This window comes from Heteronotia binoei, chromosome 4, assembly GCF_032191835.1.
Source record: "Heteronotia binoei isolate CCM8104 ecotype False Entrance Well chromosome 4, APGP_CSIRO_Hbin_v1, whole genome shotgun sequence".
Taxonomy (NCBI): Eukaryota; Metazoa; Chordata; class Lepidosauria; order Squamata; family Gekkonidae; genus Heteronotia; species Heteronotia binoei.
Genome location: NC_083226.1, coordinates 159,715,058 through 159,859,236, shown reverse-complemented (window position 1 = coordinate 159,859,236; position 144,179 = coordinate 159,715,058). Strand labels below are relative to the sequence as shown.

Here is a 144,179-nt window from a genome sequence, read left to right as displayed (position 1 = left end):
AAGCGCTTCTATATAAAAAATAAAAATAATCTTTGTTCGTAGAAAATTAGAATGCCCAGGAAAGCCAGGCTAGAACTGTTGCTAGTTTTCTATGTTTCTTCCAAACTGGAGAGCCAGTTTGGTGTAGTGGTTAAGTGTGCGGACTCTTATCTGGGAGAACCAGGTTTGATTCCCCACTCCTCCACTTGCACCTGCTGAGATGGCCTTGGGTCAGCCATAGCTCTGGCAGAGGTTGTCCTTGAAAGGGCAGCTGCTGTGAGAGCCCTCTCCAGCCCCACCCACCTCACAGGGTGTCTGTTGTGGGGGAGGAAGGTAAAGGAGATTGTGAGCCGCTCTGAGACTCTTCGGAGTGGAGGGTGGGATATAAATCCAATATCATCATCTTCTTCTTCTTCTTCTTCTTCTTCTTCTTCTTCTTCTTCTTCTTCTTCTTCTTCTTCTTCTTCTTCTTCTTCTTCTTCTTCTTCTTCTTCTTCTTCTTCTTCTTCTTCTTCTTCTTCTTCTTCTTCTTCTTCTTCTTCTTCTTCTTCTTCTTCTTCTTCTTCTTCTTCTTCTTCTTCTTCTTCTTCTTCTTCTTCTTCTTCTTCTTCTTCTTCTTCTTCTTCTTCTTCTTCTTCTTCTTCTTCTTCTTCTTCGTGAAGGGTTTTATTGTTATTTGGAATGAAGGCACATTCATTTCCTCCCACACATACACACTTGCAGGCTGAAGTGATGTACCCCAGACAGCATTTGTGGAAGAACAAGGCTCTGATTGCCTCGCTTGTTAGATGTCACATCCTATGGATTGCACTGACATGGTATGTAATTTGCCTTGAGTCTTTGTGATAAAGGCGGGCTATAAATAAAGGTAAGAGCCCCGTGGTGCAGAGTGGTAAAGCTGCAGTACTGCAGTCCTAAACTCTGCTCATGATCTGAGTTTGAACCTGGTAGAAGCTGGGTTCAAGTAGCCAACTCGAGGTTGACTCAGCCTTTCATCCTTCCGAGGTCGGTAAAATGAGTACCCAGCTTGCTGGGGTGAAAGTTTAGATGACTGGGGATAGCAATGGCAAACCACCCCATAAAAAGTCTGCAGTGAAAACATTGTGAAAGCAACATCACCCCAGAGTCAGAAATGACTGGTGCTTGCACAGGGCACTACCTTTACCTTTAAAAAAATAATAATAAAGCTGGGGGTAGTTGATAACTCAGTCTTGCTGCCACTCCTGACCTCCTGGGTCCAGTATGCATAGGAGAGTCCCAGGTATGTATAGGGGAGGTGCTTCAAGGCTAGATGGACTTCTGAATTCTCCTTGGCTTGCCTGACTGCTCCTTTCAGGTCTGAATTCTTCGCACAGCCTATGAATTCCAGTCTATTAGTGATATTTCAGGCTCCAGGGGGGGGGGGGGGGTTGTAGAAAAAGCCCAATAGGAACTCATTTGCTTATTAGGCCAAGCCCCCTGATGTCATTGTTTCACACAATGCTCAGCAGGATCTCATTCACATATTAAGGCACACCCCCTGATGCCAAGCCAATGCATTCCTGCTTAAAAAAAACACAAAACCCTGCTAGGCGTTATCTAAAGTTTCCATTTCGGAAGACACTGGGTGGGGAGAGGCACAGGAGACCTCCCAGCTGTTACAGGCATTGACCAGGAGATTGTAGGAATCACCACAGCTAAAATTAGCAGTCTTTAATATGGGAAAATGAATCCTTTCCCCTCCCTGAGGGTTGACATTGGTGCACTCCAGGTCCATGATCTTTTATTGCAGGGGCAGGAGAAACTGAAAAGCTAGAAGGGGTGTGTATGCTTATGTGCCTGAAAGAATATATCAGCCATTTGCCTTTTAAGTCCTGTGTGAATTCTTCTGGACTTGTATTTTCCAGTGTTCCGCTTCCCAGACTTTCTATTAATGACAATTGGAAACCCACAAGGAATCAGAGGGATGGGGAATAAATTTGGGAATAACTGACTCACCAGCCCTCAACATTCCTGCCTCATTTGCCCTCAACATTCCAACTCCACTTGCCCTCAACATTCCAGCCTCGCCTGCCCTCAACATTCCAACCATGCCTGCCCTCAACATTCCAAGCCCCTAAGAACATATTTGGTCCTCATCAGGCTGGATTTCCTGTAGGAGAATGGCTTTCTTTTGATCAGTTTACAAAGTCATATCTTTTTGCTTACCTGGTGAGTCCCCTAGGTATGCAGAAGCCCTGCCCCCATCTAGTCTGTGGAGGGCTTTGCTTCTTTTATGATAGGGGCAGCCAGACTGCTGTTAGAATGGATTGCAGGGTTACTGAGGTCAGATTCAGATTAATAGATAATGAGCATAACATTCGTTGCAGGGATTAGTGCATTAAAAATGAGCCCGTTTAGAAAGTTGGACTTTTGCAGGGAAGACTAAGGTTCAAATCCCCTAGTCAGCCATGGGTCATCTTGAGCCAGGCTTTCTTGGTGTAGCCTACCTTTATGCAGGGGTCGTTTTGTAGAAAAATAGGTAGCGGAGTTCATTAGCATAGCTCATTAGCATAAAGCAATCCCCCCCCCCAGCTAAAAGCAGCCCCATGCAAGAAAGGAGAGCCCTGGGCAAGTGAAGCCTGCTTGGGGGTCTCCTGCCCCCCCCCCCAATCAAAAGGCCAGCAAGCAACCAGACACCCAAAATCACATAAGCGGAGAAAGGGTGGTGTGGGCTTCTTCAGAGGTTAATGAGGGCTGCTGGAGGCATGGCAAAGCCACTCTCCTAATCCAGGGATTGTTATGCAGCTGCACCTACAATTCAATGGACAAGGTACGTGGGGAGGAAGAGGGGGAACCCTCAGAAAGGTTCAGGAGCTGTGCTCCTGCTGAATCTGAGGCTTGCCTTTACGGGTTGTTATATGTGGCTTGTGTTGGTTGGGATACAAATTGAATGATTAGATCTCTGATTCATGTTGAGGTTCTCACTGACGACTCCTGAGGCCTTTCACCTTCCTAGTGGTTCTTTTGGCTAACCCATGATTAGCACCCTCCCCCTCCTCCACATCTGTGCTGCTTATGTTCATTTCCCAAGGATAAAATCTTATTCTTGTCACTGCCTTTCATTGATTAAAACCCAGGTTATCCAGGTAACTGAGACCCAGTTATTGGAGCAGGGGTGGAATCTAGCAGGAGCTCCTTTGCATATTAGGCCACACACCCCTGATGTAGCCAATCCTCCAAGAGCTTACAAAAAAGAACCTTGTAAACTCTTGGAAGATTGGCTACATTAAGGGGTGTGGCCTAATATGCAAAGGAGCTCCTGCTAGAATTCCACCCCTGGGTTAGAGTGTCAGTCTAGGATCTGGGAGACCCAGGTTTGAATCCTCATCCCATTGTGAAAACTTGTTGGGTAACCGTGGGCAAGCCCCACAGTCTTGGCCTCACCTACCTCACAGGTCTTTTGTAAGCAGGGCTTTTTTTGAGCAGGAATGCACAGGAACGCAGTTCCAGCTGGCTTGGTGTGGTCTAACATGCAAATGAGGTCCTGCTGGGCCTTTTCTACGGGAAAAAGCCCTGGTTGTAAGGATAAAATAGAGGAGACAATGATGGAAACTGCTTTGGGACCCTGTTGGGGAGAAAGACAGGGTCTAAATGAAGCCAATGAATAAATGTTGAATGGCATGTGGAACAATGGTGATGTCAGGGGGTGTGGCCTAATATGCGAATGAGTTCCTGCTGGGCTTTTTCTACGGGAAAAAGCCCTGGTTGTAAGGATAAAATAGAGGAGACAATGATGGAAACTGCTTTGGGACCCTGTTGGGGAGAAAGACAGGGTCTAAATGAAGCCAATGAATAAATGTTGAATGGCAGTGGGATCTTCCAAGATGCCCACCATCTTTCCCAGTTCCAAATCATCTAAGAAACTTAAAACTGAAAGCAGGCAAGGTCCTCAAGCATTACAGAAGCCTCCCAGACACTGCGCGATTCAAACCTCATTAGCCTAATGTACAGTTTTTCCAGAAGCATTCTCCATCCTTGGCTTTTGGCTATGTTTTTTTTCTTTTGGAGACCCTTCCCCAAAACCTCTTGTACCTCTCTTCCATTTGTTTTATAGGGATCTGGACGGGTGATTTGTTTTGCTGTGTGTTTAGAGCAAAAGTTCGAGGTCTAGTGAAATAGCTGTCAGCCAGGCCACTAGTGATTCATGGACACGGCTGCTGGGATCAAGAAGGTGGGCATGCAGGGCCGGCTCTGTCACTAGGCAATTGCCTAGGGTGCTGGCCTTCTGGGGGCACTGAATTGGGCATCCCCATGTTATTCAGTGATGTTATCAGTGCGGGGGGGGGGCACCAGATGTTAGCCGTGCCTAGAGTGCCAGACAGTCTAGCCCTGTGGGTATGTGGTTATATGGAAAAAATGTGTTCATCCACCCGTGTATCTTCAGGCTTCTTTCTCGTCCTATTTCGCAGGGCATCAGCTCCAGCTCCAACTAATGTTTGTGCTGCCAAAACCTGTTTTCTATATAGTCACCTGCACATATACACACACACACACCCTGGAGACTCCATGCAGGTAATGAAATCTGGTTCATCATTCACTCTTGCAAAAGGAATCTGGGTGCATTGGGGCATGCATGCATTTGTACTTAAATCATCAGTGGTTCCTCTAAGCTGAGTTAATGTGAACTAGCTCAGTTTTTTAGACTCCAGCTCACACGTTTTTGTCTCAGCTCAGGAAAAATGGCCCCAGAGCAAGCTAATTTATGCAGTAGCTCACAACTTTAATGCCAGTAGCTCACAAAGTAGAATTTTTGCTCACAAGACTCCACAGTTTAGAGAGAGTATTCCTGATTTTTCTCTCCAGTTGGGATTCAAAGCAACTTAGAAGTCTATTTTCTAATTACACCCTTGTCAGGTAGGCCAGGATGAGAGATTTTGATGGGTCCAAGCTTACTCAGTGAGCTTCCATGGTGGTGGTGGGGGGTGAACCCATGTTTCCCAGGATCCTAAGTCCAATGCTGTATCCATTATGCCACACTGGCTGTTGTTGAGGGGCCACAAAAGTACAGGGCGTGGCTGCTCCCAGTTCTTGCACTTCTCCCAACTTTTTTTTTAGAATATTTTTTTTTCTTGGGCAGTTTTTTGGGTGGGGGGAGGGTGGTCCTTAAGCAACTACACTGGGGTTTGTTTCAATATAATTTGTAGGGTGTTTGTACCAATTGCTGTCTTTTAATGCTGGATTTTGTAATGAAAACCTTTAATTTGTTCATGATTAAGGGGAGAGTTCCCCTGTAAAGCTGAAATGGGTCCCCAAGGGCGGTTTCTCTCTGAATTAAAATGATTTGCACAAAACAAAGTTAAGCCTTTATACTCAAAAATATAATAAAAAGTAACAAACTCATTAAAACGGTTCTGCTTTGTCTTTTTTCTCTCTCTCTAATCATTGATCTTGGATACATTCCATGGGCAGTGTAGCCATTCTGACCCACATCAGAAATATACCCAGAGCTTTTTTGTAGAAAAAGCCCAGCAGGAACTCATTTACATATTAGGCCACACACCCTGACATCACCATTGTTTCACACAAGGTTTTATTGTAGAAAAAGCCCAGCAGGAACTCATTTGCATATTAGGCCACACACCCCAACATCACTATTGTTTTGCACAAGGTTTTTTTTTGTAGAAAAAGCCCAGCAGGAACTTATTTGCATATCAAACCCCACCCCCTGATGCCAAGCCAGCTGGAACTGCATTCTTGCTCAAAAAAGGCCCTGAATATGCCGATTTTTAAAATAATAATAATAAAATGAGCCCTCCTTTTAAATTTTAGGTTTTCAGATTTGGGTCACAGAGTACCATACTGGGTGCGTGGGTGTGCCAGTAATAGAATATTTCTTTTGCCTGTAGAAGGTGCCAACCAATCTCTGGCATCTCCAGTTAAAAGGACCAGGTAAAATAGGTGGTATGAAAGACCACTCCCAAAGTAGAGCAGGCGCTTCCCCCAACATGTATGTAAGGCAGTTTGGTGGGCTCATGTGTTGATTTACACAAAGTTGTATTAGTCTAAGACCCACTTGCGAAAGGGGTGTTGCCAAAGTAACAGCCACATGGAAATGTAAGGCATTTCTTTGGTTGAATTTTAACAGTAAAGAAACCAAGTCATGGTATTGTGTGGTGCATACACACTTCTGGTGTTCGCTACTTTCAGGGCTCAAGCTTGTGACTTAGGGTTGCCAGGTCCGACTCCAGAAATATCTAGGGACTTTGGGGGTGGAGCCAGAAACAAAGGTGTGACAAGCACGACTGAACTCCAAAAGGAGTTATGGCCATCACATTTAAAGGGTCTGCAGGCCTTTTAAATGCCTTCTCTCATTTGGAAGTAATGAAGGCGCCTTCTCATTTTGGAAGTAATTGGGCACCTTTTGGGGGGCTTATAGAATCGGACCCCCTGGTCCAATCTTTTTGAAACTTGGAGGGTGTTTCGAGGAGAGGCACCGGATGCTATGCTGAAAATTTGGTACCTTTACCTCAAAAAACAGCCCCCCCCCAAGCCCCAGATACTCATGGATCAATTCTCTATTATGCCCTTTGGGAATCCATAGGGTATAATGAAGTGCCGGAAGAAATTTTCTCCCCTCTCCCTGCTTTCTGATGACCCTGAAGTGGGGGGAGGGCTTCCAAACTGAGGGATCCCCTGCCCCCACCTGGGGACTGGCAACCCCATTCTAACTTAAAGAGAAAATCAGAAGTTTGTTTATTCCAGGTCCACTATGAACATCTACCCAATAAGAAGACTGAAGATTAGGGCTGTCAGTTTGGTAAAGGATTTACCGAATATTTACTGAATAGAAGCCTTTATGGTAAATATTCGGAAATAGGGATTCCGAATAAGCTTTTGAGCCTATTTTGTATTTCTGAATATCTGATTTCCGAATAATTATGGTATTATTCGGAAATATTTGGTAAAGCTATTTTTTCCATAGAAAACAGTGGGGAAGGGCAAAAGGCAGTCTGTGATTACTTATCCTGCCTTTCCCTGGCCTTTTCTTGCCTCTGACTGTGGTGAGGGGGCAGAGGGGAGGCCTCTGACCAATCAGAGCCATGCATTTTTGCAGATTGCTAATGCATGGCTTTGCTGGACCCTGCAGGACTGTTTCCGTTGTGCAAGTAGAGGGAAGGGAGAAACTTCAATTCTCCAATGGAATTGCATGTTTCCCCTCTCAAGCCAATCAGAGAACAGAATAATTTATTTTCAAACTGTTCTGTTCTGTCCATGGGCAGAGAGAGGGTATTTATTTACCATCTCTTGCCCCCTGGACTCTATTGCTGTTTCTGTTGCCAAAGAGAGACTGTGAGCTGGTGTTGAGCCTCTGCTGCTTTGGCACACTGCTCTGCTCTCTGTGGCCTGGTGTGGTGATCCTGATCCTAAATCCTGGACCTGGACTTCAGCATCTGACTGGGTGAGATCCTTCCTTTTTCCCCTTATTGTGGGGAAGGGGATTGGGGAAATTTTATAAGCAGGTTTTTGTTTCTACCTTTTAGAAAACCTTCTGTTTTCCTCCTGCTTTGGGTAGGTGTCTGGGTGGTTTTGTGTTTGTGGGGGGGTTGCTGGGGGTGGGATTGGGGGTGGCTCTGGCCTGGCTAGGATTGTTTGTTTTAATCACTTTCTAATTTTATTACATTGTCTAGTTTGTCAAAATTATTGCTTTTCTCTGCTGTTTTGAGCCTTTGGTAGTCTGCTTTGGTTCCTTGGCACAGGCCATTTTTCTGTGGCCTGGGGGTTTTTTGGGGGGACTTAGTTTACCTGTTGTTTTTTTGCTTTTGTCTGTCTGTGGCCTGCTCTCCCCATTGTTTGAGGCAGGTCTGGAGAGCTGGCAACTGTTGATTGTGTGTTCCATGGCAGGGAAGCTGCTATCTGGGTGACAGACCCAGAACCAGCATGCTTGGCGTGATTGGCCAGCTCTCCCGATGTTGTTTGTGGCAGGGCTGCAGAGCTGGCATCTGGGTTTGCTAAAGCAGATTGTGTTTTGTGTGGCACTGAAGTTGGGTTTATATTGGTGCCAGGGTGCATAGAGTAGATAGATAGATTTAGTGCATTGGGGTCCTATAGAGATTATCTGATTTGAAGTTAGGTTTGACTTTGGGTGCCCTAGGAATTAACCCGTGGTCCAATTTTTGTTGGCCTTGTGGATTTTATGTGGGACAGTGTCCTGAAGCTGCACAGCAGTTTTGGGGGCTCTCCCCAAAAACCCCTGCTCCCCAGAGCCACTTTTCCCACAATAATTACAGTGGGGGAAGTGGCTAATTGGGTGCCCCTGCAATGGGACCCCCTGGCCCAATCTTTTTGGGACTTGGGGATTTTGTAGGGGAGAGTCCCCTGCAGGTTCCCTGCAGATATGGGGGCTCTCCCTAAAACCCCCTCCCCTCCAGGTGGCTTCCAATATACCCTATTTTGCCATTGATACTGTATATATCCGAATATGTCTGTATATCTGGATATATCCGAATACCACTATTCGGTAATATCTGGAATACCGAAAAATTTATTTCCGAATCTGGATATTACCAATTTTTTGTTGTTGACAGCCCTACTGCAGATTTATACCCCGCCCTTCTTTCTGAATCAGAGACACAGAGCTGCTTACAATCTCTTTTATCTTCTTCCCCCACAACAGACACCCTGTGAGGTGGGTGCACTGAGAGAGCTCTCACAGCAGCTGCCCTTTCTAGGATAACTCTTGCAAGAGCCATTGCAAGAGCCATGGCTAACCTAAGTTCATTCCACCAAGTGCAAGTGGAGGAGTGGGGAATCAAACCCGGTTTTCCCAAATAAGAGTCTGCACACTTAACCACTACACCAAACTGGCTCAATGTTCCAGTTAAAACATTATGTAAAAGTAATCTAAGCATGAGAAAACAAGATAAAGGAATATTAGAGCTAGATAAATCACTCTGGCATATTTTATTCATAATAGCGCTCATATATGTCAGTGTAGCTTATGTATCTTTAATCATATTTATTCATTAATGAGAATATGTGACATTCCTGTCCTACCTGCACTCAGTCTAATGAATCAAAGTTCTAAATCTGTTCCCAAAAGCATGGGCAAGCACCATACCCTCACTCAATCTCTATCTGAGATGTTCACACATCACAAGGTACTATGAGTGTGTGTGTGTGTCTCTAACGTTGGTGTGTGTGTGTCATGTTTCAGCTGAACTATTTCAGAGAGCCAGTTTGGTGTAGTGCTTAAGTGTTCAGACTCTTAACTGGGAGAACCGGGTTTGATTCTCCACTCCTCCACTTGCAGCTGCTGGAATGGCCTTGGGTCAGCCAAAGCTATCTCAGAAGTTGTCCTTGAAAGGGCAGCTGCTGTGAGAGCCCTCTCAGCCCCACCCACCTCACAGGGTGTCTATTGTGGGGGGAGAAGATATAGGAGATTGTGAGCCACTCTGAGCCTCTGATTCAGAGAGAAGGACGGGGTATAAATCTGCAATTCTTCTTCACGATGTTCTTCTGAGCACGCAAGCGATACTTTTAAGTTAAACAGTGATGGTAAAATACCAGCTGCTAATTGCAGCGTCAAGGTTCTGTTTCCTGGGATTTTATGCTGGCGAACAAACAAGCGTCCATGAGAAGCAGTCAAAGGTTGGCTAATGCTTGCAATAAGGGATAGTGCTGGTTCATTGAAAACACATGAGAAAATGTATACGTTTTGTGAGGGGGGGGGAAGGTTTGAAAAATAAAGAATAGCAAGTTTGGTTGAGACAACGAAGTTGCGAACATGAAGCAGCATTTTCCAGAATGGAACACTGAGGTAAGAAATTCAAAAGCATCTCCAAATCCGCCCCCCACACACACACACCCGTCCACCAATAGTTCAAAGCCATGATTTCTAAATATTATTATAGTTAACATGTAAAAGGGGGAATGGAGAGGGATCACACAAAAATACAAAAGAATATCTCATTACAAAGCTTTAAAAAAAACCCACCAAGCACATATAAATGCAAAAGGGGGGGTGGGCTTTATCTTTCGATGACATTGTAAACAAAGCCCGTTATTCCATGAACTTTCCGACCTTTGTGTCTTCTTACTTTTTAAGTCTGTCTCATGTTTTTATCGTTAATCTTTATCAGTATTGTACATATTTTGTAAAATTTCAATATTATTAGAAAGGGGAAAAAAGTCTGTCTCAATATATCAGGTTAGAGACATGACAGCAATTTTCCATACTCTTATAATCCAGTCTGTAATATGAGGGCCATAGAGAAAACCTTTTCCTCCTGTTTTCTCCAATGTTCTATTAAATATTAAAAAAATCTTATTCAAGCGAGATGCCCAAACGTCATCTTTGTATGGCATCTGTTCTGCAGCAGTACTGCAGAATCTGCTTTAAAAACCCTTCAGCCTGTGAAGCATCTTTGCTCATTAACTATGATGAGAAAATGGGTGTTTCAGTATTTCCCACTGAAATCAGTGAGATTGGCCCTCGTTTCTGCAAAAGTTTCTAGAAAATCTTTTATATTTGGGCACAAGAATAAATTTGCTGCTTTTTGCTGTCTTTCATGCATGGTTTACTGGCCAAGAAAGGGATATCTAGACCTTGTATCCGTGATAGGTCTCCAGTAGAAACTACTGGGCATTTCTTCTTTTGCTCTGTAATCTATTTGGATCCGAGAGGAAAATTTCTGGATCCTTCCCTGACTAAGAAGCTTGTTTGCTCTTCTGACTGTCATTTAATGATTCTGTTAGCGGACCTGGATTTTGGTAGAGCATTAGATGTGTGTAAATATGTACTTGCAATGAAATGTTGTTTGTTTTTAATAGAATCATAGAGTTGGAAGGGATCTCCAGGGTCATCTAGTCCAACCCCCTGCACAATGCTCACAAATACCTCCTCTTTAATTCACAGGATCTTCATTACTGTCAGATGGCCATTTAGCCTGTTTAAAAACCTCCACCTCCTGAGGAAGCCTGTTCAACTGAGGAACCACTCTAACAGTCAGGCAGTTCTTCCTAATGTTGAGTCAGAAACTCTTGATTTAATTTCAACCCATTGGTTCTGGCCCTACCTTCTGGGGCCACAGAAAACAATTCCACACCATCCTCTATAGGACAGCCCTTCAAGTACTTGAAGATGGCGATCATATCACTTCTCAGCTGCCTCCTCTCCAGGCTAAACATGCCCAGCTCCTTCAACCTTTCTTCATAGGATTTGGTCTCCAGACTCTTCATCATCTTCTTCATCCTCCTTTGGAGTCATTCCAGCTTGTCTATATCCTTAAAATGTGGTGTCCAAAACTGAACACAGTACTCCAGGTGAGGTCTTACCAGAGCAGAGTAAAGTGATATCACCACTTCACATGATCTGGACGCTGTACTTCTGTTGATACAGCCCAAAATTGCATTTGCTTTTTAATGAATACTGAACAGTGATAACTTTTTGTTGTATTGCTGTCTTTTTCTGATCGAATAGCCTATTGGCTTTAAGACCTAGATGGGATTTGGGTGCAGTTTGATAGTGCAACCCCCTAAAAGGAATTATAAAATGTCATAGATGAATGGATGAATTTACAGCAGATCCATGGCTCAGTGTGCATGTGAAAAGCAATGCCAGGGGATTATGTGTATAAGGAAAAAACCCTAAAAATTTAAAACAAACATAGCTTTGGATTTATTTATGTACAGGAATGAAACATAATGAACACCATTTCTGTACTCAGGATAGCAATGTGGTCCTTGACAGGTGCATTTCTTGAGTGCGTCACTAGAGGGCAGGCATTCCTAACTTTCTGCAGCAGCTGATGTCGCCTTCAGGCCTCTTAAAAACTTACTGCAAAAGCCAAAGATTAAAAATAATCACATTTTGAAACTGTACTTATAGTATAGAATAGTATCACTGTAAGTTATACTTAAAAGTGCTGCTGAGTGCAAAACTAGCATGGCATACAGATGGCTGGCCTAGATCCTCATTCCATTCCCTGTGGTGTTAGATCTTCACTTGCAGGGTGTTTAAGGGGACAAGGCAAAAATGGTATTTCGAATTCTGCTATTGTGCTGTACCCATATCCGATACGCACTTTGTTTCCTGTGCAACAGTCACGCATAGTTCTCAATCCAGCTGTTTCCTGCGTAAAGTCTCAGACTCACTGAATTGATTTGTAGCCCTTAAAACTGGGAGGAGAGCTAGACATGTCATTCAGTCTATTTTAAAATTTCCCATAAGCATTAACTCACTGGTCAGCGCTCAAGACCAGTGGCTGATGTGCCTGCTGAATGGTTAAGCAGTTTGAAAGCTGAAAGGCATATAAGTGGTGTTGGTAACCTCCAGGTGGGGCCTGGAGATTTTCCAGATCTCCAGACTACAGAGATCAGTTCCCTTGGAGAAAAAGGCTGCGTTGGGGGACCCTATGGCATTACACCCGGCAGAGATCCCTCCCTTTGCCAAACCCCACCCTCTCCAGGCTCCAACCTCAAACCTCCATGAATTTCCCAACTTGGGGTGATCAAACTTATGTGCAGGCCAGATACAGCCCTCGGGATGTAATTTCCCCACTTCTTCCCCTAGACTTGTACTCCCTCTACCTATCAGTAAATACACTTTGGCTGCAGACTTAGCCCATTCTGTCTTGGAGGCCAAGATGTTTAACTATGATCAAAGTTATCATAAGGTGCTTTTCAGCAAAGCTGGGGAAATGGTTTATTTCTCCTAATAATGCAATTTTTTTAAACCAACAGAAATTATAAGGAAACCCCTGCAACTGTGGTTTGTTTTTTTTCTGTAAGCACAACACAGCTGGTAGTGCTAACATGGGCACGTGTGCATTGGCTTGCTGTAGCTGCTGAGAAATTAAAACACTGTGCAGGCAGGGGTTTTTTTGAGCAGGAATGCAGTTCTGGATGGCTTGGTGTAATATGCAAATGATCTGGATGGCCTAATATGCAAATGATTCTGGATGGCCTAATATGCAAATGATTCCTGTGAAACAATGGTGACGTTGGGGTGTGGCCTGATATGCAAATGAGTTCCTGCTGAGCCTTTTCTACAAATAAGCCCTGTGTGAAACAATGATGTCAGGGGTGTGGCCTAATATGCACATGAGTTCCTGCTGGGCTTTTTCTATTAAAAAAATTCCTGGGTACAAGTGATTTTGGTGCTCTGATGCTGGCTACCTTGTTTTTAAATTAAAAAAAAAATTGGCTGGGCCAGCTAAGAATGAAGACAGAACTATTCTGCCTGCTGTGTTATTTTTGTGGGTTTTTTTTAACCCTTGCAGGGAAATTGTTCATGTGTATGTTGAGGGCATGGGCTTTCTTGCATTTTGTAGCTTGAGTGCCCTATTGCTTTGGGGGGAGGGGAGGTGTTTCTTTTCCATGTGTGTTTTGCTCCCTCTAATGGTCGATTGTGATATTACATTATTGCATGTTCGACATATTTCCCTGTACATTAAACTTCGGGGAAATATGCTGAATATACAGAGATGTAATATCAAGTCGACCACTAATGGGAAAAAGAAAAGAAAACCCCCAAAGCAATAGGGATACACAAGCCGTGAAAGTGAAGGTGAAAGAAAGAAATTAAAGAAATATCAGATACCATCTGAAATAATGCAGCTATCCATTTCTGTGTCTTGTTTTTAACTTGCTTTTATTGGTTGTGCATCGCGTAGACTAGAGCCTTAAATTGTAGGGAATAGGCAATTCATAAACTGAATATATAAATAATTTTTTTTAAATGTGGAAGAGCCTCATGAAAAGGCTATAAAAATGTATGAAATGTATGTGGCTGGTTTAGTTGTTGGTTGAGGAAATGTTTATACTGTCTTTCCAGAAGGCTACTAAAAGAGACTTACCAAAAAAACAAAAACAAGCCATTACACACAAGCCAGGGACATAAAAACAATATAAAACATACTTCAAATCAGAAACAAAAACCGAAAAGATAAAACTCCTTAATGGAAAGCCTGCATAAAAATATACATTTTGGCCTGGCTGATAAAATATGCCTGGTGTTTTTGCTACTATGGGTAGTTGTTTAGCCTAATCCAGCTGGATTTAACTGGTGTTGTTGGTGTGTTGAACTACCATTTAGAAGCAAGGCCTTTTAGGTGGTGGTCTCAGTGTTGACGAACACCCTTGCTCCATGAGGTTTGCCTCTAGTCTTTTTTGACATTTTTGTGCAAAATGGGTGAAGACTTTTTTTTTCTTAAACTGTAAGCTGTTTATTTTTGGGTGTGTGGGGTGGAGTTGATGAAATTTCAGTAGCTGTATTTTATTTCTTTTATGTAAAAACACTTTGGGAGTGTTTTAGTTGAGGAGTGGGATATACACACTGTTCTTTGCTCCACACAAGTGAGAAAAACTATTTGAGAATTTTTACCTTCCTCACGATTTCAAATTTGCCTACTCGTTGGTCAAAATGGTGTGCTATGAAGTGACATTTGTAAAGATCAAAAGACTGTCTCACTACTGCATGTGGGTCTCTTAAAAACACAGTGGATCATTGCTTTCCCTGCCTGCGAATAACAATTCAAGTGCCACTCATGCATATTTGAGCTGTGAGCTGATTTTGTGTGTAATTAAGTCTCCTTCTGCTAGATGGCACTGTTCTATGCCATTCCAAAGACCTAACCAACAACACTGCTTTGTTAAACTTTCATCTTATTGCTCCCATAACCCAGAGAGGATAGAAATGGAATTATCTAATATTTTCTATATGACCCTGGAGTAGTGTTCCTTCTAAACTGAGTTAGTGTGAGCTAGCTCACAGTTTTTTAGCCTTCGGCTCACACGTTTTTGTCTTAGTTCAGGAAAAATGGCCCCAGAGCAAACTAATTTATGCAGGAGCTCATAACTTGAATGCCAGTAACTCATGAAGTAGAATTTTTGCTCACAAGACTCCACAGCTTAGAGCGAGTATTACTCTGGAGGGAAGCTTTCTAAGGCATTTGCAGCGAAATTTCTGATCAATTCAGATACGGTGGGTTCAGGTTGTTCCCAAAAGGCTGTAGAAAAGAGTAAGAATAATAGACTCATAGAGTTGGAAGGGACCTCCAGGGTCATCTAGTCCAACCCCCTGCACCATGGAGGAAACTCACAAATACCTCACAAATCACACAGGGGCTACAGAGCAAAACATAGGAACATAAGAGAAGCCAGTTTGGATCAGGCCAATGGCCCATCCAGTCCAGCACTCTGTCACACATTGGCCAAAAATCCAGGTGCCATCCAGAGGGTCTACTAGCAGGGCCAGAATTCCAGAAACCTTCCCACTGTTGCCCCCCCCCTCCAAGCACCAAGAATACAGAGCATCACTGCCCCAGACAGAGAGTTCCATCTATATCTTGTGACTAATAGCCACTGATTGACCTCTGCTCTGTATGTCTATCCAATCCCCTCTTGAAGCTGTCTATGCTAGTAGCTGCCACCACCTCCTGTGGCAGTGAATTCCATGTGTTAATCACCCTTTGGGTGAAGAAGTACTTCCTTTTATCTGTTCTAACCCAACTGCTCAGCAATTCCATTGAGCGCCCACAAGTTCTTGTATTGTGAGGCAGTGGCTGCAAATGTGAGCTGCCCTTTCCCTACTCTATCAGTAGGCCAGCTGCTACTCACTCGCCACCATCTACTTTTACCCATTCTCCCCACTCTGCTCCCATCTATTAGCATGACGGGGCTGCGGAGGAAGGATAAGGGCTAGATAGAAATGGGTCAGTTTGGCCTGAGGACTCGATTCCCCTCTTGTTTTAAGCTAGCAGAATTGCCCACAATGCATCCCTCCTTGCAGGCCGGACAGGGAAGAGATGACAGCTCGTTAAATCAATAATCTATAGAGCGACTCGTAGGCCACCTACAATGCTAAGCCCTTCCGTGTGGACATTTCCATGCAGGTGAGCATACAATGCTTCAATAGCTGCTGACAGTCCCTTCCTCACAAGGCTAGCAAGAAGCTTATTAATCAGTGTGAGTTGCTATCTAATCGGGCTCGCGTGCAATGAATAATTCAGGAATGATTGGCATATCTTTGAAACACATTAAGAGTGGCAAAACCATACAACTGGCATAACAAAAGGGCACAAAAGCGCGCACGGGGGAGGGGGGGCGGGGTTGCAGAATTTAAAACTTACGTTTCCCAACCAGACAAGCCTGATTAGGGCAGGCATTAATCATCTAAACACTTAATATCTGCAGAGTTGGAGTTATGTGCTCAAGGGCCGGCCCAGTGATTGGTTTCTGCTTTAGTCCTGTTAATAAAGGACTGCTCCTCGGAAGTTCTGTTGCCCAAATGCATCTGCAAAAGAGATGTTCTAATGGTGTAATGTGACATTCTGAAGCAGATAATCTGCAGATCAGTGGGCAAGGGCAGTCAAAATTGCTGTTCTAAGCTTTAGAGAGAAGAGCCCCATGGCGCAGAGTGCAGTAGTGCAGTCCGAGCAGAGTGCAGAGCTGCAGTAGTGCAGTCTGAGCTCTCTGCTCATGACCTGAGTTCGATCCCGGCGGAAGCAGGGTTCAGGTAGCCGGCTTAAGGTTGACTCAGCCTTCCATCCTTCCGAGGTCAGTAAAATGAGTACCCAGCTTGCTGGGGGGGGGGGAAGTGCAGGTGATATGCCTCTGTCACAACTCGGGGGGGGGGGGTCTTACCAATTGCTACCACTACTTTGGGTTAAGGGTCTCCCTTGAGAAGGCCCAGAGTACCCTCCCAAGCCCTTCCAGGCCTCCCTTAGCTTAGGCCAAATAATGGGAGTGAGGACCAGGCAGAGTTAACAACAACGGGAAAAAAGGTTTATTTAAAAGGTCAGTGCAATATAACAAAAGGTGCATAAAAGAGTAAAAAGGGCAAAGGGAAGAATAATCAAATGCCCTAACGCGTCTGTCTATACAGCCCCTAAACTAATACTAACACTTACCCCCTTGGGTAAGGGCCTTTCCCCTGCTTCCAGCTCTCCAGGCTACAGCCTGCCTCCAGCTAAGCCTTCCAGGGAAAGAACACCCACTTCCTGGACTTGGCCTAGGGTTGTCAAGTCCAATTCAAGAAATATCTGGGGATTTTGGGGGTGGGGCCAGGAGACTTTAGGGGTGGGGCCAGGAGACATTGGGGGTGGAGCCATAAGCAAAGTTGTGACAAGCACAATTGAACTCCAAAGGGAGTTCTGGCCATCACATTTAAGGGGACCACATACCTTTTTAATGCCTTCCCTACATTAGAAATAATGAAGGATAGGGGCACCTTCTTTTGGGGCTCATAGAATTGGGCCCTCTGGTCCAATCTTTTTGAAACTTAGAGAGCATTTTGAGGAGACCCATCAGATCCTACGCTGAAAATTTGGAACCTCTACCTCAAAAAACCGCCCTTCCAGAGCACCAGATACCCCAGGATTAATTCTCCATTATACCCTATGGCCCAGCAGACATTTCCGTCCCTCCCCCCCTGGTTCTGATGACCCTGAAGCTCCAGAAGGCCTCCAGACCGGGGATCCCATGCCCCTGCCTGGGGATTGGCACCTCTTCTCACAAGCTGCTGAACTTCCAAGTATTTCACAGTAACACAGGGCAACCAAAGGTTCAAGTTTACCTTCACACTATGCAAACGACCTCTGCAAAGATTGTGCAACAAATGGGAGGGTCTGGGCTCCTTTCATAGCCATGTTGTTCTGCCTCCTCCCCCTCCCCTTCAGCCTTAAAGACGCAGACACACCATTCAAAGAGGAAGGCTTTCTAATAGAGACTGAAGCCTCCGCAGGTGGAAAGTCACATGATGGCTGTGGGGGCGGGAAGGAGCCTGAGAAATTGGGAGTACCCCTGCTGAGACCTGGGGATTGGCAAGCCTAGCTTGGCCCTTTTATGTCCTCCTTCCAGGCCCCACCCCTCTCTGAGCCAGTTTCCCTCCAAAACCTGGCTGCCCAATCAAAGGGACAGAGGGGGTCCTGGGAGATGTAGGCTTTTCCTAGTAACTCCTAAGCAGGTTTCCCTGGGGCCTGCAGGCCTCACTAGGTCCAGGATCATGATAGCCCTGGAGATCAGTATGATCCAGCTCACAACATCTACTGACCGTCCCTGGCCTGAAAGACGACCATCTTACCTCAACCAGGGCCAGGGCCTTTTCAGCCTTGTCCCCAGCCTGATGGAGTCAGCTCCCTCTTGAGATCCGGGCCCTCATCGAATTGTTACCCTATCGTAAGGCCTGTAAGACCGAGCTATTCCGCCAGACCTATGGTTGAGAAAACAGGCGTTCTACTCCATCGGCTGGCCCTATGTGGCAATCCATCTTTGCTATGGCATAAATTTATTTCATATAACATGTGCCCAACTGAGCCACCATTTTATAATTGTATAATTTATAATCTGTTGTGATCTGTCCAGTTTTAATTGCCATTTTGCACTGTTTTTCGAATGTTGGTATCCACCCTGAGCCCATCCTTGGGAAAGGGCGGACTATAAATTACCTAAATAAATAATAAAATAAAATAAATGACTGGGGAAGGCAATGGCAAAGCACCCCGTAAAAAGTCTGCCATGAAAACATGATGTGACGTCACCCAAGAGTCAGAAACGACTGGTGCTTGCACAGGGGATTACCTTTTTATATACTTTAGAGTTGCCAGGTGCCCCCAGCAAGGGATGGAGGTAGGATTGCCAGATCCAGCTTGGGAAACTCCTGGAGACTTGAGAGTGGAGCCTGGGGAGGACAAGGACCTTAGTGCGGTACAGTGCCATAGAATCCGCCCTCCAAAGCATCCATTTTCTTCAGGGGAACTGATCTCTTATAAAATGCTGTCGAAGGCTTTCATGGCCGGAGTCCATTGTTTGTTGTAGATTTTCCCGGCTTAGGGTTGCCAATCCCCAGGTGGGGGCAGGGGATCCCCCATTTTGGAGGCCCTCCCCCCGCTTCAGGGTTGTCAGAAAGCGGGGGGAGGGGAGGGAAATGTCTGCTGGGAACTCTGTTATTCCCTAGGGAGATTTATTCCCATAGAAAATAATGGAGAATTGATCCGTGGGTATCTGGGGCTCTGGAGTGGGCTGTTTTTTTAGGTAAAGGCTCCAAACTTTCAGTATAGCATCTAGTGCCTCTCTCCAAACTACCCCCCAAGTTTCAAAAAGATTGGACCAGGGGGTCCAATTCTATGAGCCCCAAAAGAAGGTGCCCCTATCCTTCATTATTTCCTATGGAAGGAAGGCATTGAAAAGATGTGCTGTCCCTTTAAATGTGATGGCCAGAACTCCCTTTGGAGTTCAATTATGCTTGTCACAGCCTTGATCTTGGCTCCATCCCTAATGTCTCCTGGCTCCACCCCCAAAGTCCCCAGATATTTCTTTAATTGGACTTGGCAATCCTATCCGGGCTGCGTGGCCGTGGTCTTGTGAGACTTGACGTTTTGTCAGCAGCTGTGACTGACATCCTCAGAGGTGTAACCCAGAAAACTGGAGTTCTCTCTGGACACAGGATCTTATTCTAAGACACTGTAATGCTGGACAACACATCCAATTACCATGTTAGATTACAAAGGGAAGCCATTGAAATCCATTAATATAAACACAATTTCAACAGGAAGGAAGAAAGTTTAAAAATGAATAGGGCATTGTTTCCACTCTTGAAAAACACAAAATGTTCTACAGTTTACAACAGCACTAAAGATAAGATCAGAATTTCAATAGCCAATCCATGTACAAAAGAACCTCCTCAGGAAAGCTCCTCCATTAGTATGTCACAGCGCACGAAGCTCCCACAAGATAATGACTCAGCCCTACCCCACCTGCCTGAGTAGATATAAATTACATGCCTTCTTCTCAATTTGACCCAGAGAGAACTCTAGTTTTCTGGGTTATACCTCTGAGGATGCCAGCCACAGTTGCTGGTGAAACGTCAGGTCTTACAATGCCAAGACCACGGCCACACAACCTAGAATATCTACAACTAATGATTTCTTATAGTCTGGAAATGAACTGTAAATCTGAGGTGTCTCCAGGTGCTACCTGGAGGGCTGGCATCCCTGCTTGTGATCCCTGTAGACTGCTAATGGGGATTGCATCCAGGCCAAAAAGACCTCGAAATGCCCTACTGCTTCATCTGTTACCATCAAATTTTCCTTCCATAAATGTTTGGATTTTCTAAGATGGTGGGATCTACAGGCTACCAAGTCTTTAAGGGTTAGGGTTGCCAAGTCCAATTCAAGAAATATCTGGGGACTTTGGGGGTGGAGCCAGGAGACTTTGGGGGTGGAGCCAGGAGACATTGGGGGCAGAGCCAGGAACAAGGGTGTGACAAGCATAATTGAACTCCAAGGGAGTTCTGGTCATCACATTTAAAGGGACAGCACACCTTTTAAAATGTCTTTCTTCCATAGGAAATAATGAAGGATAGGGGCACCTTCTTTTGGGGCTCATAGAACTGGACCCCCTGGTCCAATCGTTTTGAAACTTGGAGGGTATTTTGGGGAGAGGCACTAGATACTATACTGAAAATTTGGTGCCTCTACCCCAAAAAATAGCTCCCCCAGAGCCCCCGAAACCTCCAGATCAATTCCCCATTATACCCTATGAGAAATATTTCACATAGGGAATAATGACGTTTCCCTCTCCTCCACACACCCCCTTCTTGCAAATCTGATGTAGGGGGTTGGCTCTCTACTCACCAGCCAGCTTCTTCACAGTAACAAAGACACAGACAAGGAAAGTTGAAGCCTTTCACCACCTCCGAAGGTGCAAAGGCACACGGTCCTTTGGGACGGGGCAGGAAGCAGCCTGGGAAAGCTCCGGCTGCTGCGATGGAGCTGGGTGGGAAGGGGAGGGGCAAGGAGAAGCTACTGCGATCGGAGGTAAGAAGGGAAGGGAAGGAAGGAGGGATCGGTGGGAAGGGGAGAGGAGAAGCTGCTGGGTTCTAGGCTGCGTGGGAACGGCCGCCATTCCCCCCGTTTTCTGTATTTTTGCCAAGCGGGGGGAGGAGGCTCCAAATCGGGGGTCCCCCGCCCAGGCGGGGGATTTGGGAAGCCTATTAAGGGTCAGCCTGCAGTAACCAGGCTTATACAATCATGTTTCCCTCGCTACAACCTGAATTGTAACCCCCTTTCTGAGGCCTGGGGAGACCTTCTGGAGACACCCAGCAAGACAGATGAGGGCAAACCAGTGGAGGTGTGAAGCCTCACATCAGTCAGGTGAAATTTATGACGGGGAGAGTTTCACTTGACTGATTATCTGAGGAGTGCCAGGTAAGCTCTTCAATGGACATGTTTTGAGGATAATATGCAGCCGGTCACCAGCCACCACTCTGAATGGTGAAAGGGAGGGAAAGGAAGCCACCTCAACATTGGTTCAATCATTGCGGCACTTCAATGGTAAAACCATACGAGTATCCAGAGATTCCTAGAGCTACCGTATGATGTAGCAACGCAGTTAATGTTGCTCCCCATGCCCTCAACTTCAAACATTCTTACCTCATGTATATTTTGGCCTGGAGGTCTCAGTGGGTTGAAATCGGATGAAAGGGAATCATCCATATTTCCCCTTCCTGTGCTTTGACTTTGGGATGATCACCCGAACTTTGAGCATTCAGAAATGAGCACTCAAAAACAACTTTCAGCTTATTGTTTGCAGATACTGAAATCTTAGAAAATAACTAAAAACAGGTTCTGAATCTATTGCAAATAAATAAAACAATACCAATTGCTTTGGGAACAAGCCTTGAGATAGCAATTAACCTTCCAAAGTCTCCTGCTGTTTTAATAAAAGTTTTAAAGATAAATCTTTAAATGAAATTTGACTTCCAGGTAGAAAATCTTTAATTAAACTTACAGTTTTGTTGATCTAGCAATGGGATAGTGGTGGCGGGGGATCTATCTTTGTTCAGTGCAATGAATACTGAGAATTTGCTGTCAATCAGATGTCTATAATTCTATAGGTATTTCTTTGTGCCTCAAGGTGATTCTAGAATGGAGGGATAATAAAGCTGTTTACATATGCCTAAAATCAGGGATCATTTCGTAGAAAAAGAGGTGCCGGAGCTCATTAGCACAAATCGGTTGCATGACTCATGTGCATATGCCACACACCCTTGACATCATTGGGAGGTGTACTAAAATATATCAGATCAGCATCTATCTTAAAATGCTTCATGAATTAGAATTGTCATAATAAAACCTTACTCCCATTGTACTTTTAAAATTACTTTCTCCTATGTGGCCGCAGTGGCATGATGAAGATTTCCATCAGTCTGCTTTATGTTTTGATTATTTCCAGGGCGTTTTTTGTAGCAGTAACTCCTTTGCATATTAGACCACACACCTCCATGTAGCCAGTCCTCTAAGAGCTTACAGCAGGCCCTGTAAGAAGAGCCCTGTAAGCTCTTGGAGGATTGGCTACATCAGGGATGTGTGGCCTAATATGCAAAGGAGTTCCTACTACAAAAAAAGCCCTGGTTATTTCCCATTTTTTTGGGGGGGGGGATTTTGTTCAGCAGAATTCTCCCAGGATGTTTAAACAATGGAGCCCAGAAGCAAGTTTTTTTTTTTGAGGAGGGGTAAGAAAGAGAGAGCACAATAAAATTTAGAGGTTCCAGAGCTCCACTCCTGTGAGGTCCTGCCCAAAATGAGGCCTGCCTATAATTCTATAAATATTTCTTTGTCCTGCAAGGTCTAGAATGGCAGAATAATAAAGCTGTTTGTTCTCTAATAATCTCTTTTATAAATAAAGCTGATTTTGTGTTTAGATGGACCACAACATTATATATCTATTTTTTTGCAAAATCCTATTAATTCAATTACATCTATTCTTGTTGGTATGGCTGGTGTTCCCAGCTGACCTCTGGAATGAGGAAATGACCCGGCCAGTTGACATGACTGCTCCTAGGTGCCCTCTTACAGGGAGCCCAGGGAGTTCCTTTGTTTACTAAGAGGCTAGGCGATGAAAAGACAAAGGAGATAGCTCGAGTGCAGGAAGACTTGAGACAAATCTGCTAAGACATGGGGCAAAAGCTCATTTTAGAGCATACTCTGTAGCAGTGATGGGGGCAAAGAAACAACAGTTTTCAACCACCATTGTATCCAGCAGTGTAGCAGTGATGGGGGCAAAGAAACAACACTTTTCAACCACCATTGTATCCAGCGGAGCTGTTCCAAGTGGTCAGAGGCCTGTTAGGATCTGGTCTGCAGGAGGAGAAGGAGAAGATGATGATATTGGACTTATATCCTGCCCTATACTCTGAATCTCAGAGTGGTCACAGTCTCATTTACCTTCCCCCCTCCCCCCCAACAGACACCCTGTGAGGTAGGTGGGGCTGAGAGAGCTTTTTACAGCAGCTGCCCTTTCAAGGACAACTCTGTGAGAGCTACGGCTGACCCAAGGCCATTCCAGCAGGTGCAAGTGGAGGAGTGGGGAATCAAACCCAGTTCTCCAAGATAAGAGTCCGCACACTTAACCACTTCACCAAACTGGAGGTGGTGAACTGCCCAGTGGCCCGCTGTGGCCATTTTACTCAGTACTCAGCAGATAAAAATCTCTTGTATCTGTTCCAGCTTGGACTCGTCGACAGTAGCGACAAGGTGAGATCATACCAGTGTGCCAACTGTCCAACTGTTTGGGATACTTTTCAGTATATTCAGTTTAGGATGTGGAAGTAGGGTTGCCAAGTCCAATTCAAGAAATATCTGGGGACTTTGGGGGTGGAGCCAGGAGACTTTGGGGGTGGAACCAGGAGCAGGGGTGTGAAAAGCACAATTGAACTGCAAAGGGAGTGCTGGCTATCGCATTTAAAGGGACCACACACCTTTTAAATGCCTTCCCTCCATTAGAAATAATGAAGGACAGGGGCACCTTCTTTTGGGGCTCATAGAATTGGACCCCCGATCCAATCCTTTTAAAACTTGGACGGTGTTTTAAGGAGAGGCACTGGATGCTACGCTGCAAATTTGGTGCCTCTACCTCAAAAAACAGCCCCCTCCCAAGCCCCAGATGCCTGCGGATCAATTCTCCATTATACTCTATGGGAATCCATCTTCATAGGCCTAGGGAATAATGGAGTGCCCAGCAGACATCCCCCCCCCCCCAGCTTTCTGATGACTCTGAAGTGGAGGGGAGAGCCTCCAAACCAGGGGATCCCCGGCCTCCACCTGGGGATTAAGGCAACCCAACCGAGTAACATGGACAATGAAGCAGGCAACAGCAGAAAGGCATCCGCAAAAAACCAGCCTCTATAAATAGAAAGAACACTAATAATAGATTTAATATGAATTCATAGCTTACTACTCAATGCAAAAATATTCTATCATCAGAATGCTGACCATACCCGTACCCAAAGTCTTTCAAATTGCAATTGATGCCACTCTCTCCAAAGTAGTGGGTCCGGGAAGCCATTTTGTACAGAGTCCAACGCTCCAAATACTCTTTTCAAACAGAGCCGGTGTAGAAACAAATTGCAGCCAAGCACAAAACTGCGACACGGTTGTACAGGATGCCCTGTTTCACACGAGGCTTCTACAATCTGGAATAAAGCTGTAGTGATCTCGAAAGTTCCAAGCAGGGTGGATAAAAATCAAAAACATTGGATTTGTTTTATTTCAATCAGATTTTTTTAAATTTAAATCCCTTTTTAAAAAAAATTTAAATCAGATTTTTTAAATAAAATGCTTTTTGAGGAAAATATATTATCATCCAAAGGTTATTCCATCATGAAATAGGGATTCATTTTTAATTCTGAAGCATAAGGCTGTATATTCATGCAATGTTTCAATTTTTTGGTAATAAATTCTATTAATCCATTCACAATGTCATGGTCTTCCAGAGAAGAAGAAGAAGAAGATATTGGATTTATATCCCACCCTCCACTCCGAAGAGTCTCAGAGCGGCTCACAATCTCCTTTACCTTCCTCCCCCACAACAGACACCCTGTGAGGTGGGTGGGGCTGGAGAGGGCTCTCACAGCAGCTGCCCTTTCAAGGACAACCTCTGCCAGAGCTATGGCTGACCCAAGGCCATGCCAGCAGGTGCAAGTGGAGGAGTGGGGAATCAAACCCGGTTCTCCCAGATAAGAGTCTGCACACTTGACCACTACACCAAACTGGCTCTCCTGGTTTCTGTAAGACTACTGGGCAGTTTCTCTGTCTACAAGATATTATCACAGAACGCAGATGCTTGATTTTGCAGTTCTCAGAACTGTAATTTGTGTCTGCAGAGATCACCTGCCTCTTCTACACAGCAAAAATGTTATAAAATGAACAGAGTTGAGAAAAAGACCTTAATCTCATGGTTCTACACACCTATGTACACAGAATCAACCCCTTAAGTGCTAAGTTTCAAAAAGTTCAATTAATAGAAAAAGATTGCTTGGAGTGGAATAGATCTTCACAAGAAGAAACTTAAGTGTGAGGAGGGAGGGGCAAGCAGTAAAAATGAAAGTTAAACTTTTTGAGCAGAATACTCCACAAGACTTTGGATCTTTTCTGTGTATAACCCGAGGTTTGTCACATTATTCTTTCCCTGAAGGAGAAAACCTATAATGGCAGCAGGCCATAAAAGAGACCCAGTTTGGGAATATTTTAATGAAGTTCCTCTACCTATAATACCTATAGGGGAGGGACGGTGGCTCAGTGGTAGAGCATCTGCTTGGGAAGCAGAAGGTCCCAGGTTCAATCCCCGGCATCTCCAACTAAAAAGGGTCCAGGCAAATAGGCATGGAAAACCTCAGCTTGAGACCCTGGAGAGCCGCTGCCAGTCTGAGTAGACAATACTGACTTTGATGGACCAAGGGTCTGATTCAGTATAAGGCAGCTTCATATGTTCAATTGCATAATTACCTATTTATAATGTGTTTCTAATAGTATTAAAAATCAATATTTTTATATAACTGTAAAACTAATATGAACAGTTTTTATTCTAAAAATGAAATCTTCATCTAATTGTGAATATTAAGGTTATACCAGCAGAAATGAGTCTTTATGCAGAAAACTATGATTTAAATCAAATCTTACTGTGTCAAATCCACCCTGGTTCCAAGGGACTCCCTTTTCTTGTGCACCATATCACTGCTGTCTTGGACCATGTACACTGGTCCCAAATTTGTTTCTGGGTACCAGTCAAGGGACTGGGGTTGACCTTCAAAGGTCAACATTGTTTGGGACCAACATACCTGAAGAACTGCTTATCCCCTTATGAACTTGCCTGACCACTACAGTCATCTTCGGAGGCCCTGCTTTGATTGCCTCCAGCTTCTGCGATTAGGTGGATGAAAACGCAGGACATGGCCTTCTCAGTCATGGCACCAAAGCTCTGGAGATTTGTCTGCCTCCTTTTGTTGCTGCCGTCTCTCTGCAGCTGAAGACTTTTCTTATTTGGCATTCCCTCAATGATCCCTCCTTCCTGACCCAATGTTTTAATTGCTGTTTTTTATGTTTTGTATGTATTTTAATTCTTTTTTTAGTTGTTTTCATGATGTGTGTTTGGTAGGTATTGATTTTATTGGAGCCAACATGAGTATGAGCCATACCAGTCACCTCCTCTTAACACCATCACAGATGGGAAGCAAACTGAAAACCAAACTATAAGTTATGGCAGCGATGGGTCCAATTTGGGGCAACTGATTCAATTTTAGAGAAAAATTTGACTGAACATCCTTTGCTGCCCATGCACAAACTGTGGATGTATGTACACAGGGCTTATTTAAAAGCAAGAATGCAAAGGAACATGGTTCCCGCTAGCTTGGCACCAGGGGTGTGGCCTGATATTCAAATGAGTTCCTGTGTAAAACAATGGTGACATCAGGGGGTGTGGTCTAATATGCAGATGAATTCCTGTTGGGGGGGGTTATACCAAAAAAGCCCTGCACGCATGTAAACACATCAGGCCATGCTTATGAAGCATATGCACTTCCTGGGAATAGGGGGTTAGCATACAAATGAATGCCTTGACTTGGATGTATAGTTGCCAGGACCAACTCAGGAAACATCTGGGGACTTTGGGGGCAGCCAGGAGCAAGGTTATAACAAGCATGATGGAACTCCAAAGGGAGTGCTGGCCATCACATTTAAAGGGACCATGGTCCTTTTAAATGCCTTCCCTCCACTGAAAATGGAGGATGGGGGCACCGTTTTGGGGGGCTCATAGAATTGGACCCCCTAGTCCAATCTTTTTGAAACTTGGGGTGGGGGGTGAGGAGAGGCACCCAATAATATGCTGAGAATTTGGTGCCCCTACCTCAAAAAATGCCCTCCAAGCCTGATCTCTTCAGATCTTAGAAGCTAAGCATGGTTGACCCAGGTTAGTAATTGCATGGGAAATCATCAAGGAAGTCCAGTGTGTCTATGCAGAGGAAGGGAACAGCAAACCACCTCTGTTAGTCTCTCACCTTGAAAACCCTACACTGTCACCACAAGTCGGCTGTGACTTGCTAGTACTTTATACATACGCAGCGCTTTTTTTTTGAGCAGGACACACAGGAATACAGGGAGTGTGGCCTAAAATGCAAATGAGTTCCTGCTGAGCTTTTTCTAAAAAAAAAAAAGCCCTATGTGAAACAATGGTGACATCAGGGGGTGTGGCCAAATACGCAAATAACTTCCTGCTGGGCTTTAGCTACAAAAAAGCCCTGTGTGAAACAAGGGTGATGCTAGGGGGTGTGGCCTAATATGCAAATGACTTCCTGCTGGGCTTTTTCTACAAAAAAAGCCCAGCATACAAATGAACACATATTCAGTTGATTAAATTAACTAGTTTGTAGTGTGAGTCAGGTTGCCATCTTTTCAACTGGGCCCTGTAGCTGGGCTTTCAACCGGAGCTTGTCTATAAGAATTACTGAGACCTGAACAGCAGCCCTTCTCATCTCCACAGGTGAATTAAATATTAAGTACACAGAGGCAGGTCAGCACTTTAAAAAAGAAAACTATAAGTGGCAGGGGAGAGAAACAGCAGTAAGAGGCGGGGGGAAAGCCATTATTTGAAGGATCTCTGGCCTCTGATCTTTCTAAGACTCTCAACCAATTTAAATAAATTCATACTACAAAACAACAGCAAAGTTGGCATATTCTCCAAAATACAAAATCTTATAATTGCATTTGATAGTAGACAATGAAGAAGTTTCCTTTTTTATCAAATTTGTCATAGGGCAGGAAAAGCCAGCAATGATTTGCTCTTAGGGCTGCTAAGCCCCCGGTCCAGGCGGGGAATCCCCCACCCGGGAGGTTCCCAACCTGCCGACCTGATGACGTCACCCAGAAGTGATGTCATCAAAATGGTGGCGCCAATGAAGGGCCGCTCTAGGCATTTCCAGGAAAACTCTTGAAGAACATAAACCTTCTCTATGGTTCAGTCTGTTGCTGTCTGTTGAAGGTAGACATTCACTTGTGGACGTTTCCATAATTTAGGGCCGCTCTAGGCATTTCCAGGAAAACTCTTGAAGAACATAAACCCTCTCTATGGTTCAGTCTGTTGCTGTCTGTTGAAGGTAGACATTCACTTGTGGACGTGTCCATAATTTAGGGGTTGTATACATCTGCTGATGTGAGGATGAGATTGTGTATACATGTGTGGTTGAGGACGAATACATGTTTTACCAAGTGAGGATTTACCACAATGTATGCCTGAATATTAAGCCAGTTATTCATCCGGATGTCCAAACTACCCAAAACAAGCTCCCATAACTGTGGGTAACATGGTCAGCTGTATCAGCTGGAATAATTTACTACACACCAAGTACACGTGTTCTAAAGTGGCTGTCTGAACTAGATCTTTATATTGTCCCTCCTGGCACGTGATCAGAAATCTAGAGTGTGGTAAGAGTCTCCTAACCAACTGGCATGAAATAAAGGTGACAAATTCATTTTTACGCACCAGTGGTAAGGTCTGATTCACATATGGTGGCAGATCTCTGAGGTGGTGGAATGGACTACAGTACTTGAGACTGTAGGTGGTAGAGTTCAGAAGGAAAAGGGATTCTGCCTTCTCTGTTTAACTGATGTGCTTTTGGCAGCTAGTTTTCAGCACAGAGTATCCCAAAATGTGATTATCCACTGGCAGTCTGAAGAGATAAAATTCATTCTGCCACCTCAGTAACCTGATGCTTCATTCTCCTGCAGGTGAGAACCAGCTGGTGAATCAGTAAGAGTATGAATCCATGTGAGTGAAGGTGAATCCTAGACAAAGAAATAGGCCTTGAACATATGAGAGCCGCTGCCAGTCTGAGTAGACAATACTGACTTTGATGGACCAAGGATCTGATTCAGTACAAGGCAGCGTCATATGTTCATTTTATTTTTATTTCTTTGATTTGATTTATAAAATAAATAAAAATAAAATGAACATATGACGCTGCCTTATACTGAATCAGATCCTTGGTCCATCAAAGTCAGTATTGTCTACTCAGACCAGCAGCAGCTCTCAGGGTTTCAAGCTGAGGTTTATCATGCCTATTTGCCTGGACCCTTTTTTTAGTGGAGATGCCAAGGATTGAACCTGGAACCTTCTGCTTACCAAGCAGATGCTCTACCACTGAGCCACCATCCCTCCCTTTGTGTGGTGCAGGAGAGAGTATTGCCTATGCAATTTATCCTGTGGCCCACTAAATATTCTAAAATTAGCAATGTGATCTCGGGCCCAAGAAATATTTGCTATCTGAATTTATAGTAAACATGCAGAAAAATGTGTTGATGAATACTTGAAGGCAGTGTCAATTAGCATACAGAAATATTCTTTACAAAAGATATGTTTATCATAGATGTAACTGGACTGGGTGAGGAAAACAAAAAATGAGTTAAAACTGTTTCCTTGCCTCCACAGAGCAGAGTTGCAAAATATCAGCATGAACAGAAGACAATGTTTAAAAGGCCTTTGGCTTTATTAAACCACGTGAGTTGTGTCTAAAACAAAGGCAGCTTTATCGTACTACAATTTTAACACTGCCAGGTTTGCTAGATAAGTGCCACCAAGATAAGGCTATGGCAGAAGCATACTGTTGGTTGCAACCCCTGAAAACGCTTTAACTTTTGCACCTCGATAAATTGCAGGCCAAGGGGACATGAATAAACATAGGCAAAATTAGATGAATTATCACTATGCCCTTAAGATTACCATGCTACCATTCAACTATGAGAGCTGCCTTGTTCTCACACCTGCTATCTTGGCAGTAATATTTTATTCTCTGTGCTGGCAGTGAGGGTGAGGGAACAGACTTTTAAAATGAGCCCCCCACCCCAGGCAAAGAATATTCCTGAAATGCATAAAACACCTTGTTTGATATTTTAAATTTGGTAGGATTTTTATTCCTTAAGGATCTTTATTTCTGCTTATGGTATTGATGGCACTTAATACACACAAGGGTGGTGGGGGGGGAGAGATATAAAATGCCAAATTCTCAGTTCAGATAATTTTCTCCCCCCAATGTGATAGGTTTTGGCAGGCCAAACAATCAAAGGTCTTGTGATACCTAATGTAGCCTAATGTTGCCCCTTGTGAATAAAGTGGGCTGTGGGTTATGGGAGGAAAAATCCACAATAAATTGGCTAGCCTCTAAGGCACCATGAGCCATTTTTAAATGGGATTTTTTTTAAAAAGTTCATATTAAAATTGTGCTTAATTCAGCTTGTATTCTTATGGCTTTATAAAGCAGGGGTGGGTGGGTGGGAATGATTAACAGAGACTCTTTCCGATTCATTCAAATCCAATACCTCTCTGGCCTGTTCAGTCTGTTTTCATGAAGGGGATTTCTAAACACCATCCATCGCCACCCCACCCCTCACTGCAGAGGTACTACTGCAGGTCCCATTAGTGCTTTTCTCTTTTCTTCCTTGCCTGTAATTAAAATGGGCAAAGGAAGGGGGGTTGGCTTTTAACTCCCTCCCTCTCCTGTTTTTCTCCACAAGACAGGGATTCCTTGGTTTGTAGAGAAAATGCCTCAGAAGAACCACTAATAAAAAAATTTGTGTAAAAAAAAAAAACCAAACCCAACACCCACCTCTCTCCTCGCGTTCCCCCCTTCACACTCCAGTGACAAGTTTTAAATTGAATCCACAGGGGAGATCTCTTCCACACACCCCCATCCATCCCTTTTCCCCCCCTTCCCAAGCCAGAGGCATCCCCCCCACCCCCACCTTTTCCTTAGTCCCAGCAAGAGCCTCTCCCTCTGTCTGCCTGCCATTATGTGCAACCATCTTTTTAAAGCCAGGCCTCTCTCTCTCTCTCTCTCTCTGCAGGCTGCTGTGGCAGTGTGAGAGGGAGCCTTTAAACATGTCTGCCTGAAAGCACCCTTGGCAGGATCAGCCCCTCCCCGGCTTGCAGCACACACTGGCCTCTTGCTCAAGGCTACCAGCAGCAGCAGGTCTGTTTGCATGGGGGGTGAGAGGCGTTTGCATGCCATGTTGGGGACGGGGTGGGGGGGATCTTTTTTTCTCTCTTTCTCTCCTTTTGTTTCCTGGTGGGGCCTGGCTGCTGCAGCTCCGAGAGACTATTCTCTCCCCCCCCCCTTCCTGCAAGCATACACACAAGGGGGGGGGGATGCATATTTGCAGGCCCCGCATGACAGATCTCGCTTGCTCCATGCAGCCGCCGCCGCCGCGTTACTTTGGCCCTGCAGTGCCTACGCGGCATAAAAGAAAGCGGGCGGGGAAGGCTGGCAAGCCGCGGCCTCCGCCCAAAGGGACCGGGGGAATAGCCAAAGCGAGGGCCCCGGGTGTGCCAGGCGAAGCAGGCCGCTGGAGCTTTTTCTTTCCAGCCGGGGGAATAGGCAGGCGTTGCTGCCGGAGAGGCTAGGCCAGCGGGGCTGGAAGGACGCTTGCAGAGCCGGGGTGGGCTGTGGGAAATGCTGAGGCTTCGTCTGCCTCGTCTCTTCTCAGCTGGGGCAGGCTTTTGCTTGCTGAATTTCCAAGGCTTTTCTGTTTGGGGTGTGTGTGTGTGCAAAATTCTCTGGCCCGGGAGCCTCCCCCCCCTCCATGCAGGGTGGGGTTATTTGTACCTGACTCTTGAGAAGGATTTGTGTCCTCCTAGGCTTCTCACGTTGGGCGCCTCTTTAAAGTCTTCCAAGCCCTGCGTCACCTCCATCACAGTCCCAGGCAGTGGGCATCATTCCTCGATGCAGCCCACTGCGGTTTTTCCTAAAGCCTTATAAAATGGGTAGGCTGCGAGCAATATTCCCTCTAAGGTGCGGAGACTTGTGAGCAAAAATTCTACTTTATGAGCTAGTGCCATTAAAGTGGTGAGCTGCTGCATAAATTAGTTTGCTCTGGGGCTGTTTTTCCTGAGCTAAGACACAGATGTGTGAGCCGGAGGCTAAAAAACTGAGCTAGCGCACACTAACTTAGCTTAGAGGGAACACTGGTTTCGAGACTAGCCAGCCACCGAATTGCCTGACGTATGAATATATGGAGCTGCCTTATCCTGAATCAGACCCTCAAGTCCATCAAAGTCAGTATTGGCTACTCAGACTGGCAGCGACTCTCCAGGGTCTCAAGCTGAGGGTTTTCACGCCTACTTGCCTGGACCCTTTTTAGTTGAAGATACTGGGGATTGAACCTGGGACCCTTCTGCTTACCAAGCAGATGCTCTACCACTGAGCCACCATCCCTTCTGACTTTGAGGATGGACTTGCATGGCCTCAAAAGTAGACCCGCTGAATGCCTTGGTGTTTACCCTCACGTCATTTTAAGTGGAGGATTCGAACTGGTGGTTATAATGGAGCTGCTAGGCTGGGGGGTGGGGGGAGGCCAGAGGTCAATTGTGGAATGGTGACCTTGCAGATAAGGACTTGGCTTTGAACATCTAGTAGGAAATAATAGGGGTTCTTTGCAATGAGGGGCGGTAAGGGGATGGATCTTACTGGTGCATGCGTATGGGTGGTGGATGTTCTTGTCCAGGGGGGTGCCAACCTTTTTTAGTCAGCAGGAACCCTCTCGAGTTCTGACACAGCCTGATAGGTGCAGGCACAAAATGGCCGTTGTGGGTGGCAGAGCCAGGCACAAAATAGCAGCCGCAGCTTTCTTCAGTCACGCAGTGAAGATCCTTGTGTTAAGCTGCCAAAGCAATGTTTAATAGAAATCTGTCAAGCCAAGGTCTTCAGTGGCTAATCGGAAGCCTTGCTGGGTAGAAGTCCCACCCATTTTCGAAAAACATTTACTGGGCACCAGAAAAAAATGTCAGCAGGCACCACAATGGGGGAATCTCTATTCTAATCTGTTAGCAGTTGGATTCAGATGACCGTAAACCATACAAGAGCTCAGAATTTCCCTCACGGCATCCCTAACTGGGTAGAAGCGGCTGTCTGTGGAGTTATGCATTCTGGCTTGACCCCTTCTCAGATATCTATGTGTCCATGGAGAGGTGATAATACCACAGCACCAGAGAACACAGATGACCTGGCATCTAGCCATGTGTCTTTGGGTTGTCTGAAACCATCCAATCCCTCCATATCAGAGAGACTGTTGGGTGTGGACCAGTAACACCCAAGTTCATATCCCCATTTTACCATGAAGCACACTATAGACTAAGGATGCCAGCCTCCAGGTGGGGCCTGGAGATTTCCCGGAGTTACTACTAATTACCAGACTACAAAGATCGATTCCCCTAGAGAAAATGGATGCTTTGGAAGGTGGACTCTATAGCATTGTACCCCATTGAGGTCACTACCCCCCTCCCCCCCGGCATCACCTCCAAATCTTTAAGAGTTGCCCAACGTGGAGCTGGGAACCCTACCTCCAGGGGGGACCTGGCAACCCCTACTTCAGCCATTTCCTCCCAAGGTTCTGCACTGATAAATGGGGCGGGGGGGGGGACATCCATGTTGTCCTGAGGTCTTTGGAGAAAAGAATGTTTTTAAGGTAATATTATTCTGGGGTAGATCTACCAAAGATCACTGCTATGTAGTGGGGTTCAGTGTTGCAGTCATGATGGTCAGTTGGATTTCACAGTTCCTTTCCCCATCGGTGGCTCTGATGATGTAGTCCTACTACAATGGGGATTAACCATGTCAGAACATGACTGGTACTTGTACGTCATGACCTGAAGTCCCTACCTCATAGAGGAAGTTCTTTAGTGGCTGCCTTGTTTATTTATTTTACTTGTTGAGGTATTTATACCCCACTTTTCTTGCCAGTGTGGACCCAAAGCAGTTGGCCTCATTCTCCCTCCTCTGTTTTATCCTCACAACAACAACTGTTTTGAAATGGGTTAGGCTAAGAGAAAGTGACTGACCCTAGGCCACCCAAAGAGCTTTCATAATAGACTAGGGTTTTGGCCTTGGTCTCTGAGCTCCTAGTACGGGGATCCTTAATGTGGTAGCTGTTGGCAGCACTGGCATCTTCCATGGCGTCCACCAAGTGGTTTTAGAAAGTGGACAGGACCATACGGGGCTTTTGATTGGCCACTGGAGATCTGTTTAGCTGTGCAGATTTTTAAAAACGTTTCGTTGGGTGCAGCTGACATCACAGCACAAGGTTGAAGAATTACTGTTAGAGTTATGCATAACTTTAGTATTTTGTGACTGGCTCTGTCTTCTAAGGTGTCCATTTTGTGGCTGGCTCCGCCCCCTGTGGCAGCCATTTTGTGGTTGTGCCCGTGATCCTATGTCAGAATTCCAAAGGTGCTGGCAGCTCAGAAATGTTGGGAAGCCCCTGTCCTAGTACTGTACCAAACTATGTGAGTCATGTTTCTGTTTAAAATCAGAGAGTGGTAGCCATCTTGGAGGGACCAAAGCTAGTAAGGAAAAGCAAAAGACAGTAGGAAAAACGTGTGGAAAGGAAAGAAGATAATGAGCATGACAACTGTTCTACATGTAAACTGCCACAGTGAGAAAGTTGGCATTACCTTTGTAGAATGGTTGCCACAGTGAAACAGTTGTATCTAACAGTCACAGCAAAGCTAAGGCCGGCTTCCGTTCCTCACTTATGAGACTTCCTGTCATGTTTGCAACTTAGCAGTGATATTATTGGGGATGCTAGCATGGGAAGCACCCAAAGGATCTGGCCTTCCTGTGTCTTATTGGCATGACATGGTAGTCAGCCACTGGCAACCTCTTTTCCAAAGCACCCAACAAATCAGTCCTAGACAAGGAGACATTAGAGTATGAAAATGAAACTTGGGGTGAAGGTAATATAGCATTTAGAAGATGTGCAAGTCTGCTGGATGGAGAGAATCAATATTGTTCACTGCACTGCCTTGGCACCCTAGGTGTGGATTTTGGTTTTGCTTTAGGCCTTGCCTTAGGCTGTTCACAAAATCATGCATTCTGCACCCAAAAGCTTACACTGAATGACACAGATTGACAAGGGCCAAATTTGTGCTGGAGAAATAAGGCGTTAAAGACCTCAGATCCAGGTTAAAAGGTTATCTTGATGGACTGTAAAGGCCTGAGCTGTTTTGGTGTGTCAAGTTTAAGAGGCATAGTCTTTCCATAGTATGGAGGAAGGGATTTCAGACTGTCATGGCAAAACGTTTCCTGTCTGAGGAAAAATATAGCAGCCGAAATTCTCCCTCATACACAACAATTAAAGGTAAAGGGTGGATCCAGTATCCAGGTAAGGTTCTAAAATGTTTCTGTGTTGTTGTTTAGACAATAATGTCCTTGTGCAAAGCAGAACTAGGGAGTCACTTTACGTTAGAAATGGCTTCTTTATAGGTACTCTCAGGTAAGTGAGAAGGCCTTGTTGTCAAATCTTGTAGTGAGTGCTGTGGCCGCGAGCCTCCGCATTTGACACGTATGCTCCTGATGGCTAGAAAAGACCTATGATAATAATTCGTATGGTGGAGAGAATATTTAACAGCCACCCCCAAACCTTGCAAGGATGTGCATGCCCAGGTTGTTTTCTGAGTAAGAAAGCCTTTTCTAGTTCTTTGGGTGTTGAGGGCAGTGGGCAGATATGGCGTCGATGACGAGCATCTCATGTTCTTGAGGGAGCCAGGCTGAGGGGAAACCCTGCTTAGCAAACACCCTATTGCTCTTGTGGCCGAGTATCCTTTGTGCCGCAAAAGGAGATCCTGTGAGGATTTTTTTTTTTATTGCAGTCTTTCTTTGTTAGCTACAGACACACACACACACAGAAAGCTTTTCAGCCAGGTTTCTGGGAGGTAAGTTGGGAAAGAGAGGGGTGGAAAAAGGAATGTTTGTATGTAAAATGCAATCGTGTGGGGAGGGAGGTAGTGTGCAGTGAGGCTACGTTCGAAAAGAGGGGGACAAAACAGAAATTCCCTCACACCAATGAAGAAAACAACCGAACCCCTCTTGATATTTTTTTTTCAGGGACTTGTTGGCAACTCAGGGAGGGTTGCCATAGCTTTTTATGTAGGGTGACCAGAACCGGCTGAAACTGGTTTGAGGCAGATCAGCTCCTGAATACAATGCAGTCACTGAGCTGCTACAGTGGGATAGCTTCCTCCCTCCATGCAAGCCAAAAGGAGAGGATCTTGCAGAAAAAAAAGATTTTCTTCCTTTAACAATATGTGAATGCACATTTTAGACACACAGCACTGGTATGTGACTAATGTGGTCATAAAAGATTCTGTGTATCTATGTACAGATTTGCAGTAACTGGGATTACTTGGGCTATTCATGCCTTTTTTTCCTCCCTTTGGTTTTTTTTTTTTTTCATATGTTTGTTTCTCTTTTTTTGTGGAAGGAACGGGACAGGATCTGAGATTATCACCCTTATTAAAAAAAATCTTTCCTTTGTTTGCTAGGTGGGACACGTGGATATGCAAGATTCGTTGTTGAAAAGCTGAACCTAATAAAAAAAGAAATGGATTTAAACAATTTGTATTTCTTGTTAGGTTTTGTGACTCAGGATTTCTGGTTTGCATGCTGGTATTTCTAAGGTGCTGTCAGGGCAAAAGAAATTTCAGACGTTAAGATTATGTGTGTGTGTGTGTTGTGTCTCGGTTGAAGGCCAAGAACAAACTATTGTTGTAGAATTGTGCATGGAAAGCATTTGTGTTCTTTAAAAGGCTATGAGGCATACTCTTTTTCTGTTTTCCTTGTAGGCCTTTTGATTGAGGCTGCCTTTAACCCTTTCAGGTTTGTAGTGGTTATGCATCTGTGGCTGATCTTTGGCATTTCTTTAAAAACAAAAATTATCCCAGGGTCAAAGTACACACGGTGAGGTATGTCTCTTTTTTTAGTGCTATCACAATAGTGTGGAGATAATGTATGCAAAATCTAAATGTTCCTGCTTCCCCACCCCACGCCTCTTCCCCCTCCAGGCACAGGGAGTGAATAAGCAGTGGTCTGAACAAGGCAAAGAAATACTGCGGGCTAACCTCATCCAGGTTTAACAGGATTAAAGCTATTGTTTATAAAGGCTTCTTGTATCACCAGGCAAAGAAGTCTGCCTTCCTGTGATACACTATGTAGGCAGACATTTCCTCCTCCCTGTTAAATCATAAAAGAACAGGCCCTTGCATGACTGCCATAAATTGTAGACCACATGGCAGAGAGCTGTTTGCCTTGAAGCTCTGTTAAGATAGAGAAATTAGAAGTTTATACAGTATGTGTGTGTGTATCTATCTAAAAGCCTTTGTTTTACCCCCTTCTTACCTTACAAAATTGGATATCCTAGCCTTTATTCACAAAAGAGTATTAAGCTGAACACACACACATTTTTCTTCAAATAATAATAAACACGGCATGCATTTTGTTTCTAAAAGCATGTTGCAGTGAAGTCCCCCCCCCCCCCATCCAGCGGAGGGGATGTGTTTTAAAGGTTTCGTAGAACTCCAGTGGATTCGTAGGGACATAAATTTCAATACCGAGCATTAATTACCTGGAAATAGGAAACCGGATGGACACTGCATCAGCTGGTAAGGAATGTCTCCTCTTGGCTTCAGGCTTCAGAGCACTGGATAATGGATAAGATTAGTTTTTCTTTTTTTCTTCTCTAGAAAAATGAATGTGTACTTAGACTAGGGCAGGCATTTTGCATTTTATAACTGAAGCTTCCATAGAGAAAGGGAGTGCAGGGGTGGGGGGGTAGAGGCAGGAGAAACCAATCATGAATGTAGCAAAGGGAAGGAACAAAGCTGCTCAGATTATATTGGAACACTACGCATTTTTGCCTGGGGGTGGGGGTGGGGAAGAGTTTCTTTTGCTAGAAACTTCCTAAAACAGGAAACCATCAGCACCTCTGAAATCCTGTCTGCTTTCTGATGTTACTAAAATCCTTCTGGCAGCTCCTGGTATAAATCTGCAAACTGAGGAGAGGGACCCAAACAAAGATGGAGGATAAACAGTGGAGAGAGGAGGGGGGTGGAAAGAACGTTCTGATCCCAGTTTGAAATTTAGGTTGTCCGTCGTATTCAAGCGGAATAAAGTAAAAGAGCCTTTAAAAACCCTGGGAGTTATTTTGATTGGGCAAGTTTCATGGAGGTTGGTGTCAGGCAAGGTTGGCTGCATTCAGAGGGTGACACAAGCACTAAGGAACCTCTTATTTCCTGGTTGTGCGGAAGATGACTTAAGGTATTTAAAGGGCTAAATGGGAGTGGATTGGAAAAGAGCATGCAATGTGTTGAGGCGGGGGAAAAAACTGTGTATCTATAGCATTTCCGCCCCCCCCCCCCCCAATCAGGTATAAGCAACAATGCTGCTCAGTACTTGACAGGACATTTAAATAGCTTGCATGAGGGAGCCCAGTGTGCAGAGATTTCATTTTTATGTGTTAACGTTTAGTATCAGTGTCCGGGGAGGGTTTTTTTCAGTGCTTGGCTGTTGATAACTGTTTTTCTAGAAGCTGCTAGTCTATGATAACATCATGGGGGAGATTACTGATGCCTGCTGTACATTGGGTCCCTTTGTTTTGTGGCTTTTCTTTCCAAAGGTCACCTAAAATCCATAGGGTTACATGAGATCACCGTTGTATTGGTAGGCTGTTTTTAAATGTGTAAGTACTAACACTTCATTTTGTGGTGGTATTCTGAATTTGGGGATGCGGAGTAGCATTGTGTGTGTGTGAGAGTGGGTTGTGTTGCCTTTATTTTCTCTTGCTCTGCAGAGGGGGTTTCTTTTCGTTTACATGCTGTGGTAGAGACTGTTTGCTGTAACAGGAGGAACCCTGAACAAATTTTGTTTCATGATTCTTTGGATGGTTCTATATAATATATTCAAACATTCTGTTCACTGGAAGGATTTTTGAGGATGGTTTTTTTCTCCTCTCTATATAGGCCATCTTTTAAAGCTGAAAATGCAGATTGATATTTGAGGGCTGGCCTTGTTGGATCATGTTGGAATCTGCCTGGTTGCTATAGCTGATCCTAGATGGGGGAAATAATCTTTTAATAGGTTTTAGATCCTCTTCACAAAACAAAATAATTTTAATTTGTTTCCCGCCTCAGAATCATGACATAGAATAGAAGGTTCACCTGGCTGTTGATTTGTCTGAGCAAGTGTGAAAATGTTCACCCCATTGTTTATGGGGCCTACTTTTTTCCTAATAAGTCATCAGAATTCTTGTGGGGGGGGGGGTCACCTGCGGCTGTTGGGAACAAAGAACTGCCATTCACTCTGCTTCAGAGAGGAAGTAAACTGATCGAAAACAATATTAGTGTTATGTTTATAAGCCTGGATCTGAAAACACCCACACATACATCTCAGAGGGGCCTGATCACTAAAGCACATGCATAGCTGCTTTCCCAGTTTCCTCTTCTACTTTTTATTTCTGGCCATCAAGTTACAGATGACTTATGGTGGCCCTGTAGGTGGTTTCAAGGCAAGAGACATTCAGAGGTGGCTTGCCGTTGCCTGCCTCAACTAAGCACCTCTGGTGTCTCTTCATGGACTCCCATCCAAATACTAACCAGGGCCAACCCTGCTTAGCTTCCAAGATCTGACGAGACTGAGCTATCTTGGGCTGTCCTCCACACCATGCCCCCGCCCCGGAGTCCTGATCACTTCAATATGTACATCCTTTCCCAGTGTACTCTTCTACTTAAAGTTAAAGGTAGTCCCCTGTGCAAGCACAAGTCGTTTCCGACTCTGGGGTGACATTGCTTTCACGACGTTTTCACAGCAGACTTTTTATGGGGTGGTTTGCCATTGCCTTCCCCAGTCTTCTACACTCCCCCCCCCAGCAAGCTGGGTACTCATTTTACCGTCCTAGGAAGGATGGAAGGCTGAGTCAACCTGAGCTGGCTACCTGAAACCAGCTTCCGCCCGGATCGAACTCAGGTCATGAGCAGAGAGTTCAGACTGCAGTACTGCAGCTTTACCACTCTGCGCCATGGGGCTCTTATACTCTTCTACTTACAGCACCACAAATTGCATTAAACTCTTCTCCCAAGGATTCTGCCTATTTGGAGATGGGCCAGGTGATGGACTGTGATGGGAGGGAGGGGCTTGAGAAGCTTTGGTGCATGCACAGACACCCCACTGCTGATCTTTCAGCTCCTACCAAGGATGTTTTAAAGCCTAGAACTTCTTGTTGGTGCTGTGAATTGGCTCATAGTAAAGCAGTACACAGTTGTGGGTAGCATCATCAAGTCACAACAGACTTGTGGTAACCCCATGCAGTTTTCAAGGCAAGAGATGGACAGGTGGTATGTTACTGCCTGCTTCTGCATAGCGACTCTACTTGGTGGTCTCCTGTCCAAGTACTAAAAAGGGCCCAACCCTGCCTAGCCTGGGCCTTGCCCTGGCAAAGCAGTATATATATCTGAATATAATTTTTGCTTATATCAGGATAATGCATCATGCGGATAAATGCCTTGTCTCCTGAAAGGCTGGCAACGAGCAAGATTGCCACTGTGCATTTTAACCATTTTTTTCTGAGCTGAGACCAAAGGGTGTGGGTGGGGAATAGCCCATGGCATTTCAGGCTTACTTCAGCTATCTCTTAAGAAATGCTAATGGGTATAGACAATGGGATGGGCAAATTCAACCCAATTCTCCAGGCAGGAGGAATAGAATTCTAGAGCATCTTCAGGAAATAGATTCCTAGAGATCTCCAGGAAAGACCACTTTGACTTGGCATGACCTGGTCAAGTGAGAGGAGACACAGATAATAAAACTTCCTTGCAAGAGGAAGTTGGTCTTTTTTTTGGGGGGGGGGGGGAATGCCACTTCAAGGAGAACTCAGAGCTCTGATCTGCGAGCAGGTGGCCATTTGCCATGTGGTCAGCCTGAACACCTGAAGGGAGCCTGGAGGTAATGGTAACTTTCTAGGGATCTAGAACATCTAAGCTAAAGAGCCTGTACTATAGTTTACCATCAGATAGGGCACATATAGCAAAAGGGACAGAGGATTTGATGTTTGCCGGTTTCTTTTGATTCCTTTGCTCAAAGCTAGTGCTGTGCTAAAAGTATGCTGGAAAACATTTTATTTTTAATAAATATTTCATAACTTTTAATTCTGGCGGTGGCTCTCTGTACCATATAGATCTCTACCGTCTCAGATGCTCTATTTTTAAAAGGAGCCCAAGAGGGGGGAATGCAAGCAGTTGGCAATGGGCTATCCCCCCAGGGGTGCACAAGGCATTACACTCCCAGTGGTAGACAGGTGTTGGGCAGTGGGAGACAGAAGCAAGGCTTCAGAACTGGGAAGGGGAGCTGGGACTTCTGTCCCTCCCAGTGAGAAATTCCTTTAAAAGGGCAGGTGGTGGTGACATGTTACCCTAGAGCAGGGATGCCAAATTCATTTGTTAGGAGGGCCAGATCTAACATAAATGGGACCTTGTGGTGCCGAGCCATGTGTGTCATGAAATGTAATGCCAGATAGAGACAGGCAAACACAATCAAAGATGCCATTTTTTAAACTTGAAATACAAACATGCTTAAAACTCTTGCAATGTTTTGTTTAAAATGGAAAGGTAGGGGAATAGTGAGATTTTGCAATGCAGTTTTAAAAATAAAACATCAAGAAAAAGCACAAGGATCACAGCAGAAAACTAAAAACATAAAATGCTCTCAGGCTGGGAAAACATGAAATGGCAAGGCATTGCAAGCTTCTCTCCCCCCCCCCCCCCGTCTACTCAGATTAACAATGGCTCTTCAGTGTAATATCCCCTTTGGCTGTGGGTTCCCAAGTTAGAGAACTCACTAAGCACTAATTCTCACCTCATTGAGAAGAGACAAAGCTGATTCAGAGCTTGATTTGCAAGGACACAACTCCAGGAAGCTTCAATCAACTGGCCATAGGAACCCTGGGAAGTTATACTGAGTTCCTCTCCATTGAAACAAAGTTGCAAGGGAAATGTGGAGTGGCTTTTCCATTCCAGTCAACTCTGCCCATAGGCTGAATGGGAAATTCATTCTGCATTTTCTTTGCAACTTTGTTTCTGCTTTAGCCTCTCTAAAAAAAAAAAAAAGGCAGAAGGAACTGGGAATGTCAGCAGCCTCGGTGCTTTGCAGGGTGAAGACAGGAGGGGGTGGGGAGAAAAGAGCCCCTTGGGGGGTGCAGTTTGGCCCATGGCCAGCACGTTTGACATCCCTGCCCTAGAGAGAATCATAGCGTTGGAAGGGACCACCGGGGTCATCTAGTCCAACCCCTGCACAATGCAGGAAACTCACAAATATCTCTTCCCTAAATTCATAGGATTTTCATTGCTGTCAGATGGCCATCTAGCTTCTGTTTAAAAACCTCCAAGGAAGGAGATCCCACCACCTCCTGAGGAAGCCTGTTCCACTGAGGAACTGCTCTAATGGTCAGGAAGTTCTTCCTAATGTTGAGCTGGAAACTCTTTTGGTTTAATTTAAACCCACTGGTTCTGGCCCTACCTTCTGGAGCCACAGAAAACAATTCCACACCATCCTCTATATGACAGCCCTTCAAGTACTTGAAGGACGGCGATCACATCATCTCTCAGCCGCCTCCTCTCCAGGCTAAACATGCCCAGCTCCTTCAACCTTTCTTCATAGGACTTGGTCTCCAGACCCCTCACCATCTTCGCTGCCCTCCTCTGGACCTGTGCCAGAAAGAAAAGCCTTCTCTGGACCCCTTCCAGAAAGAAAAGCCTCTCCAGGGAATTTAGAATCCCTGGAAGGGCAGGGCAGAAACACCACCTACGGCCCAGGGCACACACGTTCTGTCACATACCGTGTTATTTGTTTCACCCTTCTAAGGCCTTTGCCTTCATTGGACTGTAGTTCTTTTAAGGATGGAGCTGTTCATTATCCCTTTGTTTCTCCTGGTGCTTAGCTGGACTTAGAAAGACCGGCATAAACTGTTTTTCAAAGATTTAGAAAGCTCTTTCTAATTGCGACTGAATAGATTTCTTGTATAGACAAGTCCTTATACTAATATTTGGAATAGACAGGAAATTCTGAAATTAAAGTCCACACACCTGAGGGCTGAAATAATAATACTGATAACTTTGTTGCTTAGAAATCTAGGGATTTGATATTAGAACCACAGAGACTTAAGTAGCTGTTTCTGGAATTGCTTCTTATAAAAATCTGGAACTGATAGCTTAGTTCCTAGTCTATTGTTGGGTTCCTAGAAAAAGAATGTTAGAAGGACATTCCTGATTTGGTTTTAGGGATGCCTCTTCTTAACGAGTGGGTGTTCATGGGCTTGGGCATGCACGATTTTTAACGAGACATCACTTTCTGAAGCCCATCTTGGGCTACTGCTGTGGTGTTGCGCTCTGTCCCTTTAAGATTACCTGAGAAATGGGAGATGAAATAGTCATGGCTTCTCCTGCTTCCAAAGTCTTCCTGTTGTGAAGTTCCAGGTGAGCAGTACAGCAAATGGAAGGAGAGAAGTGGTAAAAGGACTGGTTGGACGAAAGCTGTCCGAGCCTTCGTCCTTAAAAGAGAAGAGGGGTGTCTAAACTGGGATGTGCTGGGGTGGATTGTGGACTGCTCCATGATACCTTGCCCCATGATGAAAAAGTGAAGCACTCATAACAGAGATTGTCCTTGAGGTTTTTATAGCTGCTTGTAGCCATCCAAGTGGTCTTGTGGCGCTCAGGTGGTGTCAGGGTATTCCTGATAGCTGAGGTGGAAATGGTGATGAGATGCCTCAGAGGACAGCAAAGGAGCAGTGGCACCCACCATGCCGAGCCCAAGGACAACCCTGAGAGAGACCGAAGGGATGCCTGGGATGACAGGAAAATGGATGGCCTGGTGTGGGCCAGTAAGGCCTGAAGGTAGGAGGAGGAAGGTAGGACCAGGTGTGCTGACTCCAAAGAAGTCCCACTGACAAGAGAAACCTGCAGTAGGACTATGTGGAACCCTCAAGAAAAGGCACACTGGTGCAGGGGAACACTAGTGAGAAAGGCAGGTCAGATGTAGAAGGGAATCCATTCAGCCAAGCCAAGGAATAAACCCATGTGCATTCAAGTAGCAAAGAATCTGGTCTGAGGCCATGGGCGCTATGATGACCCTATCTACTTTCCTCCTTCAGAGGCAAGATTTTTCCTGTTTTTCTCTCCCTTTACTGACTGAGCCACCCTAATAATGTGTTCTCTTCTTTGCTGAAGAACTCTGGCTGTCCCACCCTGTCATAGTACGATATTTTGGCTATTGGTTCAGCCTGGGAACCTGAGGGAAGGATCAGGAGCCCATCTCTAACTTAAATAGCACTTGAGGCATTTTGAAATTCAAAAATAAAAACATGTTCTATTTAACTTAGAGGGGAAAGGTCAGGATGAAATTTCTGAGGTCGAATCAATACATGCACAGAATTTAGTTCTTATATTTCAGGTCATTGAGAGTTTTTTAAGATTTTTGCAGTGACTTAGATTGTTATGTTGAGAGGCTTTTGTTCCAGTGTTTTCCTCAAAGACTCCAGTTCACTTTCTTTGATTTCCACTACTTTGTTTTCCAGAAGACTGGTACACTCTTTCTAGTATCCAGACCTTTTATCTTGAAACACCAGTACTTGTATTGAGTTTTTAACTGACTCGTAAGGGTCTCTAAAGGCAATTTCTAACCACACCAGACCAAGGATCACTGCACTCTTTAGCGCCAACTCCGTGTTTGACTGGGTAGGGAGTTTTCTTCTCTCTCTAGAAGATCTATCCCCTTTTCTTGGCCTGAATGGGAGTCTTTGCCTACTTCCCAAACTTCCTTGCCAACTTTCCGTCAGTTCTTAATCTGTGTTAAACTGGTTTCAGTTAAGGCTGAAATCAGACTTAATTCTCCTCAGCATCCAGTTCAAAAGTCTTTCTCTGCTTCAGCTGATGTTAGCCAATCAGATTTCTTGGAGTAGCCTTTCACTCAAGGCTCACTGTTTCTGTGAAGAATTCTCTTCACAGTCCTTTATCTGTTTTCACAGCACTTTTAAGCTTTTAAAAGTGCAGCCGGTCTCAGTGCTCATGACACTGGCTTACCCAGTGGGCAACATCACCTGCTTTTCTCTAGCGTGTGGTACATCCTGACTGTACTTCTAGGCAAACAAGAATATTCAAGTTTGTCAACCAGCTTCCTGCCCAAGAAAATGTCTCCTGTGGCAGTGCCAAAAAGATAGATCAGGATCTCTGAGGTGAAGTTGCCAAGAAGACAGGCCTGTTTCACTCTGGTCTTCAGTGCAAAGCATTCATTCAGGCATGGAGCTATCAAATGACGCATGCAAACAGGTCTTTCTGAACGAATGAACCATGTACTTTCCTGGGGGCTGTGAACAACTCTAGCAGATCTAGATTTATAGGTATTCTGAGACAGAACAGGATCAGGGAGCAATCTATATGTGCTATTGGACAGGAAGGCCAAACCTGTATAGTGGATATATATTAAAATATATCCTGTCCTGACCTGGATAGTTGGGTCTTGTCAGACCTCAGAAGCTAAGCAAGGTCTGGCCTGGTTAGTATTTGGATGGGAGACCACCAGGAAGACCAAGATCGCTAGATAGAGGAAGGCTGTGGCAAACTACCTCTGAATGTCTCTTGCCTTGAAAACCCTATGGGTCACCATAAGTCAACTATGGCTTATATATGACAGACAGACAGACAAATAGATAGATAACACACATATACAAACCTCCTTTCCTTGTGGGTTAGGGTTGCTTACAAATTGTAACTAAACCCAACATACTTTAAAACCAGCACAGTAAGTCCCCAAATTCCACCCCCCAGCATTAAGGACAGTTCAGAGTAGGGTCAGTCACTGGCCAGGGCCATTGCTTAGTGATAGAGCACCTGCTTTATAAGCAGAAGGTCCCAGGTAGACCTCATATGGGTTATGGTGAATATCTGAGCAGGTGAATCTTACGTTCTGCAATTCAGAATGTGCCTCCATCATGCAAACCTGGTTAAGGTTGCCAACTCCAGATTGGAGAATTCCAGGAGATTTGGGTTTAATGCCATGCAGTTTACCCTGTGAAGCTTCCATTTCCTCCCGAGGAACTGATCTCGGTAGTATGGAGATCGGTTATAATCCTTGGAGAACTCCAAACCTCACTTAGGGGATGACAACCCCAGACCTGCTTAGCTTTGACTGACTCTTATAGGCCTATGTTATTACACATTTTTCATTGTCTGGCGCCATTTTGCTTACAATACTTATTAACACACTGGCATTTCAGTAATTGAGTCCTATGGTCTCATTGAATTAACCAACCTTATTCTCAGCTCCAGACAAATACAGGATGACAAGGATTGGAGAAAACTGCTAGTTGAGCCAGTTTTTCTCATGTCATAAAATATGCATTTGTTTGATTTCAGCTCAGTCTGGTTTGCGGTTGAGCAATAACACTGTCTGTGGCCAGAAAGAAAGGCGAGCATTCAATAGAATTTCCCATCGAGTTTTTCCTGGATGTAATGGGCTGCCTTATGTACAGCTCTTCCTGCCATGCCAGGAAGTGGCCTGAAGGAATGCAGGTTGATGAAGAAATCCAGAATGCTTTTACCAGGCTCACAGTAAATCAGTGCTTTGAGTGATTCACCAAGAAGCCATATTATTTATTCAAGACAACAGGGTTGGGGGGGGGGGGGGAATATTTTTCTCAACATCCATATTTCTGAACAATATACCTATCGGTTCATTAATTTGTCCATGGATTCATTCTAACATTTTATATTCCGCTTGATTACCTGAAAAGCCTAATTCTTGAAGCAGCTTGCAAAATCTGTTTCAAGAGCCCCATCTCACAATACAGTTAGAAAATTCAGTTAAAATTTTATTAAAATCTTTAACAACAGAGCAAAACAAACAAAAACACCCAAAACAGAGAAGTTGACATTGGAGCCTAAGATGATGACTGCAGTCTGCTCTGTGACATTTCAAAAACTAGGCCGAAACATTTTTACTGCCTGAGGTAAAGTATCTAAAATGCACCCTCTCCTCCACAGTTCACTGTGTAGATCTCCTGCACCTACATCATGAAGTGAACTAGAGCCATGTCGGATTATTCCTTCGTTATCTTCCCACACAGTTTGTGCGCCTTCGACAACAGATCCTCATTGAGCCTCAGTGGGAAAGGAATGAAGTAAACAAATTGAGCCACAGATTTTTATGTTCTGCTTTGCTGTCCTTTTTGGCTTCTACATTTGTCACTGGTAGTGGTGGATGATGCTTCACCTTCCTTTACATCATGGCAGGGGGCCACCTTTTGGTCACAAGAGTTGTATGAATTGTCCCCTCAGTCCTTTCTGTTATAGTGGATGACAAATTATGAAGAATTGGATATGCTTCCCTGTGGCTCAGTTGTGGACCAGAAAAGGTTCTTTCTCCCTCCTTAGCCTCTGAAGGTGGGATTCTGGATATTCCTCTCATGGGTTGCCTACTGATAAGGCAGAGTTACTGCCTCAGTGGGATAGGGTGGATCTCCATGTAGCAACACTCCGAACAAAGGGCTTAAATTTTAAGAGCTCCTTTGTGTGTTCATGGTTCAAATGATAAGACCATTGGTAGGGACTGCATTCCTTGTGTCTGCTGGCTGAAGCAGTGAGGGCTCAGGACCTTTGAAATGGTTACCTACTCCATGGTATGTCGTTAAGAGAAAGTTTAAGAATATGGACACACTCATGTTATATAAATAAATTATATGTTTATAATGAGGTAGCAGTGTAGCAGCAAGTTCTGTTGAAAGCCAGCAGTATTCAGATGTATCAATGAGTTTGCAGTTGTCTGATCTACAGCACTAATAGGATAAGAAGAACCCTGTTGGATCAGACCAGTGGTCCATGTATTCTAGCTTCCTGTTTCTCATGGTGTTCAATCCCAGAGGTGTTCCTAAAGGCAAAAGGCCTATAAGTAAGGGCCTTCCACCTCAGTATGCGTATAGATATAGAGATTTCCTTTTGTCACTATAGGTAATAGCCATTGATGGACCTCTTCTCCATGAATGTTTTAAAGCCATTTATGCCTGTCGCCATCACTACATCCACTGGCTGTGAAATCACTGAGTAAAGAAGTATTTCCTGAATCTATTGTTCATCATGGGGTACCTCTGAGTTTTAGTATTATGGGAGACTGAAGAAAATGTTCTCTGTCCACTTTTCCACTCTATGCAAAATTTTATAAATCTCCTGTCATTTTATAAGAGCATAAGACAAGCCACGTTGGATCAGGCCAGTGGGCCATCCAGTCCAACACTCTGTGTCACACAATGGCCAAAGAACCCAGGTACCATCAGGAGGTCCATTAGTGGGGCCAGGACACTAGAAGTCCTCACACTGTAGCCCCTCCCAAGCACCAAGAATACAGAGCATCACTTGCTCCAGGCAGAGAATTACATCTATACCTTGTGACTAATAACCACTGTTGGACCTCTGCTTCATGTTTTTATCTGATTCCCTCTGATTCCCTCTTGATTCCGTCTCCAATCCCCATCTAATTTTTCTAGGCTGGAAATTTTAAACTCTGGGAGAGCCAGTTTGGTGTAGTGGTTAAGTGGGCAGACTCTTATCTGGGAGAACCGGGTTTGATTCCCCACTCCTCCACTTGCACCTGCTGGAATGGCCTTGGGTCAGCCATTGCTCTGGCAGAGGTTGTCCTTGAAAGGGCAGCTGCTGTGAGAGCGCTCTCCAGCCCCACCCACCTCACAGGGTGTTTGTTGTGGGGGAGGAAGGTAAAGGAGATTGTGAGCCGCTCTGAGACTCTTCGGAGTGGAGGGCGGGATATAAATCCGATATCATCATCATCTTCTTCTTCTTCTTCTTCTTCTTCTTCTTCTTCTTCTTCTTCTTCTTCTTCTTCTTCTTCTTCTTCTTCTTCTTCTTCTTCTTCTTCTTCTTTCCTCATTGGAAAGGTGGTCCAGCGTCTTATCTTTGGGTGGCATGGATTGACATGTCAGCAGGAGAAGTGATCCTAGCCAGTTGAGTCAGAGTGACATGCAATGTAATATGAAGTGATTGCTTGTGATATTTGTGTAAGAACACACTTGGTTTTGGTTTGCCCACCAGAGTGAAGTGCTGAATACTACAAACTGAATGGAGTCATCCAACAAACCCACCATAATGGAAGAGAGCTTTGGCCCATACTGGATTGGACCTGTATTTGTGTAATATCTTAAGGCCACATTCTATTCCCAGATGTTGCTCATATTTGCCAGCTCAGGGGACAGAATTCCCATTGTAAAAGTGGAGGAAATCTTAATGGGAAATAAAGTAGAGCTTCGGAAAGGATGTGTGGCTATAACACCTTCCACCTTCCCTTGACATTGACTGTTCTGCATTCTGCTCACAAACACTGGAAGCTGAATTATATGGATCAGTCTGGAAAGGACCATTCTTGTCTACTCTGGCTGGCAGTGGCTCTCCGTGGTTTCTGGTCTTCCACATCACCTACTGCCTGATCTGTGTTTAAATCGAAGATACTGGAAATTGGGACCTTCTGCACACTAAGCAGATGCTGTAACCTCTGATCCACAACAACACTTGTTCTTCCTGATCTTTTAAAAACAATGGCAAGCCATTGCCTGGATATGGTGTCTGTACTGCTAAAATGCATTGGATGTATTGAGAGAGGGTTGGTCTGCTTGTGTCTCCTGCCTTATTCCTCCTTTGGTTTGCTTATTAACTACAGAGTTGGGGAGATTGGGGGAAGGGAGCTCTCTAGTTGCCTCTGAGCATATGAAGACGTAAATACCATCCATGGATGCAACACAATCTCAGAGCCATAGGCTGGAGTTCAGCCACATCCTCCTCTCTGTGAAGAGATGTTAGCTGTGACTTGATGGCACTTGCCACCACCATGATACCTAGGCACTGCTGCTTCTCCTTTTAGGATGCTTTGCATCCATATATTGGCTGTAATGTTAAAACAGGGTGTACAAGCAGACTCCAGTGCTTATAAGGCTATCGCATATGATTTTTACCGTTTGAACAGTGAGGATTATAGAAATAGGGCCTTGGATCATTGGACGCTATATCCAGAGGCTACACTGAAACCTTATGGCTTGGATCCTACAGCATAAAAAGATTCACCCTAGGAGATGGGTGGGGAATGTCAGGCCCGAGGGCCATTTACGGCCCTCGAGATCACTTGGTCTGGCCTTGGGGCTTGCTGAAGGACTGCTGCTGGGATATGTGGGTGCCTTTAAAGGTATGCTGGGAGCAGCTGAAGGGAGGGACGGAAGGGTGGCGGGGGTGAGGGGTGGGAGCCAGCTACCACCAGTTCAATTTGCACAATTATCCCAGATGGTGTGGCCTAATATGCTAATGAGTGTGTGACCTAATATGCTAATATTAGGGGATGTGGTCTGATATGCCTGGACCTAGGCATTTGCCTAGGGCGGCAGGTCAGAGTGTGTGTATATGTGCTGAATTAGGCTCTCTCCACGTGTCTTCAAATAGAAAAACAATTATTTGCATTAATTTTGCTGGTCTGAATCATTCTTCCTCAGTGGAGCACTGTTTTTTAAGTTGATAATTTTGTATGGCCCATGAATGATGTTAGAAATATCTAAATGGCCCTTGGTAGAAAAAAGGTTCTCTACCCCTGCCCTAGGAGAAGATGTCTTCCCTGTCTCCCTCCTCTCATTGTAGTCTTCTGTCCCATCACCAGTTCTGGAGCTGTGTTTCTGCAGCTCAGTGGACTTGAAGGAACAAAGAACAAATCTGGCATCTGCAGCAATGTTCCCTCTAAGCGGCAGAGTCTTGTGAGCAAAAATTCTACTTTGTGAGCTACTGGCATTAAAGTGGTGAGCTATTGCATAAATTATTCTGAGGTCATCCTTCCTGAGCTAAGGCAAAAATATGTGAGCTGAAGGCTAAAAATCTGTGAGCTAGCTCACACTAACTCAATTTAGAGGAAATACTGATCTGCAGTATGGGGATTTCCCTTCTCTGTGCAGATGGAAAAGCTGTTCCATTAGAGGACAGAATAGCACCTTAGTATCCAAGCTTAAGTCCAGTGAGGCAGTGCATGGAAGTTGTGGGTGAGGCAGAGGGCCACCCTCTTTCTGCACATGCCCGCTACATACACAGATTGGGGTAGGTATTTGTGGGTTTCCTGCACTGTGCAGGGGGTTGGACTAGATGACCCTGGAGGTCCCTTCCAACTCCATGATTAGGGTTGCCAATCCCCAAGTGGGGGCAGGGGATCCCCCAGTTTGGAGGCCCTCCCCCCACTTCAGGGTCGTCAGAAAGCGGGAGGGAGGGAAATGTCTGCTGGGAACTCTATTATTCCCTATGGAGATTTATTCCCATAGAAAATCATGGAGAATTGATCCACACGTATCTGGTGCTCTGGGGGGTCTGTTTTTGGGGATAGAGGCACCAAATTTTCAGTATAGCATCTAGTGCCTCTCCCCAAAATACCCCCCAAGTTTCAAAAAGATTGGACCAGGGGATCCAATTCTATGAGCCCCAAAAGAAGGTGCCCCTATCCTTCATTATTTCCTATGGAAGGAAGGCATTGAAAAGGTGTGCCGTCCCTTTAAATATGATGGCCCGAACTCCCTTTGGAGTTCAATTATGCTTGTCACAGCCTTGATCTTGGTTCCACCCCTAATGTCTCCTGGCTCTACCCATAAAGTCTCCTGGCTCCACCCCCAAAGTCCCCAGATATTTCTTGAATTGGACTTGGCAACCCTATCCATGATTCTGTGTAAGTCACTGGTTTCCAATAAATAGAGGGCTACAGGGGACCAAAAAGTTGTAGCAGAGTTCCGGTACTTACTGTTCCCTTTTGCAAAGCAGTTTCTAGGTGGTAAAGTTACACAGTGTTGGCCAAATGGCAGGAATTGCTTGTTTCCATTGCTAGTTTAATGTTATCATGTCCTAACTTTATGATTAATGTTCCACTTATTTGAGTTTTGTCCTCAAATTGTGTGAGGTGACAGTTGTTACGATATTTGAATTCCAGCTTTCAAAGAACTCGTGGAATGGCTGTTTAAATAGATTTCATTTGATAGGTTCTTTTATCTCCTTGGCATCTTATACCAACTTCATGCTTCAGCAAATGTAATTATGATAATCTTGCTTTTGCAATAATCTCAGTCGAAAATAAGATGCATATCCATTCCAACAACAGAGTGGAATTGAATCTTTGGGATATTTCAAAAGATGATCTCAACATCCGGTTTGTTTATTTTTAGAGCCAAGAAAGGTCCTTAAAAAACACAGATTGCGGGGCATTGCTTTTGAAGGTTGTGGAGAAAGGCATTGTCTCCTGGAGGGTTGGCAAACAGCAAAAGCCTTCCCTGTGCATTTTACCAGGTTTTTTTCCCTCTATTCAGAGGAAGAAGTCCATTCACTGGCACATCAGCTCACCTTCCTACAAATGCTAATGACTCCAGCAGGAAAGACAATGGGACTGATAAACCTGCCCCCCCCCCCCATTCTCTCCCTGCTTCAGGGAAAGTGGGAGGCAGTGTTCCCTCTAAGGTGAGTTAGTGTGAGCTAGCTCACAGATTTTTAGCCTCCAGCTAACACATTTTTGTCTTAGCTCAGGAAGGGTGAACCCAGAGTGCAATAATTTATGCAGTAGCTCACAACTTTCATGCCAGTAGCTCACAAAGTAAAATCTTTGCTCAGAAGACTGCAGCTATGAGGGAACATTGGTGGGAGGTGTAAAATGCTAGATAGACTTCAGATAGCCACTTCCTGGAGACAACAGGAAAGAAGCTTTGATCTGGGCTGACGGGTCAAAGGGGAGGGGAAACAGAGGGGATTTTAAAAAATTCCTCTTTGGGATGCAGCAGGCAGGAGAACTCTTAGCTGAGACCTACAAGCTGGCAGCCATTTTTGACCATGCTGTCCACCTGAAGGGCTGAAGGATGCTGGGAGGTTAATGGCAGCTCTGTAGAGAAACAACAGCAGCTAAGTTAAAGAACCTGTCCTATATTTTACCATCAGGTAGGGCATGTTGAGAGCAGGGATAAAGGATTTGTGTTTCTTGCCAAGTTCTTTTGTTTTCCTTTGCTCAGTCTAGTGCTGTGCTAGAAGTATGCTGGTAAACATGTTCTTTTAAGAAATGCTTTATAACTTAGATTGCTGGTAGTGGTTCTCTGTACCACACAGACCCCTACTGTCTTGGACACGCTATCTTAAAAAGAAGCCCCAGGAGGGGGGGAAACAAGCAGTTGGCAACTGGTTATTCACCCCGAGGGTGCCCAGTTGCCAGATGCTGGGCAGTGGGGAACACAGAGGCAGGGCCTCAGAATTTGGAAGGGGAGCTGAGGGTCCTGATCCCCCTAGTGCAAAATCCCTAAATTGATCAGGTGGCAGCAGCACGTTTATCATAGAAGGAAAAAGCACCTCCAGGGAGTTGGGAACCCCTTAGGAGGGCAGGGTGGAACGGGGCTTGCAGGACAGAGTGGGCACGTTCTGCCACAGAGGTTGTAAGGGAAAAATTGGAAGTGTCACATACAAAAACTTGGGGGGGAAACAAGCTGCAATTTATTTACTTTTTTTTAAAAAGAGGACTTGATATTTCTTGAGTGGAAGCTATAGGACCTTTTTGGTAGAAAAAGCCCGGCAGGAACTCATTTGCATATTAGGCCACACCTCTTGATGCCAAGCCAGCTGGAACTGCATTCCTGTGCATTCCTGCTTAAAAAAAAAAAAAAAAAAGCTCTGGGAAGCTGCAAACTTGATCCTGGCACTTCACTTTCCCTTGTGCAGATTGTGACTTTGGAGCATTAAGCAGATATCTTTAGTGTTAAAATTATTTAACAGTATACCAAATACTGTATACTGTATACCAATATACCTTATATACCAAATACTATCAGATATAAACAGGATCTACAGCTGATGCTGCCAAACCAAGTTTTTAAAATGGAGTTATTTTCATTTAGTAGGAGGTGGTGGGAATACACAGTATTATATACCAGTATTGTCTTCAATTGCTATGAGCATTTCAAGCATCTCTGCATTAAAACTGAACTGTTCTCTATTTGGCTCAGTGCAGAATCACTGCAATAAGTTGACTCTTAAGACGTCACAAAGCTGCCTATTCCATCTTGGAATTAGATTTGGAGCTGTTGTTAGGGATGACTTCCTGTTGTATGTTGGTTTCTTAGACCCTTCTAGTACTTTGCCTTTATTTTTTTTAGCTCTCAGCTTGCACACAGACATTCTTTCTTTCTTGTTTAGACTGTTGTAGACTGTGGATACATTTATTCTACCCTAGAATTCACTGCAATAATTCAGTTATTGGAAATGACTGTGTCTATGAGCTGGAACCATCCTGGAAATTTCTACTTAGAAAACAGGAAAACTGCAGGAGATTAGTCATTTCTCTCCCAAGGCCAGAGCACCTAGAACTTAGTTACGCAAATGGAACAAAAGGTTTTCCGTCTCACAGCTTACAGCAATATCATTTCTACTACAACAGCAAAAGGACTAGATAGTAATTCCTTCTTTGGGGGGGACAAAGATTAGTACCTGACTCCAGAGGAGCATGGATTCTCAAAGATGGAAAGTGTATAGATTATCAGGCCTTGGAAAGGAGGCGAAGGTAGCTGGCACCCGGGTGTCCTCCCCACGTTACTTCTGGGGGGCAGAAGGATGCAGGCATCGGGGTGCCGCAGAGGAGGGCGGCAGTGGATTTGCCTGGGGCTCTGGGCGCCCTAAGACCGGCCCTGACCATGATTGCTCTCTTTACATATTTGAAGGGCTGTCACTTAGAGGAGGGCAGGGAGCTGTTCCTGTTGGCGGCAGAGGATAGAACTCACAATAATGGGTTTAAATTAAGGGCAAGATGGTACCAGTTGGATGTTAGAAACAACTTTTTTACAGCAAGAGTAGTTCAACAATGGAATTGGCTACTGAGGGAGGTGGTGAGCTGCCCCTCACTGGCAGTCTTTAAGCAGCAGCTGGATGAACACTTGTCACTTTTCCTCCATTGTAGGATGAAGGTCCGATATATGAATTTTCCATATCCTTTGCAAATAAGAACATGAGAACATAAGAGAAGCCATGTTGAATCAGGCCAATGGCCCATCTAGTTCAACACTCTGGATCACACAGTGGCCAAAAAAAACCCCAGGTGCCATCAGGAGGTCCATCAGTGGAGCCTGGACACTAGAAGCCCTCCCACTGTGTCCCCCCAAGCATCAAGAATATAGAACATCACTGCCCCATACAGAGAGTTCCAATAGTATGCTGTGGCTAATAGCCACTGATGGACCTCTGCTCCATATGTTTATCCAACAGATAAAACAACCTGTCCAGCCATGTTGTATTCTTTGTTCAGTGCTGGAAATTGAATTTATGTCTTCATAACTATACCCCTGGTAGCCCAATGTTGTCAGATCTTGGAAACTAAGCAGGGTTGGCCGTGGTTCATATTTGGATGGGAGACTACCAAGGAATACTAGGGCTGCTCTGCAGAGGCAGGCAATCACAAACCACCTCTGAATGTCTCTTGCCTTGAAAACCCTACGGGGTCACCATGTTGACTGGAACTTGAAGGCAAAATTTTTTAAAAAACGTATCCCGATTTGCTATTTCTGATCATTCCCCCCCCCCTCATGCTTTTCCTTTTGCTTGCAATGTGATCTTTCATTTAAAATTTGCTTGCCTCCTGTCCCTAGGGAGAAATACATCTTTCTCTTACAAGACCATTCATCTATAGGAAGCCGGGGGGGGGGGGGGGGAGAGCTTTGCCAATGAGTATGAAAGCCTCCTGTTAATAGCATCATATGATCATGTTACTCTGGGCTTAAATTGATTCTCCATATATTACCAATGGAAAAACAGAGACTTGAAGATATGTAACTATGATGCAATGAAGACTGGGAGGAGGAGGGGACTATGGCTCGATAGCAGGGCAGATGTTTCCAAGTTCAGTCCCTTATTTTTCCAGACAAATGATTTCAGGTAGCTCATATTGGAGAAGACCTTTCTTTGTCTGAGATCCTGGGGAGTTATTGTTGGTTAGGGTAGATAACACTGAGATAAATGGTTGTGTGTTCTGAGTCAGTATAAGTAAACTTTATATAAAGAAAATATGTTTGTATGAGAAGATTCCGTGTTCTGCCAAAAACTTCATGCTGTTAATCAGGGCAGTTTTAAACGAGTAATGCATGCAGATGAGATGTTTGGTGGAACTCCATATTGTAGTACTCATATAAAACATCTGTTCATTTTGTAGATTTACTTCTAAACAATTAACGTGATCATGGGAGATATGAAGACCCCAGACTTTGATGACCTCCTTGCGGCGTTTGACATCCCGGATATGGTTGACCCTAAAGCTGCTATTGAATCGGGACATGATGATCACGAAAGCCACATAAAGCAGAACGTACATGCTGATGACGACTCCCATGCGCCCTCGTCATCAGATGTCGGTGTAAGTGTCATTGTGAAAAACGTGCGAACTGTCGATTCTTCTGAAGGAGCAGAGAAAGATGGCCATCATCCCACGGGCAATGGTTTGCATAACGGGTTTCTAACTGTATCGACTCTAGAAGGCTATAACAAAGAGGAAGGGAAATCTCTGAAGGATGAGAGCTCTGTTTCAGAGACTACACTCAAAGAGTCTGCCTTCAATCAGTTTAGTCCTATCTCAAGTGCCGAAGAGTTCGACGATGACGAAAAAATTGAGGTGGATGATCCTCCAGATAAAGAAGACATGCGTGGAAACTTTAGAGCGAATGTATTAACAGGGTCTGTCTCCCAACAGGAATACGAGACGCTTAAGGTACTTGGAGGAGAAAACCTCATTAAGCCTGGAGTTACTGGTTCAGGTAATGCAGATAAAAACAAAGTCGTTAAAAGAGACTCTGAAGCAAACTCAGCGCCTTTGGGTATGTACGAACCTTTTAAAATGAGGAAAATAGATGATAAGCTGCTTAAAGAAAACTCTGAAAAACTACTTGAAAACAGGGCACTTGATGGGAAAACAGGCACAGAAAAAGGAGAAGTAACCCTTGCCAGCGTTTCACAGTCTAAAGCGAAATCGTCAGCAAAACTTTCCTCATGTATTGCTGCAATTGCAGCGCTTAGTGCTAAAAAAGCAGCAACGGACACCAGTAAAGACCCACAGTCTAATTCAGGAGAATCTTCTCCGTTGCCGAAAGATATGAATGAAAGTCCTAGGGCCTTGGACAAATCACCGGAATCCCAGAGTCTCATCGATTGTGCTAAAAAATCCTCAGCGAAACAGCCTGATAGTCCTAGGAGTGTATCGAGTGAAAACAGCAGTAAAGGATCTCCTCCGTCTCCTGCAGGCTCAACACCAGCAATTCCAAAAGTTCGTATAAAAACCATCAAGACGTCATCCGGGGAAATCAAGAGAACGGTTACAAGGGTGTTGCCGGAAATTGATTTGGACAGTGGGAGGAAACCGGACCAAACTGGTTCCATGGTTGCTTCCGTGACATCGCTGTTGTCTTCTCCAACCTCTGCAGTCCTTTCTTCTCCTCCTAGGGCACCTCTTCAGTCAACAGTTGTCGCCAATGCTGTGACGACAGCGGAACTCGCTCCCAAACAGGTTACCATTAAGCCCGTGGCTACTGCTTTTCTTCCAGTTTCGGCTGTTAAGACAGCAGGGTCGCAAGTTATCAATCTGAAACTGGCTAACAACACAACGGTGAAAGCCACAGTAATATCCGCTGCGTCGGTGCAGAGTGCCAGCAGTGCCATTATCAAAGCCGCCAACGCGATACAGCAGCAGACTGTTGTGGTGCCAGCCTCGAGCCTTGCCAGTGCAAAACTTGTGCCAAAGACGGTCCATCTTGCCAACCTTAATCTACTGCCTCAAAGTGCTCAGACCACCTCGGAACTCCGCCAAGTGCTAACAAAACCTCAGCAACAGATCAAGCAGGCAATAATTTCTGCGGCAGCGTCACAGCCTTCTAAAAAAGTATCTCGCGTCCAGGTGGTGTCATCTTTGCAGAGTTCAGTGGTTGAAGCTTTCAACAAGGTGCTCAGCAGTGTTAACCCTGTCCCGGTTTACGTCCCAAACCTCAGTCCTCCTGCAAACGCAGGTATCACTTTGCCCACGCGCGGTTACAAGTGTTTGGAGTGTGGGGACTCGTTTGCTCTCGAAAAGAGTCTGACGCAGCACTACGATCGGAGGAGTGTGCGGATTGAGGTCACCTGCAACCATTGCACAAAAAACCTTGTTTTCTACAACAAATGCAGCCTCCTCTCCCACGCCCGGGGACATAAAGAGAAGGGAGTTGTGATGCAGTGTTCCCATTTGATTCTGAAACCGGTTCCTACAGATCAAATGATTGCTTCCCCTGTAGGTAATACTTCCATTGCATCATCCGTTCTTCAAAGCCCTGTTGGTGTGGGCACCCATACTGTAGCAAAGATACAGTCCGGCATAACCGGGACAGTCATATCGGCTCCAGCGAGCACTCCTGTGCCTCCAGCTATGCCTCTGGACGAAGACTCATCAAAGCTATGCCGGCATAGCCTGAAGTGTTTGGAGTGTAACGAAGTTTTCCAAGACGAGACAGCTCTAGCTACTCACTTCCAGCATGCTGCAGACTCAAGTGGACAAGTACAGTATCTCACATTTTGCATATTATGTGGGCAGTTTTGTACTTTTGCCTGTTTTTTCTTTTCCATGCACGTTCCTTGTTTTTATCATTCCCAGATGGGTAGCTGTGCTAGTCCGCAGCTGCAGCAGCAGCAAGATAAAACCGGAGTCCAGTGGCATGGTAAAGACCAACAAAATTTATGCTTTTCTCTGAAATAAATTTTGTTAGTCCTTAGGTGTCACTGGATTCTGGTTTTAGTCTTTGTTATCTTTTGGTTGTTGAGAAAAAAGATTGGAAGGAGGTTCTTTAAGTGGAGGGAAGGGTGAGGCATGAAACATTTGGAAACTGCAAGGGTACTTTAGTTATTTCTTGTAAGAACATAATGGCCTTAAGAGCTCTTGGCTAGCTTCTTAAGGGACATTTCCGTGGCAATGAACCGGTAGTATCAGGGAGGTGCTTTATACAACTGTCTGGATTTTGATCTTGACCCATGCTAAAAAAGCGGGGGTGGTATTTAGCAGTGTAAATGCTAAGGCCAATCAAACTCTGAAGTAACTGAGTATTCATATAAAAACCTCTTGCCAAATCTCAAGGATTGTGGGTGAAATCCATTACTGTGGCAGTTGCTGCTGAGTTCATCTCATATCTGTTGAAATCTGGAAGCAGCTATGGTGCTCAAGATGTAGTCTTCAGTCTCCAGATGTTTCCCTATAGTACTTAATCTGGGCGTGTCATTAAAATTAATCTAGACTCCAGACTGGGTATGTAAGAGCACTGCAGTGGCATCCTTTTTCCAGCGCCATAAATGAGGTCCAGCCTCTTCCATGTTCCTCATAGGAGCTCAGTTTGTGACCTAAAATTCACAATAGGGTCTTGGGCCGTGGATGCTGCTTTGTACTTGTGGTGCATGCAGAATAACAGAGCCCCAGCTGAACTGTAGCTCCCATGACTCTGAGCAGTAGCCCAAGATATGCCGTGAATGCCTGAGAAAACCTAGTAACTTGATGAAGTCTTTTGCTCTGGCTACACAAAAAGCAGGGCTTTTTTGAGCAGGAATGCATAGGAACACTTGGTGTCAAGGGGGTGTGGCGTAATATGCAAATGAGTTCCTGCTGGGCTTTTTCTGCAAAAAAAAGCCCTGATAAAAAGAATGCTTTTTCTTGCATCTGGCAATAGATCCAAGAGGGCAGCCATGTTGGTCTGAAGCAGTTGAACAAAGTAGGAGTCAAGTTGTGTCTTTTATGACCAGCAACGTTTTATTCAGAACGTAAGCTTTCATGTGCTCTCTAAGCACACTTCATCAGACGATGGGATCAGGTATTGTGAGCTGAAATACATGCAGCTGAAATACATTCAGTTAAGAGTGCAAACTGGCTGTGGTCACATGATAAAACAGTGTGGCTTGGCCATTTGGTCTGGGTAGCCATAAAAGGTAATAAAGTTCCCTGCCGATTGGTGTTTTTGCAAATCACAGAAGGACATGTATTTCCTAGTTGTGGGCTACCTAATTTACTTATCAGCATCAATCTATAAACATCATTATAAACAATTATAAACATCATTCTAGTCTGTCATTAGAAAAGAAGAATACATAAAATGAAAATGGGTTAGGTATATGTAGTGAAATGAATAGCCAATATCCCTTATTTGATTATGGCAGTATAAAACATTATTCTGATGTTGTTGTTGTTCAGCCTCACAGTCAAGTCCGACTCTTTGCGACCCCATGGACAAAGTCACGCCAAGCCCTCCTGTCTTCCACCATCCTCCAAAGTCTGCTCAAATTCGTGTTTGTTACAGCCATCTCATTCGTGTTTGTCCAGCCATCTCATCTTTTGCCGTCCCCTTCTTCTTTTGCCTTCTGTCTTTCCTAGCATCAGGATCTTCTCCAGGGAGTGCTTCTTTCTCATTTGGTGGCCAAAGTATTTGAGCTTCAGCATCTGACCTTCCAGGAAACAGACTGGGTTGATTTCCCTTAGGACTGACTGATTTGATCTTCTTGCAGTCCAAGGGACTCTCAAGAGTCTTCTCCAGCACCACATCTCAAAAGCATCTATTCTTCTGCACTCGACCTTCCTTATGGTCCAGCTCTCACAGCCATACATTACTACAGGGAATACCATTGCTTTGACTATACAGACTTTTGTTGGCAGGGTGATGTCTCTACTTTTTATTATACTGCCCAGGTTCGCCATAGCTGTCCTCCCAAGTAGCAAACGTCTTTTAATTTCATGGCCACACTCACCATCTGCAGTGATTTTGGATCCCAGAAATGTGAAGTCTGTCACTACTTCCATGTCTTCCCCTTCTATTTGCCAAGGTGTGATGGGGCCAGATGCCATGATCTTAGTTTTTTTTTTATGTTGAGTTTCAAGCCTACTTTTGTGCTCTCCTCTTTCACCCTCAACAAGAGGTTCTTTAGGTCCTCATTTTCTGCCATTAAAATAGTGTCATCTGCATATCTGAGGTTGTTGATGCTTTTCCCAGCAATCTTAATTCCAGTTTGTGCTTCATCCAGGCCAACATTCCGCATGATGTACTCTGCATATAAATTAAATAAGCAGGGTGGCAATATACATCCTTGTCGAACTCCTTTTCCTATTCTAAACCAATCAGTTGTTCCATATCCCATTCTGACAGTTGCTTCTTGACCCTTATACAGGTTTCTCAGGAGACATGTGAGGTGGTATGGTAATCTCATCTCTTTAAGGACTTGCCACAGTTTGTTGTGATCCACACAATCAAGGCTTTAGCATAGTCAATGAAGCAGAAATAGACATTTTTCTGATACTCCCATGCTTTCTCCATAATCCAGCGAATGTTGGCAGTTTGATCTCTAGTTCCTCTACCTCTCCAAAACCCAGCTTGAACTTCTGGTAGTTCCCAATCTACATACTGCTGAAGCCTAGCTTGTAGGATCTTTAACATGACCTTGCTGGCATGTGAAATGAGTGCAATGGTGCGATAGTTTGAACATTCCTTGGCATTACCCTTCTTTGGGATTGGAATATAAACTGACCTTTTCCAATCCTGTGGCCACTGTTTTGTTTTCCAAATTTGTTGACATAATGTGTGCATCACTTTAACAGCATCATCTTTTAGGACTTTGAATAGCTCAACTGGGATCCCATCATCTCCACTCGCTTTGTTGTTAGTAATACTTTCTAAGGCCCATCTGACTTCACGCTCCAGGATGTCTGGCTCAAGGTCATTGATTTCACTGCCATGGTTGTCCAGGATATTGAGATCCTTCTTGTATAATTCTTCTGTGTATTCTTGCCACCTCTTCCTAATCTCTACTGCTTCTATTAGGTCCCTACTGTTTTTGTTCTTTATCATGGCCATCTTTGCACGAAACGTTCCCTTGATTTCTCCAATTTTGTTTAATAGATCTCTTGTCCTTCCCATTCTATTATTTTCCTCTATTGCTTTGCATTGTTCCTTCAGGAAGGTCTCCTTATCTCTCCTTGCTGTTCTCTGGAAATCTGCATTCAGTTGGGTGAATCTTTCCTTTTCACCTTTGCCTTTTGGTTTTCTTCTTTCCTCAGCTATTTGTAAAGCTTCATCAGACAGCCACTTTGCTTTCTTGCATTTCTTTTTCTTTTGGGATGGTGCTGATTGCTGCCTTCTGTACAATGTCACGAACCTCCGTCCATAGTTCTTCAGGCACTCTATCAACTCTAGTTCCTTAAACCTATTCTTCACCTCCACTTAAGGGATGTGATCAAGGTCAAACCTGAATGGCCTAATGGCTTCCCCAGTTTTCTTCAGTTTAAGCCTGAATTTTGTGATTAGCTCATGATCTGAACCGCAGTCAGCTCCAGGTCTTGTTTTTGCTGACTGTAAGGAGCTTCTCCATCTTTGACTGCAGAGTATATAATCGATCTGATTTCTGTGTTGCCCATCAGGTGATGTCCACGTGTAGGGTTGCCTTTTAGGTTGTTGGAAGAGGGTGTTTGCTATGACTAGCTTGTTCTCGTGACAAAACTCTATTAGCCTTTGCCCGGCTTCGTTTTGTTCTCCAAGCCAAACTTGTCAGTTGTTCCGGTCACCTTTTGACTTCCTACTTTGGCATTCCAGTCCCCTATGATGAGGAGGACATCTTTTTTTGGTGTTAATTCTAAGATGTGTTGTAGATCTTCATAATTCTGATACACTATTATAAAAGAGAAATACATTGGAATACTGTGGATGTATAGCTATACTCACTGAGAGTGTGTTTAGCATATGTAATAAGATAAAAAACCCAATATCCCCATACAGTCCTGGGGAGGTGTTTGTTCCAAGTTTCATAATAATTTGTAATTCAGCAATTTCTCTCTCCATTCTGTTCTTGAAGTTCCTTTGCATCTGGCAAGTATTTCAAAGGGAAAGGAGTCCATTTGTGGTCTAATGACCACAGCCAGTAGCCTTGAGGCCCAAGATCCTTATTTATTTAAATACATATACCCTCTTTTCTCCCCATTGGGGAGATTGTTCTCCCTTCTCCCTTTTATCCTCATAAGTGCTCCATCAGATGGGTTAAACTACAAGTGTGTGAGTGGTCTCCAAGATCACCCAGTGGGTTTCCCTGACAGAGGGGGAGTTCTGACTTGGGTCTCCCATATTGAAGTCTGACATGGTGTTGGTGATATTGTCATGTGCCAAGACTTGGGGTCATCTAAAGATCTGGACCTGTTTTGGATGTGACACTATGTTGGTAGGTCACGGGTCTGATCCAGAATGGATTTGCTGCGCATAGACACCCAAAATAAAGACTCTGAATCCCCACCTTCAGCTTAGAGGATTATCCTCATGTAACATCATAAATTTTGAAGCCACAGAGGGAAAGCTGTTTTTCTCAGGATGGGTGAGAAAGGACTGAAATATATGCCATTCTGTGCTTTTTTATGATACTCAATTGAACAGTGTGAAAGGCATAATTTATAAGCTCACATACAAATTGTACTGTTTGGCATATGTGTGAAATTTAAAAGTATATATGCCTTCGCTTTCTTGAAGCAAAAATAGCAAATACAGCTGCAGACTTCTGCACCCTGTACAGTCTTTTGCACAGGTTACATTAGTTTTTGCCCTATTGAGGGAAGAGGGGGGAAAATATAAATTGAAAAAAAGAAAATATAAGTTTTTGTAGTGAACAAAGTAAAGTGGATTCTTTGGACAGAAACAGACTCATGCAGCCACAATAAGGCTAAAAGTATATTTGGATATGAAGCTAAACTTGGTAACATTGAAAACATCACACTCTTCAATACTATAAAACTAGTCATATTTAGACATGGAATATATTCTTGAAAATGATGTCTTTGTTTACAATATTCACTAGAATTATCATTTTTCTCATGCTGGAGCTCGCCTTATATGAAAATTGTCTAATATACTTTCAAAATGAACAAAGCCTGGCCTTGAAAAGCATTTCACTCATTACAAATGAGAAAAAAAAAATCCTAGGAGTTTTTCCCTCCTTGGTTCACCTCAAGCATTTTGCATTGGAAACAATCCTTTAGGGTGGAAATCAGGAAAACATCCCCCCCTCCATCCACCTTTCCCTTCATTCTACCCACATCTCTTATCTCCGCATAGAAATTGGGGACTTGCTTGCATTAAGTAGCCAACAATAAGCTGGTGTACTTGGAATCCTACTGAAGTCTACTCAGTTGGCACCAACTTCCAGGAAAGTATTTTTTAAAAAAACACTGATAAAATACAATCCTGTGCAGTATTACTCCAGTCTAATCCCACCGAAATAAATAGGTTAGATTGATGCAAATTTGCATAGGATTGTATTCCGCTGAGTTCATGTCTGCACCTCGATTAAAACTGGGAACTCTCCACAGCTTCTCTATTTTGCTTTAAAAGTGAATCCTTCACAAGTGAATTTTTGGAAATGCTTCTCTTAGCATAGAAGCATGTAGTGCTTGTCATTCTGTGATTCTTTGTTATTATGTTTTATTTCTTAATGATGCAGCATAGTTGAATGTGAGATGGGGGAGTTTTTTTTAACTCTTTCATCTTGGGCTGCTTTCCCATTGAAGACCACTGCCTTCAAGCTGTTTTGCCCCTGAACTGGGAAACATTAAAGTATACAGTCTTCAACTGGGTAAAAAAATTTGGGATGGGGATTTTTAATTAGTAAATCACCTAAGGGGAAAGGTTTTTTTTTTAAAAAAAAAAAAACCAATCATGTCAGTGTTTCCTTTTAAATTACAATCCCAGCACATGCAGTCTGTAAAAATGTCATAAAAAAGAGACCTGTGCATAACTTGTAGTTCCATTCTAGCATCAGCACCTCTTACCAATGCTACCTTCATTTGCTGCTTAATGTCTGAGTACATCACGTGCTTTGATTCCCCACTCCTTCACATACAACTGCTGGAGTGACCTTGGGTCAGTCTTAACTCTCTCAAAGCTGTTCTGCTCAGGAGCAGTTCTTGGAGAGCTCTCTTAGCCCCACTGACCTCACAAGGTGTCTGTTGTGGGGAGGGGGAGGGAAAGGAGATTGTAAGCCGCTCTGAGACTCCTTCGGGTAGTGACGAGTGGGGTATAAATCCAGTCTCCTCCTCCTTTCCTTCAAAAAAAAATTAATTCTGAAAGTGTGAAAATATAGAAAAATGTTCAGCATCAGTAGAGATTCCATTCCATATAGATGTGCATGTGTATAAACATACATATCTTTGTGTGCGTTCAAAGCGCCATCAAGTCATAGCCAACTTACGGCAGCCCCAGAAAGGGGTTTTCAAGACAAGTAAGAAGCAGAGGTGGTTTGCCATTGCCTTCTTTGGTGGTCTCCCATCCAAGTACTGACCCTGCTTAGTTAGCTTCTGAGATTTCATGAAATTGAGCTACATTGTGCCACTTTCCTATACATTTAGTTATAAACACACACACACACACACAATGCTGCTGGATCAAGATTCTCAACAAAGACTTCCCGCTCACCTTTGACAGTAAGATTTTGCTTCTCTGCTGCTCCCTGGATAGAGCTGAATAGGAAATAAATAGTGTGGAACACTGCAGAATATCTGTACAAGGGTTCCAGGCAGATAAGCACCATAGAAAATGCTTTTTGTATTACCTCTGTATGTGCGCAGGGTTTGCAGTGGGTGAGAGTATATAGCTGCTTGGCCGTTGTGGAACACAGATAAGAAGACTATCTCAAGTGTGCATTATACAAAGTTATATCCAGTGCCTGCTAGGGTTGGCAGTTCATTTGCACCTCTTAATCTCCAAGGACTTCCTTAGCTGTTTAGTAACAGCAAATGGCAGTAGAGGGGATTCAGTTCAGGATCCCCAAATACATCTTCCATACTTTGATGGCCCAGTGCTTTTCCCTGGTAGACTTTGTTTGACATTCAGTTAAGTTCACTAGCTTGTTGTTTGAGAACCTAGAATGTATGCCCCTAGAATGTATTCCAACACTTCCTGCTTTAGAGCGCTCTCCTTCATTTCAGTGGGATTGGTATTATCATGGTCCTTAATGATCGCTTCCCTGCGACACAGAGCATCAGACATCACCTGGGGCTAACCTCTGTTCCAGATTTGCAGTTTCTGGTCTGGTAAGCCAAACACAGCTGACCAGCTATCTATGGCGGCTCAGTGACACTGAGAAGCTATTGGCTGCCTTCCTTGTGACTTTACAAAAAGGGAGAAGGGTTGCCTAACGCAGCAGTCCAACCTTTTTGGCACCAGGAACCGATTTTGTGGAAGACAATTTTTCCATGAACTGGGGGTGTGTGTGGGGGGGGGGATGGTTTTGGGATGATACAATTGTGCACTTTATTTCTGAAGTGTTTGGTGTGGTGGTGAAGTGCGTGGACTCTTATCTGGGAGAACCAGCTTTGATTCCTCACTCCTCCACTTGCAGCTGCTGGAATGGCTTTGGGTCAGCCATAGCTTCTCACAGAGTTGTCCTTGAAAGGGCAGCTTCTGGGAGAGCTCTCTCAGCCCCACCCACCTCACAGGATGTCTGCTGTGGGGGAGGAAGAGAAATGAGATTTTGAGCCACTCTGAGACTCTGATATTCAGAGTGGAGGGCAGGATATAAATCCAATGTCGTCTTATTATTATTATTACTACATTGTAATATATAATGAAATCATGGCCCGGTTGCTAACAGGCCACGGACTGGGGGTTGGGGACCCCTGGTCTAACACCTGCGGCTGGTGGCCTTGTTGGAAGTCAGATCTGTTCATTTCAATTGTAACCAACTCTGACTAGTTTCCCAATGCTTGTGTTGTTTTCAGGACTTTTTTTGTAGCTGGAACTCCTTTGCATATTAGGCTACACCCCCCTGGTGGAGCCAATCCTCCAAGAGCTTACAGTAGGCCCTGTAAGAAGAGCCCTGTAAGCTCTTGAAAGATTGGCTACATCAGAGGTGTGTGGCCTAATGTCCAAAGGAGTTCCTGCTACAAAAAAAGCCCTGGTTGTTTTTGTTTAAACAGCTTGAAAACCATATATAATTCTGAACTGAATATGGATTAAAAAAATCCATATAGTGGGGCCAAGGACAGCCAGGAGATTTTTCTCCAAAGGTGGAGGAAGCCTCGGGTTTGCAGAAAAAACTGCAATATTTTTAAGAAAATGCATTGTTTGGATAACCCTCCCATGTAAAAAATAGTTTTTCCAGGGTATAAACATTCTACATTATAATAAGCTGAAAAAGAATAAAGTGAAGTTCAACCATATGGCTCTTACCTTTTATCGTACAGGTCTTCCCTACTCATTGCCTGCATTTCTTTGATGCCAGGGAATGCTCACAAATACTCCACCTTCTCAAGTGGAATTTAAGCACCCCTGATGTAGCCAATCCTCCTGGAGCTTACAGTAGGCCCTGTACTAAGAACCCTGTAAGTTCTTGGAGGATTGGTTACATCAGGAGGGTATGGCCTAATATGCAAAGGAGTCCCTGGTACAAAAAAAGCTCTGAATAGCGGTACTGAAGGACACCTTAAAATCTTCTCCACTGGGTCATGAGAGAAGGAACAAAGCCCATTCGGTGGTGCCCTGACCTCTCATGTTTACCAGCTGTGTTGAAATACTTGTGTATGCTGATATTTGTGTTGCCACGTTTAGAGGATCAGTGTGGCAAGGGCTTTTTCACAGGGACAGAGAGTGCAACGGGAGTGGGGAGAAATCTTAGTGTAGCCTATTCTTGCATGATCCGTATTCTCCAAAGGAAGAGGTCAGGACGGTCTGGAGAGTAACAACTAGGTCACCTTTTGAGTCTTAAGAGTGTCCATGTGGTATGTTGTCAAATCGCAATGGACATACGGCGACCCCAGCCAAGGGGCTTTCAAAGCAGAGGAGGTTTGCCATTGCCTTCCTCCTTGGAGGTTTCCCTTCTAAGCGCTGACCCTTGGAATGTTCAGATGAGATCCGGCCAGGGGTGGCCAAACTGCAGCTCGGGAGCCACACATGGCTCTTTCACACATATTGTGTGGCTCTCAAAGCCCCCACCTCCCTGTCAGCCGGCTTGGAGAGGGCATTTCTCTCTTTAAATCACTTCGCCAGGCCAAGTCAGCTGGCAGTTTGGAGAATGCATTTAAAGTTCCACCTCTCCCTCCCCCATCTGTTTGCCTCCCTCCCTCCTTTGTGGCTCTGAAACATCTGACGTTCATGTCTTGCGGCTCTCAAACATCTGATGTTTATTCTATGTGGCTCTTTGAGCAAGTTTGACCACCATGGGGCTATGCCATGCAGCCTTCCCTCTCAAAAGAGAGGGAAAGCTCTCTAAATAAAATACACAGTCATCCCCAGTGAGCAATGACACACTTATTGATTCAATAGATGTACACTCATATATAGAGTCGTAGGGTACAATCTGTGCCTCAGCAGGCTCAATGTGGAGGTCCTTGGCTTCAGCAATCTGAGTTAGCAAGTGCCAGGAAAGACCTCTCTCTGCCCGAGACTTCAGGGAGCTGCTGCCAGTCATATATAAGAAATGCGGAGCTATATGAATCCGTGCTCCTGATCTAATATAAAACAACTGAAGAACATAAGCGAAACCATGTTGGATCAGGCCAATGGCCCATCCAGTCCAACACTTGGTGTCACACAGTGGCCAAAAAACCCCAAGTGCCATCATGAGGTCCACCAGTGGGGCCAGGTGTACCCTATGATTGTAGGATTGTACCCTACGACTCTATGAGTGTACATATATTGCATCAATAAGTGTTCATTAATCACTGGGGATGACTGTATTTTATTTAGAGAGGGAAGGCTGCGTGGCATAGCCCCATGATGGTCAAACTTGCTTAAAGTAAGAGCCACATAGAATAAACATCAGATATTTGAGAGCCACAAGGCATGAACATCGGATGTTTGAGAGCCACGTCAGAGGGAAGGAGGAAGACCTGATGAACTGCACAACTTCCTCACCCTTCCAGCAATATTCTACAAATAAAAATATGTTTCAGAGGAATAATTTTTAAAAAGAATAACGTCCACGTCTTCAAACAGCCTAGAGGAGAATGATTTAACTAAAAATATGTAATGAACAAGTATGACTACTTAGCATAGCTATTGGTGAGGGTGATTTGCCTGGTTAATTCTGAGGACAAACCAGGACTTTTTTTGTAGCAGGAACTCCTTTGCATATTAGGCCACACACCCTTGATATAGCCAATCCTCCTGGAGCTTACTGTAGGCCCTGTACTAAAAGCCCTGTAAACTCTTGGGGGATTGGCTGCATCAGGGAGGTGTGGCCTAATATGCAAAGGAGTTCCAGATAAAAAAAAAGCCCTGGGACAAACAATGGAGCTCGGCCAGACTAACTGATCATGAAGCCTCTGAGAAAAGAGTTTGCTATTGTAGATGTGTGTTCTTTGCCCAGAACGTTTGCTTTGGTGTCTGTGCCAAGACGTGTTTCTGTGTGAAAGAGCTTAATCTGAGCTTTTGACAACATTTAAACAATATCTGGAGCTTTATCATCAAGATTTTTTAGTTATGTCATTCTCCTGTAGACCTTTGGGTGCATGTGTGTTTCTTTGGAACTGCTGGGATATTTCATTTCATTTATACCCCACCTTACCCCCAAAATGGGCTCAGGGATGGTTACATCATAAACCAAGAGGATAAAACAGTAAACAATTAATAGGATTAACAATCAGTAACACCCCCCCCCCCATGTTTTATGTCAGAAAAACACACATAAGTAGCCCCAAAAAGTCCAATGTCCCAAAAATATCGAAATATTGTGAAGGGGCTTTAGACAGGGGAGGATGAAATAATTTGGACATTTGTCTTCTCAGCCAAAACACTGGTGGAACAGCTCCATTTTACAGGCCCTGCGGAACTATAGTAAGTGTGAATTGTGTTGTGTGTATGTTTTGTTTTATGGGGAGCTATTGAATGTGTAGGTATGTTGTGAAAAGGCTCCACATTTTGGAATTGATCGTATTATTTTATTTAGGCTGGTTCTGTCTTTGTCTTGTTTCAGCAGAAAAGGGCAACAGTCCAGTAGCTCCTTAAAGACTTAACAAAAGTTGTGGCAGGGGATGAGCTTTTGTGAGTTACCGCTCCCTTCTTCAGATACAGCTGGAATGTGAGTCCATCTGTCCTGTGTATTGGAAAGTGAAATGATTTCAGATGCCAATGACAATAGCTGAAACAAAGCAAAAAGCCTCCATCTAAGCCCAAGTCAATTGAATCTCCAAACCAGGAATCTTTATGTGGAGTTAATAACTCCCAGTTTTTTTGACATGCTGTTCTCCAAAAATGACAAATCCTTCAGAAATCTAGTCCAGCAGAAAAGGTCATTCCCAGCCTCTGTTAGAAAGTATGATAAAGGCAATGCGAGTTCAGAGAGCCAAGACACGCTCCAGCTGTTTGCGTCCACAGTAGAAATGAGCCTGATTTGTGGGAAGGGCAGGATATAAACTGAATAAATGAAATGTACCAAGGGATAAAGAGCGCTTTGCAAAGTGATGTCTCTACAGCAGTGGCATACAGATGGTGGATCATGATCTGGACTTGCAAACTTTCCAGAAGTGGAGTAGCACCTAAACTGGAGTGGAATTCCTTTTCTGACCACTATCGATCTACAATCCCCAATCACAAAGCACTTTTCAGCAAGTTTGTTCAGCAGGTTATCGATCATGTGCTATACTTGTGGGAGGGTTGTACCCTCCAGGTGTGGCCAGTGGAAGTCAGTAAGGTTTCCTCTTTAAAAACGTAATAAAAACCAATAATGTCTGTAAAAACTAGAGACCTGAGGCACTTTAAAGACAAGTTCTGTGCAATATATTTAGTTAGGCTCTGAACAAATTATGTTTCCTTATTTCTTAACCGTGGATGGATGAAGAGATTGGCAGTGCAAAGTCCTCCCCCCCCCCCCCCAGTTTTATTTCCAAGACCTCAGTTCTCTATACAGATTTGATACGTATCTATGTAGATACATATCTTATACACATATGTATACTTTCAGAGGAGTTCTGTCTGCTACGTGAGGTGGGTGAGAAGATGGATTGGGTTAGGCAATGAGGCAAATGAAGTTTGACTTGTAGATGTGCGTTAGATTTGTGAAGGATGGGTCTATCAGTGAGTGCTTACCATGGTGACTAAAGGGAAACTTCACATTCAGAGGCAGTAAACCTCAATACTAGTGCCAAGAGGAAGGCCTTGGCCTCTGTGCTCTGTTGTTGGACCTTCAGGAGGACTGGTTGGCCACTGTTTGAGATATAGCACTATACTAGATGGTCTGATCCAGCAGGGCTCTTCTTATGTATGAAAAAATCCATACTTGGCATTTTTGAAAACTGTATTATTTAGCATTCAGTTAGTTGCCATCAGGGGTAGAATTTTAGCAGGAGCTCCTTTGCATATTAGGCCATACACCCCTGATGTAGCCAATCCACCAAGAGCTTACAAAAACAAGCGTTGTAAGCTCTTGGAGGAATGACTACATCATTGTGGTGGGGGTGGCCTAATATGCAAAGGAACTCCTGCTAGAATTCCACCCCTGGTTGCCATACATTGTTACATTTTTTCCTGCCCTTCCTCAGTGTACTTGTTCAGTGGGAGATGTGTTGTTATGACTAATAGCCAGACACACACCTACTTAACTTTGGAGATGGAACTATACCAGGTATCTTCACACTGTTCTCTAGACCCATTGTAGAGGCCATGATGTTAAGCCATATTTCCACTCTGTCTTCATAGGGTTTTTGCCAGGGTGTTTGTTAACTTTATTAAAATGATGTAGGATTATAAATAGTAGCTAGTTGGCCTGCGGTAGAACAAGTAGATTTGAGTCCAGTAGCGCACCTTAGAGACCAACAATATTTTGGAGAGAGAAGCTTTCAAGTATCAAAACTCCTTTTAAGAACATAAGAGAAGCCATGTTGGGTCAGGCCAATGGCCCATCCAGTCCAACGCTCTGTGTCACACAATGGCCGCAAACCACGTGCCATTGCCAGATAGTAACTAATTACTGCAAATGCTTTCATTTTACCTAACCTTTCTAATTTCTCCTCAACCTCATATGAAGCTGCAAGTCAGACCATTGGGTCCATCAGTGTCAGTATTGCCTACTCAGACTAACAGTGGCTCTTCAGGATTTCGGGCAGAGATCTTTTGCATCAACTGCCACATGATCCTTTGATTGCAGGGGTCCCCAACTCCCAGGCTGGGGACCAGTATCGGGCCGTGGCCTGTTTGAGATGGGTCACACAGCCTCACGACCCGCCCCCCGGCGCCTCCTCTTCCCCCCATTTTCACCATTTTAAGGCCAGGAAGGGAAGCCCCCTTCCCCGGCCTTGAAATGGTGAAAACAGAGGGAGGAGGAAGAGGCGAGGCTGCGCCGACAGCGGTGGCGGAGGAAAATGGAGGGGGGGAGGTGGTGAGGGGATGCCGGCAGCAAAGTTGGAAGGAGGAAAACGGAGGTGGGGAGGGGAAAACGGAGGTGGGGAGGGGGCGCCGATGGCAGCGAAGGAGGAAAACGGTGGGGGGAGGAGGCGGCAAGGCTGCGGCAAAGGAGGAAAAAGGAGGGGGAAGCGGGGAGGGGACACTGACAGTGGGGACAGCAAAGGAGGAAGGAAGAAAAAGGAGGGGGAAGCGGGGAGGGGGCTCTGATGGTGGTGGCGCCAAAGGAGGAAAATGGAGGGGAGGAGGTGGCAAAGCTGCACCGATGGTGGCGGCAAAGTCGGAAGGAGGAAAATGGAGGCAGGGAGGCTGCGCAGCCAGCGGCCGGAAAGGAGAAAACGAGGGAGGAGGAGGTGGCGAGGTCCTATTTGCAGAGGTGACTCAGGTGACATCCAGAGAAAGGGATTTTTAAATTATTGGCACGTCACCTTTGAGAATGCCATCCTTCTTGAGACTAGCATGGCCTATAGAAGAAGACGACGACGATGGTATTCGATTTATATTCTGCCCTCCACTCAGAGTCTCAGAGCGGCTCACAATCTTCTTTATCTTCCTCCCCCACAACAGACACCCTGTCAGGTAGGTGGGGCAGAGAGGCTCTTTCAGAAGCTGCCCTTTCAAGGACAACCTCTGCCAGAGCTATGTCTGACCCAAGGCCATTCCAACAGCTGCAAGTGGAGGAGTGGGGGATCAAACCCGGTTCTCCCGGATAAGAGTCCGTGCACTTAACTGCTATACCAAACTGACTCTCTGTAGTCACTGAATCAAAGCATTTCTTTTTACCCATACTTTTAATGGAGTGTTGTGTTGTTTTTATGGGTTGAATCTAGCCTGTGTTTTAAATATCATTTTTGGGTACTAATATGGAAAATGTGTTTTACTTCAGATGTTTGGACCGTACGAGAACCTTACTGTTAGCTTTTTCTCCTAGCTGAGAACAAACAGGAGTGGGGAAGAGTCATATTGATTGCAGACCCACCACTCTAGTAATGCTAATAGCCTCCCTGGCCAGAGACAATGAAATGGTCCACTCATGTCTCCAACTTAAATTGCTACCTAGTATGGAAGAGAGATTTTGGGCTTAAGATACTAGCAGGTATCTTTCTGGAGATTTCAGGAAAAGCTGCTTTGATCCTCAGGGGATGGGCAAACAAAGGTAATAAAGAACAGAAGAAGAGCCCTGCTGGATCAGACCAGTGGTCCACCTAGTCCAGCATCCTGTCTCATACAGCAGCCAATCACTTCCTCTGGAGGGCCAACAACATAGCGTAAGAGGCCAAGATGTCCCCCTGATGTTTCCTCCTGGCACTGAGATTCAGAGGTTGAAGGCTTCTGAATGTGGACGTTCGTTCCCCTCAGTCACCATGTCTAGTAGCCACTGATAGACTTATCCTGCATAAATGTGCCTAATCACCTTTTAAAGCTGTCTATTCCTGTGGCCATCACTACATCCTCTGGCAGTAAATTCTACGTTTTAATCACTCTCTGTTTAAAGAAGTATTTCCTTGTGTCTGTCCTGAATGTACTGCCCAACAGTTTCATTGGATGCCCTGGAATTCTAGAATTTTGGGAGAGGAAGAAAAATGTCTCTTGGTCAATTCTCTCCACCTTATGCATAATTCTATAAACCTCTCTTGTGTCCCCCTCCTTAGCTGTCTTTTTTCTTAAGCTGAAAAGTTGCAGACTCTAGGGAAGGTGCTCCAACCCCCTAAATCCCCGTCACCCCCAATCCCCTTTTTGGCTGCCACAGGCTCCTTCTGGAGGTTGCCATTAGTACATGGAGGGCTGCCAGCCTGAACAAGACTTCAAGCATTTAAAGTTTTCAGAAGACTGGAACTTTTTAAGCCTGCTTTAGATTAAGAGCTGCTAGGGCATGCACAGAGTGAGGGACAGAGGAACTGCATGCTTACGCTTTTCTTTTGGAGTCCTTGCTCCATCCGTTGCTGTGCTCAGAGTATTGTGCGCCTCTAGCTGTCAGGAGCAGGTCTCTGAAAGGAAACACATCTAAATAAATAAAAAACAGTGAAAGGGAAAACTGTCTTTTCTTGGAGTTGAATAAAGGGGCTTTAATTGGACAATATTATGATACTATCAATCTACATGGCGTCTCACAGCTAAAGCAAAAAAGATGGATCTTGGTGCTGGTGGAAGATGCCATCAGGTTGCAACTGATTTATGGTGACCCTGAAAGATTTTCAAGGCAAGAGACAGACAGCCGTGGTTTTCCATTGCTTGCCTCTATGGAGCAACTGTGGACTGCCTTAGTGGTCTTCCATCCCAAGTACTAACCAAGGCCGACTGTGCTTAGCATCTAAAATCTGAAAAGATAAGGCTAACCTGGGCAATCCGAGTTAGAGCCCACAAACTAAAAATATGTTTATATTGGGACGAGCGTTGCAGAAGCAGAGGTGGGAAAGGAAAAAGTGACGAAGTTGAATGTCAGTAAATTGTGCATTATAGGATCTGTTCTTAAGTTGTATCTAAATAGGCAGGGAGACAAGTTTTTAAAAATAATTGGCTGTTGTAGATTTTCCAGACTGTATCGCCATGGCCGTGGTCTTGGCATTGTGAGACCTGATGTTTCACCAGCAACTGTGACGGGCATCCTCAGAGGTGTAACACAGAAAGCTAGAGTTCTCTCTGGGTCAAATTGAGAAGAAGTTGGTAGGCAGGTAGTTTATATCCACTCAGGCAGGTGGGGCAGTGCTGAGTCATTGTCTTGTGGAAGCTTCCTGGGCTGTGACATGCTAATGGAGGATCTTACCTTGAGGGAGTTCTTTTGTATATGGATTGGCTATTGAAATTCTAATCTTATCCGTAAGAACATAAGTGAAGCCATGTTGGATCAGGCCAATGGCCCATCCAGTCCAACACTCTATCACACAGTGGCCAAAAAAATTATACACACACACACACACACACATATACACACTGTGGCTAATAGCCACTGATGGACCTCTGCTCCATATTTTTATCTAACCCCCTCTTGAAGCTGTCTATGCCTGTAGTCACTACCACCTCCTGTGGCAGTGAATTCCACATGTTAATCACCCTTTAGGCGAAGAAGTACTTCCTTTTAGCCGTTTTAACCTGACTGCTCAGCAATTTCATCGAATGCCCACAAGTTCTTGTATTGTGAGAAAGAGAGAAAAGTACTTCTTTCTCTACTTTCTCCATCCCATGCATTATCTTGTAAACCTCTATCATGTCACCCCGCAGTCGACGTTTCTCCAAGCTAAAGAGTCCCAAGCGTTTCAACCTTTCTTCATAGGGAAAGTGTTCCAACCCTTTAATCATTCTAGTTGCCCTTTTCTGGACTTTTTCCAATGCTATATCCTTTTTGAGGTGTGGTGACCAGAATTGCACACAGTATTCCAAATGAGACCGCACCATCGATTTATACAGGGGCATTATGATACTGGCCGATTTGTTTTCAATCAGAGGTGTAACACAGAAAGCTGGAGTTCTCTCTGGGTCAAATTGAGAAGTTGGTAGGCAAGTAGTTTATATCCACTCAGGCAGGTGGGGCAGTGCTGAGTCATTGTCTTGTGGAAGCTTCCTGGGCTGTGACATGCTAATGGAGGAGCTTACCTTGAGGCGGTTCTTTTGTATATGGATTGGCTATTGAAATTCTAATCTTATCTGTTGTGCTGTTGTAAGTTGTAGGGCATTTTGTGTTTTTCAGGACTGGAAACCATGCCTTATTCATTTTTCAACTTCCTTCCTTCCTGTTGAAATTGTGTTTATGTTTCTGGATTTCAATGGCTTCTCTGTGTAATCTGACATAGTAATTGGATGTGTTGTCCAGCATTACAGTGTCTTGGAATAAGATACTGTGTCCTGTTTGAGTTAGGCTATGAGTTAGCCACTGCTGATTCTTCAGGTTGGCTAAGTCTACAGTGTCTTTCATGTTCTTTTATTCTTGTCTGGATGCTTCGTTGTGTGGTCCCGATGTAAACTTGTCCACAACTGCAGGGTATGCATACTGCAGAAATGAGGGGGGGGGGGTCTCTTCTGTCTTTTGCAGATCACAGCATCTGATGTATTTTTCTGGTGGGTCTGAACACTGCTTGTAGGTAGTTTCTTCATAAATTTTCCCATCTGATCAGTGATTCCTTTGATATATGGCAAAAACGCCTTTTTTGTGAAAGACTGTTTATCTTCAGTTTGTGTAATCCTTGGTTTAATTGCACTTCTAATTTCATTCTTAGAGTAGCCATTTGCTTGAAGTGCTTGGTTTAGATGATTTAGCATACACTCTGTGAATAATGTTTTGTTGTGGGTTTTTTTGTTTGTTGGCTTCTTTTTTTAAAAAAACAAAAAACAAACCTGACATACCCATAAATGTAAGAATTATTCAAAGGTTATTTTGTGTCTAAGACATCTCTTGATTTGTATCTGACATCTCTTGTCTCACCTCTCCTGCTTTGCCATCTAGAAAACCTGCAGTATATGCCAGATGCTGCTTCCCAACTTGTGCAGTTTTGCATCACACCAGAGAATCCATCAGCATAAATCTCCCTACACCTGTCCGGAATGCGGAGCCATCTGCCGATCAGTCCATTTCCAGACCCATGTCACCAAGAACTGCCTCCATTACACACGGAGAGTTGGATTCCGGTCAGTATAACTATAACCATTCAAACCCATTCGGGGGAATAATCAGGGTTCCCATCTATAGATTCTATAGATCTAGAAGGAAACTTCTGGAAGGAAAACTTTCTCCAGTAGAACACGGCACTTGAGCCCGAAAGATTCTACAAACCCTAATGATGTTACCAGCCGTGAAAACCTGAAATCTTTGCTTTCCATAACTTTTACAAAAAGACCCTTTATATATGAATCTTGTATATATGAATCTCAGTCATTTAGGGTGTATGCTGATTCCTTTTTTTGAGTTGCCAAGTGATAAACTGGGAATCTGTTTTTCTGTATAGTTAATTATGTAAGAATAATTTGGCCCAGTGTTCATTTGGGCAGTTAACCTTGGAAGCTATTAACATTTCTCATATTATATTATGCCAGACATTGATAGCAAGCATTGAGTTTGCCTTTCCTAGATTTAGCAGTTTGCATATTTGCAGGTCTTTCACATCCCCTGGTACCTGATCCTTTAAGTGGAGATGCCGGGAATTGAACCTGGGACCTTCTGCATGCAAAAGCAGGTGTTCTGCTGCTCAGCTACAGCCAGTTAAACTGATATCTCTGCACATCACCAGATCCTCCATATAGGTGTCTCTCTTTCAGATGGGGAAGGAAGATAACTTGTAATTTATATCACTCTGATTGTAAGTCTGTGGGCAGGGCCTGTCTTGTTTTTGGTGGTTGGGTTTTTTTTGTGTAGCGCCTGGTGCTTTTAAGTGCTTCATAAATAACAATAAAATAAATACCACTGTGTGTTGTAAGATATAAAGGCCACAAGAGTGCCTAAAAAAACTAAAAAAGAGTAGGTGTGCTTTTTTTTTTCCAATCCTGTTGATTCATCCAATGTATTCATTGTTTACTCCACTCAAATCAATTAAGGTTTGCTGCAATATTACTTTTTAGTATGAGCACCACCCAGTCTTGGAAGCTTGTCTGAAGTTCCTCATCAAAGAGATCAGTAATGGCAGAGAACCTTCCAAGAGGGACAGATCTCTGGCTGCCACTGACTTGCCTAAAAGGCCATGCAGTCTGGGGCTGGTGGGTGTGTTTTAGGCTGCTGTTTTGGTATTCCAGGGCCTTGAGGAGGCTTAGCAAACCTAGCTGCATGCCTGGTTTGCACAGGAGAGACAGGTGATGTACAGGCCCGGTGCTAGGGTTTCCGGTGCCCCAGGGTGGCACCTGCTTGGTGCCCCACCACCACCTGTGCCTGCCCTGTTGCTGCACCCCTGCCTGCGGGGAGAGCAGGTGCAGCAGCATGGAAGGAGGGCTGGGCAGGCTCTGGCTGAGCCAGACCTGCGCAGTGTGCTCTCCGGGGCATGGAGTGCCTCTGAGAGTACACTCCTTGGAGAAGCTATGCTGACGCCTGCCTGTCTGCTTTTGTCTTGAAGGCAAGAGCAGCCAGGCAGGGGACATTCTGTTCTGAGCCAGGCTTTCTTTGCAAGGGAAGCCAGGCTTGGAGGAGAGCACATGCCGACACGCCGGTGCATTTTGGTTGGTTTTAAATGGTTTTTAAAGGTAGAAAGGCGGAGCATAAATTCTGTAAAATATATACAATACAATAAAAAATCCATTTCATACACATGTGCACTCCATGTTTGTGAGTTTGTGTGTGTGTGAATCTGTGTGGGTCAGAAGCAGGGCCAGAGCACTCATCGTGGCTCATCTGTCCTTTTTGATTTCAACATTTGTAATATCCTTCTGCCTTCGCCCTCCCCCACAGAAATAGCTATAATCTTGTACAACATTGTGAACGTGCATCTTTGCAGACCTATAATGGGGGAGGGGCTCCCAAAATGCATTTTTGGATGAGCCAGCTGTCAGTTCTGACTCATACAGGCATCAGTAGTCCCTTGAATTGGGGGAGAAGCAAGGCAGAGTTTAAAAGTTTTGCCTTGAAAAAGATTTCCAAATAAAGGATTTTCGTAACAGTCGTAAAGTTTCTACATTAGCTTGTATCTTTTAATGAGGATGAGAACTGTTTTTTGGTTGACTTAACATTTCCTGATTGAATTACATGAGTCATTGCAGATGGGAAAGATGTGTGGCAATGAGTTAACCATCTAATTTTTCCAGGAGGTAATAGCATAAAGCAGTAGACAAGTGCACCTTTAAGGCCAACTAAGTTTTATTCAGAATGTAAGCTTTTGTAAGCTCTTAAGCAGACTTCATCAACCTTCCTGAGCATTCAGTGGGTGACCTCAAAGTAGGTGTTTTACTGCAAAGGAACTTCAAGAACAGAATGGAGAGAGAAATTGCTGAATTACAAATTTATCATGAAACTTGGAACAACACCTCCCCAGGACTGAACAGGGATATTGGTTTTTTATCTCATTACATATGCTAAGCCAACTCTCACTGAGTATAGCTGTGCATCCACAGTGTTCCAATGTATTTCTCTTTTAGAACAGTGTATCAGAATAATGTTGTTGTTTTTTGTGTTGACATGCTCAAATGAGGGATGTGTGCTGCTTTTGTCATTAACATATACTAACCCACCTTCCACTATACTTTAATGCACCCTATTTTTCTGAGGGCTAACTTATATTATTTCTCTTTTAGAACAGTGTATCAGAATATTTTGTTTTTTGTTTTTTTTGTATTGACATACTCAAATGGGGGATATTGGCTGGTATATTGCATATACCAACCCATCCTATGGCAAACTGTATGGATGTTATAATCTCTTAAGAAACCATGCCCTCTGTTTAAACTAACAAGGCCAGAATGTTACCTAGATTTATGGCACCGCTACTGACAGCAGTCTGCTTTTTATCACCCTCTACTCCAGTGTTTTTTCAACAAACACAGATCCCTATTTGTGATTCTTTTAATCTGCTAAAAACATTCCCATGATTCCACACTGCCCACATATTAAGAATTTCTTAATTCCCATTCCCACTTGTCTGATGAAGTCTGCTTAAGAGCATACGAAAGCTTACATTCTGTAAAGGTGCACTTGTCTGCTGCTTTGTTCTGCTGCTTCGGACCAACATGGCTGCCTACTGGGATCTGTCATCCAGGAGGTGAGTTTTGTGAGCAAGGTCTCTGGGGAGTTGGATGAATGAGAGGAAGCGTGCCAGAAATTGCAGGGAGAACAGCAGTCCTGCCAGATTCTGTGAGACTTTCTTCTTTTTTCAACTCCCAACATTTTTGAAAGGAAACCAAGCGCCCCCTGCTGGATGGATGGATTACCCATTCACGTTCACAGTGTTGTACAAGATTATATCTAGATCTTCTTAGTGGTCTCTGTGCTTCACACTCATGGGATAGAGCGCCTGCGCCGATCCCCGAATCGGTACCTAAAAAGCCCGGGATTTTTTCGCGCTCGGCACCAGTGGGCATGCGCAGGCGTCCCAGTACGCATGCTCACCGGCGTCAGCGCGAGGATCCCGCCAGTTCCTTCCTGACCGCTGCGCTGAGAGGATCTCCTTTCGTGTCCCCGATCAGTTAAGTAATTTTGGACTGCTTTTACCTATTGTATATAGCCCGTTTGTTGTTTTCTTAGTTAGTAGTTAGTTGATAGTTAGTTAAAAAAAAATTGTTGTTGTTGGACTTGCCCTTCGGGGCTTAGTTTCCCCCCCTGTTTTTTCCCCTCAGAGGCTTTCCTGAGCAGGTTTTTTCCTTGCGTCTATGGAAAGACGCTGGGTTTTTTTTTAAAGGTGCCGATCTACAGTTACAGGTAAGCAACCTGTCTTTCTATGGTGGAGGGGGAAGGCAGAAGGATATTATACATGTGGAAATCAAAAAGGATAGATGAACTACGATGAGTACACTGGCCCCGCCTCTGACCCTCACAGATTCACACACACACATATTCCAATGCTGAAATCTTTCAACACCATGGGCTATGATCCTTTATGAGAAAGTTTAAAGTCCTACTGAAGTCAGAGGGACTTCTTTTGGAGTAAAAGTATGCAGGATTCAGCCACTTTGGGTTAGGGAAACCTGGTTGTAAAAAAACAAATGTAGGTTCCTGAATAATTTGAGTATCAAATCCTCCCTCTGGCTCAAACGAAAGAGAAATCAGATGATTTCTTTGTACTAAGCTGTGGTGTTTGCAGACGCAGAGTCTTTTAAGTCAGAAGGGCATTGAATCTCTAAGGAATTAAGTGCATTTCAAAGTTTTTGGTATTGCTGCTCTTCTTCAGGTTAACGCCTCGTCTCTGTCGTTTATAAACTTTCTTAGATGGAAATGCTTGTCAGGGATGTTGCCAGGCTTGAAAACGGGGTTCAGTAAACTGGTTCCAGTGAACTTTCTTATGAAAGACTAGCCCTGTAGGAAACATAAGTACTCTTTATCAGATATTAGCCTGATAGAGTGTGCAATGACTTAGGAACTAGAGCTGGCTGGAGGAGTTGCGGAAACAATGATATGTCTTAACAAGATGAGGAACTGTTTATCATTTCAATAAAATACATGAAGCTGCTTTATTGTGAATGAGGCCACTGGACCATCAAGGTTAGTATTGTGAACTCAGACTGGCAGTGTCTCCCCGGGGTATCAGGCAGAGGTCTCTCACATCACCTACTACATGAGCCTTTTACTTGGAGATTTATTTATCTGTTTAGATTTGGGTTAAGACTAATTAACTATGGACAGGGCTTTTTTTGTAGCAGGAACTCCTTTGCATATTAGGCTACACCCCCCCCCTCATGTAGCCAATCCTTCAAGAGCTTTCAGGTCTTTTCTTACAGGGCTTACTGTAAGCTCTTGGAGGATTGGCTACATCAGGGGTGTGTGGCCTAATATGCAAAGGCATTCCTGCTACAAAAAAAGCCCTGACTTTGGAGCTGATGTTTCATGGCACTTTTAAAACTACCTTAACTTTGATGGTACACTGGTACTGTGTAGGGTTTTATTACATTCCCTTCATCTGTCAATGGATGGGGGGTCTTGTGTGTGCCTAGCAGATGCTGTACCACTGAGCCACACATGCCCCCATCCAATGATTTGATTGAAACTGGTAGAGTTCTTGAGGCCCAAAGGATCAGGAGATATATTGGTGCTATCAAAGGCACTGCACTGTTGACGTTAAAAGGTGAGGCTTGCTTCCTACATGTGTGGAATCCCATTCTCCCTCCACTCCTCATCCACAGTGATTCCATCCTTTCCTTCCTCATTTTTGGCTAAGGTAGTACTCCATTACATGCAAAAAGATGCAATCGTAGCTTCTCTGGAAACTGGAGAACAACCCGCCATTTGATTACTATGCAAAGTTCTAGTTTTCGGGTGAACTATCATTTGTCGGCTTGATATGTAATGATAAATTATGGTTCACCAAGCAACAGTGAGGGGGGAAATTTTAATGCAGAGGAGGAGGAGAAGAGCACACGTGAGCTCAAACCTCACAGATGTCAAATGTTGTGTCTGAATCAAATCTGTCACATAATGGGGCCAAGTTGGTGAAAGTCAGACACTGGAAAGGCTCTTGCCCATAAAAAGCAGTGATAAGGGCAGGGCTCTTTTTGAGCAGGAACACACAGGAGTGCAGTTCCGGCTGACTTGGTATCAGGGTGTGTGGCCTAATATGCAAATGAGTTCCTGCTGGGCTTTTTCTAAAAAAAAAGCCCTGGATAAGGGAGATGGGAAAGCTTCCTCCCAACACACAAACCAGATTAAAGGAGGCAGCGTGGATAATTTCTTAGTGGTTCAGTTGCTTTTTCTGACACAAACTGAGCCTACCAATGTGGTCTGTGGTAGTGCTCAGTAAGTATTCTTTGATATACCCTATATTTATTGAACATTATGATTACTTTGGTGCAGGTCTGATCTGTATTTTTGTACTGCTTGTGGGGTTTTTTGCAATCTGATGCCAAGGGGGTAGAGAGCAACAGTTAGAATGGAACTGTTCCGTCACATTTGTTTGATTATTTAAGAAAAACATTTCTTTTGTTAAGTTGGTCTTCCTTTTTATTTACTAGTCATATTTGACGGCACTATTTTTCTATTATGTTATTTTTATTTGAGAATAAATGTAGGTTTGGAGTGTTCTTTAAAAAAACAAAACAAGGCTATTAATTTTTGTTGAAATACCTCTTTTATTTCCCTCACAATTGTCCTGCTAGAAAGCAAGTCTCTTGAGAAGCATTCTGGGAAAAACAGTTCAGAGTTTTTAGCTTTCAACCTCTCGCAGACATTCAGCCTTAGGGACATAAGAAGAGCCCTACTGGATCGGACCAGTGGTTCATCCAGTCCAGCATCCTGTCTCACACAGTGGCCAACCAGTTCCTCTGGAGAACCCACAACAGGGCATAGAGGCTGAGGCCTTTCCCTGATGCTGCCTCCTGGTTTAGTGCCAGAGGTTTAGTGCCTCTGAATGTGGAGGTTCAGTTACCATGGCTAACAGTCACTGATAAGACTTATTTTTCATGAAACTATCTAATCCTCTTTTAAAGCTGTCTATTCCTGTGGCCATCACTACATCCTCTGGTAGCAAATTCAACACTTTAATCACTCCAGTTTGAGTGCAGCAATTAAGAGAGCCAGTTTGGTGTAGTGGTTAAGTGTGTGGACTCTTAACTGGGAGAACTGGGTTTGATTCCCCACTCCTCCACTTGCAGCTGCTGGAATGGCCTTGGGTTAGCCATAGCTCTGGCAGAGGTTGTCCTTGAAAGGGCAGCTTCTGGGAGAGCCCTCTCAGCCCCACCCACCTCACAGGGTGTCTGTTGTGGGGGAGGAAGGTAAAGGAGATTGTGAGCCACTCTGAGACTCTTCGGAGTGGAGGGCGGGATATAAAACATCTACCTCACAGGGTGTCTGTTGTGGGGGAGGAAGGTAAAGGAGATTGTGAGCCGCTCTGAGACTCTTCGGAGTGGAGGGTGGGATATAAATCCAATATCTTCATCTACCTCACAGGGTGTCTGTTGTGGGGGAGGAAGGTAAAGGAGATTGTGAGCCGCTCTGAGACTCTGAGATTTGGAGTGGAGGGTGGGTTATAAATCCAGTGTCCTCCTCCACCTGTCTTCCAGTCTGCTTGATCACTAGACTCACTTCCCAGTCTGGGTCCCCAGCATAAAGAAGACACTCAGACTATTATTAAAGTTTAACAGGGCACACTGGTGTTGATAGGGATGCAAACTGGATAGTTGATTTTGTTCCTGTGCTGAATAAGAACTGTGTTTTTTGGAATAGGTCCTCTGCAATATCCTTGACTTGTCTTCTCTTGTTACAAGGTGGCTTTATTCTTGCTGGGTCTTTCGGGGCTTGTGATGCACTGAAACGCTCTTTATTTTCCATCTCTCTTGCAGCTGCGTCCATTGCAATGTGGTCTACTCAGATGTGGCAGCGCTCAAGTCTCACATTCAAGGTTCTCACTGTGAAGTGTTCTACAAATGTCCCATCTGTCCGATGGCATTCAAGTCTGCCCCCAGCACGCATTCCCATGCCTACACGCAACACCCCGGGATCAAGATCGGGGAGCCAAAGTAAGCATGACCTGTCTTGGCTTCCTGCTTGTTATCTTTTAATAACTGCTAGATAAATGCTGTTCCCTCTTGTGCATCTAATGCTAATCAGTCTGTATTGCATGGAGAACCTGACTGAAGGCCTACTCATACGCTATTAGCAAGGGTGACTTGGATATTCTCATCAGCCCTGTTGCTGAAATCGGGAAATGCTTTGCACTCCCCTTCCCCCAGATGTGCACTTCAAGTGTAGTGTGTGCATGAGCAGGGATGGAATTCTAGCAGGAGCTCCTTTGTATATGAGGCTACACCCTCTGACATAGCCAATCTTCCAAGAGCTTACAAAAAAAGAGCTTTGTAAGCTCTTGGAGGATTGGCTACATCGGGGTGGAGGGTGGCCTATTATGCAAAGGAGCTCTTGCTAGAATTCCACCCCTGTGCATGAGAGAAACTTGGAAGTGTGCATTATGTAAGTACAGTCATCAGAGAAGCCCTTGTTGAAGGGACAGCCAGCAGCAGCACAGGGATTTCAGCCACATCATGGGCTTAAGTGTCTCAAAGCCTATGCACTACAGAGGTCCATGGATCTCACACATGCAACAAGTCCCTGTCTCCTGTGTTAATCACTGATTTCCCACTAGCGTTGCTTCGCCCCCAAGCTTCTGTTTCCCCCCCCGTCTCAAGTGAGCAATTTCCCATCAGTTGCTTTGTGGCTGCATTTTGAGCTGCGGCAGCTTCCAGTTCCCTGTGCCATTTTTAGATGCTGACTTTTCAGGATTACGTTGCCACACAGGGAATTTGAGGTTGCTGCAGCTCAGAATGCGCCCATGGAGCGACTGGTGGGGAACCTATTGCTTGCTCCGAGGAAAACAGACGCCTGGGGCAGAGCAACGCTAATGGGAAATCAATCGCAGTGTAAGAAGGGAAATAAAAACTCAAGTGCTTCTATATAACATGTGAGCCCCTCCTTTGACCTTTGTACAAAACAATTTAGCAAAGGTGAGGTCACTGAATTCCACATTTTAATCACTTTGGCACAAGAGAAGGAATGTAACGTTTTCTCTTACCTCTGGGTTTTTTTCCGAGCTCCACGCCTGCTTTACACCTCCTTCAGACTTGGCTCCTGCTCCCTTTCCGTTTTAATCCATCTGCTGCTGCAACTTTGTTTCCACCCTGAAAGTTTGCGATCTGGAGAGGCTGATGCTAGGCAGGCTAGGTGGTGTGATTGTTTACATGGCCATGAGAGAGTGAACAGAATGTTGCTATTGGACTGCTTGTAAGGGTGGCTTATCAAGGGTGAGTCCCCATCTGCCTCAAGTGTTTCCCACCCACAGTGCATCTGGCTCCGTAGGAGATAACAAATCTGCAAGAAATCAACTTTCTGTTACCCTTTGATTTCTTCAGATGACATGAACGGAGACTGCAGAAGGCCTGGTCTTCCTCCAGAGTCTCTCCCTCCTTCTAGTCCAAACTTGCTTAGTGTAAGAACCACATAAGATAAATGTCAGATGTTTGAGAGCCTCAAGATGTGAACACCAGATGTAGGTAGGTAGGTAGGAAGGAAGGAAGGAAGATGGGGAGGTGGAAAGAAAGCAACTTTAAATGAATTCTCCAAGCCATTGGCTGGCTTGGCTTGGAGAAGTAATTTAAAGGGACAAATGCCTTCTCCAAGATGGCCAGTGGGAGCTTCGAGAGCCACACAATATGTGTCAAAGAGCCACAAGTGGCTCCTGAGCAAGTTTTGTCACCCCTGTTCTAGTCCATTTTTGTACAATTCTTCATAAGAACATAAGAGAATCCACCTTGGATCAGGCCAATGGCCCATCCAGCCCAACACTCTGTGTCACACAATGGCCAAAGAACCCAAGTGTCATCAGGAGGTCTATTAGTGGGGCCAGGACTCTAGAAGCCCTCCCACTGTTGTCCCTCCCAAGCACCAAGAATACAGAGCATCACTTGCTCCAGGCAGAGCGTTCCAACAATCTGCTTGATGCTGGGGATCAATGGGACACACCCCTGTCTCTCTTGGGTCTCTTGCTAGTGTGAGTGAGCTCCCTGTGTTTGCATTGTTTTCATTCATTGTTTGGAGGGGAGGGGCCATGAAAACAGCTGAGCTTTAATGCTTTCCTTGAAAAAATCATCTTTGACATTTGAAAGCCAAGTGCCTTTTGGCTGCTGGGGTGAAACTGAGTGAGGTAAGCACTGGCCGGCTTTAAAATATTATGAATATGAGAAATGTGACCTTTTGAAGGCCTCCATTTCCCCCCTCAAAATACACCTAATTCTCTGCTGCTGTTCTCCCTCTAAGTAGATGTCATTCATTACTAATGAGCACTGGCCTCTCAGGTGGAAAATTAAATAATTATACTGTGATTCATTTTGTTTTACTGTATTGGAAAGATCTCAAAGCGAAATTTTACGCTGTGGTTTTTTGTATGCACGATAGCCTATATCTCTTCCAGAGAAGCAGCTCCTGTGTAGGCAGGGCTTTTTTTGTAGCAGGGATTCTTTTGCATATTAAGCCACACCCCCTGATGTAGCCAATCCTCCTAGAGCTTCCAGTAGGCCCTGTACTAAGAACCCTGTAAGCTCCAGGAGGATTGGCTACATCAGGAGTGTGTGGCCTAATATGCAAAGGAGTTCCTGCTACAAAAAAAGCCCTGTGTGTAGGAATTTAGTAGCATTTCCCTGGGATTGCCAAGTCCTCCCTGGACACTGGAGGGGGATGGGGGGTAGGGTTGCCAAATCCAGGTTGGGAAGCTTCTGGAGATTTGGGGATGGAGCCTGGGGAGGACAGAAACCTCAGTGGGTTACACTGCCACAGAGTCCACCCTCCGAAGCAGCCACAGAATTGGGAGGGGCCATGCAGGCCATTTAGTCCAACCCTCCTGCTCATCTTCTCCAGCAGAACTAATCTCTGTAGTCTGGAGATGAGGGGTAATTTCAGGGGATCCCCAGGTCCCACTTGGAGGCTGCATCCCTGCTTCCTGATCACCGAATTTGTCTTCATTGCTGAAGAGCTAGGAGTAATCTTACTTTCACTCCAGAGCTAAAGCAGTTTAACTGGTCATTCCTCCCAAGATAACACAGAGAACTGTATTTCTGTGAGAGTGCTGCTAGTTCCCAGCTTTACATTTGCACAACGTACCATAGAGATGGGATGTGCATGGCAGAGAGCCACCATCGTGGTAGCAAGTGCCATTCCAGCATATGCACTACTATGTATGTGTAAAATCAGGGCATTTTTTGGTAGCTGGAACTCCTTTGCATATTAGGCCACACACCCCTGATGTAACCAATCCGCCAAGAGTTTACAGGGCTGTTAGTACAGGCCCTACTGTAAGCTCCAGGAGGATTGGCTACATCAGGGGTGTGTGGCCTAAAATGCAAAGGAGTTCCTGCTACAAAAAAAAGCCCTGTGTAAAAGTCCTTTTTGTATACAAGCCTGCTTGTGTGGGCAGTGCTCCTGGAATCCTTCAGAAAGGTTTTATTTATATTATCTATGGTCCACCTTTCTCACCGGGACTCAAAGCAAGTTAAGCAGAATGAGCCAAAACAATCAGCAGGATGGAACATTGGATTAAACAAAGAAATAGGCTTCAGTTGTAAAAGTAACCAGAAATCTAAAAACCCCAGAATTGAAGCAAAGCATAAATGTTAACACGGTACATTAAATGACCCACAATAGGATCCAACTTAAAGCAAAGTATGCACAGCTGTATAGGGGTGGCCAGCGGTAGCTCTCCATATGTTTTTGCCTATAATTCCCATCAGCCCCAGCCATTGGCCATGCTGGCTGGGGCTGATGGGAGTTGAAGGCAAAAAACATCTGGAAAGCTACCGCTGGTCACCCCTGAATAGTCCCTGCTCATTTTGTCCAAGTAACTTTGTGAAGCATTGTGTACAGTGCTGCCCTATTGCCCGCATAGAAGAGCCTTCTTTAACAATTCAGTTTTGCATAATTTGTGGAAAGCAAGGAGAGTGAGAAAGATGTGGGCCAAACTTACTGCTGAGGGACCGCTTCTTTCCCATATATATGTTCATTCTCCGTTGAACATTGTCTGAAAGGACTAAAAAATGGTAAAGGCAGTCCCCTGTGCAAGCACCAGTTGTTTCCGACTCGGGGGTGATGTCGCATCATGACGTTTTCATGGCAAACTTTTAAAAGGGTGGTTTGCCATTGCCTTCCCCAGTCATCTACACTTCCCCCCCAGCAAGCTGGGTACTCATTTTACTGACCTCGGAAGGATGGAAGGCTGAGCCAACCTTGAGCCAGCTACCTGAGCCCAGCTTCCACTGGGATCGAACTCCGGTCATGAGCAGAGGGCTTGGACTGCAGTACGGCAGCTTTACCACTCTGCATCATGGGGCTCTTACTCTGAAAGGACTAGGACTAGAGAAAATCGTCTGAAAGGACTAGAGAATTCAGAGCACTTTTGCCAAGCTACAGTGTCTGTGATCAGACGATATCTTCCCATAGCCTGGAGGAATTTCATCCTAAGGAACCTTCCTCTCACTTAAGTGGATTTTCTTCCATGGAAGAGTCCCTTAAGTTGGAGGAAGACAATGTAAGCTGGAGGCAAGCTTCAAACTTTGCATTAGAGAGCGGTGGGATGCAGGCCTTCCTCTTGGGGGAGAGAATTTGCATTGTTTTTCACCTATGACATAGTGGGTTCGATGCAATGAAGTGAAAGCGATCATAGCTTTTATTAGGTACAGCATAACATATGGCTGCGCTGAAAGACTAAAGACTGGGCCAATGGGGCCAACTATATATACACTCCAGGTTCTCACGCTAGCATGCTATTGGACCCTTCAAACCAGCTGGAGGCCCGTGATTGGAGGGGTTTGAATCTGGCTGCCCATCGTTCCCAAGTCCCCAAGCTCAGTTCTCCAAGCTCCAGTGAGGCAGGCAAGAACTCCATATATTAAGCACAATTCAGATCACATATACAACACCAGCAGGGCCTGCAGTTGGCTTCTGTGGTGGACAATAATATTGCAGTGTCACTAATAAACCACTTATGCAAGTGACTGGCTTTATTTCTTCCACTTTCCTCTTTGTTTCTAGAATAATATACAAATGTTCCATGTGTGACACAGTGTTTACTCTGCAACCTTTGCTGTATCGCCACTTTGACCAACACATTGAGAACCAGAAGGTCTCGGTCTTCAAGTGTCCGGACTGTTCTCTCTTGTACGCACAGAAGCAACTGATGATGGATCATATCAAGGTACGCGGTCATCTTATTTTGCATGGATACAAGACTGTTGCACATAAGAGGCGTGGAATTCAGCTAATTGCAGGGAAGCCACCAAAGTAAATCATGGCTGGTGGGCGATGCCCTGTTCTCATGAGGTCAGCAGCTTCTTGAATTCACTGGTTGCTTCTGCTCACTTGGTTATTGCCAAGAATTGGAAGTCCCCCACAAGTTCCTTCCTTAGACGATGGCACCAGAAACTCTGGAAACAATTTTTGATGGGCAGGATTACGCATAATCCATTTTTGGGGGACTCTGGTGTGGTAGTTCCCTTATCAGAGTATGATGAAACATGGAAACCAGTTTTAGAGTTTTTGTGCGATAAGGATATAATTTCCTTGATGCAATTAACGCTAGATGGTTGGTAACTGTGAATTTAGGGTTTGTAAGAGAGTGTTGATGGTATTCTTGGCTATTGTGTTTTATAGTTTGATTGTATGTTTTTCTATTGAAATAAAATATATATTTTTAAAGGTTGTTTTTATTGTTGCACAGCCTTGAGCGGCTTCTCTCCCCCTTTTTTCCCAACTGGGGATAGTTAACCCTACACCTGAATGTATTTTGGCTTGCGACTTTGCTCCAGCAGATGGAAATTCATAGTGAATGTTTTTTTTTTAAAAAAAAATATTTATTTTAGTCTATGCACGGGACACTGAAGAGTGTTGAGGGGCCTCCAAACCTGGGCATCAGTCTGCCGCTGAGCACAAAGCCCACCACTCAGAACTCGGTGGGTCAAAACAAAGAGGACTCCAAGTCTGTTAACGGGACAGAAAAGACAGAGAAGAAATCCCCTTCCCCTGTAAAGAAAGCGGAGCCCAAAAAAGTACCCAATCCTGGCTGGACGTGCTGGGAATGCGACCGGCTGTTTACGCAGAGAGACGTTTACATATCCCACATGAGGAAGGAGCATGGAAAGGTAAATAAGTGGCTGTGTTTTCCAGGTACAAGAAGAGAATGAGAAGGTGCCCATCACACACAAAAGCTGCCTTGTAGCGAGTCAAACCATTGGTTTGCTAAGCTCAGAGTTGTTGACTCTGATTGGCTGGGGTCTCAGGTGGACATCTGTCATGAATGACACCTACTGCCTTATCCTTTTAGCGGGCGATACTGGCGATTGAACCTGGGACCTTCTGCATGCCAAGCAGATGCTCTTTTGTAGAGCTCTCCTCACTCCTACCACGTTATGCAAGCCAATATGTCTGTAGCCTTCAGCCAGGTTTTTGGTTTTCCCTAACAAGCGAGTTTTTGCAGTAGTAAGAGGAGAGCAGAATGGGGGGAAAAAACTACTCATAATTTCCATAGCTGATATTCTGTAGAAACCCCTGGGCATGAGTATAACTAATAAAAAACACGTCCGTTTTGCTGCCTGAGGTAGCAGAGGGAGAAAGCTACAGATGCCATATGGGAAATATCGTGAAAATGTAATAAGTTCACAGGTGTTAGCACAGTCAAAACCTTGTAAAAATCAGGATCTGGTGGTGGGGAAGGTGGTATATTGAAATTCCCTCATACATGGCAGCTTTCCAGTACAGAAGCTGGAAAAGGGCAGAGGTGAATTGTAGCAGTGCAAGGTACATTTTTGGAGACATGCTTTTGGCTACTACGTTCCCTTGGATTGCGGACAGAATTTTCAGTACATCCTTCAAACCATTTGCTACCCTTGGCCTCTATCATATAGGTAGATGCTTTTGGGTGTTTATAATTTGTTTTGTGATGTGCAAAACAAGAGCCAGTTTGGTGTAGTGGTTAAGTGTGCGGACTCTTATCTGGGAGAAACGGGTTTGATTCCCCACTCCTCCACTTGCACCTGCTGGCATGGCCTTGGGTCAGCCATAGCTCTGGCAGAGGTTGTCCTTGAAAGGGCAGCTGCTGGGAGAGCCCTTTCCAGCCCCACCCACCTCACAGGGTGTCTGTTGTGGGGGAGGAAGGTAAAGGAGATTGTGAGCCGCTCTGAGACTCTTCGGAGTGGAGGGCGGGATATAAATCCAATATCTTCATCTACCTCACAGGGTGTCTGTTGTGGGGGAGGAAGGTAAAGGGGATTGTGAGCCGCTCTGAGACTCTTCGGAGTGGAGGGCGGGATATAAATCCAATATCATCATCATCAAAACACTTCACTGACTGTGGAGCTCGCCATCTTGCCACTGCTGTTGTGTTACAGTGCCACTCGTGACTGAGAGCCACTGTGCTCCCTCAAGAGATGTATGCCATGACCAGGGCTTTTTTTGAGCAGGAACGCAATTCTGGCTGGGTTGGGGTCAGGGGTGTGTGGCCTAATATGCAAATGAGTTCCTGCTGGGCTTCTACCCAAAAAGCCCTGTGTGGAACAATGGTGATGTCAGGGGTGTGGACTAATATGCAAATGAGATCCTGCTGGGCTTTTTCTAGAACCCACTCAGCCTGGAGGAAGTCGACAGAATCCTCTCTGCTGCTCGCCCGACAACATGTGATCTGGACCCTTGCCCCTCCTGGCTGATTAAATCTTGCCAAGGGGAGCTTAGATGCCCTTTACGGGACATCATAAATAGATCCCTTTTAGAGGGGCATTTTCCAACACCTCTGAAAGAGGCTTTGGTCCGCCCTCTCCTGAAAAAAGCTACAGCAGACCCGGCCGAATTGGCGAACTACCGGCCGGTGTCCAATTTACCGTTCTTAGGTAAAATTATTGAGAGGGCCGTGGCGTTGCAGCTACAGGGGTTTCTGGATGACGCTTCTGTCTTAGACCCATGTCAGTCTGGTTTCCGGCCGGGCCATGGGACGGAGACGGTGCTGGTCGCCTTAGTGGATGACCTCCAACGGCAACTGGATCGGGGCGGCGTTGCGGTACTGATGCTGTTAGATCTGTCGGCTGCATTTGATACAGTCGACCATCGGCTACTGACGCGCCGCCTCGCCGACATTGGGGTCGAGGGGTTGGCCTTGTAATGGCTTTCCTCCTTTCTCCTAGGTCGGGGACAGAGGGTGGCTATCGGGAGCGAGCGGTCCCGGAGGCGCACACTGGATTGTGGGGTGCCCCAGGGAGCAGTTCTCTCCCCGATGCTGTTTAACATCTATATGCGCCCCCTTGCCCAGATTGCCTGGCGGTTTGGGCTGGGTTGTCATCAATATGCAGATGACACCCAGCTCTATCTACTAATGGATGGCTGGCCCGACCCCGCTCCAGGGAATCTCGACCGGGCATTACAGGCTGTTGCGACATGGCTCAGGCTGAGTGGGCTGAAGTTGAACCCAGCGAAGACAGAGGTCCTATGCGTGGGCCGCGGCGCTCTGGGAAGGGAAATAGCTCTCCCGGCCTTCGATGGTGCGCCATTGAAAGCAGCGCGCCAGGTAAAGAGTCTGGGTGTTTTACTGGAGCCTTCATTATCAATGGAGGCCCAGATAGCAGCCACTGCCAAGTCAGCATTCTTCCATCTGAGGCGGGCAAGGCAGTTGGCCCCTTTCCTTGAGCGCCGGGACCTCGCAACAGTGATCCACGCAACGGTCACCTCAAGACTAGACTACTGTAACGCCCTCTACTTGGGGCTACCTCTGTGCCGGACCCGGAAATTGCAGCTAGTGCAGAACGCGGCGGCCAGGCTGTTGTTGGGACTCCCGAAACGGGAGCATATATGGCCGGGACTACGTGAACTGCACTGGCTGCCGATTATATACCGGGTCCAGTACAAAGTGTTGGTCGTTACCTTTAAAGCCTTATATGGCCGAGGACCTGCCTACCTGAGGGACCGTCTTTCCCCATATGAACCCCAGAGAGCACTGAGGTCAACGGGGAAAAACCTAATGACTATCCCTGGGCCGAAGGAAGTTAAATATCAGAGCACCAGAATACCGGCCTTTTCGATCGTGGCCCCTACCCTATGGAACCGACTCCCCGAGGAGGTGCGGGCCCTGCGGAGCCTTGAACAGTTCCGCAGGGCCTGCAAGACCATCCTTTTTAAATCAGCATATTCGGACTGCTAAGAAAAATGGTTATTAAAGATCCGCCAATGCGGTCTAAAGATCTATACCGCAGTATAATTGTATCTACTAGACTGGTTTTTAATTTAATGTTTTAATGTTTTATTGTTCTGTATTGTAATTCTAATGTTTTATTTATTATGGTGTGTTTTTATGGATTGCTGTTAGCCGCCCTGAGCCTGCCAAGGTGGGGGAGGGCGGGATATAAATGAAATAAATAAATAAATAAACCCCACCCCCCAGCCATGACTGAAGACCTACCACTCAATGACATGGATTTCAGTGCTAGCACAGATGAAGCCCTCAACAAAAGAAAAGACAAAACTCACCACCAATACTCTGGGGGTGATGCCTTTAGCACCCTCCAATCCAAGACCCTGCTTATAGACCATATTACTCAGTGTCCAGAGGAAGAGACTTTGTCTATGCTCCCACTTACTTCCAGAGGCATGCGTATATGCCTACAGTTCAACCACCTGCTGAGCAGAGAATAAAGTTTGCTGCCCTCAGAGGCAAGGCTGGGCCTCAGTTGCCCAAACCCAACCCACCCTCTTGGCAGGGTTTTTGACAATCACAGCCTGCGTCCGGCAGAGGACATAATACCCGGTCAACTCACCTGGCAAGACATTTCCAAAGACCAGTGGGCTGAAAGCATCATGGCAGAGGGTTGTGCAGTCGAATTTGCCTCTCTCCTCCTGAGGTGTGCTCCCTTGACATCCAGCCTTCCCATCCTGTTTCCAGAACTCCTGGCAGAGGCCCATGCCCTGAAAACAATAGTAGAAGTGCCTGTGAAAGAGCGGCACTCGGGGTTCTCCTCCAGATACTTTCTGGCCATAAAGACAGTCCGGGGAGGGGGTGGGCGGGATGAGGCCCATACTTGACTTGAGGGGTCTAAACAACTTGACGTTAATTTGAAAAGTTCAGAGTGCTGCTGATTTCATGTGAACACATGAAACTGCGTTATACTGAATCAAACCTCTAGCCCATCAAAGTCGGACTGGCAGAGGTCTTTCACATCACCAGGGATTGAACCTGGGACTTTCTGCATGCCAAGCAGATATTCTAGCACTGAGCCACAGCCTTCGCCACTCTATTGCAAATCCAGTGTTACAAACTACGTAACACTGGATTTACAAGATGCATATTTCAGCGTACAGATAAGACTGGACCACCAGAAATGCCTCCATTTTCAATGCCTTTCCTGCCTTTCCCAGGACAGGATCCTTCCATTTGGGCTAGCTACAGCACCCAGAGTATTTTCCAAAGCGGTAGCAGGGGTAGTGGCCTACCCAAAAAGGCTAGGGTGTGCAATATATCCACACCATGAACAACTGGGGAGGGACGGTGGCTCAGTGGTAGAGCATCTGCTTGGGAAGCAGAAGGTCCCAGGTTCAATCCCTGGCATCTCCAAAAAAGGGTCCAGGCAAATAGGTGTGAAAAACCTCAGCTTGAGACCCTGGAGAGCTGCTGCCAGTCTGAGTAGACAATACTGACTTGATGGACCAAGGGTCTGATTCAGTGTAAGGCAGCTTCATATGTCCATATGTCCAACTGGTCGATCATAGTTGACACCAGGACTTTTTTTGTAGCAGGAACTCCTTTGCATATTAGGCCACACACCCCTGATGTAGCCAATCCTTCAAGAGCTTACAGGGTTCTTCGTACAGAGCCTACTGTAAGCTCTTGGAGGATTGGCTACATCAAGGGTGTGTGGCCTAATATGCAAAGGAGTTCCTGCTACAAAAAAAAGCCCTGGTTGACACCAAACCAAAATTACAAGCAAACCTTCACCTTACATTGCAAATATTCAAAGCATTGAACCTAACGTCAATGCAATAAAATCCAAGTTAGAACTCTCACAGAAGCTATTCTTCATAGGTGTGACAGTAAACTCCAACCTGGCTAAGGCTTTCCTCAGAAAGAGTCCCGGTGATCAGAATGCACATACTTTGCTGCCAGAGAGTATGCTTGCAGCCAGCCGTAATAATACAGAGTCTGCTAGGGTTAATGGTCAGTGGTAGCCAATACTCCCTCTAAGCTGTGGAGTCTGGTGAGCAAAAATCCTACTTTGTGAGCTACTGGCATTAAAGTTGTGAGCTGCTGCATCGATTAGTTGGCTCCGGGGCCATTTTTCCTGAGCTAAGCCGGAGGCTAAAAGACTGTGCTAACTCAGTTTAGAGGGAACACTGGTGGTAGCACTTGTAAGACTACTCATGTACCCTTTGCAGTAGCTATCTGTCAAGATTTTCAATCCCTTCTGCCACCATAAATCAAAAAGATTTAATATCCCAAGACCCTTCACTTTTGTTCAGTTGCACAGTCAAGTCCAACTCTTTGCGATCTGATGGACCAAGTCACGCCAGGCCCTCCTGTCTTCCACCATCCTCCGAAGTCCATTCAAGTTCATGTTAGTTATATCAATAATGCTGTCCAGCCATCTCATCTTTTGCTGTCCCCTTCTTTTGCTTTCTGTCTTTCCCAGCATCAGGGTCTTCTCTAGTGAGTGCTCTCTTCTCATTTGGTGGCCAAAGTATTTGAGCTTCAGCTTCAACATCTGACCTTCCAGGGAACAGTCTTGGTTGATTTTTCTTAGAACTGACTGATTTGATCTTCTTGCAGTCCAAGGGACTCTCAAGAGTCTTCTCCACTGGTGACCCTTCTAAATCCCAACCATTTGGTAGAGGTATTTGTCCATTCCCCCTACCAGAAATTACAGTCACCATTGACACCTCCTTGCTAGACTGGGGAACCCACATTGGCCAGATATCAGCCAGTGGGGCATGGTCAACCCAGGAGATGATCTCTATATCCCATTGATGTGTTAGAACTTGGTGTTGGGGGGCAACAGAGGGAGGGCTTCTGGAGTTCCAGCCCTGCTAGTGGACCTCCTGATGGCACCTGGGTTTTGGCCACTGTGTGACAGTGTTGGACTGGATGGGCCATTGGCCTGATCTTGATCCATCATGGCTTCTCTTATGTTCTAAATCAGGGTGGGCAAACTTGCTTAATATAAGAGCCACATAGAATAAGTGTCAGATGTTTGAGAGCCACAAGACATGAATGTCAGATGTTTGAGAACTGCAAGGAAGGAAGGAAAAGTGGAAGAAGAAGAAGATATTGGATTTATATCCCGCCCTCCACTCCGAAGAGTCTCAGAGTGGCTCACAATCTCCTTTACCTCCCTCCCCCACAACAGACACCCTGTGAGGTGGGTGGGGCTAAGAGAGCTCTTACAGCAGCTGCCCTTTCAAGGACAACCTCTGCCAGAGCTATGGCTAACCCAAGGCCATTCCAGCAGGTGCAAGTGGAGGAGTGGGGAATCAAACCCGGTTCTCCCAGATAAGAGTCCACACACTTAACCACTACACCAAACTGGCTCCTAACTGGAATGAAAACAAATAGATGAGGGGAGGGAGGGAGGGAGAGGTGGGAAGAAAGCAACTGACTTTAAATACATTCTCCAAGCTGCCAGCTGGCTGTTCTAAATCAAAGCCATATAAAATGGTCTAGTAGCCCTACATGTTGGGCAGAAATCTTTGAATAGCCAGAATCTTACAACCATGTTTCTACATAAACAGGGCAACACATCCTCATTGCCACTTTGCTTCATTGATAAGGGGCAAGTGACTCATAAACAGCAGTGCCCCCGTTCAGGCCATACACAAAGCAGGTGTTGACAACAAGCTGGTGGATTTCCTCAAATCTGACCTTCTCTATACAAAGCAAAAGCTGTTCCACTGAGCCACAGCCTCACATAAAAGAGGCTGGGTGGGGGAGATCGTGGGGAAGGACACTGTGATGGAGACGGAAGGAGGATGCTGTAGCTCGGTGCCAGAGCATCCGTTCATCTGCAAACGGTCCCAAATTTAATCCCCAGTAAAAGGATTGCTGGTAGTAAGGTGGAAGGAATCCTGCCCGAGACTCCAAAAAACAAACAAACCACTGTCAGTCACAGAAGAACAGCACGGGCTGTCCAAGGACCGGTTCTGTAATGCAGGTTTCTATGACTAATGACATGGCAGAAGTAAGCTGGAGGTTTCTACCACAGTTGTGTGGACACGACTGTCTATATCAAACTTGCTTAACATAAGAGCCACATAGAATAAACATCAGATGTTTGAGAGCCACAAGACACGAACGTAAGATATTTGAGAGCTGCAAGGGAAGGAAGGAAGGCAGGCAAATAGATGGAAGGGAGGGAGGGAGAGGTGAAAAGAAAGCAACTTTAACTTTAAATCTGTTTTGCAAGCTGCTGGCTGGTTTGGTTTGGAAAAGTGAGACAAATGCCCTCTCCAAGCTGGCCGACGGGGCGTTGGGGGGCTTTGAGAGCCGTACAATATGTGTTAAAGAGCCACATGAGGTTCCCGAGCCACAGTTTGGCCACCCCTGGTCTATATACAGCCTCAGAGCTCTCTAGTGTATATATCACTTTGGAACAGTTCTCTGTGATATGTTATGGTGTAGAAAGGTAGATAGCCCTGGCTAGCCTGATCTCATCGGATCTCGGAAGCTTAAGTAGGGTCGGCCCAGACTAGTATTCGGAAGAGAGACTTCCAAGGAATACCAGGGTCATGCTGTGGAGGCCAGCAGTGGCAAACAAACTCTGCTGTTCTTTTGCCTTGAAAACCCTACAGGATTGCCATAAGTCATCTCTGACTTATCAGCATTTTCTGCCTCCAGAACGATAGAGGGGGTTGTGAGCAATGCCCCCTCTAAGCTGCAGAGTCTTGTGAGCAAAAATTCTACTTTGTGAGCTACTGGCATTAAAATTGCGAGCTATTGGCATTAAAGTTGTGAGCTACTGCGTAATTAGTGTGCTCTGGGGTCATCCTTCCTGAGCTAACACAAAAATGTGTGAGCTGGAGGCTAGTCTGTGAGCTAGCTCACGCTAACTCAGCTTAGAGGAAACACTGGTTGTGAGTGGGGAAATCTGTGGATTTTAAGGTCGCTCTCCCCCCCCCCCCGCCCCAGTGTTATTGTTCACATATAACTCTGTCCGCTCCATGTTAAGCATGTCTTCCCTTCTCTTTCAAAGCAAATGAAGAAGCATCCATGCCGCCAGTGTGACAAATCTTTCAGTTCCTCACACAGCCTCTGCCGCCACAATCGTATCAAGCACAAAGGCATTAGGAAAGTATACACCTGCTCGTAAGTTCTGCTTTCTATTAATGTTATTCTTTATTCCATTTTTCCCAACATCAGTAGGCTGCCTTCTCGCTGCATATAGCGAACAGTTAAACAAAACGCTATAAAAAACATATCCTTAAAAAAATTGTACCTAAAATATATGTATTCAAAACACATAAAACAGTTACTAAAACATGAAGAATGGATCCCTTGAGAGAATGCCATATGCAACAAAAACAGTCTCCACCCACTGGCAGAAGACAGCCACACAAGGGAACAGATGAATATCCCTGGGAAGAGTTCCAGAGCTTTGGTGCCACCACCAAGAAGGTCCTCTTTCAGGTTGCGTCCTACCTAATCTCAAAGGTGGGATTACCAAAAACAGGCCCTTGGAAGATAACTTTAGTGGTCGGGTAGGTTTGTCTGGGACAGGGGGTGGCCAAACTTGTTTAACATAAGAGCCTCATAGAATAAACGTCAGATGATGGAGAGCCCACAAGACATGGACATCAGATGTTTGACAGGAAGGAAGGAAAGAAGGCAAATAGATGGGGAAGGGAGGGAGAGGTGGAAAGAAAGCAACTTTGAATGCATTCTCTAAGCCGCTGGCTTGCTTGGCTTGGAGAAGTGAATTAAAGAGACAAATACCTTCTACCAGCTGGGTGATGGGGTAGTGCCTCTGGTGCAGATCAGCAGCTTTCTGCCCAAAGTCCAGAGCTTTTAAAGGCTTGGACCCATCTTACTATCTTTATTTGATCAGATAGCATCAGATGTTATGCATTCCAGAATCTCCAGCTGCAGCTTAATATCAACAATTCTAATACCAAATCAAAACATTTGAGGCTAAAATTGCCCTCAGTTCACTCTTACCTTTTGCCTACTCCCCAGCAGGTTTGGGGCAGGTGCAAAGTTTGAATTCCTTTTCACCCCAGACCACAGACTATCTATACAGAGTCAAAGGCAGTGCCTTCGAATAATCCTTTTGGAAACAAAATCTTATTTTGTCTCCTCATGTAGAGCTAAAAACCCCAGAAAAAGCACAAAGAGAAGTTAGCCTGGGCTAAAGATTCTGAGGGGGTAAAATGAGAGTATTGGGTAGATTATAGGATTTCCTCAAGCCTGAAACTTTGTTTGAACACTAGCAATGAATTTGAGAAGAACTCTTAGCTCTCGCTTTCCAAAAAGAGGTTTTCTTCTCTGCCTGCTACCAAATGTTCAAGATAGTGCAAAGATACCCTCCACCCCCGTGTCTTACAGTCATTGGGCCAGCTTTGCAAAGATTCTTGATGCGAAGTCCTAGCTGGTTTTCTTTTAAATATTACATGATTATATGACGTTCTAGGCAGTGTAAATATAGTACTACAAAATCTGAACGCTGTGTGCTCTGTAACTGTGACAAGGATTTTTAGATGCGTTCTCTGATGAAGAACCTGAAATGGCACGAACAGTGTCTTTGTCACACCATCAATACACATGATTGTCACTACGTCCCCTGACAGTGAATTCCACAATTTATGAACCTATGAAGCTGCCTTATACTGAATCAGACCTTTGGTCCATCAAAGTCAGTATTGTCTTCTCAGACTGGCAGCTGCTCTCCAGAGTCTCCAGATGAGGTTTTTCACACCTATTTGCCTGGACCCTTTTTTGGAGATGCCAGGGATTGAACCTGGGACCTTCTGCTTCCCAAGCAGATGCTCTACCACTGAGCCACCGTCCCTCCCCTAATTCAATTATCAGTTAACAGAAGAAAATACTTCCTTTTTGTCTGTCCTGAATCCATTGCCTTCAGCGGGTGCCCACAAGTTCTAGTCCAGTTTGTTTTCACACAGGCGACAGTGCACAAGTATCTATTTTGTGGCTCTCTGTTGTCTGAACCTATACCTACTTACATCTGCTGTGTGTTTTTGACAGGCACTGCCCAGATTCAAGACGGACTTTCACTAAGCGATTGATGCTAGAAAAACACATTCAGCTGATGCACGGCATTAAGGAGCCCGTCGTGAAAGAGATGGCAGAATCAACCAACATAAGAGAAAGTGAAGTCAAGGAAGATACCAAGGTGAGAGAGACTCAGTCTCATTTCCCTTATGGATCTTTTTGTTACTGGAATCGCAAAAGCAATGAATATTACTGAGCATAGCAACGCAGTTATAATTGGGTTTTGTATAAAACGGCTGTCTTATCAACTTCAGGTTCCCAGTCCAAAGCGTAAATTGGAGGAACCAGTGCTGGAGTTCAGGCCCCCACGAGGAGCCATCACTCAGCCCCTGAAGAAGCTGAAGATCAACGTTTTCAAAGTCCACAAGTGTGCGGTGTGCGGCTTCACGACAGAGAACCTCCTCCAGTTCCACGAACACATCCCCCAGCATAAATCCGACGGCTCTTCCTACCAGTGCCGGGAATGCGGTCTCTGCTACACCTCCCACGTCTCCCTTTCCCGGCACCTCTTCATCGTGCATAAGCTGAAGGAGCCGCAGCCAGTCTCCAAACAGAACGGATCCGGGGAAGACAGCCAACAAGAGAACAAACCCAGCCACGAGGAGGAGGCCTCCGAGAACGCCATGTCCGACCGGAAATGCAAAGTTTGCTCAAAGACCTTTGAAACGGAAGCTGCCTTAAACACTCACATGCGGACTCATGGGATGGCCTTTATTAAATCCAAACGGATGAGTTCGGCTGAAAAATAACCTGCCCTCTCCTCCATCTCGCACGTGTATTCCGAACGCAAAAAAAAAAAAAGCAAACCAACCCTTCTCTACTTCAGAAGACAAATGATTTTTTTTTTGGTACAGGAAGTTCACCTACAGTAATAGTGTTAACGGTTCTGCCCAAGCTGTTGCAATATCGTCTATATATAATCTTCCTCACGTCTTCACTATAGATCATAGGTATATGTAAAGAGATAGATATATATAGACAGTTTGTGTATACGTCTGCATATACATACAGACCTGCACACACGTAACGTCTACCCTCCTCCCAAAAATATGGCATTAAATAAAGCAGTATTTGAGATGAATAGAGTATGTATATATTTAAACAGATGATTTTTATACTTTTTGTTATGTGTTTGTATTGATATTTAGTAGAAAAAAACCCTGGTTTTTTTTGTTTTTGTTCTGTCTTTTTAAATAATTTGTTTAAAGCAGAGTTCTTAATATTGGGGCAATACTTAGGGTTCCGTTCAACAGCTTCGCACATGGTCCCTTTCTGATGTTACTTAAGCAGTGTGGGAGACAGACCCCTGTTCCTCTTTCTTAAAGGGCTCTGACAACATCAGTTCCCTGATCACATGACAGAAGCCCTTATCACATGATTCCTTTTCATGCCAGCACTCCCCCTGCAGGGCAATGGTGGTGGTGCTGTTGGTAGCAATCCCATGTAATTTAAGAGCTTCTGAATTTACCAAGGATGTAGGAAGGATGGATACAACAGCAGCCTCCACACCCTAAAGTTGATGGCCAAGTGGGACCTGTCAATCCTAAAGTCAGAATGGGCCCAAAGAAGCAGGGCTTTTTTTGTAGCAGGAACTCCTTTGCCTATTAGGCCCCACACCCCTGATGTAGCCAATCCTCCTGGAGCTTACAGCAGGCCTTGTACTAAGAGCCCTGTAAGCTCTTGGAGGATTGGTACATCAGCGGTGTGTGGCCTAATAGGCAAAGGAGTTTCTGCTACAAAAAAACCCAACCCTGCAAAGAAATATTTTCAGAAGGTTGTGCCTGATTAATCAGAACCAGAGGGAAGAAAAGCAAGTTGGGTTTTATTTTCCGTTTGTTTTTTTCCTGAATAACCAGGACCCTGAGTCGCAAATAATGTAGTGCATTTTTAGATTTTTTTTTTCATGACCAAAAGGGAGAGTAGTTGGAATCAAGTTACTTTAATCTCTTGTATAAGGCCTTTAGGTGCTTTTTTTGTAAATCATGTCTAATATAAGAGAGTCTCTCCACCTATAGAGAACACATTGGGCACAAGGCATCTGGCTGTTCTTTTCCAAAAAAAAGGCCCATTGAAATGAATAAGCCTCATGGGAAAGTGCTGTGGATTCTAGAGCAGGAGGGAGTTTGGATGGATTATGCGCATCTGATGCATCCAACATACTTGGAGAGACTTTCTTGCATTATCCAGGAAAATCATCATAGTGCCGGTCTCTGTACGCAAGGAGAACTACATAGGATCTGATTGATTTGGAGGGTCTCTTGCCTAAAGCCCCCATTGAAATCAATAGGAATCACACAAAAACCTCCCGTCAATCATTTCAGTAGACTTTGTTCAGGAGAACATGTGCCGGTGGGTTGTCCTGCTCACATTTCTTAACCATCACGCTCCTTTATCTCCTCTGTTGCACTTTTTGAATACGGCTGGTGGACTCCCCATAAGCCTTGTTAAAATCGGCAAAGCCAGTATTTACGTTAGTATTTTCCTACAAAATAGGATGCAGAATTAAGCTTAGCTGCTCGAGACTGATCAAAATATGTACAGTTCTGTGAATACGTTTACAGTTATGGAGGGTTATGGGGGTGGGAGGGGAAAGTTGCACATCATGTAGTTTCTTAAAATGCTTATATTGGAACCATTTATAAGGCATTATCCGTTTTCACTTGATCTGAAGGACTGTAAGTCTTGATGCGCGGCTTGTGTTGGCGGGTATGGAGTCACTCCTTTATGCTAAAGCCAGCTGTTCCAGTACTTAAAGGGTAAATGGGGAACTGCTAATAGGGTTAATAAACTAATGCACAGATTTTGTGTCAGTTGCCTGTTCTAAATATTTTGTGCATTCCCCAACAGGCACCTTAACAGACAGTGTTGGGCCAAACGTATTTCACCCATTAGCGCTGAAAGGTTTAAACAGGTGAGTCTTCCGCAGTTCATGACAAAAGCATAGAGGTGAGACCCTCCTCCATTTTTCACCAGTGGAAATGCTGGTTGGATCCAACCTCTGGACAAAATGGCTGATTGTGAAAATCTCATGTTTTAAGTCCCTTAGACTACAAAGAATAACTGTTGGAATTCAGGGCTTCACTAACACATTGGATGGGATCCTACTAGTCCTTCCACTCCGACTCGCCGAGTTCCCATCCTCACTACAGCCCTTCCCCCTCCATCTAGGCATCTCTGTGTATGTCCCTGGTTGACCTTTTTGACAGTCAAAAAAGGCACTTCATTTTTTCACCAATGGAAAAGCTGATAGGATCCAACTCAACATTCTCCCACATGCTTGTGAGTTCCTTCTTGGGAACTCTTATGTCCAGGCATGTGGGCCTGATTCAGTACTGAACTGTAGTATGTGAGAAGGGACTTTGGCCTCCTCCCCCCTCCCCCAGTTCAGTTTCCCTGACCCATAATGGCTTCGTGGGGCCAGTTTGGTATAGTGGTTAAGTGTGCGGACTTTTATCTGGGAGAACTGGATTTGATTCCCCACTCCTCCACTTGCACCTGCTGGAATGACTTTGGGTCAGCCATAGCTTTCATAGGAGTTGTCCTTGAAAGGGCAGCTGCTGTAAGAGCTCTCTCAGCCCCACCTACCTCACAGGGTGTCTGTTGTGGGGGAGGAAGGTAAAGGAGATCGTGAGCTGCTCTGAGATGATGAGATTCAGAGTATGGGGTGGGATATAAATCCGATATCACCTTTTTCTAGTCATGTTGGGGACTCCTTGTATACTAATGAGGTACACCAAGATTTCCTTAGTGGGGCAAATAGCATTCAACTAGGGATATTTCGAAGCTTGTGGAGAGTAGGCTAAAGCCCTTTTTCCCTGGGCACTGTGGTCCCAATCCATATCAGGCCCCAAACATCTACTCATTGAGCTCCAAGTGAGAAAAATGCACAGCTGACGGTCCTCATGGCACGTGAACAGACAAAAAGCAGCCTTATATCAATTCAGCCCATTGGTCCATCCATGTCAGTATTGTATTATCTGTTCAGACATGTGCTGGCTGGCTGAGCCTCAGGTAGGGTAGGGGTCTTTCATATCGCTTCCTACTTGCTCTTTTTAACTGGAGATGCTGGGGATTGAACCTGAGACCTGCATGGCAAGCAGATGCTCTGCCGCTGAGCCACGGCCGCTTTTGGCAGGACCCAACCTGAGGGCAGTGTACCAATCAGTTAGGTCCTCAGTCACCAGTCTGAGCAAGTTGTCTAGTAGTTAGGGATGATACTTCCATGCAATGCATGATTCCTTGTCTTCCCCCGTGACTAACAGGAGCAGAATAAATCACTCAAAACCAGCAAGTATAGGCCGTTTGGAGTCTGTACAAATGAGATGGATACTGGATGGATCTGTTGTCACAAAGCGAGGGCAAACATGCCTTTGTGAAGCCAGTAATTGACATCATTTGCTTCCATGCCAGGTTTTAAGTGCATGTAAGGCCTAAGCAGGGGTGGAATTCTAGCAGGAGCTCCTTTGCATATTAGGCCACACCCCCTGATGTAGCCAATCCTCCAAGAATTGGCTACATCAGTGGGGTGTGGCCTAATATGCAAAGGCGCTTCTGCTAGAATTCCACCCCTGGGCCTTGGTGATCTCTTCAACTCCAAGACTGTGAAAATCCTGCTTGACAGGGCAAGTCAGTATTAGACAGTTCTTGGTGGTTCCTTGTCAGCTCTCCTGGTTATGATGTCACAGTGGTCTGCCTTCAGGACTGGTTTTTGTCTTGTTTTCACATTTCAGAATACTTTAGTTTTGGGTGGGTAGCTGTATTGGTCTGCAGTAGACGAGCAAGATTTGAGTCCAATAGCGCCTTAGAGACTGAGAAGATTTTCAGGGTATAATTTTTTTTTAAAAAAAATTGTGTGTGTGTGTGCATCTGGAATCATGTCAACTTCTGATGACTGACCCCTACTGGGGGCCTGGAGGATATTTAGAGAGGTGGCTGAATAAAGCCTGCCCCTGCTCTCCCGACTGCTGGTATTCCGAGGAGTCTCCCATTCATGTACTTGCCAGAGTCGACCCTGCTTGGCTTCTGAGATCTGATGAGATCGGGCTTGCCTGGGCTATCTAGGTCAGAGTAGGGTATCAGCTTTATAGAGAGAAAACTCCCTTTGTCAGTAAGGAGCTTTGACTCTCAGAAGTTTATGTGCTGGAAATCCTGTAGGACTTTAAGATGCTATTCTAGTGTCCTGACCCCTCTGGTGGACCTCCTGATGGCACCTGGTTTGTTGGCCACCGTGTGACACAGAGTGTTGGAGTGAATGAGCCATTGGCCTGCTCCAACATGGCTTCTCTTATGTTCTATTGGACTTGAATCTTGCTCAGAATACTTTAGGAGTCTGTTGAGTGAAGGTTGTTATCTTGAATGGTCCCCTTGTTTACACTTTCTCGCAGACCTGTTGTGTTTTTGCTTTGGATTCTGAACTGGACCAGCATTCTGTTTCCATGGCAGTTTCTCTCTGAATTAAAACTAGAGGTGAGCCCAAGTGTCTCATAACCAGTAGCCGTTTGGCCTCCTGGCTGTGGAAATGAGACAGATGGCACTTTCACACATGCTAAATAATGCAGTTTGAATCCACTTCAGCAACTGCTTGTGAGTGCCATTGCACACAGTAAGATCCAGTTGCAATGGGCATTGAAAGTGTGTTATTTAGGGTGTGTGTGAAAGTGCCAGAGATTTGTGGAAGTCACGTGCTTAATGGGATAGAAGGGAAGATGGCTGCTGTAGGATCACAGAGCCTTCTAAAGGTGTGCATTAAAGGAGGCGGTAGCCATAGGGTAGTGACCTAGAAATTGCATGGAGATCAGCAGCGTAAGGATTGTAAAGCACTTTGAATATCACGAGTATTTCATAAAATTACGGTAATAATTTCTCCATGGTACTCTGGCAATGGAAGGAAGATTGAGTTCCTCCCATTCTACCCCCTCCTAAAAAAACAAAAAAAAACCCCCCAAAACAATCCAGGTTGTATATTTTAACATTTTGGGGATGAAACTTGAGTCCAGCTTGGTGTAGTGGTTAAATGCACGGACTCTTATCTGGGAGAACCGGGTTTGATTCCCCACTTGCGGCTGCTGGAATGGCCTTGGGTCAGCCATAGCTCTCGCAGAGCTGTCCTTGAAAGGGCAGCTTCTGGGAGAGCTCTCTCAGCCTCAGCTACCTCACAGAGTCTGTTGTGGGGGGGAGAAGATACAGGAAATTGTAAGCCACTCTGAAACTCTTAAGATTCAGAGTGAAGAGCGGGGCTTAAATCCAATATCTTATTCTTACAACAATAAAGTAAGGCAGGTCTGTATTGTTATCCCCATCTTGTGCATGTGGCGGGAGGAAGCCCTACTGCTGGCAGTCGGTGAATTGCTGAAGGCCATATAATGAGTTAATGGATGGAATGGGATGAGATTTGAACTCAGTGTTTCCTGACTTAAACTCTTCCCCAGCAAGCTATGCTGGCTCTTGCCCATGTTGCATTGAGCTCAAAGTCATGTGAAATGGTGTTAGCGTAGCCTTTTCTGAAAGCATACCCAGAGCCATGTGTCTTACGTAGTTCCTTGTGACCTGAATTCTGTACTAAAATATGGTACTGAGTGCAGCATTTGGACTTCTCCTGAGAACGTTTTTTTAAAAAAAAAATACAAGTGTGTAGACCTTACAAAGAGATTTGACAATCATTGACCCCAGTTGTCCACCGTAGAGCTGTGTTCCCCATCCGTCAATCCACTCTACATGATGGACTGGAAAAACTGCGTTGGTTTGAGTTTATCATAATATATAATATATTATGAAAAATTGCTGGTAGTTGATATAATCCAGAGGTGTGCAGTCACCAATGCTGAAACAGAGAGGCTGGGTACAGGGATAATTACCATTGTCCTACCGCAGGGCTCCTCTGCATATTCGGCCATGCCCCCTGATGTAGCCAATCCTCCTGGAGCTTACAGTAGGCCCTGTACAAAGAGCCCTCTAAGCTCTTGGAGGATTGGCTACATCAGGGGGGCGTGGCCTAATATGCAGAGGAACTTCTGCTAGAAAAATAGCCCCCCTACATGTTGGCAAATGTTCACAAAACTGGGAATCCTCATTCTGTACTAACAGGTGTCCCCGGACTCATGAGCATGGGGTTTCATTTACTTGGCAATGTTGCCACCATTTACACCAAAACCACTTGGATGTGACGAATGGTTTCTTAAGACAGCCTGACTGGGGGATATGGGAAGAGGTGGAGGAGGAAGTCATAGTTTTTGCACCCCTTGTGGCTTTTGATTCCTACTCTCATGGCAGAACTGTGTTAATTAGCATCACTTGATTGGCATTTTATTAATTTGACTATGGATTTACTTGGTGCAAAGTCTGGTGCTTTTTTTGAACACTTCTGAGTGTACCTATTTTTACTTGTGAATGTTTTCAGGATGTTACAGGAAAATATAACGTACCACTTGCTGCCTCCTTGACATTGAGCTCTCTGTGAGTTATGTTTTTTGTTTCTTGTTTTGTTTGCTTTTATACCACGTATGTATTCCCAAAAAACCCAATTTTGTACTTTTTTAAAAATTAAAAAAGCAAAATGTTGTTTGTATGTATGTATATATACATAGAGAGAGAGAAAGAACTGCATGATTATACCATAGGTAAACGTTTCGTTCCGAAAGGGGAGGTCTTGGTGTTAAATCCATTGTTCATAACAACTGTACTAAACACATTTCATATGTAAATAAATGTTGGGGGAATTTTATTTTATTTTTTTTTGGCCCCTAAAGAATTGTAAGATTCTGTTATTTATTGATGAAAACGGTTCATCGGCTTTGGACGTGCGGGAACAGAAGAACTGATTCTAGAGGTTCGTCTAGATACGCTGTCAGAGAAGAGTTGTTATCACTTATGGACTTTCCTTGCTCTTCATTCACTGATGACTGAATGCTCGTTTCTCTGCCCCCTCCCTTTCTCTTTATACTCAGCAAGTGTTGGGTGGTTACAGAGAACTTCTGGATTTAAAAAAAAACCCTAGCAGAGTATACTTGGGATTCCGTTACCCTTTCCGTCAGTGATGTGTGCTAGCTTATCACTGCCTTTTTTAAAATAAAAATTGTGTACCTCTTGAAAACCCTCACGCTTGTTGATGTGCACTTTTTGACTTGTATATCAAATGGGGTTGTCACTATGCGGTGATAGTGTGGTTTCTTTTCTCATTTTTTTTTTGTACAGAGTGAATGAAATAATAAAGGCTACCTTTTTATTACAGGTCTTGTTCCTAGTAGTTATTTTTGTATACCTATGTAACAGGGTAGGATCTCAGCAGCTTTTCCACTAACGCAAGAGAGAAATGGGGCAATCTTGCCTAGTTTTCCTCCCTGATGCTGCTTTGTCCCATGAAGAAGATGATATTGGGTTTATATCCTACCCTCCAATCCGAGTCTCAGAGCAGCTCACAATCTCCTTTATCTTCCTCCCCCACAACAGACACCCTGTGAGGTGGGTGGGGCTGAGAGAGCTCTGACAGCAGCTGCCCTTTCAAGGACAACCTCTGCCAGAGCTATGGCTGACCCAAGGCCATTCCAGCAGGTGCAAGTGGAGGAATAAGGAATCAAACCCGGTTCTCCCAGATAAGAGTCCGCACACTTAACCACTATACCAAACTGGCTCTCCATGATTCCTTTCGATCAAAAGGAGACTACTGTCCTTCATGCATTGAAGGAAAAACTGATTGGATTCAACCTGTTCCCTTCCTGTTATCTGTGGCCTCCATGGTGAAAAAGGATGCAGAATGGTAAGGTAATGGTATGGTACAACCAGATCTCAGAAGCTAATCAGATTTGGTGCTTGGATGGTGGACCACCAAAGAAGACACTGCAGAGGAAGGCAATGGCAACCAGTTGTGCTTCTTCCTTGTCTTGAAAGCCCCTAGCTGGGGTTGCCATAAGTCAGTTGTGCCTTGATGGCATGTCCATATCATAAGCCAACATCATCCATGATTGTTGAGTTGACACAAAAACAGTTCAAGATGGGTAGCTGTGTTGTCAAGCTGAGACTGCCCAAGTTTACCTAGGGATTTTCAGGGCAGAATGGCTATTTGAACTCAGGTTTCCCATCTCAGAGTATATCTACTAATTACTACGTTATCTTTATAGGGTTGTGAGAGTGAGACAGAGAGAGGAAAATGATGTACACTGAATGAAGAGCAGGACAGATATGTGATAGTTAAGATGCTGGTAAGGAAGAACTGAATTTGTCACTACACTTCCCTAACGTGGGCGAATAGAGACCTTCCATCTCCAGTTCAGCACCGTCTGTGACAACCATAACAACTCTTGAAATGTGTAAATGTGGAATAATTATGAAGCTGTGATGAGAGTACCACAAAGACAAAGGAAGTCTTGTCTTGATCCGTGTAACGAATTGTGGCAGGTGTGGGAAAGGGCAGAAAGGAAATGTGCAAGCTGTCTGATTCAAGAAAACGTCAGGGCCTAAATACCCCTTTCATGCTTGATAACAATTTCCATCACACCGCAGTTGTAGATTAAGCCTTTTCCAATTAAGATCAGGACAGAGTTGCCTGCTCACCTAAAGCAAGTGGCCCCAAAGTCCTTAAATATTCCATCCGGCCTAAAGAAAAAAGCCTGGATACAAACAAGAGAGGGGATGAAATGGAGGCACCCCTGTTCAAGCTCTTGCTGCTGCCTCTGCTTCCTTACACCTCCGCAGGAAATTTCTCCCAAGGATGTTGGGAAGATGTTGCCACTTTTCTTTCTGACCTGAATGCAGCAAAGCCCAAAGCTTACGCTGTGAGGAGTAAGTAGAATTTTTTAAAAGCACATTTGCATTAACTGTGTTGGGCGATGGAATTCACTTCCACAGGAGGTGGTGGCGGCTACAAGTATAGACAGCTTTAAGAGGGGATGGGATCAACATATGGAGCAGAGGTCCATCAGTGGTTATTATCTACAGCTTATCGTTGGAACACTCTGTCTGGGGCAAGTGATGCTCTGTATTCTTGGTGCTTGCTGGGGGGCACAGTGGGAAGGCTTCTAGCCCCACTGGTGGACCTCCTGATGGCACTTGGTTTTTATGGCCGCTGAGTGTTGGACTGGATGGGCCATTGGCCTGATCCAACATGGCTTCTCTTATGTTCTTATGATGACCTCTGCCTTCTTATGCTACGAGACCAGAGTGAGGCAATTTGGAGACTGATTGTAAAGGGCAAAAATTGTCAGTTATTTTATTTATTGTTATGTAATTACAACAACTGTATGTGGGGGTATTGGGTTTTTCTACCTTGAGTACAGTATGCGGTAGAAAGCCAGTTTGATGTAGTGATTAAGTGCATGGACTCTTATCTGGGAGAACTGGGTTTGATTCCCCACTTCTCCATAAGCACCTGCTGGTATGATCTTGGGTCAGTCATAACTCTATCAGAGCTGTACTCTCAACAGCAGTTCTCTCAGAGGTCTCTCAGCCTCTCAACCCTACCTACAGCGCATGGCAGCCACTCTAGGCGCTTCTGGGAAAACTATGTTTTCCCCAAATGCTCTAGACATTTGGGAGGGAAAACTCTATGGTACAATAGGTATCATAGAGTTTTTCCCTGTCAAATGGCTAAAGTGTCTGGGGAAACCATAGAGTTTCCCCGGAAATGCCTAGAGTAGCCGTGAGTGATGCCACTGGCGTGATGATGTCACTTCCAGGTGAAAGTCCCTCACCGGGGCAGGGTTGGCAACCCTACACTGAGTTCATGACCATCACCCATGAAGCCGGCTAGCCAGGGCTTTTTTTGTAGCTGAAACTCCTTTGCATATTAGGCCATACCTCTCTGATGTAGCCAATCCTCCGGGAGCTTACAGGGCTGTTAGTACAGGGCCTACTGTAAGCTCCAGAAGGACTGGCTACATCAGGGGTGTGTGGCCTAACATGCAAAGGAGTTCCTGCTACAAAAAAAAGTCCAGCTGCTACCATGAAGGTCATTGCCTCTTTCTCTCAATCACTGATGATCAGAGTCCCATTTTAATCTGAGGACATCTGTGAATGTTACTCCAGCATAAGTAACCTGGGAAATGGCTGGATCCACCCAAGTGTAAGGCCACCTTACCTAGACAGGACTTTCGTGTAAAGACTGTGGAGCCTAGTAGTGGTCGAGAGCTTCCTTTCCTTGATCATGTTATTATGTGTGGGAAGTTATTATGTTACTTTGAACATGTTTCCTGTCTTTGTCTCTAAGCTAGCTTTAGCTGGGAAAGGCCGACTGCCTTAAATATCTGTAATGATGAGAAGAGGCAAGGTGTAAAAACATTTCAATAAAATGGAAGCTTTTGTACAATTAGTGGGTGGACAATGTTCAGCCTCTTTTCTTTGACATTTTCAGTGTATGATTCTGTTGGGAAATTCGGCAGCAATATCTTTAGTGGGAATACGGACAGACTGGGCAGTTATAGCGAATGCGTTTCTGCAGAGGCTCCTTCTGGAAGATTCCGAGGGCAGTATTGCAAACTCCAAGTACAGCAGGTGTGTCTCTTCAGTACACAGCTATTGTTTGGCGAAGGACTGTAATATATTGGCATTTTTTTTTCCCTTTAGGGGCAACCATAGCAAAGAAATTCAGAATGAAGACAGATATAACATTCCAAGGGTGAAAACAGACCCAAAGAGGGCTTGTTAATGTTTCGTTTGATGTTCCTTCCTGACCAATGTTTTGATTCTTGTTCTTATGTCTTTGGATTTTAACACTTGTTTAAAAGGTTTTTGGGTGGGGGAATGGGGGTCATTGAAATTGGTGCCTTTTTTTGGCATCCACTTCGTATGTCTGTTTTTGCCTATATCAACTCAATTTTCCCTTCAATTTATTCAGACAATAAGATAACTACTAAAGAAAATTATGCCTCCTAGGACAGCATTGACTACGACTGTGGCATGTGCGTACCCAGTTCCTGTTCTGAGGAAGATGTCACAGAACTAGCCATCCTAGGTAACTGAAGGCCCTTTTTCTCTAGCATCTGGTAGTTAAAGCTTTATCTGAAGCTCTAACGTGCGCGTTGATCTTGGAACAGGCAGGGAGCTGAGTTGTGATTCCTCTCAAAGCTCTGATTCTCAGCATCCTTCCTAAATAAATAAGCATCTTATCTCCCCCCCCCCGCCAATTGTTGTATTATTACATTACCATATCAAACTATGATGGACACTGAAAAGCAATATGGAAAATGCAGAATATGTAGAATAGAATAATAGAATCACAAAAGGGGCCATACAGGCCATCTAGTCCAACCCCCTGTTCAGTGCAGGATCAGCCTAGAACAGCCACTGTGTGACACAGAGTGTTGGACAGGATGGGCCATTGGCCTGATCCAACATGGCTTCTCTTATGTTCATCCCTGGTAAGTGTTTGTCCAGCTGTTGCTTGAAGACTGCCAGTGAGGGGCAGCTCACCACTTCTCTCGGTAGCTGATTCCACTGTTGAACAACTATTACTGTAAAAAAGTTTTCCAAATATCCAGCCAGTACCTTCCCACCCTTAATTTAAGCCCATTTCTGTGAGTCCTCTCTTCCGCTGCTAACAAAAACAACTCCCTGCCCTCCTCTATATGACAGCCCTTCAAATACTTCTCCTGTTCTCCTCAATACATAAATAACTCCCAATTTCTTCCCTCTCTCAACTGATGAGAACCCTCATTGATGCACCTTACATTATTTGCATGCATGGTCATAGCTTGCTGGCGGTTTCCTATCATACAAATGAGCCAGTACAGACAACCCACCACATCAGGGAATTTTCATATCACACAATGACAATGTCAGCACTGTTTCAGTTCAGAAAGTTTGCCCTTTGGTCAACGTCTCAGAGTTGCGCAGTTCTGTTACTCCAGTACAACAGCAGATAAAGTGAAGCAAGCAAGCACATCTTGTACAGCATCCTTCCTTACACAGTGACCACTGCCCAACAGTTGCCCTCAAAAAGTGACAAACAGGACGTGGAGGCTTTCCTGTGCTGTATGCATGTATGTTGTCTCCTAACACTGGCATACAGAGGAGGTTTCCTTTTGCTGTCTTGGCTAGCGGCCATAGATGGACCTTTTCTGTGAGTCCATTTAGGCCCCTTTTAAAGCCATCTATTCTCATGGCCATCGCTACATCCACTGACAGTGAATCCCACGATTTTGTCTGTCCTAAACCTGTCTGTCTTGAACCTGTTTGGGAGGAGCTGTAGCTCAGTGGAAGGGCCTCTACTTGACATGCAGAAGGTCCCAGACTCAATCCCTAGCATCTCTGGTTAAAAAAATCTGGCAGTAAGCAATGTGAAAGACCTTTGCTTGACACCCTGGAGAGCTGCTGCCAGTACTGACTTAGATGGACCGAGGGTCTAATTCAGAATAAGCAGGGCTTTTTTTATTTAGCAGGAATGCAGTTCTGCCTGGCTTGGCGTAAGAGGTGTGTGGCCTAATATGCAAATCAGTTCCTGCTGGGCTTTTTCTACAAAAAAAAGCCCTGATATAAGGCAGTTCCATGTGTTCTTTACTTAACAGAGGGACGAGCCTACAGCATAAAAACAAGCTGCCATTAAGGGTTTTCAGAAACTTTTTGCTTAAGACTATAGTACCCAATATAGTATCCAATAATTTTAATGTTTCTAGAAGGAACAGACTCTGCTCACTAAAATGGCCAAATAATCTCTTCTAGAGTTATAAACACCCTGAAATGCTCTCTTTCTGGCTTCTTTCAAAGAACAATCAAGTTAATCAAATGATGGTAAAAGTGCATCAAAGGAGATTGTGGGATCCTGTCTTTAACAGTAAGCAGGAAGTGTTATGGGGTGGATCCGACAATAAGTAGCCTTCCTCCAACTTGTGGCTCTTCCTCCAACTTAAATGGCTCCTTAGACTGGAGGGAGAACTTGCTTTGCCATGCTCTCTCACAAGGGCACAGACTTTTCAATTTCCCGAGGGGGTGGGGCTGGGGTCCAGCCAGAGGCATTTGATCCAGTGACATCATAGGGAGGAGCCAGTGACATCACAGGGAGGGGCCTTTATTATCACTACCTATGAATTTATGGAGAAGCTCCCTCCCCATAAATTTAGGGTGCACCCCCCAGCAATGCCCATGGACCAGGCCAAACCCAGGAAAAGGTGGGAGTTGGCCAGTGGTTATAGAGGATAGCCATGTTAATCATGTAATCCCTGCAGCTTCTAAATTGTTATAATAGCATTTCAAATTTGTCTAAGTATTTTATAACTTTTTTATCCAAAACCATGTAAAATAAGCTGCAATAATATTGTTATATGCTTAGAAATCAGTTCATGTTAGTTGTATCTGCCTAGGTAGGGTTGCCGAGTCCAATTCAAGAACTATCTGGGGACTTTGGGGGTGGTGCCAGGAGACTTTGGAGTGGAGCCAGAAGACATTGGGATGGAGCCAGAAGCAAGGTTGTGACAAGCACAACTGAACTCCAAACGGAGTTCTGGCCATCACATTTAAAGGGACTGCACACCTTTTCAATGCCTTCCTTCCATTGGAAATGATGGAGGATAGGGGCACCTTCTTTTGGGGCTCATAGAACTGGATCCCCTGGTCCAATGTTTTTGAAACTTGGATGGTGTTTTGAAGAAAGGCACCGGATGCTATGCTGAAAATTTGGTGCCTCTATCTCAAAAACAGGCCCTCCAGAGCTCCAGATACCCACAGATCAATTCACCATTATACCCTATGGAAATCAATCTTCATAAGGAACAATGGTGTGTCCAACAATGTTCCCCCTAAGCTGTGGAGTCTTGTGAGAAAAAATTCTACTTTGTGAGCTAGTGATCTACCTGATAGGCTTGCTGGGGCCATTCATTTCAAAAGAATCTGGTTTAAATGAATGTAAACAATCACAGGCTTAAAGAAATAGCAAAAGCTATTGCCAGAAAGATCTCCCCACTCCCTGCCAATTTATTGATTTACCCAAGTAGCGCTTAGGAACACTGGTTAATATGCATATTGACACCTAGCCTCTGGCGCCAGGGAGGAGAAGTTTCTCCATCCAAATATCTAAACCATTTGTGTCTTCTAGCTCAATTAGCATTTCTAAGAAGCTGAGGTTGTAAGATCACCACTGACTTCTTTGCAGCCCAGAGGGAAAATCACACGTACTCTACCACCCCATCCGTGCCTTTGAAGATAATCTTGAAAATTCAAAGTGGAAACCCCCAAGTCCTGTGTTGGTTGCCCGGAGAGGGGGGGGGCTTCAGCCCTGGAGCCCCCACGTAGTTTACCCCTATGCTCTCTCAAATGCACAGCAGAGCTACTGAGCCAAGCTTCTCTTCCTTCTATTGGCTGAGACTCCTCCCCCCCCCCCAGTCCCCTAGGGAAGGAAGGAAAGAGCTAGAGCTTCTTTTACCCAGTTCCCTGGATTCCATGGAAGAGATACAAAGAAAGCACCTTTAAGACCAACAAGTGCTAATGTTTTAAGCATATTTTATGTTAAGGGTTTTTTTTAACCCTTTAATATTATTTGTCTGTGTCTCATATATATCTCTCTGCTACCTGGCGTTACATTTTATGACACACATGGCCTGGCCCGACAAGGTGTCATTTATGTCAGATTCGGCCCTCATAACAAATGAGTTTGACACCCCTGCATGAATGAACAAAAGAGCAAACGTTACTTGGTAGGCTGCTGGCGTAGGGGCAATACCTTTTTTAGCTTCCCAGTCGAGAATATTGAAGTGAAACTAGAAAGTCAACCCTTGATGGAAACTTAATGAAAACTTGCTTAGATACACCCAACACCTGGTGACAAACTAGGTCTAGAGGACGCATCTTGGTGCAGTCTTTTCCTGAGCAGCTGTAAACAGCAAAGTAAAGGGGATTGTCACGTGAAGGTGGAATACTGAATCCTTCCCAGCCACTGCCATCTGAACCATTCTCCTGCTGGTATTTCTCCTTTAGTTGGGCTCCAAGCCTAAAAATAAACAGGGATGAGGGAGAAGGGAAGAATTTTAAGATTTGGGTTGTTACCCTTAATATGTGATACAGTCTTTACTTTGGATATGGCCTGACCACCCATTGATAGTGGCTCAGTTTAGATATAGTGTGACATGTATTGTGGTTAATGGATCTTTCCACAGCAAGCCTCTCAGTAACAATAGTTAGGGTCCATCAAAAGCACATCCAAAATCATGATTTGAAATTTGTTTACAGACCACAGTTAATTACGATTTCATATGAAGTGGGCATAGTTTCCTAATCCTGCCCTGTTTCCCAGTTCTGCCCTTGACAATAATGCTGGGGAAAGTTGAAGGTAGTAGGAAAAAAGGAAGACCTAACATGGAGAGATGTCGACTGAGGGGTGATGTGATGGAGGTTTTCAAGATTATGCATGGAATAGAGAAGGTAGAAAAAAAAAGTCCTTTTCTCCCTTTCTCACAATACAAGAACTTGTGGACACTCAATGAAATTGCTGAGCAGTGGGGTTAGAATGGAGAAAAGGAAGTACTTCTTCACCCAAAGGGTGATTAACACATGGAATTCACTGCCACAGGAGGTGGTAGCAGCTACATGCATAGATGGCATCAAGAGAGAATTGACTAGACAGAGCAGAGGTCCATCAGTGGCTGTTAGTCACAGGGTATAGATGGAACTCTCTGCCTGGGGCAGTGATGCTCTGTATTTTTGTTGTTTGTGGGGGGGACAACAGTAGGAGGGCTTCTAGTGCCCTGGCCCAACTGATGGCACCTTTTTGGGGGGCACTGTGTGAAAGAATGTTGGACTGGATGGGCCACTGGCCTGATCCAACATGGCTTCTCTTATGTTCTTATGAGATGGATTAACTCAAAAAAAGAAAGCACAGCCTTCAGGTTGCAAGACCTGAATGCTGTCAATGATAAGATATTTTGGAGGTCATTAATTCATAGGGTCACCATAAATTGGAAAAGATGGCACATCATACACTCTTGGTGTGTTAAAGAACAAAGATAGTGATACCAGCACTGGTTGACCAAACCAGGATTTAAATGTTCATCTCTGAGCTGAAACCTGATTTAATAAATGAACCGTAGCTAAAAGAAGCCATGGTTTTGCATTGTGTTTGAACTGAGCCATACATCTTCTCTGTCTTTTCTACATATCTGTGAAAACAAATGGAAGGCACAAGAGGGAGGGGGACTTGTTTTTTTAAATGCCAAAAAGTTTAAAATGGGGAGGGAAGAAATGTGTTTACAGCTAGGATAATACAATCTCTTTGTGCCAAACAGAAATGTTTTCTGGAACATTAAAGAACAAACCTTTCCTTTCTTGAATGAGCCGCTAAGAAAAGCAATCATAACATACGTAACAGAAAATCCTGCCTGGCAGAGATTCATGTATTCTTTCTTAACAGATACATTTAAATTCAAGACCTTCTCCTTCCTACCACCTGTCCCCTTTCCATTGGCTCTGAATTCGACACTGTCCTACCCATCTGTGGCCAGATGCGCAAAAGACCTCTTCCCCTTGGATGTTTTTGTAGCTGTTTGTCTGTAAGTAGGAGGCTGGGAGGGCTTGGGCCTTTCTAGAAGCACCTGTCGCTCTGCAGTAACAAGTCTCTGTTTCTCTCAGCTTTGTTAGCATCTCCTTTCTCATCTTGGCAAGTGCTGGGACAGTTTCTGAAGCATGGAGGAAGGTTAAGCGCAACTCCTCAGCATCGTCTTCTACAAATTATGGGTGCATGTCTTCAGACGAAGAAGATGAGGGTAAATCTAAAGAAGAGATTAAATGGAACAGATTTCCACATCGCTGATTGTGCTTGACAGTTCATGGCAAAGTTGGCCTTTAATAGTAATCTGCTTTGTTTTTTACAAGGCCACTGGTGAACACGGTGTGTTATAGAGTAACACGGAGCAACATAAAAAAGCAGGTTCCTGCCCGAAGGAGTTTTAGATGAAAAATGGGAAGGGGGGGAGGGGAAGAAGGAAAGTTAGTGTGTTAGTTTACAATGGCTACTTCCACAGGGAGATTTTGCTCCAATCCCCCTGAGCGGAGAGAGGACTTCCGCAGGATATTAACATGCGATTGCTTGCCACTTTTCTGAGTTTTCCATTCCCTCCCTATTTCCCCCCAGATCAACCATTTGCCCTCCCCTGATGCCACATATAATATAGTGGGTTCAACGCATGCAAGAGGCGAGGTGGTAGTGAACATAGCTCTTTATTCAATACAGCATCAGACAGGGCTGCACTCAAAGACTAGCTACTGGGCCAACAGGGCCAGCTATATATACATTCCAGGTTCACATGCTAGCATCTTATTGGACCATTCAAACCAGCAGAGGGCCCTTGATTGGAGCAGGGACAGTGGGGATTTGGATCCTACTGTCCATTGTTCTCAAGTCCCCAAGCTTGGTCCTACTGGCTTCAATGAGCCAGGCAAGAACTCCTTATAATAGACACATTACCGATCACGTCTATAACACCACAGCTGGGCTATTTGTCAGTTGTTTTCTTAACCCAATTGTATATAGAAAAACATGGTGTAGCAATAAGAATGCTAGATTAGGATCTGGGAGACCCAAGTTTAAATCCCAGTCCTGGGAGCTAGCTGAGTGACCTTCGGTCTGTCACACTCTCTCGAGTCTAGCAGTCCTCACAGGGTAGCCTTAGAGGGTAGACTCTATAACGGGTGTCAAACATATGGACCAGGGAATAGAACTGGCTCATCCAGGGCTCTTATCTGGCCCACAAGAAACTGGTGTGAGTGAGGGAAGGCTGGAGGCTGCCCAGGGGGACGGGAGCAGGTGAGTGGGCACACGCAGTGAGGTGTGTGTGGTGGAAGCTGTCAAGAAACAGAAATGAAATTACTAGGGGGCAGGACAATGAGGCTGAGGCAAAACGAGGAAATGGCAGCGAACGCAGAGAAAAAGGAGGCGTTGTATTTCTTCCCCTCCTGCCTCCTCTGACCACAGCGCAGTGAAAATTGGCAAAGCCACTATATGGAGGGGCAGAGTGAGCGGCTGGCACAGCCTCTGCTGAACCAGATGGTGACCATGAGGAGGGAGGGGAATGATATATCCAGAAGGTTGCCAATCCCCAGTTGGGTGCAGGGGATCCCCCAGCTTGGAGGCCCTCCCACCACTTAAGGGTCATCAGAAAATAGGGGGGGAGGGAACGTCTGCTGGCCACTCCATTATACCCTATGGAGACCGATTCCCAAAGGGTATAATGGAAAATTGATCTGTGGATATCTGTAGCTCTGGAGGGGCTTTGTGTTTAGGTAGAGGCACCAAATTGTCAGCATAGCATCTGGTGCCTGTCTTCAAAACACCCTCCAAGTTTCAAAAAGATTGGACCAGGGAGTCCAATACTATGAGTCCAAAAAGAAGGTGCCGCTATCCTTCATTATTTCCAAAGGAGGGAAGGCATTTAAAAGGTGTGCAGTCCCTTTAACTGTGATGACCAGAACTCCCTTTGGAGTTCAGTCATGCTTGTCACTCCCTTGCTCCTGGCTCCACCCCAGAGGCCCCAGATATTTTTTTGAGTTGAACCTGGCAACCCTACTCAGAAGCAAAGGGAAAAAGGAAGAGTGAACGAGGAGAGGGGCGCCACTATTGCCGTCAGAAGTCTGAACAGCTGCAAAACTGGTAGGCAGAGTAAGTATCCAGGAGGGTGGGGGACAGTGATCTCCCTTCTCCCCTGCATCTGTTCTCAGCTCATGAAGGAACCGGGGTTGCCAGAGGGATGAGAACTCGGGGGGGGGGGGTATCTGGGAAGGCAGCAAACGCTGGGACCGGATCTACAAAATTAAAAAATGGTTCCCCCTTGTGGGCCCATTCTATCTTATGGGCCCATAGAGTAGAATGGACTCCATACCCAATTTGGCGCCCCCCCCCCCCCCTGCAGTAGTGCCAAGGGGAAGCGGCCCCTTAGATCGAGCCCTGGCAAACACACCATGCAAAGGGAAGGTACAGGAAGCTTTCTTCTTAGGGTTGCCAATCCCCAGGTGGGGGCAGGGGATCCCCCGGTTTGGAGGCCCTCCCCCCGCTTCAGGGTCATCAGAAAGTGGGGGGAGGGGAGGGATATGTCTGTTGGGAACTCTATTATTCCCTATAGAGATTTATTCCCATAGAAAATCATGGAGAATTGATCCGCGGGTATCTGGGGCTCGGGGGGGGGGGCTGTTTTTTGAGGTAGAGGCACCAAATTTTCAGTACAGCATCTAGTGCCTCTCCCCAAAATATTCCCCAAGTTTCAAAACGATTGGACCAGGGGGTCCAATTCTATGAGCCCCAAAAGAAGGTGCCCCTATCCATTATTTCCTATGGAAGGAAGGCATTGAAAAGGTGTGCCGTCCCTTTAAATGTGATGGCCAGAACTCCCTTTGGAGTTCAATTATGCTTGTCACAGCCTTGATCTTGGCTCCACCCCAATGTCTCCTGGCTCCACCCCCAAAGTCTCCTGGCTCCATCCCCAAAGTCCCCAGATATGTCTTAAATTGGACTTGGCAACCCTATTTCTTCTTGCGGTGCTTGTCTTCCGTTTGCCTGGCATTTTTCACATGAAGGGACATTCAAAGCTGGAATCCCCTCCCCACCCCCACCCCTGGTGGTCTCGTGGTGCCATTCATTGGGCTATCTCAGTATTTTTACTCCCTTGTTCTCCTGAATGTGTGAACTAGGCCACAGAAGGATACACCCAAAATGCTTGATCAGAAGGGGTGTGGAGCTGCCATCTCCCAGAGTGGCACCTGGATCAGCTACTTCAGCCCCCAAGGATGTGACTTCAAGGCACAGTCCTCTCAGGAAAGGATTTCTCATTGATTTCCCCTTAATCAATACTGATGGTTCCCCATGCAAAACCAGGCTGCACCTAGCCTTTAAAAGACAACTTTCTAGGGTTGCCAATCTAGGTTGGGAAATTCCTGGAGATTTAGAGATGGGGACTCGGAGTTCTGTGGAGGGTGGGTTTGGGGAGGGGAAGAACCTCAGCACAGTATAAGAAAGTCTGCCCTCCAAAGCAGCTATTTTCTCCAGGGAATCTGATCTCTGTAGTCTGGGGATCAGTCATAATCTACAGAGATCTCCAGGTCCCACTTGGAGGTTGGCAATTTAAGGATTAATGTGTATATACATGTGCTGTAACGAAGGCATGAAGACTTTCTTGTTTCTTAATTTTCCTTTCCTTAAAATTCCTTTCTTGTTTCGTAACTTTCTCAGGGACGTTGGACTGGGTACTCCGATGTTTTTCCTTGCAAAAGAACCTTTCCGCTGTATGGCTGACGAAGTCTCCCAGGGAAGTCTCCTCAGCTCTAAACGGGATCAGAGCCCTGAGTCTCCTATGGATTATTTCTGGACACACCAGTCAGATGACATCCTGGCAGAATTTAGGTATGGGCCAGGCAGTTACCAGCGCAGAGATACATCTGATTTAAAGCAAACTCTATGTTCTCTTTATGCACTCGCTTATCAAGTCAATGGCTGTTTTATTCCACTCTTGACATCCCGGGCTATGGTTTCGTGGACTGGGGCCCACTGACGTATAATTTGTGCTCTGTTTTTACAGGGCCTAATCAATTGTGAAGAGGCAGCGCAGGACAATGAGAGTCTGCAAAAAGCTATAAAGTAGTTAATCACAGGGGCCGTGTCCACACAGCATAGCCAACAGAGATTTGTCTATGATGAGCACCAACATCCATTTACCCAGGTCTTTTTTTTTGAGCAGGAACGCAGTTCCATCTGGCTTGGCATCAGGGGTGTGGCTTAATATGCAAATGAGTTCCTGCTGGACTTTTTCCTACAAAAAGCCATGTGCAAAACAATGGTGATGTCAGGGTGTGTGGCCTGATATGCAAATGAGTTCCTGTTGGGCTTTTCCTACCAAAAAAAAGCCCTGCATATACCCAAACTCTGCTCCCTTTCCCTGTCTAGAGATGCTAGCCTCTAGAACCAGTTTGGGCTGGTGGCGAAGTGTGTGGACTTTTATCTGGGAGAACTGGGTTTGATTCCCCACTCCTCTACTTGCAGCTGGTGGAATGGCCATGGGTCAGTCATAGCTCTCACAGAGGTTGTCCTGTAAAGGGCAGTTGCTGTAAGAGCTCTCTCAGCCCCACCTACCTCACAGGGTGTCTGTTGTGTGTGTGTAAAGGAGATTGTGAGCTGCTCTGAAACTCTGAGATTTAGAGTATAGAGTGGGGTTTAAATTCAATATCTTCTCCTTCTTCTTCTCCTTCTCCTCAGTTTTGGAGGGTGGACTCTATGGCATTATATCATGCTGAGCTGCCTTCCTTCTGCTAACTCTGCCCTCCCCAGGCTCCAACACTCAAATTTCCAGGTATTTCCCTACCCAGAGCTGGCTACCCTTTCTCCATCATATGTGAACTGAGAACAAAAATATTCTGGGAAGCCTTGAATCAGCTGCCTGATATCTGAATGCAGGCCTCTGGGCATTCTTCCCAACAGAATGGGATTCTAAACCTCTGTTTAGTCCCAGTTATGACAGCACATGGCCTGGTTGGTGGACTGCAAGGGTGTGTTCAGTTGCATGAAAAAGGAAACCCCTGTGTACAGAAGGCAAGAAATATAGGAGTTCCACATTGCCTACTCTGGATTGGGAAATACTTGAACATTTTGAGGGTGGAGCCTGAGGTGGGCAAGGTTTGGGGAGGCGAAGGATTTCATTGGTGTGTAATGCCATAGAATCCACCTTCCAAAGTAGGTTTTCTCCAGGTGAATTGATCTTTGTCACCTGGAGATCAGTGTTAATAGCGAGAGATTTGCAGCCACCACCTCTGGATAATCAACCAGAAGGGGTCTTAGCGTGAAGTATCTGACAATAAGAAGCAAGAAGGTCCGCTAAGTAACAACCATCAGAAAGTGAATGTATCGTAAAACTTGGCTATGTTGCAAAACTGATAGCAATAAATTAGGTTGGTGGTCAACAGCCCATAACTATGAATATAATAGTTAAAGGTCTTGTGGTCGCAGGCATCAAAAATTTGACAGGTTCATAGCAAATTATATGGGTACATCAGGATTATGGGTTGTTGACCACCAACCTAATTTATTGTTCTCAGTTTTTCAATATAACCAAATTTTGTAATGTATTAACTTTCTGATAGTTGTTACTTATTGTCGACCAACTGAATGTTGGCAACCCCAGTTGCATGGCACCTCAGACTAATAGAACTGATCCCAGTGGAAGCTTTTGTGAGTTAGACCCCACTTCATCAGATGTGATGGAGCACATATCTGGTAAGTTGATGCATGTATAACGGATACACACTCCCGTTCATCTGATGAAGTGAGCACAGACCCTTGAAATCTTAAGCTGGAATCAATTCTGTTCATTTCTGAGAGCCAAACTAGACACTATGCTTTTAACAAGTCAGGTTCCCCAGACCCAACTCACGTTTCCTGTAGGGTTGCCAATCCCCAGGTGGGGACAGGGGATCCCGCAGTTTGGAGGCACTCCCCCCGCTTCAGGATCATCAGAAAGGGGTGGGGAAAATGCCTGCTGGGCACACCATTATTCCCCATTGAGACCAATTCCCATAGGGTATAATGGAGAATTGATCTGGAGGGGAGGGGTGTTTTTTGGGTTAGAGCCACCAAATTTGTAGCGTAGCATCCAATGCCTTTCCTCAAAACACTCTCCAAGTTTCAAAAGGATTAGACCAGAGGGTCCAATTTTATTATTTCCAGTGGAGGGAAGGCATTGAAAAGGTGTGCGGTCCCTTTAAATGTGGTGGCCTGGACTCCCTTTGGAGTTCAGTTATGCTTGTCACAACCTTGTTCCTGGCTCCACCCCCAAAGTCCCCAGATATTCTTGAGTTGGACTTGGCAACCCTAGTTCCCTGAAGCCACTCAGCAGTTGTGGGGAATGTCATTTTTTTTAAAATGACAGGAGCCCAATTCAGTTTGGAGGGTAGTAGTTTGGGGGAAAGAGGGTCTCCTGCTTTCACTCCCACGCCATTTTCACAAGCCAAAACAACCTGGGACGAGGATGGAGTTATTTGCCGACATCACAGTTCCAATAACCTGGAGTCATTTCCCCACACTGCAGTTGTATCAACCTGAACCCTAAGATTCCACTGAATGCCTCTATATTTAGCTGCTACAGACTAACACAATTGCCTTTCCAGAATAGCCACAATGTAAAAAAGGTGTCCCAGCATCTTCTAGCTCTGAATTCTGCCTGTATGTGTTCCTTTTATGTTGCTGCAGACAACGTCCTAGAATGGGAAGACAAAGTGCTGAAAAACCCGATTTACATATATTCTCAAAGCGGGCCCTTTTATTTAGGCGTCGACACATTTTTCCTGATCAGGTAAGTCAACAGATATTTATTACTACTTTTATGGATGACCTTTTCTGCCAATACACTGGAGGTGGGTTACAATTTAAAATACTAAAAACACACACCAAAAAAGATACAGACAATAAAACAATGGAAGATTAGAATTCTCTCAGATCATTGGTGGTCCCCTCAGGAGCTGATGGCATTCTAAGCTTCCTGGCTTGAACATCTCCTCAGAAATGTTCAAGATGGCGGAAGGACTGTGTTTCTAATGCCATCTTTTCCTGAACTTTGAAGCATTACGGGCTGTTCCAAAAAATGAAGCAGGAAACAGGGAGGAATGTATCTGTAGGGTGGGGGGCAAAGGGACAATCAGTTTTACAAGAGGATGCCTATTTGGGGGGAAAACAGTGTTTAGAGAATCAAATCACTCACCAAGACAAGCTATTTGGCTTTGAGAGAACTTTTCAGAGAGCAAGTCTCAGTGAATAAAATAGGACTTGCTTCTGAGTAGACCTGCTTAGGATTGTTCCCTTATGTGGTGGTGGAAAGTGCCATCAAGTCTCAGCTGACTATGGCGAAGCCTTAGAGCAGGGGTCCCCAACCCCCGGTCCGTGGACTGGTACCGGTCCGTGGCCTGTTAGCAACCGGGCCATGAGTTATATAATTATTTCATTATATATTACAATGTAGTAATAATAATAATAATAAGAAGAAGATGGCATTGGATTTATATCCTGCCCTCCACTCTGAATCTCAGAGTGGTTCACAATCTCCTTTATCTTCCTCCCCCACAACAGACACCCTGTGAGGTAGGTGGAGCTGAGAGAGCTCTCACAGAAGCTGCCCTTTCAAGGACAACTTCTATGAGTGCTATGGCTGACCCAAGGCCATTCCAGCAGCTGCAAGTGGAGGAGTGGAAAATCAAACCTGGTTCTCCTACATAAGAGTCCGTGTGCTTAACCACCACAACAAAAATAAAGTGCACAATTGTATCATCTCAAAACCATCAACTCCCCTCCATCCCCGTCCATGAAAAAATGTCTTCCACAAAACCGGTCCCTGGTGCCAAAAAGGTTGGGGACCGCTGCCTTAGGGTTTTCAAGGCCAGAGACATTCAGAGGTGGTTTGCCATTGCCTGCTTCTGTGTCATTACCCTGGACTTCCTTGGTGGTCTCCCATCCAAGTACTAACCAAAGCCAACCTTATTTAGCTTCCAAGAGCTGACAAGATCAGGCTAGTCCAAGCTATGCAGGTCAGGGTGTTCCCTTATACAGAATACAATTATTAAGTATTGCATTTTTATCTCATCCTTTTCCCCAAGGAGCTCAGGGCTATGTACATGGTTCTCCCCTTCCTCCATTTCCCCCCCTCACAACAACCTAGGGTTGCCAACCCTGGGAGCTTTTGTGAGGTGTGAGGGGGACTAATGTTGCTGACATGACAATGTCAATGCCCTACTGTCGCACACTGCCCTGGGAAACCCCTAGATCTCTATTGTCAAGGCTATAGAGATTGGGGAAATTTGCGGACACTGCTATTGGAAGTGATATCACTGCATTGTGAAGAAGAAGAAGACTGCAGATTTATACCCCTCCGTTCTCTCTGAATCAGAGACTCAGAGCGACTTACAATCTCCTATCTCTTCTTCCCTCACAACAGACACCCTGTGAGGTGGGTGGGGCTGAGAAAGCTCTCACAGCAGCTGCCCTTTCAAAGACAACTCCTGCAATAGCTATAGCTAACCTAAGGCCATTCCAGCAGCTGTAAGTGGAGGAGTGGGGAATCAAACCTGGTTCTCCCAGATAAGAGTCCGCACACTTAACCACTATATCAAACTGGCTCTTGTGATGTCATTCCCCCATTCTCTCCCACTCCGAGAGCAGGTGAGAGCGATTATAGGCCACCTGGTAAGTCTGTAAGAACCCTGTAAGGCAGATTAGATTGTGGCTGGTCACAGGTTACCAAGTAAATCTCAAGCACAAATTAGAATCTGGGTCTTCTTGGTCTTAGTACAACATTCTAAGCAGTACAGTGTGTACTAGCTATTTCACAAAGCAACCGTTGGGTAAGTGGAATTAATATTAGATTAATTTTTTTTTTACTCCCACCAGTGGCTTGTTGAGTTCCCGATCTCTCTTGAACATGCTGCGTCGCTCAGAAAAAGAAATCACCTTTTGCATCACGCTCAAGTATCTCTGCAACCGACTTCTCCGGTACGGTTTGCAAGGGTTCTGTTTAGCCTAAGGGGCACCAAAAGGAACTCAGCTGTCACAGTGTCATTAGCCGTGCTAGCAAGCTAAGTTATTTGACTCTTCCCTGTTTAAACATCTGAGTCAATGGAGGTAAGGGTGAACTAGCTTATTTTTTACTTGGGGGGGGGGGGACAAGGGTTTTCAAACTTCTGGTCTTCAGGGAACCTCTCCCCATATTGACATCTGTCAAAGAATCCCAACATGTCTGCCGTATAACTAGAGTTGTCAGGTCCCTCCCGCAAGGCTTAGTTAATAATCTAATTTTTAAAATTTCAGATACTTGCAACTCAGCTGGATTGTGCAAGTGTTTTGTGTAGGGTTGCCAGATGCAACTGGGTGTGACAGGAGTCCCCACCACCAGGTCCTGTCCCCCAAAAGAAGAAGAAGAAGATGATGATACTGGATTTATATTCCACCCTATACTCTGAATCTCAGAGTGGTCACAATCTCCTTTACCTTCCTCCCCCCCCCCCCCCACAACAGACACCCTGTGTGGTAGGTGAGGCTAAGAGAGCTCTTACAGCCCTTTCAAGGACAACCCCTACGAGAGCTATGGCTGACCCAAGGCCATTCTAGCAGCTGCAAGTGGAGAAGTGGGGAATCAAACCCGGTTCTCCCAGATAAGAGTCCGTGCACTTAACCACTACACCAAACTGGCTCTCAGGCCTAGTCCACATCGCCAGTGTCGCATAGGAAGTGATGTCATCATGGCAGTGACTACTGGGTGATGCTCTGGTATTTGGGCAAAAACTCTATGGTAAAACCAGGTTCAACCATAGAGGTTTTGCCCAAATACCAGAGCATCATCTGGAAGTCACTGGCATAATGAAGACACTTCTTGTGCTACCTGGTGTATGTAGGCTTTCTACTGGTAAGTCCCCCCACTAGCCACTTGATGGGTGGCCATGGAGGGGGGGGGGTCTGATAACCCTCCATATAACCCTTGCACATTTCAGCTGAGCTGCAAACATCTGCAATTTTAAAAATTAGGTTATTAACTGTGTCTTGCAGTTGCGTTTCAAATACACTCAAGGCAGAGGAGGCGAGTCTGCCTTGCGAATGTAATCAGTTTTAAGTGTTGCAGCATTTAGCTGTTGAAAAACATTAGGTGTTGAAAAAGAGATGCCTTCTACATAACATAATCACTTCTCTTGTGGTTTCAGACTCCAGCCACTCCATATGTATTCTGTGTGTCTTTTGGTTGGCTTATATTCTCTTGTTCCTTGGGGAGCACTATGGGAGCCGTCAAAACTTCAGGTGGACAACTGTCAAAGAGTTTGGTGGGCCAATCTGTTGCTGATTAACAATTTAATTGCTGGGACAGAATCAGTAAGTATATATGTTGATAGGGATCAGTGTTCCCTCTAAGCTGAGTGAGCATGAGCTAGCTCACAGATTTTTAGCTTCCAGCTCACACATTTTTGTCTTAGCTCAGGAAGGATGACCCCAGAGCAGACTAATTTATGCAGGAGCTCACAGCTTTAATGCCAGCAGCTCACAAAGTAGAATTTTTGCTCACAAGATGCTGCAGCTTAGAATGAACATTGACAGGGATGTGTGTTAATTTTCAAATGACTGAAAGATTAGCATGGCATAGTGGCTAGAGATCAAATCCCTACTTTGCCATGGAAGCTTTCCAGATGACTTTGGGTCAATGACATACTCTCAGCCTAACCTACCTCACAGGGTTGTTGTGAGGTCAAAACTGAAGAAGGTTGAACAGAGTTGTAAGTTGCTTTTGGACCCCACTGGAGATTAAAGTGGAGGATAAATATCTAAATCAATAAATCAGATCAAAAAGTATGTATATATGACAGGTAGTCGACTTGTGCACACCTGTTTCAAAGTTGTCTTTCTCCAGGCAAAGGATTATATTGTTGAAATTCTTATACAATGTTTCAAATGGGACATAAAGTTTCCACAAGGATTGTCAAGAAGGCAATATGCTCAAAATGGCTCTAGGCCAATGGAAATGGGAGGGAATTGTAAATTAATACGTTATATGTTCTGATATTGATTTTATGGTTTTACTGTTTTTATAATGTTGTACATAGCCTACAGCCCCACAATTGTCAAGATTAGGTGATTCATAAATGCAATAAAATAAATAGTGAGTGAGTGGTGGAGACCATGAGTCACAGTGTCTCATTTACCTCAGGAAGTGTAGCCCAGTAAGGCCTAAACCAGGTCTAAATAGGCAGACACAGTCCCAAGGAACTGCCAGGCTTAATAGATATTTTGAGCTTAATAAAGTTTCCCTCAGCAATGCTTTACAAATAGGACACTCCATTTGGGGGTGGAGTTTTGAACTCGATGGTTACTTCTTAGTTCTGTGATTCATGTTTTTAGCTTACATCCCCTCAGCTTCCATCACCTCCTAACAACCTTGTGAGGGCAGATGGATTGGGGGGGTTTTATCACTGTTTGGCACTAACAGATGGGGAAGCTGAACTGCGAGACTGTGGCTGAGGTCACCTTCACCAAGCACTTAGCTAGAGATTTCATGTCCCCCTCTACTGGACCACACTGCTTTCTGGGGTTCACTGAAGCCATCTGTTTTCAGTCCTAGGGCTTAACCCAGGCTGCCTACATGAACACATTTCCCTCACCAGTGAATCAAAACTAGTGATGAACGTGTCAATTCACTTTGACTCAGTTCAGCGTTGACTTGATATTTCTGAGCTTTCTGAGCAAGCATTTGGCAAAAGCATGTCCATTTTCCAAGCGCTTCTTCCCAGCTTGCCGTGTTGGGGTCTGCACAGAGGTGGTACCCTTCAAATGTGTAATTATTCTATTGCTGCTGGGAATAGTATTTCAGTTTCAGCTATTGTGCACCAGTCCCACAGCAGCTGTCATGGTGAAGAGCCAGTTGAGATTTCAGCCTTCTCCCACCCAGTTCCAACAAAAAAAGAATGTGGGGACAAGAGATCTGAATGAGGGACAGTAACAACATAACATGTTGGAGAAGCAGCCAAAAGAATTGACAAAGCACTTTCCAAACTAAAGGTCAGTCGGATAGCAGGCCCGGCCATCTGATGTGCAAAAATCAGTCAGAATTTCAAAACAGGTACCAAATTTGCCAAATGCGCACACACAGGATCTTGTTTAACACTGAGAATCAATGACCTTTTCAGTGATGACCCCTTTGTAGATACAGCTTAACATTACAAGCTCCACAAATTCATATATGGAAGCAACTAATTAAGAATTTTGGTAACACTCCTGGTCGAAACAGTGAGTCTGACTCCCACACTTTTTAACTGGAGATGCCCAGGACTAAATTTGGGACTTCCTGTGTACAAAACCAATGCTTAGCCATAGAGCTGCAGTTCTTTGCCAAGTACTAAAGAAGGTATTTCTGGGCAGTCTTCGGATATGGCATCTTCCCCCACCCTTACAAATTAATTGTTAAGTGATATCTTAATTCTCCTTGGAACCATGAGTGATTGAAACCTCAAGGAAAAGCAACAAAAATGTCTTGGTCTCTGGACTTTTAATGGCTTGTTTGTAATAGCGATCATTTATGTTGTTGTTTTTATGACTGTTTGGTATTGCTTGGCTTGGAGAAGTGAGTTAAACAGAGAAATGTGAGCAGTCTTGTGCAGGCCTTTGGAGAGGCAGTGTATGCATTCTCTAAGTAAAAATTTAAAGCATGTCTCTTTTTCTCCCCACCCCACGCCCCCTTTTCAGTGCAATGGTTGGACATGGTACCTTGCCAATGACTTCCAGTTCTACTTAACAACCCCTCTGCTGGTTTTTCTCTACACCAGGCAAGTATTTGATGGGAAATGAAATAGTTTCCTTATACTAGCAGTGGCCAAGCTGTGGTTCAGGAGCTGCATGTAGCAATTCTGCACATTTTGTGTGGCTCTCAAAGCCCCCACTGCCCCATTGGTCAGCATTTCTCTCTTTAACTCACTTCTCCAAGCCAAGTTACTTTCTTTCCACCTCTCCCATCTATTTTCCTTCCTTCCTTCCTTCCTTCCTTCCTTCCTTCCTTCCTTCCTTCCTTCCTTCCTTCCTTCCTTCCTTCCTTCCTTCCTTCCTTCCTTCCTTCCCTCCCTCCTTCCTCCCTTGCTTCCTTCCTTCCTTCTTGCAGCTCTCAAAATCTGACGTTCCTGTCTTGTGGCTCTCAAACATCTGACGATTATTCTGTGTGGCTCTTACATTAATCAAATTTGGCCACCCCTGCCTTATATGGTGTACATTTCAGGGTTGGTACATCAATATTTACATAAAATGATGAAAAAAGAAAGTTCCATTTGTTGCTTCCGGTTTCTGTTTTCTTAGCAGAAGTAAGTATGCACTGATGACCATAGGAACCTTTCTTTTCCTGGCAACATTTACAGTCACCGCGCTGCTGTCATCATTTTACAAACTTCCGGTTGCGAACCCCCGTGACATGAGGTAAGGATCTCTACCTTCACTCCTGGAAGTAACAGATTGCTTATATGCTATTAGAGTGGCCAGCCTCTGATCTCCAGATATCAGCTCACCTGGAGAAATTGGCCAGTTTGGAAGGTGGAGTCATGACATTATACAACATTGAAGTCCCTCCCCCACCGAAACCCTGCCCTCGTCAGGTTCCGCCCCCAAAATCTCCAAATATTTCTGAACCCAGAGATTGCAGCCCTAACTGCTATGAACAGACTTTAGCACCAACATAATCCAAATTCTGTGCTAGGATCTCCTGTGAAAGAATTATGCATATCTGTGGCTTATTTTGCATAATGAATTTGACTTCTGCTATTCAAGCACAAGATAGGCATCAAAACCTCATTGCTTGACTGCTAGCAGTTCTGCTCAATTTTCACTGCACACACTCTGAGGTTTAACTGGGTATTTCCTATGTACTTTCAATCCTCTTAAACCTTAGGAACTGGAAACTTGGGGTATGGTACAGACATAGGCTTGCCAATCCCCAGGTCCCAGCGGGGGTTCTTCGGCTTTCCGAGTCTCCTTCCCACCCCCAGTCAGCTGGCCGGCGGGGGAAAGCCCCGTCCCCAAAGCCACCATGTGATTTTTTTCCCCTCCGGAGGCTCTCCGATTGAAAAGGCTTCCTCTTGGGATGGGGTGTCTGTGTTACTTGGAAGAAGTTGGCTGCAACTCGTGAGTAGAGAGGCCAAGCCCTCTCTTCAGAGTTGCCAGAAAACAGGGTGGGAAGGGGAGGAACACTTCATTATTCCCTATGTGGCGATTGATTCTCATAGGGTATAATGGCTTCACCCCAATGTCTCCTGGCTCCACCCCCAAAGTCTCCTGGCTCCAAAGTCCCCAGATATTTCTTGAATTGGACTTGGCAACCCTATACAGACTACAGTCAAAATTAAACAGTTTTCGGTTCCATTGGTTTCAGAAGGAGAGGTTTAAGCGTGTGCTGATCCTGCATTTAGCAGAGGGTTGAACTAGATGGCCAGTGTAGCCCCTTCCAACTCTGTGACTGTATTTTATTCTAGGAACTGAAAAATGCTTAGTTGGGGCTGGATCACATGCCCTTGCTTTATTTGTTTTATTTTCTAAAGAAAGATGAAGTTTTTGTGTTGGTGATTTCTGTATCTGACAGCAAATTCCAACCTCCCGCAGCACAATTGTAGAATACTCACAGGCTTGGCTTTGCTGTATGTATTGTGTTCCATCAACTTCCTACCAACTCACGGCAACCCTATGAATTAACGTCCTCCAAAATATTGTATCACTAACAGCCATGCTCAGGTCTTGCAAACTGAGGGCTCTTGGCTTCCTTGATTGAGCCAGTCCTCATGTTGGGTCTTCCTCTTTTCCAGCTGCCTTCCACTTTTCCTAGCATTGTTGTCTTTTCCAGTGAGTCTTGTAGCCCTTTGCGCCTGGGAATCTGGCTTTCAACACATGGTTGCAGGTAGGGGTGGAATTCAGCAGGAGCTCCTTTGTATATTAGGCTACACACTCCTGATGTAGCTAATCCTTCAAGAGCTTACAAAAAGAGCCTTGTGAGCTCTTGGAGGATTGACTACATGAGGGGCGTGTGGCCTAATATGCAAAGGAGCTCCTGCTAAAATTCCACCCCTGGTTGCAGGTGTTCTAGTTTGGAGAACTGCTGGTTTTAATATTTTTAAAAGCTGTTGGTTTTTTCCCCCCAAGAGACCTAGCGCAGTTCTGTTAAGAGGTTCAGTTTTTCAACCAGAATTTAATAGACTTGAATTTTATTTTCTTAGCTGATTGTCAGGAGTGATTATGCCAAATTGGGGCGGGGGGGGGGGATTCCAGCAGAGGTGTTTTGGTGCCTGCAGTAATTAATAAAGCATTTTGCTTAGAGACATTATAAAGGGGAAGTGACTAGGTCTGGAAGGCTTTGTGCATGCCCAGGAGCACTTTGCTTTTAGGTCTTTGTGTTTCATTATTCTTAAGGGCAATAACTCAGTGCATGTTCAGAGGTATGCTTGAGGTGCCAGAATTTTCGAGAATAAACCTGGCAAGCCTACAAGAGAGCTGTTTTGCATGGGGGCGTGTTTCATATCCCTGCTGGGTCATAACTGTATAGAATATTTTTCTCTCCGCTGCTTTCAAAAGGACAAAAATCTGCAGTTTTCACAACGCAAATTTAGCAGGTGGTGTCATTACATTTTCTTTCAAGCCAATGTGTTGTAGTGGATAAGAGAGGCAGACTCTAATCTAGGAGAACCGGGTTTGATCCCCCTCCTCATGCAGCTGCTGGTGTGACCTTGGGTCAGTCCCAATTCTCTCAGAGCTGTTCTCTCAAGAGCCATTTCTGTCAGAGCTCTCTCAGCCCCACCTACCTCACAGGGCATCTGTTGTGGTAAGAGGAAGGGAAGGCAATTGTAAGATGCTCTGAGACTCCTTTTCTGAGACCCCTTCGAGTAGTGAAAAGCGGGCTATAAAAACCTTCTTCTTCTCTACATCAGTGGAGTCAATCCATCTAAGTCATTTGCCAAATGTAATTTACTGGGAGTGGTTATTTATTAACATTTGTTCAAAACTCCAGTCCAATCATTTCCATTCTGCTTGCAGGAAAACATCCACCATAATGTATTTCCTGGAGTATTATTCAAAACCTTATTGCCGATATGGTCCATTTCTAGTGGGCATTCTTTTAGGACTCTTCACCTACCAGCAACCAGGCCCTGTCTTAAGAACCAGGGTAAGCAAAGGGAGCGCTTAACCAAAGGATTTTGCTCTGCCTTTCTCTCTCCTGGTCTCTGCACTCTCCCCACCAACATCTTCCTAATTTATAAAACTTAACCTCCAACCCAGGAGTCTCCCTGTTGCCGTATCAAGGTTCCTTTGCTCTCTCTGAGATATGACGGGAAGACTTCAAGGCAAAACACAGCCTGGATGTGTCATTTTGTGCATCATTTCAAGAAGGCAAGAATATTTGAAATCATTTCCCAACCCAAAAAAGAGGGCCTTGAGCATCCTTCATCACTGGCTCATCCCACCAGAATTCTTCCTGCGGAGAAGTCTGATTCATACCTTCCTTGTTTCATTACTTTCATTAGTCCTGTCATTCCAGGCTGCAAGCAACCACTACAGCTGGGTTTATATTTACCACCTAAGCCCAGTGATTTCAGAGCAGGAAGACTTACCTCGAGGAAGGGCTGTGGCTCAGTGGTAGAGCATCTGCTTGGCATGCAGAAGGCCCCAAGTTCAATCCCTGGCCTCTCCAGTTTAGAAGAGGATCAGGTCATAAGTGGCATGAAAGACCTCTACCTGAGACTTTGGATAGCTGCTGCTAGTCTGAGTAGACATACGTACCTCGATGGTCTGACACTGTATAAAGCAACTTCAGATGTTCCTGTGTGTGCAAGGGCTATGGCCAAAGCACAGGATTTGAATGTCTTAGTGTACAGGAACACTGCATTCCAGTTTCAGTTGCCAATGATTAATTAATTGCATGCACTGGGCTCAAGTGCATTTTCAAGATACAGACAATTATTAAAATACAGACAATTGTCAGTGATCTCTTGAGGGGGGCGCATTTTGAAACAGATGAAGTATTTTTTCCTGTAATTTTCTGGAAGACATCCATATAAAAGCGAGGAATATACAGTATCAGCCCCATGGAAAAGTACCTTGCACATGCAGAAGAGGAAGTTGGGATGCATTAGCTTATATTTCAGCTCTGTGATACACACACACACACACACACACACACACACGCACCCCTTCTCCTCTTGAAGAAGCAAGTCCAGCAGGAGTTGCAAAAGAAAACAAATGGTGGAACAGAATAGGAAACAAATGGTGGAACAGAACAGAGAAATGCTGTGCACGGAAATGTGTAAAACAGTGAAATGATAGAAGTGATGCGCAAGAAAGAGGGAAGGACATAGAGGACAGAAGAAAGTGGCTGCAGAGGAGAAATCAAGAGACCCACAAGGCATGGTGACAATTTAAGAGAGAGACTGGAAGGAGAAGCAAAATGACATCCCAGAGATGTAACTACAAGTCATAAGAGCAGCATATCAAGCTCTCTGGTACTGAGTCATTCAATCAATCCATCTAACCCAGTCTTGGCCAGATCGTTTCCCAACATCTACTACTGCCAGGGATTGAATTTAGGACCTTTTGTGTGCAATGCAGTTGTTCTGCCACTGAGCCACAGCCTCCCTGCATGCAACTATAACAGCTGCTCTTTTGTCTTTGCAGACGCAGGCTTCTCTTGGATGGCTTTGCGCCATGTTCTCCATGTTCATGGTGATTGCTCTGGCTTACACATTAAAGGCCTCCCTCGACGCCTACTCACCTTCCATGGCCCTTTATCAGGCCGTTCACCGGACAGTTTGGGCAGCTGCTGTGGGGTGGATCGTTTTTGCTTGTGAGGAAGGCTTTGGAGGTACGGTACAGAGGGAGAACGGGGTACTTTTCTGTTTGGGGAATTCCTCTCTGAGATCCAATCTGCCGTGTAGGAACACACATAAAGACAGAAATGTGAAAATGTCACACCCACGCATTGATTACTGCTTGGGAAATCCATTTAGCTGATCAGCCGCTGGGAAAGAAGTGGCACACTATGGTTGGTGAAGTGGGCCATGACTGAGAGTGTGGACCAAGGGAGGCCAAGCTGCAGCTCGGGAGCCACATGTGGCTCTTTCACACATATTGTGCAGCTCTTGAAGCCCGTACTGCCCCATTGGCTGGTTTGAAGAATGCATTTAAAGTTAAAGTTCTTTTCATTCCACCTATCCCTCCCTTCTCCCTTCTATTTCTTGCCTTCCTTCCTTCCGTCTTGCAGCTCTCAAACATCTGGCGTTCATGTCTTGCGCCTCTCAAACATCTGTCATTTATTGTATATGGCTCTTAAGTTAAGCAAGTTTGGCCACCCCTGGTGTGGACTGTGAGTCTACCCACTCCTGACACTCTTCCCAATCTTTTATGTGCACATGTCCCTCCCCCCCAGCTTTTTTTGCTCATTTGTTTTGATATTACATCGCTGTATCTCCATCGTATATCCCTCCACTTAAGAACATAAAAGAACCCTTGTTGGATCAGGCCAATGGCCCATCCAGTCCAACACTCTGTGTCACACAGTGGCCAAAAACCCCAAGTGCCATCAGGAGGTCCACCAGTGGGGCCAGGACACCAGAAGCCCTCCCACTGTGCCCCCCTCAAACACCAAGAATACAGAGCATCACTGCCTCAGAGAGTTCCAACAATACAATGTGGCTAATAGCCACTGATGGACCTCTGCTCCATATGCTTATCCAATCTCCTCTCGAAGCTGGCTATGCTTGTAGCTGCCTCCACCTCCTGTGGCACTTTAAATGTTCAGGGAAATACTCCAGAGATACAGTGATGTAATACCAAAGTGACCACTAGATGGAGCAATACACATGAAGAAATGTGGGGGTGGGGATCCAAAGCAATATGGGCATAGAAGGGATGAAAAGAAGAGAAACAGACAAGACCTTGCCTCTTAGGGTATATGCATTTTGTTTCTCTTAAAAGGGTTCATCAACTGGTTCCTATCATGGAGCATATGGGCTGTGATAGCAAAAATCAGCTACGCCTGCTATTTGGTGCATCCCATGTTGATCATGCTGTACAACGGGCTTCAGGAAACTCTCACGCACTACTCCGACGTCAACATGGTAAATGTTGCTATTTAGAAATAAAAGGTTTGTTTTTAGGACCTTCTCTAAGGAGAAGCGATTTAATTCCCCTCTTTCCCCATTTCTTTTTTTTTTTTAATGCATGAAAGTTATTTTAAAACATCAGCGAGAATGAAGTGGTAGAATTTGGGATGTGCATTTTGGAATGCAGTTTCACAGACTCAAGCAGTAAGCCAGCCTGTTCTCTCTGGTGTGCTGGTTTTCCACAGGGAAGACATTGTTTTGTGGCAGAGGATTCCTAAACAACTAAAATGGCAAAATCCACCATTTGAGCTTTTTAATCAGTCACCTTATTATTTGCATGTTCTGAGGCTGTTGACAGGGCTGGATTAGCAATTAGGCCAAATAGCCACTGGCCTATGGGCCCCCATGCTGGCTTTCTGCCCCAGTTTTCCCCCTGCTTGTGGCCCTCGTAGCCTGCACACACAGCTAGCACCTGAGTCACTCTTTACTCGATTTGCCTGGTGAGGCTGCTGCTGGCATCGTTGCCAAGTTTGCCTCTCTCTGCCTCTCCCCTGTAGCTTTGTCAAAGGGGCTTTTGAGAGGGTGCCCACAGGAAGCAGCAGGGGCAATGGGATGCAGGGTGGGTGCTCCGACTCGGATAATTTGCAGGGGGTGGCGGCGAGATTTTGGCTGCCTAGGGGCCTCCGCAGGGTTTAATCCAGCACTGGCCATTGACATAGTTTTTACATTTTAACTTATGCTTATCTTTCTAGTTCTACTTGTTCCTTGCACACTGCCTGATGACGTTCCTGGTGGGATTGGCGTTGACGGTGATGGTTGAGATGCCTCTTCAAGGGTTAAAGCAGCCTCGCCTAAATCGACAAGCAGTTCCACTGTGAAGGAAGTTGGACCTTCTCTTTAAAATCACTGCCGTTTTTATTTGTGAACTGTGGTTTCAGGAGAACACCTTCAGGTTCTTGAGAAACACCTAAAAAAGAAGGCCCGGGCCTACATAGGCCTAAGCCAGTTCTGTATCTGAAGGTCTACTTCTTGTGTACTTGCCCATCCATCAGATCATCATAGAGTCCTCGGTTTTTGGAGATGAGGCGTGTGACTAGAATCAGGGCTTTCTCTGTTGTGGCACCACACCTTAGGACCAGATATGTCCCCAGATATGTTCATCTGCTGTCCACACTGTTATAGTTCAGGTGCCAGGCAAAAACTGTTCTATCTTCTCATGCCTTTGATCTGAATTCTCACTTGCTGTTAACACCACTGCTCTGTGTTTCAATGTCTCTTGCTTGTTCGTGCATTGAGATTTCTGTTTGTTTGTTATAGTTATAAGCCACTTTGAACATGGATATGGAAAAGTGGAGTGTAGGTATTTAAACTGCAGAAGAAAAGAAAAAGAAAGAGGAATGGCTGGTCTGAGGAACCCCATCCACCATGCCCTTCAATCTGTCATCGCTGTGAACAATCTCTCCTGTTGAAGTTCTCTCACCCTACCCTAAATTACTCTTGCAGCTTGATCTTCTCTGTTAACACTGTTGTTGTTGTAGAATAAAAAAAATTACAACATTTTATATGGTACTGCTAAATATTCCCTTTCTGTCTCCTCAGCATCCCTGCTTGAGAGCCAGTTTGGTGAAGTAGTTAAGTGTGCGGACTCTTATCTGGGAGAACCAGGTTTGATTCCCCACTCCTCCACTTGCACCTGCTGGAATGGCCTTGGGTCAGCCATAGCTATTGCAGGAGTTGTCCTTGAAAGAGCAGCTGCTGTGAGAGCCCCACCCACCTCACAGGGTGTCTGTTGTGGGAGGAGAAGATATAGGAGATTGTGAGCCTCTCTGATTCAGAGAGACGGGCAGGGTATAAATCTGCAGTCTTCTTCTTCTTGTCCAGATGCCCCACTTGTCCCTTTTGTCAGGGCATCAGTGGATTCAGGGGTCATTTTGTAGAAAAAGAGGTACCAGAGCTCATTAGCACAACTCATTGGCATAACTAATCTGCATATGCTGCACACCCCTGACATCAACGGAAGGTGTACTAAATTATATTATATTATACTAAATTAAATTATATTCGCTCATCATCTTTCAAATGCTTCTTGAATTATAATTTTCATAATAAAACCTTCCTCCCATCATGCTTGTTAGATGACTTTCTCCTATGTTGCCAGAGTGGCATGATGAAGATTTCCATCTGTTTGCTTTACAGATTTTGGTTATTTTCCCTTTTTTTGTGGGGGGAAATATTAGAAAGTTTGTCAAACCTTAGAGTTCAGCAAAATCCTCACAGGCTTGAACAATGGAGCCCGAAAGCAAGGTTTTTTTGGGGGGGGGGGGGGGTAAGAAAGAAAACAACAAAATTTAGAAGTTCTGGAGCTCCTCTCCTGTGAGCTCCTGCCCAAAATGAGACCTGAATGGACTGTATTTATTTATTTACTTACTTCATTTATATTCTGCCTTTCTCTCCTGTGGCTTATATTCTTCTCCTCTCCTCCATTTTCACCCTCACAACAGCCCTGTGAGGTAGTTTAGGCTGAGGCAGTGTGATTGGCCTGAGGTCACCCAGGCACAAGGGAGATTTGAACCTGGGTCTCCCAGATCCTTTCCCTACACTCTAATCATTCACCCCAACTCCCCTTGTAGCCCTGTGCACAGAAAAAAAAGCCCAAAGTTAAACACATTGATGAACCACTTATTACGGAAATTGGCCAAGCAGTTACAGTAAAGGGGAGGGCAGTGTGGTGACAACAAAACAATAACATTGGGGTGCTGTTTCTGCTGCATAGCAGGAGCTTGTGAAGGCACATTCAACTTGTGGATAACGAACCTGCAAACTGTGGGAAAGGGTGCCATGACAACCTGCAGAGAGGAACAGGAAAAGAAAGGAAAGTGGGACACCAGAGGGAGACAAAGGACCTCAGCGGACACAGATCAGCAATTTAGCACCACAGGAAGCTGAGCCAGTTCCAGAGAGATTGCAACAAACCCACAAAGAAGAAGCAGTTAGTGATGGGTGTCACCCTCCTGTTGGGCTAATAGTTATAATAATAGTAAAAGAGAGCGACAGACTCTGATCTGGAGAACTGAGTTTTATCCCCCCCCCTCCTCCACATGCAGCCAGCTGGGTGACCTTGGTCCTTGGGCCAGTCGCAGTTCTCTTGGAGCTCTCTCAGCCCCACCTACCTTACAAGGTGACTGTTGTAGGGAGAAGAAGGGAAGCAGATTGTAAGCCACTCTGAGATTCTGAGTGAAGGGCAAAGTATAAATCCAATTCTTCTTCTTCTCCTCCTCCTCCTCCTCCCAGTGACACAAAAAAACACTATAGCTTAATTGTCAGCCAATAAAAACTTCATCAATTGATCCTTGGCACATTTACGATAGTTTGCCAATGGTTTAAAATGTGAGAAAAGGGGTATCAGCAGCTGCTGCCTCTCTTCATCATACATAGGACAATGAAGAAATATATGGGCAGCTGACTCCACCTGATCCGACGCACAAAAAGAAATCCTCTGGTGCATGGGAGTCCGGGAATATCTACCAAAAAGGACTGCTGATGGGAGCGCATGGAAACGGGCTCTAGTAAATGCCCATCTATAATTAGGATTTTTTATAAATCCAAAATAAGATGCGGGTCTTAGGCTTGGTCCCAGTTTCAGTTTCTTGTAATAAAAAGGTAGGGCGTCATAATCATTTTGTGTTTCGATATCCTTAAATCTTTGAGAAATCAAACTCCTTGCAGACTTCTGCCCTCCCTCTAATAAATGTTCAGGGTCTAACCCAATTGATTTCAGTTTATCAACTACTTTATGAGACCATTTGGGGGTATGGAGTTGATGTCAAAAAATCAGGGATAAGCTCCAACGGGTTGAGATGAGTCTTAATCCAATAGTTACACCTCTGAATCCAGACATTCAATGTAACTGTAGATAAACCGGCTTCCTGTCTCAATATCAAACTTGGCGTACCTTTCGGGATATAAAAAAGTGCTCTAAGAAATTTCGATTGCACTACCTCCAATTCAATTTTACTCACAGACAATATTTGCGTTCCGTAAATCATCTGAGGGAGAACTTTGCTCAAATAAAATCTGAGAGCAGCCGGCACATACTGGGCTCCCTCTTTCCTAAAGAAGCGCAATATAGCATTTGCGCTCTTTTGTGCTGAACATGCTGTATATTGAATATGTCTGCCATTAAATGTAAAGGTTAATCCCAGATATTTAAAATTTTTAACCTGGTCTACCAGGACCCCATCCATTATCCATTTCATTTCTTTGTATTTTTTATGGAAACACATAATCTTTGTTTTTGAGTAATTTATTGCAAGTAACTCTTTTTTGGCATTGCGTGCTGAATTTTTCCATTGCCCTATTTAGACCCCCTCGAGATAATGAGAGGAGCACGGCATCGTCTGCGCACATTAGTACAGGAATCTTTCTTCCTTTGCCTAAAATAGGAGCTAAGCTGTCAGTTTCATGCAGGTGAGTTATCAGACAATTGACATACAAATTAAATAAAAAGGGAACAAGTAGCCAACCCTGCCTTACACTTTTTTGTGCTTGAATGGGTTTCGATAGTTTACCATCTGCAATATATCGTATTTGTAAAGCTGTGTTTTTATATAAATTAACCATCAACAGTAGTAATCTCTTGTCTATGGTAGTCTGATTTAATTTAGCCCATAATCTTTCCCTCACAACCGAATCAAAGGCTGCTTTCAGATCTATAAATGCAGCATATAAAACTCCCTTATGGTTATGCGTGTATTTTTGAACTAAATAATCTAGAACAAGACAATGATCTAATGTGGAACGGCCTTTTATAAAAAAAAAAAACCCTGTTCAGATTTAAGGATATAATCACTACCTGGGGCTTTTCCGCTTTTGAGGTTTTTAATATAAAATTAATATAAATTAATATAAAATTCCACCTCCTCAGATGAAACTGGATCCCAAGTTGTAGTAGTATTCAGATCCCTCAATGGGAAAGGTTCCCAGTTACCTCTTTTATATAGTTCTTCAAAATGATTTTCCCATATTTTTGCAGGGATTATATACTCCCTATCGGCATTACCTACTTTCTCAGCGCCTGCAACTATTTTCCAGAATCATTAGTGAAGGATTAGTTCGGTCCGGAATTTTAGGATTTATAGCTGTAATTCTCTATTGCCATGTTCTTATATTGTATTATCTTATATTATTTTGTATGCTGGTCTTATGACTGTTTTTTTTAATAAACTTCACTATACCTTAAAGCAACTTGCTATATGGAAAATATGGTGCCTCTACCTCAAAAAAACAGCTAACCCAGAGCCCCAGAAACCCATGGATCAATTCTCCATTATTGTCTATGGGAATAAGTCTCCATAGGGAATAATGGAGTTCCCAGCAGACATTTCCCTCCCTTCCCCCTGCTTTCTGATGACCCTGAAGCGGGAGGAGGGTCTCCAAACCGGGGGATCCTCTGCCCCCACCTGGGGATTAGCAACCCTATGAAATGGGTACAAGAATGACCTATGTGGTGGCTGGAGATCTGGGATTTCAAGTGATCTCCAGGTGGCAACTTTCAGTTTCCCCGGGGGGTGGGGGGGAGTGATGGCTTTAGAAGGGGGATTCTATGGCATTATACCTACAGCCCTCTGTTCCCCAAATGCAGCCTTCCCCAGGCTCCACCCCCCTAAATCTCCTGGTATTTACCATCCTGGACCCTACTTTCAAAGTTGGTGCGCTCCTAAATGAACAAGCCACCTCGAGCAGTTTCTCGGGGAGGGTCCCTTCTATATTTTCCATACAAATAAATAAGAATCAAATGTAACCAGGAGATGCTTGGAATGAGATTTGGGTATGAGTATGCTCCTGAAATTATCTATTGTTAATTTGGGAAAGGCCTAATAGATGAAGTTTAACCAGCTTCAGGATATAAGTCAGAGGTGGCCAAACTCGCTTAACCTAAGAGCCACACAGAATAAACATCAGATGTTTGAGAGCCTCAAGTCATGAGTGTCAGATGTTTGAGAGCTGGAAGGAAGGAAGGAAGGAAGGAAGGAAGGAAGGAAGGAAGGAAGGAAGGAAGGAAGGAAGGAAGGAAGGAAGGAAGAAAACAGATGAAGAGGTAGAAGGAAAGCAACTTTTACTTGAAATGCATTCTCCACGCCACTGGCTTGGCTTGTAGAAGTGCTTTAAAGAGAGAAGTGCCTACTCCAATACAGCCAACAGGGTTGTGGCGGGGGCTTTGAGAGCCACACAATATGTGTGAAAGAGCCACACCTTTGGCCAAACAGTTTGGCCACACCTGATATAAGCCTTTCCCCTCCAACTTGCTTGTATTGAAAAAGACACAGATTCTCCCAGCTGTGCTCATGTGGGCAGAGAAGTGAGAGCTAATGAGACTATTTGCCGAGTAAAGTGTTAATCTAAACCCTGATGCAGGGAAAGCATCTGCCCCTGCCTTTTGAACTTGTCATGGGGGTTCAAATGTTACCAGTCTTTAAGCTCCTATGCTATGTCTAGAGGAAACCTGAGTTAGCCAGTTTAAAAAGGATTTACTTATAATTTTCTGACCTTTTCAGTCTTTTAATGTTATCGCCCTCTGAGTATCCAAAGCACACAGACGAAGGACGCTTTAGAATCCACTTTGTTCTGAAACCCTTCACAAATATTAGATCATGACAGGAGTGGATTTTTCTGTTTGGATTTCTGATTGCTATTTAAAGGTTACCTGTCTACATCCCCACAAGGAAAAGGATGAGAGGAGAAAGAATGAAAATATAGTGTAACAAATGTTCTGTACCTTTGCTTTCCAGCACACACATCAGAG

General features: G+C 44.8%; 2 protein-coding genes across 4 annotated transcripts; both read left to right on the top strand.

The window, feature by feature from the left end:
- Positions 1-31,069: 31,069 nt before the first annotated feature.
- ZNF532 (zinc finger protein 532) lies at positions 31,070-103,646 on the top strand. Of its 3 annotated transcripts, none has more exons than XM_060236103.1 (9): positions 31,070-31,234; positions 56,312-58,675; positions 76,954-77,135; positions 84,408-84,584; positions 89,635-89,797; positions 90,462-90,740; positions 98,814-98,926; positions 100,820-100,967; positions 101,101-103,646. In XM_060236103.1, exons 2-9 carry the CDS (start codon positions 56,339-56,341, stop codon positions 101,593-101,595), a joined length of 3,894 nt encoding a protein of 1,297 aa, XP_060092086.1. In that variant the 5' UTR covers positions 31,070-31,234; positions 56,312-56,338; the 3' UTR covers positions 101,596-103,646. The 3 variants fall into 3 exon arrangements, with proteins under 3 accessions (XP_060092086.1, XP_060092088.1, XP_060092087.1); XM_060236105.1 differs by lacking the exon at positions 31,070-31,234 and adding an exon at positions 35,852-35,970; XM_060236104.1 differs by lacking the exon at positions 31,070-31,234 and adding an exon at positions 36,880-36,999.
- A 6,829-nt stretch (positions 103,647-110,475) lies between these two features.
- On the top strand, positions 110,476-138,902 carry LOC132570166 (O-acyltransferase like protein-like). The gene is made up of 10 exons (XM_060236600.1): positions 110,476-110,620; positions 112,188-112,327; positions 112,709-112,787; positions 124,983-125,085; positions 127,170-127,271; positions 131,604-131,717; positions 134,316-134,445; positions 135,951-136,137; positions 137,250-137,392; positions 138,130-138,902. The coding sequence occupies exons 1-10, from the start codon at positions 110,476-110,478 to the stop codon at positions 138,253-138,255; spliced, it is 1,269 nt and encodes a 422-aa protein (XP_060092583.1). The 3' UTR covers positions 138,256-138,902.
- The last annotated feature ends 5,277 nt before the right edge of the window (positions 138,903-144,179 follow it).

Coding starts and splice junctions, on each gene's coding strand:
- LOC132570166 (XM_060236600.1), top strand. CDS start 110,476: ATGGAGGCACCCCTGTTCAAGCTCTTGCTGCTGCCTCTGCTTCCTTAC. Junction 127,272..131,603: donor CTCTGCAACCGACTTCTCCG/GTACGGTTTGCA, acceptor TTTTCTTAGCAG/AAGTAAGTATGCACTGATGA. Junction 136,138..137,249: donor TTGTGAGGAAGGCTTTGGAG/GTACGGTACAGA, acceptor TTCTCTTAAAAG/GGTTCATCAACTGGTTCCTA.
- ZNF532 (XM_060236103.1), top strand. CDS start 56,339: ATGGGAGATATGAAGACCCCAGACTTTGATGACCTCCTTGCGGCGTTT. Junction 58,676..76,953: donor CTGCAGACTCAAGTGGACAA/GTACAGTATCTC, acceptor TTTGCCATCTAG/AAAACCTGCAGTATATGCCA. Junction 84,585..89,634: donor ATCAAGATCGGGGAGCCAAA/GTAAGCATGACC, acceptor CTTTGTTTCTAG/AATAATATACAAATGTTCCA.